Below are 112,851 nucleotides of genomic sequence, written 5' to 3' on the forward strand. Positions count from 1 at the left end.
TGATAGCCAGTTAAAAGACTAAATAAACTACAGATCAGTAATTACTGCAGACCAGGAGTTTGAATGCTTGGAGCTTTATTGAGTTTTTAAGGAGTAATCCTTCACAACAGGCAGAACAGAGCCAAGAGTCTCACCAAGGAGAGAGGTCAGAAGATGTTGTGCAGGTATTCCAATCTCTTTCTTTTCTCTTTTTGATTCACAAGGCCATGAGTGAAGAAGACACATTGACTGTAGTAGAAAATGAAAGAGATCTGGATGTGAAACTTCAGGACACTGGTCTTGATAAACTCTACTGGTTAAAGGTGTTTGAAGATGAGCTGAGTGTTACCAGTGTAGCAGCTCTACAGCACTTAGGAGACCAAGAGTGTGAAGCTCTGAAAAAACACATTTGCAAGGACTGGGAGACGAGCTCTGCAGAGGCTGCTGGGAACTGAAGACAGCAATAAAACAGCCCCTCATCAGGACTCAGCTGAGAAACAGGTGATGTACACAGTGGAAAAACTTGCTTTTATGAATTTGTTTCAGATGCTGGGGATGAAGCAGTTCTCTTACAGTAAGATAAAAAGTGATGTAAATATGAATAGATCAATATTTATTGTTACATTGTGACTCATTTAGTTCTTTAGACTATTTGAATAGATCTCATCTTTCCACATTTTATCAATTATAAAGTCGATCATGAAATCTAGGTTAATTAGTGAAGGCTTCTCAAATGTATAGGACTTGTTCTGAACTAATGCCTTGGATGAGTTTTCAATAAATAGTGCAGGAGTTGTTTAGTGATGCCATGTTCTACTTTTTACTGTCCCAGAATGCACTGCACTGCCCTTCCTCCCAAACCAATTCCACATTTCCGTATATTAATCAGACATTGATCTAAACAGGATTATTTCATTCTGTTCTATGTAAAAACTTTCTTTCCATTGATTATGTTTCTAGTGCTGTCAGGAGTTCCTGGATATTTTTTATGATGCTCTATGTTTGTGTTTTCTCCAAGTTTACATAGTAATCATATAGACTGGAAGGTGATTAGGTACAGCTGTGGTTACTCCCCATTCTTCCCAGTGTGCTGATAGCCAGTGCATCAAGTTTCTGCCCATTAATCTTTATTAACCTAATCCAGATTGATTCTATTAATCTCTACACATATAGGATCATGTCAAGTGGTCATAGATCACCGTAGAGGTGGTGTATCAGTGAGTTAATGTTTATTTCTATTGGAATATCTCCCTCTTCTTCATCATTTCCCTGTGCGCTTCCTGTGGAAGTTTCAGACTGTGTCCTGGATACAAAGAGGGACCAGTGGTCTTTCCTCTTCTTCACCTGTGTTTGGATTTTAGCTCGGACCCATTACCTCATCCGTACACTTTTAACTTGATTCCTTTCTGAGGAACTAGGACAAGAGGGAAAACCCACAGGCATCTTTCAGAGAGAGAACAGACCAGGTGGATTAAGTGTAATGAAGGATCTTGGGGTCCTTGAGGTTCAGTGATCAGAACAGCACACAGGCATCACAACCCTTACTGTCCATCCAGGCAGTCAGCAATAAGACAGTCTGACAATAAGAGTCCAGTGAAGGTCACATGGAGGGCTGGTATTGCTGCAGTGCTGCTGTAGCTGAAGATTCTGGCTTCAGACTTTCCCATCATTCAGAGAGCAGACAGTACAGTACAGAAATAATACATCAGAGCAACAAGAGACAGGCAGGAAGGACATGTGAAGGAGGAGAGATACAGTACAATAGAGCAGAGGAGTTTATTGCCATATGTATGAGTACACTGGGATTCTTAATTCACACTGATCTCTCAGGATACACACAGACCAGCAGACGATACAGTACAACACACAACCCCACACAATGTAGACAGTACAGCACAAACATCAATAATACAACCAGAACAATAAATACTGTATGTAGTAGTGAAAAACCATGGTAGACCATGCAAAAAGTGCAGAGTGCAAATGTGTATTGAGTCTGAGGCCCTGCAGTAAGCTGTTGAGGATGTCTACTGCAGTGGGATAGAAGCTGTTCTTGAGTCTAGTGGTCTATGCTTTAACAGTGTGGTACCACTAGCCAGAGTGCAGGAGGGAGAACAGTTTGTGGCTGGGATGGTTGGGATTCTGAATGACTGGGCTTTATTATGACAGCAGATGGTGTGGATCTCACTGATTGATGGACAATCACAACCTATAATCCTGTGTACCGTTGCCACAAAACTTCATAGCACATCTCTGTCATGCATGGTAGTACTGCTGTACCACACTGTGATGCCACTAGTGAGGACAATTCCTATCGTGCTGTGGTAAAAGTTCATGAGGAACTGCTTTCCTAAACCGCATTTCTTTAAGTACCGCGGAAAGTGCAAACGTTGTTGTGCCTTTTTCAGACTGGCTAGTGTTGTGAGAAATGTCCTGTTATTTTGTTGTTGATGTGTTGCTGAAGTTTCAATATATAGTCTGGAATCAAATACACAGTCATATCAATTCCTCCCCTCCCCCACCAGGTATACTCAAAATGCAACATAAGAACTGTTCAAATGACACATGAGAGGATGCTTTCTGACCTTCTGTTTTCTGTTTTAAATCCATGTGTAGTTTCCACTTGTGCCCTGTGATCCACAGTTTGAGAAAACACAGACAAGAATGCTCATTTATAGTGCCATTATAAATATACTCGCAATCTTAAACACAGAGTGTAACAGATATATGTAGTAGTTATGATTTGTAAACAGAATAAAAAACACAGAACACAGATCCCCTGGCCAGACTACTGCAATTCACTGAGACCGGTGGGCAATGTGCCTGTTACACCACTAAGGGGACACAAGTGTCACACCAGTACTGACCAAGCACAGCTACAGTGTGGCAATACTGCACAATCTCCAGGTTTTGCATGAATATGTAAGCAAGTGACAAGGTAGGAAAATGTATTTTTCAGTAATAAAAGTGTAAATAGCTTGAGATGGATGGGACACTTGGTAAATTAGGAACAAGTAATAGGTTTATTCCATGCTGAAAAAAAGAGAAAAGAGAACATGTTTCGGCCATGGAGCCTTCTTCAGGTGTGAGAGAGACAAGGCAGTAGGCAAAGGCAATGTAGTGGCAGAACAAAAGCAGGGAGAGAGGAGGAGTGAGGGGCGGGAGAAGGGGACAGAAAGAGAGGCCAATCAAGAGGTGTGAAGTCAGAATAGGTGTCGAGAGGTGTGAGATGAAACTTCCAATGACTGGAGAAAATTTAGTAGAATAGTAGTCTGTCGTTAAGAGAAGGGGGAAGGTGTGATCCTAGCTGAAGGATAAGTTTGGTTTCGGTAGTCTTTCTGATGTAGTCTGATATCCTCATTTCTCTGTTTTTCTGTCTTAATTCTTTTTTGTCTTGGACGTCCAAAGGGACTAACTGTGGAGAGCAGGAGAGCGGAAAAAAACCCTTATGCGTAGCAGCGGAACGGGAAAAAGGCCCGGGCTCATTCGTGCAAAGAGTTCAGGAGTGCCATAAAGAAACCTATGCCCTCAGGGAGCGGATGTGGGGCGACCTGGTGCTAGGCGGGTCTCAGGACATCCGAACGTCAGTGCTGAGCGAGGGCAGAGTACAAGACCCAGAAATATATAGCCCAAGGGAAAGAGAGGGACCGGAAGTGTTACGCATTCCACACGTGCCGCTCTCCCTTCTTGCATTCCCACGCGCACACCCTGTGAGACAAGCTCACGCCGCAAGTAACGCCAATCACCTTTCTCTCCCGTCTCTATTTTAGTTCTCCTTTTTCCTCACGTCCCCGCTCACTATTGCGGATTCTCTTCGAGCTCCCTAGTGCGCGGTTTTTCTCTTGCTTGTCTCAGGTTTTTCGAACTCCCAGTCTGTCTTTCGTTTTCTCTTTCGTCTAGTGATTTGGATTGCTGCTTCCCCGTTTGCGCCTCCGTGTTCCGATCGTCTCGCCTGCTTCCTGGATTAGATTTTTGCCTAGTGTTTTGGATTGTTGCTCCCTGCTCGTTTCCCTGTGTGCCGACTTACTCGCCTGCCTCCTGGTTTTCGTTTTTGCCTTGCGATTCTGCTCAGTGTTTTCCTCTAGTCTAGAGTCCAGCATAGGATCCTATTGCCCTAGCAGCCCTTCCTAACAGGAAGGACAGCAGGCAGGAAACTAGGGACAGGAAAGAGAAGGAGCGCCCTCTGGCTGCAGAGGGCGTGACATTATTGGCTTCATCTCTTCCCCACTGAGAGCTGGTGTGTGGGGAGAAGACTGGAGCATCATCCAGGTGGGCCTGCACACTGGTGGTGGTAGTGGGATTCCCATTACCTGTAAAAAGAGCTCTGAGTGGAGTGTCCAGAAAAGAGCTATAGAACTGTAAGGAAATATTATTGTTATTTTTGCAAGATGATACATCTTCACTGCTGAGACTTGTGTGGTCATACACCACAGAATGCCTCATGGTTCAGAGTGAAGTAAAGTTGATGTTGGTCCCTGTATTGTTAATGTAACTGAAGAGTGAATTAGTGGTTAGATGTTTTCAGATAATTCTAAAGTTGAATTCCAGTTCATCCTTCATCGTGAGACTTATGTAGTTTATCGTCTTTTCATCCAACAGGGAAGCCAGAAAAAAATGGCCAAGAGAGCAGATGACCAAGATCTCCCTGCAGAACTTGAGAATGCTGGTCTGGACGGAGTTTATTGGTCCCAGATATTTAAAGATGTCCTGAATGTTCAGCGTGCACTGCAGTATGTAGGAGACCAGGACTATGAAAAACTAGAAAAGCACAGAAGACATGACTGGGAAAGAGCTGCTCTGCAGGAGTTATTGGGTTTCAAGAAGAAACGGGTGGAGAAGCAGGGGTCTGTGATGAAGGGAGCAGAGCAGGAAAAACATCACATGGAAGACAAAGACCGAAATGCTGTTGAGGTGAGGGGAATAGTAGATCAGGTTTGCTCAGTTCTTCACCCTCCTTGTCATTTCCCTCTACACTTCATTATGTTTAGAGTGTATCCTGAATGGAAAGAAGATGATCCAGTGACCATTCAATTTAACTTCTTCTTTTCTTTCTTCTTTTTAGATACACAAGGTCAAGATAGAAAACCTAGAGGAGTCTTACAGGAATAGAATAGACCAGGTGAGACAGGACCTTACGGAGCTTAAGAAACTGCACAAGGGAGGCAAAGACCGGAACTGTGCTGAGGTGAGAGAACTGGAAGACAAGATTCGCTCGGCCCTTGACATTCCTCAGGAGTGCTGGGTACCTGCTGCATAGCCTCTTGAGGAGCTGGTGATAAATCTGCACCAACAGCTCAATCTTCTGAAAGACTCCTCCCTGTCTCGCCCTGGGAATATTCCTGATGAGGAGGTGTTAAGAAGTGCGTCTGAAGGCTTGGCTCTGCAGGGAGTCTACTGCACTGGGGCTCTGGAGGACTTGCTGGAGAAGAGAGAGCAGCTCATTGAGGTTCCTGAGGGCTTCTCACTGAGTGGAGCCCAGCACAGCTCACTCTACAAGAAGGAGGAGTTTTCATCCTGTACATTGTTGGCCCTCTTTCAGAAAGTTGTGGAAGTGCTCGGCTACACTTTCAGCTACTCAACAGCTGGAGTAAAGATCTTCTCTGTTGAAAACACAACAGAACTATCCTGCTCAACAGAACAGGAGAAATCACACAGATCCTCCTCTAAGAATCCTGCGTGTGGAAAATGATGTACAATTATGTCCCACTGGCATCCAGCTTTATTCAGAAGGACAAACTGAAGCTCTCAAGTGCTGCCATGACAGACCTCAGAGATATAGAAGCAGTGCTGATCAACAGTGATGAGAGTGACATGACCTCTGAGTTAATGGACAGAGTTGGTGCGTTTTTCAAGAGATTTGGTTCCCATGCTAACCAGGGTCCTCTTTACTTTGGTGGGGTGTTCTGGTGGAAGGCCTCTGCTGAGGGGTTCAGCAGCAGTAAAGTCACAGAGATGAACAGCCTGAGATCTGAAGCCTTACATCTCTATGTTGGTGCTGCATGCAGTGAACTAGTCTCAGAATGCAGTGTTGGAAGAACTGTAAAAAAGTTAATAGAATTCTTTAACAATTAAGCCCTTCAGACAGAAATGCAGCTCAGTAAACGAGCTTCAACAAGACGAAGCACATCTGCATCAGAGCTGAAAGGATACTTTACTGGGAACTACAGTGAAACCCAGCTGAGCAGGGTGAATCTCTCTGTCTCTAAAATTGGAGGTCTTGCTGAAACTCACAATCAGCTGCAGTGGAAGTGTGCTCTGGTCAGCAGTAACAGGACCTGGCAGGTGATAGACAGAGGAACCAGGCTGATTCCTGTGTGGGACATCATCCTGTCTGCTCACACTCAAGACTTCACAGACCCTTTCAGACTGAGCAGCAGCCTGCTGGAGGCCTACAGAAGGATTACAGGGCAGGACACAGACCTGATGTCAGGAGAGAGGGAGCTCTCGGCACAGAGAGAGGCTGAGGAGCTGATTCAGACAGTGAAGAACTGGACTGTGTCCAACAGTGAACAGGTTCTGACTGAGCTGCTGCAGTTCAAGAGTAAAGTGAGAGAAACAACAGAGTCTCACAGAATCTGGTTTCAGACCCGTCTCTCTAACAGGGTCCTGCAAGATGTTTTATTGAAAGTTGTTGAAAAGCACAAACATGAGGAAGCCGTAAATCTGAAAACGACGATGCGCTCTGTCATGGAGCCTCACCTGTTCACTGTGAAGAACTTCCCTCACAGAGCTGAGATCGTGGAGTGGGCCTACCACACCGAGGAGGAACTACACAGAGGTATTTCCGTTTCTGAGTTTTCTGAACTGGCAGAAATCCTGAAGAGAACTAAAGACAAACTACAAGATTCTACATTTGCACTCAGTGACTCTCTAAACTTGCGTGAGGCCAAGATTAAAGCCACCTCTACCATATCCTTCTCCCTGAACTCCCTGCGACAGACTTTAACACATAACAACATGGAAGAAGCAGAGCTGCTGGTACTTTCTATCATCACTCCTCTAGCATACAACTCAAAGAGCAAAACTTTCAGTCATCTTCTGAGCTGGAAAGACATTGACTTTTTAGAGAATGAGCTGTAGAAAGCTTATGACAAGTACTGCTCTCTGAAAGAACAAGACACTACTGTCACGACCTCTGTAGCCAGAGGGCGCTCCTTCTCTGTCCTGTCCCTAGTTTCCGGTCTGCTGTCCTTCCGGTCCCTCTCTTTCCCTTGGGCTATATATTTCCAGGTCTTGCACTCTGTCCTCGCTCAGCACTGACGTTCGGATGTCCTGAGACCCGCCTAGCACCAGGGCGCCCCACGTCCGCTCCCTGAGGGCATAGGTTTCTATACGGCACTCCTGAACTCTTTGCACGAATGAGCCCGGGCCTTTTTCCCGTCTCACCGCTACGCATATGGGTCTTTTTCCGCTCTCCTGCTCCCCACGGTTAGTCCCTTTGGACGTCCGTGACACCTACAAGAGCTCAGGCCTACTTAGTGCTGACGGCTCTGACGGTATCCAGAGACGAACAGCCAGTCTCCTCACAGGACAAGGGAAAGCGACTGCAGTTTCTGAAATCACAGCTTAGGGACAAAATGGCTCCTGATGTTTCCTCAGCAATGAGTTCTGCAGATGAACATCAGGACTGGGAGAGACTTCAGCAAGAACTAACGTCTGTACTTGAGAAGGAAAAGACAAGTATCACAGCAGAAGACGTGCACAGAGCCGAAGAACCTAACACAACCAGTAGGAATCGTTTTCTCAGGTCACAGCCACAGTGGTTCTCTGACAGAGTCCTCTGTACAGAATGACCGTCATCCAAACACATTGGAAGAACATTTCAGTGAGGCAGTGAAAAATGAAACAGATGCTTTTCTGAACTTGCTACAGAAACTTGGGCTCAGGGATTCATATCATAACTGATGTGCTCGTTATCAACAGTTTGTCATGCAGTGTCACCCAACCTCATATGGAGAAAGAGCTATACATTCACTATCTATACAAGCTCATGATGTTGGACTACAGTTATAGGACCTTGTTCCTTAAAGATCACAAGACTGACTCTGCTGGCAGCAGTCTGATGAAAGAGAAGTCAACGGATGACACAACAGGCAGTGATGACTTTTTCACTCTTGGACTCCAGAGTTCCACTACCTGCGATAGCACTTCTGAAGACTCTTACGGAGAGGGCATCTATCAAGAGTCGCACATTCACCCCATGGACGTCCACATGGCTGTGTTCCACTGCTCTGATGACTTCTTGAGAGCATTCCTCTTCACCAAGCTCTCCACCTGTCAGTTCGCCTTACCCCTCCTGGTGCCCAGCCCCGAGACTGGGGCAGTGGAGCTCCCTCTGTGGGCCCTGAGGCAGGTCAAGAGGTCCTGGTGCAGTAAGGAGCCCTCTGAGAGAGGCAGCTCCGTGAAACACAACTGCAGGGACATATTCAACACTCCAGTGTCAACTGTGTCCTTCATCAGGCTGGGATCATCCTCCGTCTCCAAATTCCAGGTCCTGAACAGCGTCATCAGCCCCAAGAGACACAGTGTGTTTTTCCACCGGCACTGCAGTGAAATTTCCTCTCACCGCCTGCTCATGGATGGTGTGGTGGAGATTGCCGGGTACTGTCCAGGAGGCCGGAAGGATGATGTGTTCGACAGCTGTGTGGCTTTCCTGAACCTACACGGCGACGCCAACAAACACCCAGAGCAGCTGTAGTTTCTCCAGGAGGTCAGCACTGTCAACGTGCTTCTGATCTCAGAGTCTCCACTGGAGGGAGAGGAGAAGAAGACAGCTGAGGCTCTTGTAAAATCTCCTGTCCCCCTGATCTGTCTGTTTGCTGGACAGAGTAAAGTCCCTCCAGGAAACAATCCAACCAAGGTGAGACTGGCAGCCAAGAACAGGAGCGAAGGTGATCTGACTGATGAGATCATTTCACACATCAGACACTGCGTCTCCACTGTGAACAAGACCTCCAGCCTCCAGACATACTTACAGGCAGCGAGACGACAGCAGTTCAGGGTGGATGAAGGCAGTGAATTCTGTACAGAAGGGAAGGAAAAGGCCCAGATGTTGTTGGAACTGTTGAAAGAAGGTGAGTTATTGAGCCTAAAGAATCTGTTGCCTCTGCAGGGTGAGCTGTGGCACCAGTGGTGCATGAAGGACAAAGAACAGTATTGTCTTAACAGCAAAGTGAATAAAAGTAACTGTGAACAGCAGCTAAGCGAGATTAGAGCTGAGAAAAGAGCCCTCCGTCGTGAACAGCTGAAGAGAGCTTTCCCTCTCAATAACTTCATGAGATCCTTCCTGGAGTGTTTAACTTCTGCAGATCCACAAGACACAAAGCTGTTCATGCTGCACTGGCTGGGAACGTATCTAGATGAACTGACTGCAGACACGCTGAGTGAACTTCAGGAGAAATACCACTCCACGTGGACAACACTGAGACTGAAAGACAAGAGTAAGGATAAGGAGCTGGAAATGAAACTGCAGAAGGATCTGAACATAATATCTGAACAGATTAGTGCTGCTACTCTCGGACTTCAACACCTCATGAGAGAAACTGCTCAGCTGTACGAGACTTTTCAATCAGAAGGAGATGGTCTAGAAGAGTACAGACAGTTTGTCAGAGTCCTTCCTGCTGTTGGAGTGGAGATGCTGATGTCAGGACATCCCCTGGAGCTGATGGACGGAGATACTGCCCATGTGCCTCTGGTGTGGATTGAGGCCGTCCTGGACAAGCTCACTGAGAGACTTGGAGAAAGAAAGGTGTTTGTCCTCTCTGTCCTTGGAGTCCAGAGCTCAGGAAAGTCCATTTTGCTGAACACGATGTTCGGGCTGCAGTTCACAGTTAGTGCAGGCAGGTGCACCAGGGGAGCATTCATGCAGTTAGTGAGAGTGAGTGAGGAGGTCAGAGCCCAACTGCAGTATGAATTTGTCCTGGTGGTGGACACAGAGGGGCTTCGGTCACCAGAGCTCAGTAATAAAGCCTCACTGAGTCATGACAATGAATTAGCAACTTTTATTATCGGGATTGGCGACATGACTATGATAAACATCATGGGAGAGAATCCCTCTGAAATGCAGGACATTCTCCAGATCTGTGTCCAGGCGTTCCTGAGAATGAAGTCTGTTCAGATCAAACCGAGCTGTATTTTTGTGCACCAGAATGTTGCAGAAGCTTCAGCAAACAGCAAGAATATGGAGGGAAGGAGGCGTCTCCAGGAGAAACTGGATGAAATGGCTTGCATTGCTGCCAGGGAGGAAAACTGTGAAGTTACTGGCTTCAGTGATATAATCCAGTTTGATGTGGAGTCACAGGTTTTCTACTTCAAGAACCTTCTGGAAGGAGACCCTCCGATGGCTCCTCCCAACCCCTCCTACAGCCAGAACGTCCAGGAGCTGAAGATGAAGCTCCTCAGTGTCGCTCAGTGGCAGCCAGGAGTGAAGTTTCCCTCACTGTCAGAGTTTAAATTACGGATCAAAGATCTCTGGAACGCCCTGCTGGCGGAGAACTTTGTCTTCAGCTTCAGAAACACCCTGGAAATGTTGGTTTACAGTAAACTGGAGGAGAAGTACGGTGAGTGGTCGTGGAAGATGAGGAAACGAGCCCTGGAGATACAGAATAGACTGAGCAACAGAATTAACAATAATAAAGTTCAGGCTGTGACATCATCAGATCTGATGAGAGAATTTGATGACGTCTACAGCACTCTGACAGCTGGAAAAGAGAAATATTTTAAAGAGGAGAAATACCAGGAGATCTTGATTAATTGGAAGGTGAATGTTGATAAAAGATTTGAGAACCTGAGGAATGAGCTCATTGAAGAAACCCAAAAGCAGAGCAATGGACTGATCAGAATAAAGAAATGTCAATCAAGCTGGACAGGAAGAAATCCGAATACGAAGAAGAACTGATTAACATGAGCAAAGACCTGGCGTCTCGACTGAAGAAGCAGAATCTCAGTGATGAGAAAGCGAAGGAGGAGTTTGACACACTCTGGGAGACCTGGGTGACCAGAGTGTCCTCAGAGCTGCCCCCTGTGGAACAGCTGGATATCAGAGCCACAGTGCAGAACATCCTGCTGGAGAAATTCAAGAACCAGGGAGATGTCATCAACAAGATTGTGAACAGAGAGGAGGTGTTCCAGTTCAATGAGATGAAACACATCAAACAAAGCCGGACCAGATCTGCATGGATCAAAGTTTCTGACCCCAAGCTTCTCTTCCTGTTGGTCTCATGGAAAGCAAGCTGGGGTATGCAAAAAGACAAATTCCTAATGCAAGAAGTGGTATGTGGCCAATAAAGCAACATTATTATTACGCGATAACAGATTATTTTGTTAACGGACATCCTCATTATTACGAGAAAACAGATTATCTTGTTAACAGATGACCTCATTATTACGAGATAACAGATTATCTTGTTAACAGATGACCTCATTATTACAAGATTATAACAGATCATCTCAAAATTATGAGATAGCAACGATCATATGTGTGTATGAACAACCTGTTACACTGCGCATAGACAGCATCTACGAGCTGCCGATAGCTGTGCTGGAGCTGCAGGTTTAGTGATCCTGACGATGAGCTAAACTGCAAAATACACACAGATCTACTTCCCCTGGTGTTTATTCATAATGGACTGGTACAGTCTGGACCTCATGTGAACACATTTTTGTTCTCTCACGTTGAGTATCCTCAGACAAGAGCGAGTGCATCCTGGAATCAGACTGAAAGACAGATAATCATGATGGACGTACTGTACAGTGTGTATGGAACAGGTTGTTCATACACACATATGATCTTTGCTATCTCATAATTATGACATAACTCAGTAATTGTTGTTTTTTTTATACCTTGGTGTGATGTGTCGGACAAACCGAACTTCCCGTTACTACCCTGACCTGCTCGTCTAATAATAATAATGTCTGACCCGTGTCGGTGACCCATCTGTTTCCACACTCCTGTCGACAGAAGATGAGGCTGAAGTTGGCTTCTTATTCGCATGCTGCTGCTGTGATGTCGCCTTTCGCCTGTAGATGGCTCTCTCCAGTCATTTTTAATTGTACTCATCCGGATGGATTACTGTACATATCCTCATTAAAGCGGAATATATAATTAAATAGTGACTGTCCAAATAGCATTTTTGTATGAAACACATTTCAGAAAATCGATTTTCAAACTCCCAATAACACAAACTGGCATGTTAGACAACAAGTAAATAAGACAAAGGCAAAACGTGAATTCACTGGCACTTTCTGCATATTTACCGTGACCTTGCCTTCTGATCATTAAAAGTCTCATATTATTGCATTTTCCAAGACATTTTAAACTAGCAGTATTAGAGGGGAAATTTAGAACATGGCATTTGAGAATATATTGTTAACCAAGGATGAGCAAAGGGTGATTGCACTTTCTGCTTATATTGCTATGAACCTACCCCCTGGTTCTAAAAACTTTTCACAATTCTGACACTGAGGTGTGAGACACAGTGGAACAGACTGTCAAAATAGTACTGTACTGTATGACGCTCTGAACACAGCATGTGAGAAGTCACTGGCAAACGGTGATTACCAATCAGGAGGGAGGGCCACAGCAATACAGCAACAGTCTGTCCTTCTGTGGATTATTTTACTTTACTGAACTGGTTCCATTCTTCACCCCTCTGCTCTTAGTATCACCATCCACAGTCTCCTCTGTGTACTGTAATTGTGTTTTATCTTGTGTATTCTTTTTATTCATTGTTGCTGTCATTCTGTAAAGTGCTTTGAGAAGCCACCTTTAAAAGCGCTATATAAAATAAAGTTTATTATTAGTATTATTTATCAGGATGAAAAGGGTACTGCCCAGCCCGGGCGTGACGTCGCTCGTCTGTTACTCTGCTCGGGGTAACATGCACTGTTATAAAAAGGGTCACGCATGACGTCACTCTCTAGTTACAGCTCACTGCTGTTACTGCAGAGTGGACAAAGTAAATAAGGTCAACTTTGCAATACCTCAGCTTAGTACTGTTAAATGTATGAAATACAATCTTTCCACGGACACAGTTCCAGCTTCTCTCCACTTGGACAGGCTGGAACATGAAACGTCACCGATCTGCAGGGAAGTGGGGTGATTCCCTTCAGCGGAGTCAGCGCCAGTGTGGACTTCAGAGACGGGCATCAGAGGTGCTCCTGAACCCCCTTGTGAAACACAGGTCAGAAATGGGACCTTTCCAGCCCTTGCAGACACATTGAGACACTCTTTATAACCTCGAATGCTTGTGCTCTGGGCACCAGGCAGGACCCCTGTCAGAGTCCAGCCTGACAGCCTGGTGTCTGAACTCTCCTGTCACGACGTTTTCTCCTCTTCAACCTGAAGCTGCCCACACTCAATCAATAAATCAGATATAGGAGGCATTTTCTGAAGTTGGAGAAAATTAGATGAACACCCAGCAGCTCCTCCATCACGTTTCTAAAGCTTGGCAACCATTTCTGAACTATTGTGAGACTCTGAGCCTCCCTTCTGAGTGATCACTGTGTGGTCACTTTATTAGGTACACCCTAAACCTTAATCTGCTACTAACTGGATACTCAGAGGATACCTGACGGGACTGATCTTACTCTTGTTTTGTGCTTCTCGGAGCCTGTTTAGTGTGATCAGTATTTTTCTCTTCCTCGTGTCTCTCCTGTCTCTTTCTCCTTCAGTTTTTCTCCTTTTTTGTGAAGGAAGATTTTGGAAGAACATGGGAGGAGATAGGAAGTTCTATATTTTTTCCTTTTCATGAAAGATTCGCACATAAAACACTCTACCAACAGGCAACATGCTCTGTAACAGTACTTTAATGTGCAACAGATGCATCCATTATTTTTGTGGGTTTAGAAAGCAATAAAAATACTTGTCAAAAAAGGATTTACATTGTGCAGAACAACATTTACAAATCCAATATGTATGTAGTGTAACCAGTTTCCAGTAACCACTTTTCAAACATTAATATAAAGTTCTATCTTATTAAATGAGCAAAACAAAAAATTTTACTTCAAAAATAAAAAAGGAAGAATAAGCTACATGCTTGGGGAAGTTCACTTGTATAAGAAGTCTGTCTCTGTATTGCCCGTATTAGCAAGTACTCATAAGTATAAGAAGTGTACACTGTCCTGGACCCATACTGGAGCAGGCACAGGAACAGGAAGTGTACACTGTCCTGGACCCATACTGGAGCAGCCACTGGAACAGGAAGTGTAAACTGTCCTGAACTCCATACTGGAGCTGCTGCAGAAACAGGAAGTATACACTGTCCTGGACCCATAATGGAGCTGCCGCAGGAACAGGAAGTGTACATTGTCCTGGACCCATACTGGAGCTTCCACAGGAACAGGAAGTGTACACTGTCCTGAACTCCATACTGGAGCTGCCACAGGAACAGGAAGTGTACACTATCTTGAACTTATACTAGAGCTGCCACAGGAACAGGAAGTGAACACTGTCCCGAACTCATACTGGAGCTGCCAGAGGAACAGGAAGTGTACACTGTCCTGAACTCATACTGGAGCATCCACAGGAACAGGAAGTGAACACTGTCCTGAACTCATACTGAAACTGCTACAGGAACAGGAAGTGTAAACTGTCCTGAACTCACTCCTTACTTGTTCAAACCTCAGAGTAAAGGGAGATACACCAGCAGCCCAATTACAGTACATTTTTTTAAAATGGGTTCAGCTGGTTCACTAATCTCCAACCAAGAAAAAAAAACATTCAGTTCATTTACATGGTGGGGCTCAAGCAAGCTATTAATGTGGGGACCAATCCCATACCACACCTCCTGTTCATTCTTTCCTTTCATCAATTCCTCCATCTTGGAATTATAGTTTTCTTTTAGCCAGTTTCAATTCTTCTGGTTTCTTCCTTTGAATCACTTTCCACTTTATTCTACCATTCACTTTGAATGAGTAAAGATTTATTCCATGCTGAACATGATTGGATAAGATTCTACATTAATTTTGTTCAGTATTGTATTCATATAAATGACAGACTACATGACAGTATGATATCAGTAGTTGTGTAGGGTGTTCTCCAGTCTGTACTTCTAATGGCCAGTTTGACCTGTGCAGACAAGTGATCATACAGGAACAGGAAGTGGGCAGGGCTTCAAATGCTAACAGGCTGGGAAGGAAGAAATTGGGCAGCTTTTACCCAGGAATCTAGTCTTCACCTCAGTTTTTATTTACTAGAAATGCTTTGATCATGTATTATTTCAAATAACTAGAGAATATTTAAGGTGAGCAGAACATTCTCTCAGTCATCTTCTGTGACCTTCTTCTCGATGTGCTGCTTGTGGTCCTCAATCACTCTCCTGTATCTCCTGTGTGTCTCTGATGCCACACAGTGAATCTGTCCAGCGCTGTGTTTAGTCTTTCTATTTCTTGTTTGTAGCACTCTACTGCCTCTCTCAGCTCCTCGATCTCCCTCTTGCAGCTCCTGTGCTCCTGTCCTGCTGGAGTGAACTGTGTTGTCGACACACTGACCTGCTGGAGAGTCTCTCTGTGTCTCTCTGCCTCCTCTCTGGCCTTTTCCTCATAGTGCTGCCTGAGTCTCTCCATCTCCCTCCTGTGTGTCTCCCCTCTCTCTCTCCTCTCCCTCTCCTGCTCCTCTCTCAGTTCCTCCATCTCTCTCTGCAGCCTCTCTCTCTCCCCTCTCTCTCTCCTCAGCTCCTCCTCCAGCTCTCTCCTCCTCCCCTCATCCCTCTCCTCCCTCAGCCTCTCCTCCAGCTCTGCTATCTGCTCCTCCAGTGCTCTGATCTTCTCCTCTCGTATCTGGATCTCCTCCTCCATCCTGTGGTGGTGGTTCTGCAGCTCCTTCTGATGCTTCTCTCTCAGTCTCTCCTCCTCCCTCAGTCTCTCCTCCTCCCTCTCCCTCAGGATCTGCAGTTGCCTCTGTCTGATCTGGGACTCGGCCTCCTGGTACGTCTCAGTGCTGTAGTAGCTGCCCTGGTTTCCTGCTACCAGCTCCTCTATCTTCTCCAGCAGCTCTGTGACCTGAGTGCTGCCCCTGTCCTTGTTGTTGAGGGCGTGATACCTGTTCCCACACTTCTCCAGCAGTCACTGGAGCTCCCTGCTGCCTGTGTGCACAGACTCCTCCAGCGTCCTGCTGGTCAGCTCATCAGTGTGGGTGAACAGGACCAGGGTATGTCCCAGGGCCCTCTCTCAGAATATCTCCAGGACTGTCTCCAGTGTCTTCCCCTGTGGATCAGCCTAGCGGGGTCACCAGGAGGAAGGCGTGGGGTCCAGGGGCAGACAGGTTAACACAGAGCCCCACATCCCGTCTCCTGTCCCCCTCAGGCAGTCCAGTGTGGAGCCAGTTTGGAGTGTCCACCACAGTCACCTGTCTCCCAGACACTTGTTCTGTCCTCTTCTGGCTCTCCTGAGTGACCGCGGAGCTGCTGGCTTCAGAGGGAAACTCCTCTGAGCCCAGGATGGTGTTTCCTGCTGCGCTCTTCCCAGCACCAGTCCTGCCCAGCAGCACCAGTCTCAGCTCAGAGGGGCGGGGCTGGAGTCTGGGTTCGACTTCACTCACTGCAACAGGAGGAGAGACAGGAGCATCAGGGAGGTTACGCATGAGAGGAGACCAACCTCTCCACAGACAATTATCCTTCAGGTATTTCACTCTGAAACTGACCACAACCAGAGTCAGAGTCCACTGTGTTTTTATTTCTGAGGATGATAAGAGAGGAACAGGCTTAATGCTTCTCAGCACTTGTCAGTGGAATAAACTCAACCTCATGTTCCTGGTACCATATCCCCACTGCTGGGCTGAGCTGCAGTTATTCTCTTCCTCATTGTCGGTGTCTCTCGGTCAGGAACTGTCCCTTCAACCCTGAAACCTGCAGTCTTGACCACTTTGTTAAAAAAGCAGAATTCAGACTCCAGGCTGTTCAGTAATTCTCCATCTCACCCTGTTTGACACAGATTCTACAACAGGCTGCTGCTGTTCAGTCACAGACTCGCTGATCTATAGACAAGCTGTGATGAGTCTTTTAGACTGATGTACAGAAACAGCTCTTGTTAGGGTTTCTAATGATCTGCTGATGGGCTCTTTCATCCTTTCCTGGACTTCAGAGCTGCCTTTGACACTGTTGGTCAGAGAGGTTGTTGGTGGGACTGAACTGCTCTGTGATGGTTTAAATTTAATCACACTGATAGAAAAGAGGTCAATTACAGCACAGTGGACCGTTTAAGTTTGTAGATATCAGTGTGTTATTAATACAGTACAGGAGTGACCACAGTATGATTTTAATTCCTAATAGGACCCAAGATGTTTGAATCTCTCAGTCTGATGACCAGTAAGATCAGTGACTCAATAATACAGCATCAATCACACTCACTGGCAGGTGGGATGAACTCCACACTGTTCTTCCTCTTCTCAGGCAGTCTGGGCTCCTATGTCTCTTTCTCCAGCTCCTCTTCCTTCAGTGTCTTTCTCATCTTCTCCTTCAGCTCCTCTTCTCTCCTGCTCCACTCCTCCTCCAACCTCTGTCTGAGCTCAACTTCTCTCTCTCTCTCCCTTCTTTCATACTTCTGTCTCAGCTCCTCTGTCTCTCTCTGTCTCTCCTCCTCTCTCTGTCTCAGCTCTTCTGTCTCTCCTCCTCCCTTTGTCTGAGCTCCTCTGTCTCTCTCTGTCTGTCCTCCTCCCTCTGTCTGATGTATTTGTCACGTTCAGTGTGTAGTTGGTCAATGTCAGTAGTGAAGTACAGCCCATAGTTTCCTGCCACCATGTCCTCTATCTTCTCCAGCAGCTCTGTGACCTGAGTGCGGTCACCCCTGTTCTTGTCGTTGAGAACATGATACCTGTTCCCACACTTCTCCGCCAGACACTGGAGATCCTCTCCTCCTCTCTCAATGAGCTGCTCAATGGTTGTGTCTCTCAGTGTGTCCCCCCAGGTGAACAGCACTATTGTGTGTCTCCACACTCTCTCACTGAGAAAATCCAGATGTTTCTTTACTGATCTCCAGTCTATGTTTGAGTCCAGATCAATAACCAGAAGAGTGTGGGGTCCTGGGGGACACAGAGACACAATCTTCACAATCTTCTTTCTTTGAAGCACCCAAGAACAGGAAATGTTGACACTAGCCAGGTGTAAACTTTTTAAATCATTAAATTTAAAATTTAAAATCATAAGGTAAAGTCCATTGGAGTATACAGTGGTGCTAGAAAGTTTAGAATTTTCTGAATATCTGCATAAATGTGACCTAAAATGTGATCAGATCTTCATATTTAATGTTGGATCATTTTGATCAATTAATAAATTAAAAGTATATCCTTTTGTGCGTTATTTGTTTTATTGGGTTCTCTATTTTTAATTTTAGGACTTGGATGAAGATCTGATCACATTTTATAGTAGGTCAAATTTAAGCAGAAATTCAGAAAAGTCTAACGGGTTCACAAACTTTCTAGCACCACTGTAAGAAGGCTGGAGAACCACCTCCTCATAATGTACAGCAATAAAAAAATGAATTTAGAAAAATTCAGACCTGTTGTTTTTCTCTAAGCAGAGAAATCACTCCAAATTTGGTAATAAACTATATACTCAAAATAAATGAAACATTAAGTCTGTCAGTCTGATCAAAAACAGATTACAGTCACTTTCTGAGTCACAAAACACTGTGGAACATATAGCATTCAACCAACACCATCTCTGGGGCAATTTTACTCCTGAAGAGGTTGTGGAGGCAGTTTTATTAAATAACTACCCTGGAGATCACCCAGAGTTCTACAAGTTACCTGTATTCCAAAACATCAAGGCTTAATTCCTGAGACTTGGAATACATCCTCTGTTTGCTTTCGAAAAACAGTTACAGATCCACAGGACTGTGCATTGTACAGACCCATTAGTTTATTAAACTCTGATTATAAGATAACGGCAAAGGCTCTTGCCCTTAGATTAGGAAATATTGCGAGGCATGAGACTGGAACAACTGCAGTTTCTAGTTTTAGGCTAAATAATAATCATATGAATCACAACTACTTTATTTACTCATACCCAGGACTACAAAATTAAAATAAATATTTAATCCTCTCTTTTTCATTCTGCAGTGATGATACTTCTCAAGTCTGAAAAACTGACCTGTATCAGTGAGTGACTAACCAACGAGGCAAGTCTCATCTGTGACTCTTTTTATATTCTGTGTGACTCTCTGCTGCTCTGGTTTCATACAGGAAACAGCCATGTCTGATCACATTCACTGCTGTCTTTAAGATTTGTGCGAACATTCAGGTTCAACACCAACTAATTTTTTGTACCTTCAATACACTTGTTTTGGAAATCCAGCACTATACAGATATAGTACAGTGGAGATATATATACAGTACAGTGCAGATGTAGTACAGTGGAGATATAGATACAGTACAGATATACATATAGTACAGAAAGATACAGGTACAGTAAAGTGGAGATATAGATACAGTACAGTACAGATGTAGTACAGTGGAGATATAGATACAGGTACAGTACAGATATAGATACAGTGGAGATATAGATATAGATACAGTACAGATGTAGTACAGTGGAGATATAGATACAGTACAGATACAGATATACATATAGTACAGAAAGATACTGTTATAGTACAGTGGAGATATAGATACAGTACAGTACAGATGTAGTACAGTGGAGATATAGATACAGTACAGATATACATACAGTATAGTACAGAAAGATACAGGTACAGTACAGATATAGATACAGTGGAGATATAGATATAGATACAGTACAGATGTAGTACAGTGGAGATATAGATACAGTACAGTACAGATATAGTACAATGGAGATATAGATACAGTACAGTGCAGATATAGATACAGTACAGTACAGATACAGTACAGATTTTAGTTTGGTCGGGAGGGGAGTGAGACCACTCCCTGTCCATCACTGCACGGTCACAGTCTGAGAACAGGAAGTAGTTTATAAACCGCAGCAACATCAGCAAAGACACTTATCTGGCAAAACTATGGTGATTTTCTATTACCTGTGGGTCTTTATCACATTCCACCCAGTTCTGAGGATGTACAAAGTGTTGTTGTGCTATAAATGAGATTTTACCTGGTCCAGGATTTTATTTCATGCGGCAGTTTTTAGGGTACTTTTATTTTGAAAGGTGCCGCCAAGTTAGAGTCGCTTCATGTCGCTGCTTCACGCTGCTCTGTCTTTGCTTGGAAATTGTCTGCCGACGACGTGTCCGTGATTATTCTGGTGAGTAGGGATTTCAGAAGTGATCTTTTCGTGAGAGTTTTTACTTTAAACGACCGCTCGAGTTTTCCCGAATCCTTTTCATGCTTTGACAACGATGATCTTCGTGTTCATAGTGCGAGTTGTCACACCGTCAATGCACGGTTGTGAATACTTATGCATTCAATTATTTTCTGCTTTATTTTTAATTAATTTAGTAGAAGTCTGGATTTTTTTTCGCTTTGACATTAAAGAGGACTTTGTGTTGATGGATGGCAAACATTCTCAGTTAAATCTATTATGGTTCCATGCAGCAACTTAATGAAATGTGAAAAAGTCCAAGGAGGGTATAGACTTTCTATAGGCACTATATTACTGAGGGATTCTCTGTGATCTCCTCTCTCTCACTGTGTCTCCTGTCCTACTGTGTGTGTTTGTTACTGAGGGATTCTCTGTGATCTCCTCTCTCTCACTGTGTCTCCTGTCCTACTGTGTGTGTTTGTTACCGAGGGATTCTCTGTGATCTTCTCTCTCTGACTGTGTCTCCTGTCCTGTTGTTTATGTATATTCCTGAGTGATTATGTGTGATCTCCTCTCTCTCACTGTGTCTCCTGGCCAGTTGGGTGTGTTTATAACTGAGAAAGCCACCAGCTGTTAGGATAAGAGCACAAAATGACAGACAAGATGGCAGCTACAGAGGTTCTTATGAAGAGTAAACACACTCATGGTTCTGAGAAACGACAACCTTTCTCAGAAACGACAATGCTGTGAGAGGTGTGGAGACATGCAAAAACACAGGTCTGCAGGTCACAGTACAGCAGAAATAACCCACAGAAACCACAGAGAGACGTGCTGCACAATGTGCTTCGCTTACTCCGGGAATGAAAGTGAAACAGGGGAAGTGTGTGACAACTTTCTTTTCTTAAAATGTTAAGTGTTGCTTACAGATGTTTACCTGGTGTCCTGTGTACACTGAGCAGGAGATGGTCTTGGGCAGTTTCATGTCGAGCTCAATACACACAGTAACACAGAGCTGGGACTGTCCTAAAGGACTGACACACTGCTGGGGTCTCCCCGCTCTTATATAGCTGGACAGCTCCTATTCCATCTACAAATATGCTGATGACACTACCGTCATTGGCCGAATCACTGCTAATGATGAGACAGCCTGCAGGGATGAGGTCAGGAACCTGGTGGAGTGCTGCACTGATAATAACCTCCCTCAATGTCCGCAAAACCAAGGAGCTGGTCATTGATTTCAGAAAGCATGGTGGGGATCACACCCTCTTCACATCAGTGGGGTGGCTGTTAAGATGGTTAGCAGCTTCACGTTCCTGGGTGCCTTCATCGCTAATGACTTAACGTGGTCCCAGCATGTAACTGGAGCTACATGCTACAACAGTGCTTTACTTCCTCAGACAGCTGAAGAAATCTGGTCTATCTTCAGCTGTCCTGACCACATGTTACAGGTGTGCTATTGAGAATGGCTCAGGTGTGGGATTACAGTGTGGTTTGGCAGCAGCTTGTTGTCTGACTAGAAGGAGTTACAGGGGGTGGTCAGGTCAGCCCAGTCCATCACTGGAGTACAGCTCCCCTCTATTTCAGACATTTTTACTACTCGCTAAGGAAGTATCATTAAGGACACCAGTCATCCTGGTTCCTCACTGTTCTCCTCTCTTCCCTCTGGTGAGAGTTATAGGAGCATAAAGGCACGAACGTCTAGACTCAGAGACAGCTTCTTCCCTAAAGGTTTCAGATAACTGAGCTCTACCCCTCCCACTGGCTACACTCACCCACTGTACTGCCAACACTGATGTGTTTTATTCTCTAGTTGTTATTTAACTTGTTGTTACTGCTGTTCTGTGTTTTTGGTGTTTCCTTGATGTCTTGTATTGGAGCATACATGCAAATAAGCATCTCATTGCACTTGTGCAGATGACAAGAAACTGAACTGAGCTTCTCTGTACTGAACCTGTATCTGTACTGAAGATTCACAACTGAAGAAGCTCACAGCTGAAATGTTGTGTCTCTAGTCTTGCCCTTTCAGCTGGAATAAACCTTTACTTTTTCCTGTGCAGCCTGCTGACACAGAATTTTAAACAGGCATAAGGCTGTTTCTCCAGATTTTTTCTACATGTAGGAACTTGAATGCAGAGTGTACGTAATCTTTTACATAGCACTTTTCTGAACACTCCACTCAAAGCTCTTTACAGGTAATGGTTATTTGGATGAAGAGCTGAATTTAGGGATTAATAGTTTGTTTCTACAGCCCAACTCCCAGCCAAACTAAATAACCTTAAAGAGACTCCACCATCCCTGGGGTGTGGACCCCAGTGTCCCGACTGCTGGTCAGTACAGATCAGGACACTGTGTGTGAGAGTAGGGGTGTGGACCCCAGTGTCCAAGGATGTTGGTAAGAGTTGACCTGGGTGTTCTGTTGATTTATTTTGGTCTTACTGATGAACCTGTTCAGTTGATAATTAACTTTATAAACCCACCAGGTGACGCCAGAGCAGTGTCACAGCGAGGACAGGAAACCCACCATCCTACATCAACAGGAAGAGAAGGAGAGAGAGAGAGAGGGAGAGGGAGATGGCGTCTGAGAGCTCAGCGTTCTGCCCTGGTGAGTTTTCTCTTGTTCTGCCTGTCAGAGTGTCGGTAAGGGAGTCACTGAGGGTCTCTTCTCTGTCACAGAGCACAGCAGCAGCTGGAGAAGTGTCTTCCTGTCTGCTGAGAGTGTGTTCTGTCTGTCAGACACACGGGGTCTGAACTAGGAAAGAGACAGGAGCTGGTTTACTTTCACTTTCCCTTGTTGGGGATCAGAGATGGGTACTGTCAACTCAAGCTGTTTGGAATTCACTAAATATTTTAATCAGGTGTTTATTTAAGGTAGAATGATTGGTGTTAAACCTGACTGTGTGCTGATGGTATTGGATTCACACTGTTAGTATTCATGATGCTCAGACACACTCAGATATGATCGTTTCCTGTTTGTTGCTCAGGGGTCGTGTTTATTGTACAGCTGATAATACCAGAGAGGAATCAGTACAGATGAACAACAGAGGAATTTATTTGGCCCATAATTAGTAGTGATTCCAGGTTCTCGTGCAGCTGTTTCTCCTGTCCTGACTGGGCAGCTTGTTCCCCCCTCCCGCCCCTCTCTGTGTACAGTAGAGCCTCCTGTCCTGACTGGAGGAGCTCACCCAGCTGTGTCTGGAGAGAAGCCGGGGTATTGTCTTCAACAATATGGCTGGGCAGCATGTTCCCTCCTCCCACCCCTCTCTGTGTAGTATGTCAGTGTGGGACACCCCCATCAGACTAAAGAGACTCAGTTCCTCCAGCCTGTCAGTGTGGGGCACTCCTTTCAGACTAAAGAGACTCAGTTTCTTTGGCCTGTCACTGTAGTAATAATAATAATAATAATAATTGCTTACACTTATATAGCACTTTTCTGGACACTCTACTCAAAGTGCTTTACAGGTAATGTGGACTCTCCTCCACCACCACCAATGTGCAGCATCCACCTGCCCAGGCTAAACTAGACTACACTAAAACTACATTTTAGTGTAGTTAAAACCCTACAGCCCAGAATGTTCCTCTCCTCCAGTCTAATTTCAAAGCAGTGATATCTTTTGGATAAAGTGGTGATTTTAATTTTACAATTAAAGGTCTGTGTTTTATAGTTTAAATATGCCCGACTGTCTTTTAACTGTATAAACTAACTCCTGTCTAATTCTCTTCAGGGGAGGTCAGAGGAGATCTGAGCAGAGATTTGAAGATCTAAGGGGATCAGACTGGGCTCTAGGGGAGTGTTTCACACTCAGCAGTGAAATTAGAGTTCAGTGGGAAACATTTAGGACAGAATAGAAAACACTTCTTTACTGAAAGAGTGGTGGGTGTCTAAACAAGACGTCCCTGCCAAGTGCTTAAGACTGAACCTTTCAGACATTTTAGATTCACAGCTACCAAACGAGCAGGATGGTCAGATGATTTTGTGATTTTTCCTAAACCCTGGGCACCTTTCAGACATGGCTGGTGAGATTGTAGATTCACTCAGGTATGGAGCTCTTGATCTTCCAGAAAGCAGCCTGGGCTGAAGGAGCTGCTCTCTAGTTTCATCACTGCCTGCTGGTGTGAAAGTCTTGACTACAGGGTTCAGATTTGCTCTGTGTCTTAACAGCCTGACTCTGCAAACTCCTACTGCTACTGAACACAGTGTGTTATTGGGAGTGCTGTGAATGGAAAAAGAGGCCTTTTCAAATCAATGTTGATAACTGCTATTTCAAACCAAACTCATTATATTTAATCGTGCAAATTAATACAATTTAACTAAAAATTGAGTTTGTACTAGAGAGAAGAGATTCAAACTGCCATCAGTGATAAGAAGCTGGTAAGTGAGATAAATAATCTGTGATCTTTCTCTCTGACAGGGAATGGACAGGCTGATTCCCATGAGGCACCACAGCGTCTCTCAGAGATCAGGATCATCCTGCTGGGGAAGAGAGGGTCTGGGAAGAGCTCAGCAGGAAATACCATCCTGGGCAGAGAGGAGTTTGACGCTGAGGGAGGAACTGAGGAGTGTGTGAAGAGACAGTGTGAAGTAGCTGGGAGGAAGATCACTGTGGTCGACACTCCAGACTGGGATGTGTGGCTGATGAGGAATGATCCACAGGAAATTGTGAAAATTGTGTCTCTGTGTACCCCAGGACCCCACACTTTCCTCCTGGTGATTAATCTGGACTCAAACACAGACTGGAGATCAGTGGAGGAACATCTGGAGCTTCTCAGTGAGAGAGTCCGGAGACACACAATAGTGCTGTTCACCTGGGGGGACACACTGAGAGACACAACCATTGAGCAGCTCATTAAAAGAGGAGGAAAGGGGCTCCAGTGGCTGGTGGAGAAGTGTGGGAACAGGTATCATGTTCTCAACAACAAGAACAGGGGTGACCGCACTCAGGTCACAGAGCTGCTAGAGAAGATAGAGGAGCTGGTGGCAGGAAACTATGGGCTGTACTTCACTACTGACATTGACCAACTACACACTGAACGTGACAAATACATCAGACAGAGGGAGGAGGACAGACAGAGAGAGACAGAGGAGCCCAGACTGCCTGTCAAGAGGAGGAACAGTATAAACGAGCCTCCCAGCAGTGAGTGAGATTGATGCTGTATTACTGAGTCACTGATATTACTGGTCATCAAACGCAGAGATTCAACTATCTTGTGTCCTTTTAGGAATTAAAATAATACTGTGCTCCACTCTGTACGCTATTACTAACACAGTGGCACACTGATATGTACCAGCTTAAATTAGTTCAGTCTCTGTAAATGAAAAGGTTTATATCAGTTGATCTAAACACACAATAACCTCTGTAATCTGTTCCTCAAGACTGTGTGACCAGCAGTGTCAAAGGCAGCTCTGAAGTCCAGCAGGACAGGAATGGATGAAAGAGCCCATCAGCAGATCATTAGAACCCCAAACAAGAGCTGTTTCTGTACATCAGTCTGAAAGACTCGTCACAGCTTGTCTGCAGATCAGTGAGTCTGTGACTGAACAGCAGCAGCCTGTTGTAGAATCTGTGTCAAACAGGGTGAGATGGTGAATTACTGAATTTGCCTTTTTTTTAAAATGAGTGATTAATCACAAAATATAGTCTGACGCTCAATTTTTCAGGGTGAACTCAGAAGGATTATTGTTAGTATTGTACTATGTACAGATTATCTTTATATCTCTATATATCCTTCTTCAAACAGTACAGAATCATGTGATATATCTGTTGTTTGAAGGCATATGACTGAATACACAGGGAGTGAAGCTGCTGTTTTCTGTTGTGTGACGTGTAAATGATTCTTCTCCTGTGTTTTGATCTGGAGCTTAAGAGTCTGACACTCTTTAGTGGGGAATTTAAGGCAGAATTCAAATTAAAGGCTATTCAGTCTTGAATAAACTGTTCAGCTGTGATGTTGAAACTGAGATCCTTCAAGAAACAGCTGGATGACAGGATCAGATCAACGAGTTACAGATCAATCAACCCAGATAGTTGCTTTCCTGTCATATGTCATTCCTTCTCGATGGTCTTGTGGTCTAAACATCTGTCTCTCCTCCTATTGCAGTGAGTGAAGGAGACCCTGCAGTCATCCTCTGAAGCCAGCAGCTCCGCGGTCACTCAGTAGAGCCAAAAGAGGACAGGACAAGTGTCCGGGAGACGGGTGACTGTGGTGGACACTCCAGACTGGACTACAGAACAGGAGCAAATTGTTGATACTGATGAGCAAAGTGAAACAGTAGAGAGATACAGGGAGACTGAGGAGCTGAGAAAGACAGCAGAGAAATTTAGAGAGAGCGTAGAGCCAAGGGACAGTAGAGCGATAAAGGAGGGGACTGAGGAGCTGAGAGAGACAGAGGAGACACACAGGAGAGAGATGCGAGTAATAGAGATACAGAGAGATGTCAGGGAGATACAGAGAAAAACTGCAGCAGGTCAGTCACTGATTCAGACAGTCTGTCTCAGCAGGAGAGGGAAATTAATTTCTCCTTATAAGCCCTGTTTAAATGAATTTAAAGATGATTTCATTTCTAACCAGTTTAATATCTCTTAAACGCTCAGACATTTGTTTAATTATGTGAGTTAAGTGTGTAAAATCATGACCTATTATATCTGTTATGACTAAAAATGATAAAAACATGTTTTTAATTATACTAAAATGTGAATGTAAGAGGGCTTTTTTTCAGATAAGTTGGAGAGTAAATCTCAGAGAAACTGTAAATTCCAACTTCAAAACAATTTCTCTCACAGACTGTTTACAAAGGTCTGGTTAGGTATGGTTTGACTGTAGCTTCCAAATCCCTTTGAAATAACCTAATTTTCTATCATTAAAAGCAAAATTGGTTTACTACTTACTAAATAACAGGGACCAAACACACAAAATTAGGAGCTCATTCAAGTCATGAGACTGTTAATCCAAGGATTATTATATATTAATATATAATACAACATAATACAATACAATATATATACACAAAATAAAATAATATTAATGTGTTTCTTGTATCTCCCCTGTGGTGTATTTTGTGCATTTTTTTTCTGAAGCAATATCTCCCCCAGTATGTACTAGTGAAAAGACATTGTGTTTTATATATCAGGAGTACTACTATTCTGTAATAGTTCTTTCAGTAAACTGGTGGACCACCAATTCTATGATAAGTTATTAATTTAAGGATAGTACAGGGAAACCTAAGCAAAGGGTCCAAGTGAAGTACAGAGTCATGCTGATAACATCAGGTCCTAAATAAAAATACAGTATTTTAAATATATCTCAATGAATGTTTAAGAGCTTCACTCCAACAGCATAAAACACATTTAAAAAACTTAGCTTGTAAAAATCAAAGGTTAAAGATGTACACAATCTTTAGAAAATGTGTCTTTATAAACACATGTATAGTTCTTAAGGGATTAACTTTTTATGTTAATAAAGTTCAGTGAACTTTTAAAACATTTTTGTAATCTTATTGCATGACAACAAATACCGCTCTAATAGAGCACCAGTAAAAAATTGCAAAAACTTGTTTTTTCACGTAGCTGTGCAGCCATCCAAACGATCCGTATTTGTTACCTTGTTTAATTGAAATGTAGATTTCTTCAATAAAATTATCTTCCTCTTCATTAAAAAATCTTTGCTTGTTAATCAGTTGTGCTTCATATTCCGATGTCTTCCTGTTTAGCTCTGACTGGTACTTCATTGGACTAGTTTTGGGGCTAAAGGAGCAAAAGCTCACTGATGAGGAAGTGGAGAAGACGGAGGGGAAGGACATCCTCTCAATCTTCGATTGAATGCGAGAGGCTGGAGACGGTAGCTGCTGCATCAGATCCAAGCCGGGCTGGTGAAGCTGAGCGAAATGAAGAAGATCAAGGCATGTCTGAGATCCCCGCACGACAACATGGAGCAGAACAAAAACTTTGAGACGGAGATGGAGGAGCTGGTCCCAGAAAGGAGGAGGTGGACCACGCTTCAATTAACTGCATCGCCTGTCGGGTTTCGTGCCATGCGGGATGTTTCCTTCCCCCTGCAGACGAGATGAAAGACTGCACTGTCATGGATGACACAGGGCACTGTGTGATCTGCCCGGGTCGCTGCCACCACTCTGACCATCCGAGATGACGATGTGGGAATATGAAGTTGTGAAAGTCAAGAAGACGGTCAAAGAACTCAAGGACAACTTTGTTAAGGCTTCCAGCAAATTGATGTCAACGACGGAGATGCTCGAGAACATCGAAGTTGACTTTGAGGTGATCAAAGACTGGATCATGCAGCTGATCAGGCTGTCCTCCAACTGCCTGGCGCGGCTGGAGGAGATCGCCCTGAAGCCCAACGCTCTGTCCACGGCCGCCTACATCGAGCTGCTCATCCGCAACGAGGAAGAGGAGGCCCGCATCGCCGAGCTGCGCAAGATGAAACAGCACGCCGAGATCCTCCCCAAGATCGCCAACAACGAGAAACTGCTGCCGGAGGAGTGCAGGATCGTGAGGGAGAAAAACCAGAGGCTGAGCAAAATCTCTACAGGAATAAAAAACCTGGAGTGCAGGAAACTGAACTGAACACGATTTAATCCTTTCTCATTTACTCAATTTACTCACTGTCTTCTCCCAGATGGGAAATGTGCTTTAGGCAGGTTAAAGACACAACACAAGACAGGATACGATGAACACAAACCCATCAACACATAAGCAATAATCAATGAAAGTTCAGGAGGGGTGAAGGCAGCTGAATTCCTTAAACTCAGCTGCCACAACTTGCATTAATTCTGACTTAAGAGCTCAGCCTCCATATATACCACTCGTCGCCCTCTTCCTCTGCCTTGCTCAATTTTCACTAACCTCCTTCACTCCCATTGCACCTCCCCCCTTGGTCGCATGGGGCCCAACTGATGGGAGGTTGGCCCTCAGCCAGCCGGGTTAAGCCAAGTCTTCACAACTCTACTTTCTCCTGATCTTCCATTGCTGTCGTTCCCCATCAACTAGACCAAATCGACACCCTGGGGGAAGAAGCTTGGATTGACAGGGCGAGGGGTGGTCATGGCACTCACACCTCTGTTAGCTCATTGATTGAGATATTGATCAGTGTTGATCATGAGCTCAGACTGTCACACCTCTGTTAGCTCATTGATTGAGATATCGATCAGTGTTGATCAGGCAGTCAATAATTATGTTGGCTCTCTGCAAGGCTTATTGTGCATAAACTACCAGTTGTAACTGTTCTGCACCAATAATTTAACTGGTTACTTTCCCTTTCTGGACTGGTATGTCTATTGGGTTAAAAGAAATGTATTTACAAGCCTGCTTGTTTACAGTGTCATAGAGCCACAACATGTCACTGGACGTTTTGGTTTTGTTGTCTCGTTCTGTAATTACAGAAATGTAATTATTATGTGATGAAAATTGGAGGTTATACATGTAACTGTGTCCTGGGTAATTTAGTTTAGAATATATATATATTTTTAGATTTTAGTTTTTTTTTTAAAGTACAGCAGACATCTGACTCATAAAAAACTCTTTCCAATGTGATTTTCACCATTTGTCCCCCAGGAGGAGCTCCAGTCCCACTTTGATATTTTAATTTGTACTCTTCTGTATGCATGTGTGCTGCTCCTAAGCAGAGTTAAATATACTCACGAGTACACTGTTGTGCAGAGCTGTGTTTTTTTACAGGTTTGAACATTTCCTTTGCACATTAAACTACAGCACATGAAATCTACTTCAGATCTTTAAATATTTCACTTGGTAGAACTGGATCTCTTTGGCCGAGGACAAAGGAGATTTGATCCAAGGGTATGAAATCCTAAGGAAGTTTTATATTTCTGTCTGTACTTCAGGATATATAGACCCACCTAGTGTACCTTATCACAATCAGCAAAGTACAAAGAATAAGGAGATCACAATTGTAAACTACATAATAGGACATTTAGGGTGGAGAAATTAAAACTCTCCTTCACACAAAAGAGTGTTGCTCCTTCACACAAGGAGCAGCTTGTTCCACACTCCCACTCTTCTTTGTGTAGAGACATGCCTCCTGTTCTCAGGTACAAATACATGTAACTGTTGCTTCACTTCAAAATGAACATGTTTCACGGGATTAACGAACACCCTTCACAGAGAAGCAAGTGCCTTCAGATTTTGCATCACTGGACACCAGTGAGTTCATTGGCTTATCTTGGCTCATTAAATTAATTATTTATCAATCCATTATTAAATCATTAATTAATTCATTAACAAAGTAAACAGGAGAATGAGGTACCGAGCTGCTGAGCCACACAGAGCCTTATAGCTGACCATGAGGATTTTGAAAGCTGACTGGAAACCAGTGCAGGGACTCCAGGACAGGAGTAATGTCATCACCTGCACAAGACCTGGTCATGATTCTGGCTGCTAAATTCTGCACAGTTAACACAGAAAATACTACTACAACTACTTCTACTACTACTAATAATAATAATAATTGCTTACACCTATATATAGCGCTTTTCTGGACACTCCGCTCAAAGTGCATACAGGTAATGGAGAATCCCACCACTAACACCAATGATTAGCACCAACCTGGATGATGCAACAGCAGCCAGAGTTGTGCCAGTACTCTCTACACAGCAGCTCTCAGTGGAGAGGAGCACAGACTGATGAAGCCAGTTCAGGAGGAAACAGGAGAATGACTGTGAAAATCTCTCTGGCCAGCACTGGAGTATCCTGAGCCTGGGGCCTACAAAAACTTTAGTCCCAGGACAACATTTTTTTTTTATTTGTATGATAAAAACTGCAAAAAAGAATATATAAATATAGCAAGGAATGTGGCACTGTGGCACAATTTGGTAGCTTTGCCGCCTCACAACAGGTTTAATTCCTGTCTGTGTGGAGTCTGCATGTTCTCCCCATGTTTACATGGGTTTCATAGACATGCAGATGGGTTAATGGACTTATGGGAAAACTGTCCCTGGTGTGAGAGTATCTGTGTCGGCGTGTCTCTGTGTGCGACTGAGTCTGTCTGTCCTGTGTCCCTTTGCTTGCCCGGATATTTTGTTTCTTTTCAAAAGTGAAAGAAATTAAAATAATCAGTCAAACCCTGCAGATAATCTGCAGTAGATTAGCAGTTGTTAGTTGTCATTACCAGTTCTCTCCAGTGAACACAGGCTTCTAATCGGGTCTAATATAGAATCTACCACTCCAGTACTGGAGTCGAATGTTGCCAGAAAAAAAAAGCATAAAATTGCAAATTTTTCATTACTTCTCACCAGAAATGTAACCTGTTCAGACAGAAATTACGGCACTTCTACACCTACGGCCGCACAGTCAGCTCGGAATCCTACAGACACAAACTTCCGCCCCTTCACTCGCTCACCAGTTCAACAACAGAGGATAGATTTCCTCTTAAAAATCAGCACATTAATGGCGTCCTTATCGCTTAAATTAACACCCGAGGACACTTTGTACACGTCACAGTGATTGATTCTTACATTCACATTGAAAACTCCAAACAGTTCACAGTGCAGTGAGGATACAATGTTCCTGAGACGACATTATTTAAATTAAAAAAAAAGAATTAAAAGCTACACACTGGACCGAGGAAATATATCGGAACTGACTGCTTTAATCCCGACAAACCCTCATCAGGGTTTTCTCTTAGGACTGAAGAAATACAGCCAACATAACAATAATAAAAATGAAAGCAATACAGTTAAAATCGGACTGCACAACTAAATCTGAGAGGAAAGCCCAGTAAAAACTGGTAAAAAAAAGATCTGGAATAAGAGTTCACTGTTTAGAAAGAGAAATAGAAAAAGGCCGCCGCGAGCCCTCCTCAAGCCTCCTCAGTCAGTGGCAGCGCAGCGCTGCTCTCTGATTGGCTGGGGGCTGAGAAAGACGCAATTTTCCGGTTTTCCCTGTCAATGTGTGTGAGAGTAGGGGTGTGGACCCCAGTGTCCCGACTGCTGGTCAGTACAGATCAGGACACTGTGTGAGAGTAGGGGTGAGGACCCCAGTGTCCAGACTGCTGGTCAGTACAGATCAGGACACTGTGTGTGAGAGTAGGGGTGTGACCCCAGTGTCCCGACTGCTGGTCAGTACAGATCAGGACACTGTGTGTGAGAGTAGGGGTGTGGACCCCAGTGTCCCGACTGCTGGTCAGTACAGATCAGGACACTGTGTGTGAGAGTAGGGGTGTGGACCCCAGTGTCCCGACTGCTGGTCAGTACAGATCAGGACACTGTGTGTGAGAGTAGGGGTGTGGACCCCAGTGTCCCGACTGCTGGTCAGTACAGATCAGGACTCTGTGTGTGAGAGTAGGTGTGTGGACCCCAGTGTCCCGACTGCTGGTCAGTACAGATCAGGACACTGTGTGTGAGAGTAGGGGTGTGGACCCCAGTGTCCCGACTGCTGGTCCGTACAGATCAGGACACTGTGTGTGAGAGTAGGGGTGTGGACCCCAGTGTCCCGACTGCTGGTCAGTACAGATCAGGACACTGTGTGTGAGAGTAGGGGTGTGGACCCCAGTGTCCCGACTGCTGGTCAGTACAGATCAGGACACTGTGTGTGAGAGTAGGGGTGTGGACCCCAGTGACCCGACTGCTGGTCAGTACAGATCAGGACACTGTGTGAGAGTAGGGGTGTGGACCCCAGTGTCCCGACTGCTGGTCAGTACAGATCAGGACACAGTGTGAGAGTAGGGGTGTGGACCCCAGTGTCCCGACTGCTGGTCAGTACAGATCAGGACACTGTGTGTGAGAGTAGGGGTGTGACCCCAGTGTCCCGACTGCTGGTCAGTACAGATCCCAGGACACTGTGTGTAAGAGTAGGGGTGTGGACCCCAGTGTCCTGACTGCTGGTCAGTACAGATCCCAGGACATTGTGTGTGAGAGTAGGGGTGTGGACCCCAGTGTCCTGACTTCTGGTCAGTACAGATCCCAGGACACTGTGTGTGAGAGTAGGGGTGTGGACCCCAGTGTCCCGACTGCTGGTCAGTACAGATCCAGGACACTGTGTGTGAGAGTAGGGGTGTGGACCCCAGTGTCCCGACTGCTGGTCAGTACAGATCCAGGACACTGTGTGTGAGAGTAGGGGTGTGGACCCCAGTGTCCCAACTGCTGGTCAGTACAGATCCAGGACACTGTGTGTGAGAGTAGGGGTGTGGACCCCAGTGTCCCGACTGCTGGTCAGTACAGATCAGGACACTGTGTGTGAGAGTAGGGGTGTGGACCCCAGTGACCCGACTGCTGGTCAGTACAGATCAGGACACTGTGTGAGAGTAGGGGTGTGGACCCCAGTGTCCCGACTGCTGGTCAGTACAGATCAGGACACTGTGTGTGAGAGTAGGGGTGTGACCCCAGTGTCCCGACTGCTGGTCAGTACAGATCCCAGGACACTGTGTGTAAGAGTAGGGGTGTGGACCCCAGTGTCCTGACTGCTGGTCAGTACAGATCCCAGGACATTGTGTGTGAGAGTAGGGGTGTGGACCCCAGTGTCCTGACTTCTGGTCAGTACAGATCCCAGGACACTGTGTGTGAGAGTAGGGGTGTGGACCCCAGTGTCCCGACTGCTGGTCAGTACAGATCCAGGACACTGTGTGTGAGAGTAGGGGTGTGGACCCCAGTGTCCCGACTGCTGGTCAGTACAGATCCAGGACACTGTGTGTGAGAGTAGGGGTGTGGACCCCAGTGTCCCGACTGCTGGTCAGTACAGATCCAGGACACTGTGTGTGAGAGTAGGGGTGTGGACCCCAGTGTCCCGACTGCTGGTCAGTACAGATCCAGGACACTGTGTGTGAGAGTAGGGGTGTGGACCCCAGTGTCCCGACTGCTGGTCAGTACAGATCCCAGGACACTGTGTGTGAGAGTAGGGGTGTGGACCCCAGTGTCCCGACTGCTGGTCAGTACATATCAGGACACTGTGTGTGAGAGTAGGGGTGTGGACCCCAGTGTCCCGACTGCTGGTCAGTACAGATCCCAGGACACTGTGTGTGAGAGTAGGGGTGTGGACCCCAGTGTCCCGACTTCTGGTCAGTACAGATCCCAGGACACTGTGTGTGAGAGTAGGGGTGTGGACCCCAGTGTCCTGACTGCTGGTCAGTACAGATCCAGGACACTGTGTGTGAGAGTAGGGGTGTGGACCCCAGTGTCCCAACTGCTGGTCAGTACAGATCAGGACACTGTGTGTGAGAGTAGGGGTGTGGACCCCAGTGTCCCAACTGCTGGTCAGTACAGATCCAGGACACTGTGTGTGAGAGTAGGGGTGTGGACCCCAGTGTCCCGACTGCTGGTCAGTACAGATCCAGGACACTGTGTGTGAGAGTAGGGGTGTGGACCCCAGTGTCCCGACTGCTGGTCAGTACAGATCCCAGGACACTGTGTGTGAGAGTAGGGGTGTGGACCCCAGTGTCCCGACTGCTGGTCAGTACAGATCAGGACACTGTGTGTGAGAGTAGGGGTGTGACCCCAGTGTCCTGACTGCTGGTCAGTACAGATCCCAGGACACTGTGTGTGAGAGTAGGGGTGTGGACCCCAGTGTCCCGACTGCTGGTCAGTACAGATCCCAGGACACTGTGTGTGAGAGTAGGGGTGTGGACCCCAGTGTCCCGACTGCTGGTCAGTACAGATCAGGACACTGTGTGTGAGAGTAGGGGTGTGGACCCCAGTGTCCCGACTGCTGGTCAGTACAGATCCAGGACACTGTGTGTGAGAGTAGGGGTGTGGACCCCAGTGTCCCGACTGCTGGTCAGTACAGATCAGGACACTGTGTGTGAGAGTAGGGGTGTGGACCCCAGTGTCCCGACTGCTGGTCAGTACAGATCCAGGACACTGTGTGTGAGAGTAGGGGTGTGACCCCAGTGTCCCGACTGCTGGTCAGTACAGATCCAGGACACTGTGTGTGAGAGTAGGGGTGTGACCCCAGTGTCCCGACTGCTGGTCAGTACAGATCCAGGACACTGTGTGTGAGAGTAGGGGTGTGGACCCCAGTGTCCCGACTGCTGGTCAGTACAGATCAGGACACTGTGTGTGAGAGTAGGGGTGTGACCCCAGTGTCCAGACTGCTGGTCAGTACAGATCAGGACACTGTGTGTGAGAGTAGGGGTGTGGACCCCAGTGTCCCGACTGCTGGTCAGTACAGATCCAGGACACTGTGTGTGAGAGTAGGGGTGTGGACCCCAGTGTCCCGACTGCTGGTCAGTACAGATCAGGACACTGTGTGTGAGAGTAGGGGTGTGGACCCCAGTGTCCCGACTGCTGGTCAGTACAGATCAGGACACTGTGTGTGAGAGTAGGGGTGTGGACCCCAGTGACCCGACTGCTGGTCAGGGGTGTTGCTTAGTCGGGGTTCAGTCTGTACTCCCCAAATTCTCTCTCCTCAATTGTTTGCAGGTGGGATGAAGTGGGGTCCCTGACTGTAAAGTGCTTTGGAGATCGTTTGAGATAAACTTTCCAGAACCCCAAACAAGAGAGTTTTCTTATGAAAAATAATTTTAAAAGTATTTTTAAATTCCTAAGTGATTAGATATACCAGAAATGTTCATATCAGGCGGCGCCCAAGTCTTCATTCTGCCCTGGTGAGTTAATCATTAACTGAACCCAGTAAATAATTTATCAAGGGCCACTGAGAGGACAAAGTCCTGCCCTTCAGATCAGCAGGAAGAGACAGAGAGAGAGAGATGGCAGCGTATAGGAGCTCAGCACTCAGCCCTGGTGAGTTTTCTCTTGTTCTACCTGTCAGAGTGTCAGTAAGGGAATCACTGAGGGTCTCTTCTCTGTCACAGAGCACAGTAGCAGCTGGAGAAGTGTCTTCCTGTCTGCTGAGAGTGTGTTCTGTCTGTCAGACACACAGGGTCTGAACAAGGAGAGAGACAGGAGCTGGTTTACTTTCACTTTCTCTTGTCAGAGATCAGAGATCGGTACTGTAAACTCAAGCTGTTTGGAATGTACTACATATTTTAATAAGGTGTTTATTTAAGGTAAAATGATTGATGTAAAACCTGACTGTGTGCTGATGGTATTGGATTCACACTGTTAGTATTCATGATGCTCAGACACGCTCAGATTTGATCGTTTCCTGTTTGTTGCTCAGAGGCCGTGTTTATTGTACAGCTGATAATACCAGAGAGGAATCAGTACAGATGAACAGCAGAGGAATTTATTTGGCCCATAATTAGTAGTAATTCCAGGTTCTCATGCAGCTGTTTCTCCTGTGCTGACTGGAAGAGCTCATCCAGCTGTGTCTGGAGTGAAGCCGGGGTATCGTCTTCAACAATATGGCTGGGTAGCTTGTTCCCCCCTCCCACCCCTCTCTGTGTAGTATGTCAGTGTGGGACACCCCCATCAGACTAAAGAGACTCAGTTCATCCAGCCTGTCAGTGTGGGACACTCCCTCCAGACTAAAGAGACTCGGTTCCTCCAGCCTGTCAGTGTGGGACACTCCCTCCAGACTAAAGAGACTCAGTTCATCCAGCCTGTCAGTGTGGGACACTCCCTCCAGACTAAAGAGACTCGGTTCCTCCAGCCTGTCAGTGTGGGACACTCCCTTCAGACGAAAAAGACTCAGTTCCTCCAGCCTGTCAGTGTGGGACACTCCCTCCAGACTAAAGAGACTCAGTTCCTCCAGCCTGTCAGTGTGGGGCACTCCCTTCAGACTAAAAAGACTCAGTTCCTCCAGCCTGTCAGTGTGGGACACTCCCTTCAGACGAAAAAGACTCAGTTCCTCCAGCCTGTCAGTGTGGGACACTCCCTCCAGACTAAAGAGACTCAGTTCCTCCAGCCTGTCAGTGTGGGGCACTCCCTCCAGACTAAAGAAACTCAGTTTCTTTGGCCTGTCACTGTAATAATAATAATAATAATAATAATAATAATAATAATAATTGCTTACACTTATATAGCACTTTTCTGGACACTCCACTCAAAGTGCTTTACAGGTAATGTGGACTCCCCTCCACCACCACCAATGTGCAGCATCCACCTGCCCAGGCTAAACTAGACTACACTAAAACTACATTTTAGTGTAGTTAATTTCCTACAGCCCAGAATGTTCCTCTCCTCCAGTCTCATTTCAGAGCAGTGATATCTTTTGGATAAAGTGGTGATTTTAATTTAACAATTAAAGGTCAGTGTTGTACAGTTTAAAGATGCCCGACTGTCTTTTAACTGTATAAACTAACTCCTGTCTAATTCTCTTCAGGGGAGGTCAGAGGAGATCTGAGCAGAGATTTGAAGAAGGGGATCAGACTGGGCTCTAGGGGAGTGTTTCACACTCAGCAGTTAAATTAGTGTTCAGTGGGAAACATTTAGGACAGAATAGAAAACACTTCTTTACTGAAAGAATGGTGGGTGTCTGAACAAGACGTCCCTGCCAAGTGCTTAAGACTGAACCTTTCAGACATTTTAGATTCACAGCTACCAAATGAGCAGGATGGGAAATGATTTTGTGATTTTTCCTAAACCCTGGGCTCCTTTCAGACATGGCTGGTTGAGATTGTAGATTTACTCAGGTATGGAGCTCTTGATCTACCAACAAGCATCCTGGGCTGAAGGAGCTGCTCTCTAGTTTTCTCACTGCCTGCTGGTGTGAAAGTCTTGACTACAGGGTTCAGATTTGCTCTTTGTCTGAACAGCCTGACTCTGCAAACTCCTACTGCTACTGAACACAGTGTGTTATCGGGAGTGCTGTGAATGGAAATCAATGTTGATAACAGCTATTTCAGAACAAGCTCATTATACTTAATCTTGCAAATTAATACAATTTAACAAAAAATTGAGTTTGTACTAGAGAGAAGAGATTCAAAACTGCCATCAGTGATAAGAAGCTGGTAAGTGACATAAATAATCTGTGATCTTACTCTCTGACAGGGGAGGGACAGGCTGATTCCCATGAGGCACCACAGCGTTCCTCAGAGATCAGGATTATCCTGCTGGGGAAGAGAGGGTCTGGGAAGAGCTCAGCAGGAAACACCATCCTGGGCAGAGAAGAGTTTGAGACTGAGGGAGTAACTGAGGAGTGTGTGAAGAGACAGGGTGAAGTAGCTGGGAGGCAGATCACTGTGGTCGACACTCCAGACTGCGATGTGTGGCTGATGAGGAATGATCCACAGCAGATCAGACAGGAGATTGTGAAGATTGTGTCTCTGTGTCCCCCAGGACCCCACGCTCTCCTCCTGGTGATTAATCTGGAATCAAACACAGACTGGAGATCAGTGAAGGAACATCTGGAGCTTCTCAGTGAGAGAGTCCGGAGACACACAATAGTGCTGTTCACCTGGGGGGACACACCGAGAGACACAACCATTGAGCAGCTCATTGAGAGAGGAGGGAACGGGCTCCAGTGTGTGGTGAAGAAATGTGGGAACAGGTATCATGTTCTCAACAACAAGAACAGGGACGACCGCACTCAGGTCACAGAGATGCTGGAGAAGATAGAGGACATGGTGGCAAGAAACCATGGGCAGTACTTCACCATTGACATTGAACAACTATGCACTGAACTGTACACATACAATAGAGAGATAGAGGAGCTGAGACAGAGAGAGACAGAGGAGGAGGGACAGAGGGAGAAGGAGAGACAGAGAGAGATACTGAAGGAAGGGGAGCTGGAGAAAGAGACAGAGGAGCCCAGACTACCTGTCAAGAGGAGGAACAGTAAAGATCTTGAACCTCCCGAGAGTGAGTATAATTGATGCTATATTACTGAGTCACTGATCTTACTGGTCTGCAAACTGAGAGATTTAATCATCTTGTGTCCTATTAGGAATTAAAATCATACTGTGCTCCTCTCTGTACTATATTACTAACACAGTGGCACACTGATATGTACCAGCTTAAATTAGTTCAGTCTCTGTAAATGAAAAGGTTTATATCAGTTGATCTAAACACACAATAACCTCTGTAATCTGTTCCTCAAGACTGTGTGACCAGCAGTGTCAAAGGCAGCTCTGAAGTCCAGCAGGACAGGAATGGATGAAAGAGCCCATCAGCAGATCATTAGAACCCCAGACAAGAGCTGTTTCTGTACATCAGTCTGAAAGACTCGTCACAGCTTGTCTGCAGATCAGTGAGTCTGTGACTGAACAGCAGCAGCCTGTTGTAGAATCTGTGTCAAACAGGGTGAGATGGTGAATTACTGAATTTGCCTTTTTTTTAAAATGAGTGATTAATCACAAAATATAGTCTGACGCTCAATTTTTCAGGGTGAACTCAGAAGGATTATTGTTATTATTGTACTATGTACAGATTATCTTTATATCTCTATATATCCTTCTTCAAACAGTACAGAATCATGTGATATATCTGTTGTTTGAAGGCATATGACTGAATACACAGGGAGTGAAGCTGCTGTTTTCTGTTGTGTGATGTGTAAATGATTCTTCTCCTGTGTTTTGATCTGGAGCTTAAGAGTCTGACACTCTTTAGTGGGGAATTTAAGGCAGAATTTAAATTAAAGGCTATTCAGTCTTGAATAAACTGTTCAGCTGTGATGTTGAAACTGAGATCCTTCAAGAAACAGCTGGATGACAGGATCAGATCAACGAGTTACAGATCAATCAACCCAGATAGTTGCTTTCCTGTCATATGTCATTCCTTCTCGATGGTCTTGTGGTCTAAACATCTGTCTCTCCTCCTATTGCAGTGAGTGAAGGAGACCCTGCAGTCATCCTCTGAAGCCAGCAGCTCCGCGGTCACTCAGTAGAGCCAAAAGAGGACAGGACAAGTGTCCGGGAGACGGGTGACTGTGGTGGACACTCCAGACTGGACTACAGAACAGGAGCAAATTGTTGATACTGATGAGCAAAGTGAAACAGTAGAGAGATACAGGGAGACTGAGGAGCTGAGAAAGACAGCAGAGAAATTTAGAGAGAGCGTAGAGCCAAGGGACAGTAGAGCGATAAAGGAGGGGACTGAGGAGCTGAGAGAGACAGAGGAGACACACAGGAGAGAGATGCGAGTAATAGAGATACAGAGAGATGTCAGGGAGATACAGAGAAAAACTGCAGCAGGTCAGTCACTGATTCAGACAGTCTGTCTCAGCAGGAGAGGGAAATTAATTTCTCCTTATAAGCCCTGTTTAAATGAATTTAAAGATGATTTCATTTCTAACCAGTTTAATATCTCTTAAACGCTCAGACATTTGTTTAATTATGTGAGTTAAGTGTGTAAAATCATGACCTATTATATCTGTTATGACTAAAAATGATAAAAACATATCATGTTTTTAATTATACTGTACTAAAATGTAAGAGGGCTTTTTTTCAGATAAGTTGGAGAGTAAATCTCAGAGAAACTGTAAATTCCAACTTCAATTTCTCTCACAGACTGTTTACAAAGGTCTGGTTAGGTATGGTTTGACTGTAGCTTCCAAATCCCTTTGAAATAACCTAATTTCCTATCATTAAAAGCAAAATTGGTTTACTACTTACTAAATAACAGAGACCAAACACACAAAATTAGGAGCTCATTCAAGTCATGAGACTGTTAATCCAAGGATTATTATATATTAATATATAATACAACATAATACAATACAATATATATACACAAAATAAAATAACATTAATGTGTTTCTTGTATCTCCCCTATGGTGTATTTTGTGCATTTTTTTTCTGAAGCAATATCTCCCCCAGTATGTACTAGTGAAAAGACATTGTGTTTTATATATCAGGAGTACTACTATTCTGTAATAGTTCTTTCAGTAAACTGGTGGACCACCAATTCTATGATAAGTTATTAATTTAAGGATAGTACAGGGAAACCTAAGCAAAGGGTCCAAGTGAAGTACAGAGTCATGCTGATAACATCAGGTCCTAAATAAAAATACAGTATTTTAAATATATCTCAATGAATGTTTAAGAGCTTCACTCCAACAGCATAAAACACATTTAAAAAACTTAGCTTGTAAAAATCAAAGGTTAAAGATGTACACAATCTTTAGAAAATGTGTCTTTATAAACACATGTATAGTTCTTAAGGGATTAACTTTTTATGTTAATAAAGTTCAGTGAACTTTTAAAACATTTTTGTAATCTTATTGCATGACAACAAATACCGCTCTAATAGAGCACCAGTAAAAAATTGCAAAAACTTGTTTTTTCACGTAGCTGTGCAGCCATCCAAACGATCCGTATTTGTTACCTTGTTTAATTGAAATGTAGATTTCTTCAATAAAATTATCTTCCTCTTCATTAAAAAATCTTTGCTTGTTAATCAGTTGTGCTTCATATTCCGATGTCTTCCTGTTTAGCTCTGACTGGTACTTCATTGGACTAGTTTTGGGGCTAAAGGAGCAAAAGCTCACTGATGAGGAAGTGGAGAAGACGGAGGGGAAGGACATCCTCTCAATCTTCGATTGAATGCGAGAGGCTGGAGACGGTAGCTGCTGCATCAGATCCAAGCCGGGCTGGTGAAGCTGAGCGAAATGAAGAAGATCAAGGCATGTCTGAGATACCCGCACGACAACATGGAGCAGAACAAAAACTTTGAGACGGAGATGGAGGAGCTGGTCCCAGAAAGGAGGAGGTGGACCACGCTTCAATTAACTGCATCGCCTGTCGGGTTTCGTGCCATGCGGGATGTTTCCTTCCCCCTGCAGACGAGATGAAAGACTGCACTGTCATGGATGACACAGGGCACTGTGTGATCTGCCCGGGTCGCTGCCACCACTCTGACCATCCGAGATGACGATGTGGGAATATGAAGTTGTGAAAGTCAAGAAGACGGTCAAAGAACTCAAGGACAACTTTGTTAAGGCTTCCAGCAAATTGATGTCAACGACGGAGATGCTCGAGAACATCGAAGTTGACTTTGAGGTGATCAAAGAGTGGATCATGCAGCTGATCAGGCTGTCCTCCAACTGCCTGGCGCGGCTGGAGGAGATCGCCCTGAAGCCCAACGCTCTGTCCACGGCCGCCTACATCGAGCTGCTCATCCGCAACGAGGAAGAGGAGGCCCGCATCGCCGAGCTGCGCAAGATGAAACAGCACGCCGAGATCCTCCCCAAGATCGCCAACAACGAGAAACTGCTGCCGGAGGAGCGCAGGGATCATGAGGGAGAGAAACGAGAGGCTGAGAAAAATCTCTACAGGAATAAAAAACCTGGAGTGCAGGAAACTGAACTGAACACGATTTAATCCTTTCTCATTTACTCAATTTACTCACTGTCTTCTCCCAGATGGGAAATGTGCTTTAGGCAGGTTAAAGACACAACACAAGACAGGATACGATGAACACAAACCCATCAACACATAAGCAATAATCAATGAAAGTTCAGGAGGGGTGAAGGCAGCTGAATTCCTTAAACTCAGCTGCCACAACTTGCATTAATTCTGACTTAAGAGCTCAGCCTCCATATATACCACTCGTCGCCCTCTTCCTCTGCCTTGCTCAATTTTCACTAACCTCCTTCACTCCCATTGCACCTCCCCCCTTGGTCGCATGGGGCCCAACTGATGGGAGGTTGGCCCTCAGCCAGCCGGGTTAAGCCAAGTCTTCACAACTCTACTTTCTCCTGATCTTCCATTGCTGTCGTTCCCCATCAACTAGACCAAATCGACACCCTGGGGGAAGAAGCTTGGATTGACAGGGCGAGGGGTGGTCATGGCACTCACACCTCTGTTAGCTCATTGATTGAGATATTGATCAGTGTTGATCATGAGCTCAGACTGTCACACCTCTGTTAGCTCATTGATTGAGATATCGATCAGTGTTGATCAGGCAGTCAATAATTATGTTGGCTCTCTGCAAGGCTTATTGTGCATAAACTACCAGTTGTAACTGTTCTGCACCAATAATTTAACTGGTTACTTTCCCTTTCTGGACTGGTATGTCTATTGGGTTAAAAGAAATGTATTTACAAGCCTGCTTGTTTACAGTGTCATAGAGCCACAACATGTCACTGGACGTTTTGGTTTTGTTGTCTCGTTCTGTAATTACAGAAATGTAATTATTATGTGATGAAAATTGGAGGTTATACATGTAACTGTGTCCTGGGTAATTTAGTTTAGAATATATATATATTTTTAGATTTTAGTTTTTTTTTTAAATACAGCAGACATCTGACTCATAAAAAACTCTTTCCAATGTGATTTTCACCATTTGTCCCCCAGGAGGAGCTCCAGTCCCACTTTGATATTTTAATTTGTACTCTTCTGTATGCATGTGTGCTGCTCCTAAGCAGAGTTAAATATACTCACGAGTACACTGTTGTGCAGAGCTGTGTTTTTTTACAGGTTTGAACATTTCCTTTGCACATTAAACTACAGCACATGAAATCTACTTCAGATCTTTAAATATTTCACTTGGTAGAACTGGATCTCTTTGGCCGAGGACAAAGGAGATTTGATCCAAGGGTATGAAATCCTAAGGAAGTTTTATATTTCTGTCTGTACTTCAGGATATATAGACCCACCTAGTGTACCTTATCACAATCAGCAAAGTACAAAGAATAAGGAGATCACAATTGTAAACTACATAATAGGACATTTAGGGTGGAGAAATTAAAACTCTCCTTCACACAAAAGAGTGTTGCTCCTTCACACAAGGAGCAGCTTGTTCCACACTCCCACTCTTCTTTGTGTAGAGACATGCCTCCTGTTCTCAGGTACAAATACATGTAACTGTTGCTTCACTTCAAAATGAACATGTTTCACGGGATTAACGAACACCCTTCACAGAGAAGCAAGTGCCTTCAGATTTTGCATCACTGGACACCAGTGAGTTCATTGGCTTATCTTGGCTCATTAAATTAATTATTTATCAATCCATTATTAAATCATTAATTAATTCATTAACAAAGTAAACAGGAGAATGAGGTACCGAGCTGCTGAGCCACACAGAGCCTTATAGCTGACCATGAGGATTTTGAAAGCTGACTGGAAACCAGTGCAGGGACTCCAGGACAGGAGTAATGTCATCACCTGCACAAGACCTGGTCATGATTCTGGCTGCTAAATTCTGCACAGTTAACACAGAAAATACTACTACAACTACTTCTACTACTACTTATAATAATAATAATTGCTTACACCTATATATAGCGCTTTTCTGGACACTCCGCTCAAAGTGCATACAGGTAATGGAGAATCCCACCACTAACACCAATGATTAGCACCAACCTGGATGATGCAACAGCAGCCAGAGTTGTGCCAGTACTCTCTACACAGCAGCTCTCAGTGGAGAGGAGCACAGACTGATGAAGCCAGTTCAGGAGGAAACAGGAGAATGACTGTGAAAATCTCTCTGGCCAGCACTGGAGTATCCTGAGCCTGGGGCCTACAAAAACTTTAGTCCCAGGACAACATTTTTTTTTTATTTGTATGATAAAAACTGCAAAAAAGAATATATAAATATAGCAAGGAATGTGGCACTGTGGCACAATTTGGTAGCTTTGCCGCCTCACAACAGGTTTAATTCCTGTCTGTGTGGAGTCTGCATGTTCTCCCCATGTTTACATGGGTTTCATAGACATGCAGATGGGTTAATGGACTTATGGGAAAACTGTCCCTGGTGTGAGAGTATCTGTGTCGGCGTGTCTCTGTGTGCGACTGAGTCTGTCTGTCCTGTGTCCCTTTGCTTGCCCGGATATTTTGTTTCTTTTCAAAAGTGAAAGAAATTAAAATAATCAGTCAAACCCTGCAGATAATCTGCAGTAGATTAGCAGTTGTTAGTTGTCATTACCAGTTCTCTCCAGTGAACACAGGCTTCTAATCGGGTCTAATATAGAATCTACCACTCCAGTACTGGAGTCGAATGTTGCCAGAAAAAAAAAGCATAAAATTGCAAATTTTTCATTACTTCTCACCAGAAATGTAACCTGTTCAGACAGAAATTACGGCACTTCTACACCTACGGCCGCACAGTCAGCTCGGAATCCTACAGACACAAACTTCCGCCCCTTCACTCGCTCACCAGTTCAACAACAGAGGATAGATTTCCTCTTAAAAATCAGCACATTAATGGCGTCCTTATCGCTTAAATTAACACCCGAGGACACTTTGTACACGTCACAGTGATTGATTCTTACATTCACATTGAAAACTCCAAACAGTTCACAGTGCAGTGAGGATACAATGTTCCTGAGACGACATTATTTAAATTAAAAAAAAAGAATTAAAAGCTACGCACTGGACCGAGGAAATATATCGGAACTGACTGCTTTAATCCCGACAAACCCTCATCAGGGTTTTCTCTTAGGACTGAAGAAATACAGCCAACATAACAATAATAAAAATGAAAGCAATACAGTTAAAATCGGACTGCACAACTAAATCTGAGAGGAAAGCCCAGTAAAAACTGGTAAAAAAAAGATCTGGAATAAGAGAAGTTCACTGTTTAGAAAGAGAAATAGAAAAAGGCCGCCGCGAGCCCTCCTCAAGCCTCCTCAGTCAGTGGCAGCGCAGCGCTGCTCTCTGATTGGCTGGGGGCTGAGAAAGACGCAATTTTCCGGTTTTCCCTGTCAATGTGTGTGAGAGTAGGGGTGTGGACCCCAGTGTCCCGACTGCTGGTCAGTACAGATCAGGACACCGTGTGAGAGTAGGGGTGAGGACCCCAGTGTCCAGACTGCTGGTCAGTACAGATCAGGACACTGTGTGTGAGAGTAGGGGTGTGACCCCAGTGTCCCGACTGCTGGTCAGTACAGATCAGGACACTGTGTGTGAGAGTAGGGGTGTGGACCCCAGTGTCCCGACTGCTGGTCAGTACAGATCAGGACACTGTGTGTGAGAGTAGGGGTGTGGACCCCAGTGTCCCGACTGCTGGTCAGTACAGATCAGGACACTGTGTGTGAGAGTAGGGGTGTGGACCCCAGTGTCCCGACTGCTGGTCAGTACAGATCAGGACACTGTGTGTGAGAGTAGGTGTGTGGACCCCAGTGTCCCGACTGCTGGTCAGTACAGATCAGGACACTGTGTGTGAGAGTAGGGGTGTGGACCCCAGTGTCCCGACTGCTGGTCCGTACAGATCAGGACACTGTGTGTGAGAGTAGGGGTGTGGACCCCAGTGTCCCGACTGCTGGTCAGTACAGATCAGGACACTGTGTGTGAGAGTAGGGGTGTGGACCCCAGTGTCCCGACTGCTGGTCAGTACAGATCAGGACACTGTGTGTGAGAGTAGGGGTGTGGACCCCAGTGACCCGACTGCTGGTCAGTACAGATCAGGACACTGTGTGAGAGTAGGGGTGTGGACCCCAGTGTCCCGACTGCTGGTCAGTACAGATCAGGACACAGTGTGAGAGTAGGGGTGTGGACCCCAGTGTCCCGACTGCTGGTCAGTACAGATCAGGACACTGTGTGTGAGAGTAGGGGTGTGACCCCAGTGTCCCGACTGCTGGTCAGTACAGATCCCAGGACACTGTGTGTAAGAGTAGGGGTGTGGACCCCAGTGTCCTGACTGCTGGTCAGTACAGATCCCAGGACATTGTGTGTGAGAGTAGGGGTGTGGACCCCAGTGTCCTGACTTCTGGTCAGTACAGATCCCAGGACACTGTGTGTGAGAGTAGGGGTGTGGACCCCAGTGTCCTGACTGCTGGTCAGTACAGATCCAGGACACTGTGTGTGAGAGTAGGGGTGTGGACCCCAGTGTCCCGACTGCTGGTCAGTACAGATCCAGGACACTGTGTGTGAGAGTAGGGGTGTGGACCCCAGTGTCCCAACTGCTGGTCAGTACAGATCCAGGACACTGTGTGTGAGAGTAGGGGTGTGGACCCCAGTGTCCCGACTGCTGGTCAGTACAGATCCCAGGACACTGTGTGTGAGAGTAGGGGTGTGGACCCCAGTGTCCCGACTGCTGGTCAGTACATATCAGGACACTGTGTGTGAGAGTAGGGGTGTGGACCCCAGTGTCCCGACTGCTGGTCAGTACAGATCCCAGGACACTGTGTGTGAGAGTAGGGGTGTGGACCCCAGTGTCCTGACTTCTGGTCAGTACAGATCCCAGGACACTGTGTGTGAGAGTAGGGGTGTGGACCCCAGTGTCCTGACTGCTGGTCAGTACAGATCCAGGACACTGTGTGTGAGAGTAGGGGTGTGGACCCCAGTGTCCCAACTGCTGGTCAGTACAGATCCAGGACACTGTGTGTGAGAGTAGGGGTGTGGACCCCAGTGTCCCGACTGCTGGTCAGTACAGATCCAGGACACTGTGTGTGAGAGTAGGGGTGTGGACCCCAGTGTCCCGACTGCTGGTCAGTACAGATCCCAGGACACTGTGTGTGAGAGTAGGGGTGTGGACCCCAGTGTCCCGACTGCTGGTCAGTACAGATCAGGACACTGTGTGTGAGAGTAGGGGTGTGGACCCCAGTGTCCTGACTTCTGGTCAGTACAGATCCAGGACATTGTGTGTGAGAGTAGGGGTGTGACCCCCTGTGTCCTGACTTCTGGTCAGTACAGATCCCAGGACACTGTGTGTGAGAGTAGGGGTGTGGACCCCAGTGTCCCGACTGCTGGTCAGTACAGATCAGGACACTGTGTGTGAGAGTAGGGGTGTGACCCCAGTGTCCTGACTGCTGGTCAGTACAGATCCCAGGACATTGTGTGTGAGAGTAGGGGTGTGGACCCCAGTGTCCCAACTGCTGGTCAGTACAGATTCAGGACACTGTGTGTGAGAGTAGGGGTGTGGACCCAAGTGTCCTGACTTCTGGTCACTACAGATCCCAGGACACTGTGTGTGAGAGTAGGGGTGTGGACCCCAGTGTCCCGACTGCTGGTCAGTACAGATCCCAGGACACTGTGTGTGAGAGTAGGGGTGTGGACCCCAGTGTCCCGACTGCTGGTCAGTACAGATCAGGACACTGTGTGTGAGAGTAGGGGTGTGGACCCCAGTGTCCCGACTGCTGGTCAGTACAGATCCAGGACACTGTGTGTGAGAGTAGGGGTGTGGACCCCAGTGTCCCGACTGCTGGTCAGTACAGATCAGGACACTGTGTGTGAGAGTAGGGGTGTGGACCCCAGTGTCCCGACTGCTGGTCAGTACAGATCCAGGACACTGTGTGTGAGAGTAGGGGTGTGACCCCAGTGTCCCGACTGCTGGTCAGTACAGATCCAGGACACTGTGTGTGAGAGTAGGGGTGTGACCCCAGTGTCCCGACTGCTGGTCAGTACAGATCCAGGACACTGTGTGTGAGAGTAGGGGTGTGGACCCCAGTGTCCCGACTGCTGGTCAGTACAGATCAGGACACTGTGTGTGAGAGTAGGGGTGTGACCCCAGTGTCCAGACTGCTGGTCAGTACAGATCAGGACACTGTGTGTGAGAGTAGGGGTGTGGACCCCAGTGTCCCGACTGCTGGTCAGTACAGATCCAGGACACTGTGTGTGAGAGTAGGGGTGTGGACCCCAGTGTCCCGACTGCTGGTCAGTACAGATCAGGACACTGTGTGTGAGAGTAGGGGTGTGGACCCCAGTGACCCGACTGCTGGTCAGGGGTGTTGCTTAGTCGGGGTTCAGTCTGTACTCCCCAAATTCTCTCTCCTCAATTGTTTGCAGGTGGGATGAAGTGGGGTCCCTGACTGTAAAGTGCTTTGGAGATCGTTTGAGATAAACTTTCCAGAACCCCAAACAAGAGAGTTTTCTTATGAAAAATAATTTTAAAAGTATTTTTAAATTCCTAAGTGATTAGATATACCAGAAATGTTCATATCAGGCGGCGCCCAAGTCTTCATTCTGCCCTGGTGAGTTAATCATTAACTGAACCCAGTAAATAATTTATCAAGGGCCACTGAGAGGACAAAGTCCTGCCCTTCAGATCAGCAGGAAGAGACAGAGAGAGAGAGATGGCAGCGTATAGGAGCTCAGCACTCAGCCCTGGTGAGTTTTCTCTTGTTCTACCTGTCAGAGTGTCAGTAAGGGAATCACTGAGGGTCTCTTCTCTGTCACAGAGCACAGCAGCAGCTGGAGAAGTGTCTTCCTGTCTGCTGAGAGTGTGTTCTGTCTGTCAGACACACAGGGTCTGAACAAGGAGAGAGACAGGAGCTGGTTTACTTTCACTTTCTCTTGTCAGAGATCAGAGATCGGTACTGTAAACTCAAGCTGTTTGGAATGTACTACATATTTTAATAAGGTGTTTATTTAAGGTAAAATGATTGATGTAAAACCTGACTGTGTGCTGATGGTATTGGATTCACACTGTTAGTATTCATGATGCTCAGACACGCTCAGATTTGATCGTTTCCTGTTTGTTGCTCAGAGGCCGTGTTTATTGTACAGCTGATAATACCAGAGAGGAATCAGTACAGATGAACAGCAGAGGAATTTATTTGGCCCATAATTAGTAGTAATTCCAGGTTCTCATGCAGCTGTTTCTCCTGTGCTGACTGGAAGAGCTCATCCAGCTGTGTCTGGAGTGAAGCCGGGGTATCGTCTTCAACAATATGGCTGGGTAGCTTGTTCCCCCCTCCCACCCCTCTCTGTGTAGTATGTCAGTGTGGGACACCCCCATCAGACTAAAGAGACTCAGTTCATCCAGCCTGTCAGTGTGGGACACTCCCTCCAGACTAAAGAGACTCGGTTCCTCCAGCCTGTCAGTGTGGGACACTCCCTTCAGACGAAAAAGACTCAGTTCCTCCAGCCTGTCAGTGTGGGACACTCCCTCCAGACTAAAGAGACTCAGTTCATCCAGCCTGTCAGTGTGGGACACTCCCTCCAGACTAAAGAGACTCGGTTCCTCCAGCCTGTCAGTGTGGGACACTCCCTTCAGACGAAAAAGACTCAGTTCCTCCAGCCTGTCAGTGTGGGACACTCCCTCCAGACTAAAGAGACTCAGTTCCTCCAGCCTGTCAGTGTGGGGCACTCCCTTCAGACTAAAAAGACTCAGTTCCTCCAGCCTGTCAGTGTGGGACACTCCCTTCAGACGAAAAAGACTCAGTTCCTCCAGCCTGTCAGTGTGGGACACTCCCTCCAGACTAAAGAGACTCAGTTCCTCCAGCCTGTCAGTGTGGGGCACTCCCTCCAGACTAAAGAAACTCAGTTTCTTTGGCCTGTCACTGTAATAATAATAATAATAATAATAATAATTGCTTACACTTATATAGCACTTTTCTGGACACTCCACTCAAAGTGCTTTACAGGTAATGTGGACTCCCCTCCACCACCACCAATGTGCAGCATCCACCTGCCCAGGCTAAACTAGACTACACTAAAACTACATTTTAGTGTAGTTAATTTCCTACAGCCCAGAATGTTCCTCTCCTCCAGTCTCATTTCAGAGCAGTGATATCTTTTGGATAAAGTGGTGATTTTAATTTAACAATTAAAGGTCAGTGTTGTACAGTTTAAAGATGCCCGACTGTCTTTTAACTGTATAAACTAACTCCTGTCTAATTCTCTTCAGGGGAGGTCAGAGGAGATCTGAGCAGAGATTTGAAGATCTAAGGGGATCAGACTGGGCTCTAGGGGAGTGTTTCACACTCAGCAGTGAAATTAGAGTTCAGTGGGAAACATTTAGGACAGAATAGAAAACACTTCTTTACTGAAAGAATGGTGGGTGTCTGAACAAGACGTCCCTGCCAAGTGCTTAAGACTGAACCTTTCAGACATTTTAGATTCACAGCTACCAAATGAGCAGGATGGGAAATGATTTTGTGATTTTTCCTAAACCCTGGGCTCCTTTCAGACATGGCTGGTTGAGATTGTAGATTTACTCAGGTATGGAGCTCTTGATCTACCAACAAGCATCCTGGGCTGAAGGAGCTGCTCTCTAGTTTTCTCACTGCCTGCTGGTGTGAAAGTCTTGACTACAGGGTTCAGATTTGCTCTTTGTCTGAACAGCCTGACTCTGCAAACTCCTACTGCTACTGAACACAGTGTGTTATCGGGAGTGCTGTGAATGGAAATCAATGTTGATAACAGCTATTTCAGAACAAGCTCATTATACTTAATCTTGCAAATTAATACAATTTAACAAAAAATTGAGTTTGTACTAGAGAGAAGAGATTCAAAACTGCCATCAGTGATAAGAAGCTGGTAAGTGACATAAATAATCTGTGATCTTACTCTCTGACAGGGGAGGGACAGGCTGATTCCCATGAGGCACCACAGCGTTCCTCAGAGATCAGGATTATCCTGCTGGGGAAGAGAGGGTCTGGGAAGAGCTCAGCAGGAAACACCATCCTGGGCAGAGAAGAGTTTGAGACTGAGGGAGTAACTGAGGAGTGTGTGAAGAGACAGGGTGAAGTAGCTGGGAGGCAGATCACTGTGGTCGACACTCCAGACTGCGATGTGTGGCTGATGAGGAATGATCCACAGCAGATCAGACAGGAGATTGTGAAGATTGTGTCTCTGTGTCCCCCAGGACCCCACGCTCTCCTCCTGGTGATTAATCTGGAATCAAACACAGACTGGAGATCAGTGAAGGAACATCTGGAGCTTCTCAGTGAGAGAGTCCGGAGACACACAATAGTGCTGTTCACCTGGGGGGACACACCGAGAGACACAACCATTGAGCAGCTCATTGAGAGAGGAGGGAACGGGCTCCAGTGTGTGGTGAAGAAATGTGGGAACAGGTATCATGTTCTCAACAACAAGAACAGGGACGACCGCACTCAGGTCACAGAGATGCTGGAGAAGATAGAGGACATGGTGGCAAGAAACCATGGGCAGTACTTCACCATTGACATTGAACAACTATGCACTGAACTGTACACATACAATAGAGAGATAGAGGAGCTGAGACAGAGAGAGACAGAGGAGGAGGGACAGAGGGAGAAGGAGAGACAGAGAGAGATACTGAAGGAAGGGGAGCTGGAGAAAGAGACAGAGGAGCCCAGACTACCTGTCAAGAGGAGGAACAGTAAAGATCTTGAACCTCCCGAGAGTGAGTATAATTGATGCTATATTACTGAGTCACTGATCTTACTGGTCTGCAAACTGAGAGATTTAATCATCTTGTGTCCTATTAGGAATTAAAATCATACTGTGCTCCTCTCTGTACTATATTACTAACACAGTGGCACACTGATATGTACCAGCTTAAATTAGTTCAGTCTCTGTAAATGAAAAGGTTTATATCAGTTGATCTAAACACACAATAACCTCTGTAATCTGTTCCTCAAGACTGTGTGACCAGCAGTGTCAAAGGCAGCTCTGAAGTCCAGCAGGACAGGAATGGATGAAAGAGCCCATCAGCAGATCATTAGAACCCCAGACAAGAGCTGTTTCTGTACATCAGTCTGAAAGACTCGTCACAGCTTGTCTGCAGATCAGTGAGTCTGTGACTGAACAGCAGCAGCCTGTTGTAGAATCTGTGTCAAACAGGGTGAGATGGTGAATTACTGAATTTGCCTTTTTTTTAAAATGAGTGATTAATCACAAAATATAGTCTGACGCTCAATTTTTCAGGGTGAACTCAGAAGGATTATTGTTAGTATTGTACTATGTACAGATTATCTTTATATCTCTATATATCCTTCTTCAAACAGTACAGAATCATGTGATATATCTGTTGTTTGAAGGCATATGACTGAATACACAGGGAGTGAAGCTGCTGTTTTCTGTTGTGTGACGTGTAAATGATTCTTCTCCTGTGTTTTGATCTGGAGCTTAAGAGTCTGACACTCTTTAGTGGGGAATTTAAGGCAGAATTCAAATTAAAGGCTATTCAGTCTTGAATAAACTGTTCAGCTGTGATGTTGAAACTGAGATCCTTCAAGAAACAGCTGGATGACAGGATCAGATCAACGAGTTACAGATCAATCAACCCAGATAGTTGCTTTCCTGTCATATGTCATTCCTTCTCGATGGTCTTGTGGTCTAAACATCTGTCTCTCCTCCTATTGCAGTGAGTGAAGGAGACCCTGCAGTCATCCTCTGAAGCCAGCAGCTCCGCGGTCACTCAGTAGAGCCAAAAGAGGACAGGACAAGTGTCCGGGAGACGGGTGACTGTGGTGGACACTCCAGACTGGACTACAGAACAGGAGCAAATTGTTGATACTGATGAGCAAAGTGAAACAGTAGAGAGATACAGGGAGACTGAGGAGCTGAGAAAGACAGCAGAGAAATTTAGAGAGAGCGTAGAGCCAAGGGACAGTAGAGCGATAAAGGAGGGGACTGAGGAGCTGAGAGAGACAGAGGAGACACACAGGAGAGAGATGCGAGTAATAGAGATACAGAGAGATGTCAGGGAGATACAGAGAAAAACTGCAGCAGGTCAGTCACTGATTCAGACAGTCTGTCTCAGCAGGAGAGGGAAATTAATTTCTCCTTATAAGCCCTGTTTAAATGAATTTAAAGATGATTTCATTTCTAACCAGTTTAATATCTCTTAAACGCTCAGACATTTGTTTAATTATGTGAGTTAAGTGTGTAAAATCATGACCTATTATATCTGTTATGACTAAAAATGATAAAAACATGTTTTTAATTATACTAAAATGTGAATGTAAGAGGGCTTTTTTTCAGATAAGTTGGAGAGTAAATCTCAGAGAAACTGTAAATTCCAACTTCAAAACAATTTCTCTCACAGACTGTTTACAAAGGTCTGGTTAGGTATGGTTTGACTGTAGCTTCCAAATCCCTTTGAAATAACCTAATTTTCTATCATTAAAAGCAAAATTGGTTTACTACTTACTAAATAACAGGGACCAAACACACAAAATTAGGAGCTCATTCAAGTCATGAGACTGTTAATCCAAGGATTATTATATATTAATATATAATACAACATAATACAATACAATATATATACACAAAATAAAATAATATTAATGTGTTTCTTGTATCTCCCCTGTGGTGTATTTTGTGCATTTTTTTTCTGAAGCAATATCTCCCCCAGTATGTACTAGTGAAAAGACATTGTGTTTTATATATCAGGAGTACTACTATTCTGTAATAGTTCTTTCAGTAAACTGGTGGACCACCAATTCTATGATAAGTTATTAATTTAAGGATAGTACAGGGAAACCTAAGCAAAGGGTCCAAGTGAAGTACAGAGTCATGCTGATAACATCAGGTCCTAAATAAAAATACAGTATTTTAAATATATCTCAATGAATGTTTAAGAGCTTCACTCCAACAGCATAAAACACATTTAAAAAACTTAGCTTGTAAAAATCAAAGGTTAAAGATGTACACAATCTTTAGAAAATGTGTCTTTATAAACACATGTATAGTTCTTAAGGGATTAACTTTTTATGTTAATAAAGTTCAGTGAATTTTTAAAACATTTTTGTAATCTTATTGCATGACAACAAATACCGCTCTAATAGAGCACCAGTAAAAAATTGCAAAAACTTGTTTTTTCACGTAGCTGTGCAGCCATCCAAACGATCCGTATTTGTTACCTTGTTTAATTGAAATGTAGATTTCTTCAATAAAATTATCTTCCTCTTCATTAAAAAATCTTTGCTTGTTAATCAGTTGTGCTTCATATTCCGATGTCTTCCTGTTTAGCTCTGACTGGTACTTCATTGGACTAGTTTTGGGGCTAAAGGAGCAAAAGCTCACTGATGAGGAAGTGGAGAAGACGGAGGGGAAGGACATCCTCTCAATCTTCGATTGAATGCGAGAGGCTGGAGACGGTAGCTGCTGCATCAGATCCAAGCCGGGCTGGTGAAGCTGAGCGAAATGAAGAAGATCAAGGCATGTCTGAGATCCCCACACGACAACATGGAGCAGAACAAAAACTTTGAGACGGAGATGGAGGAGCTGGTCCCAGAAAGGAGGAGGTGGACCACGCTTCAATTAACTGCATCGCCTGTCGGGTTTCGTGCCATGCGGGATGTTTCCTTCCCCCTGCAGACGAGATGAAAGACTGCACTGTCATGGATGACACAGGGCACTGTGTGATCTGCCCGGGTCGCTGCCACCACTCTGACCATCCGAGATGACGATGTGGGAATATGAAGTTGTGAAAGTCAAGAAGACGGTCAAAGAACTCAAGGACAACTTTGTTAAGGCTTCCAGCAAATTGATGTCAACAACGGAGATGCTCGAGAACATCGAAGTTGACTTTGAGGTGATCAAAGAGTGGATCATGCAGCTGATCAGGCTGTCCTCCAACTGCCTGGCGCGGCTGGAGGAGATCGCCCTGAAGCCCAACGCTCTGTCCACGGCCGCCTACATCGAGCTGCTCATCCGCAACGAGGAAGAGGAGGCCCGCATCGCTGACCTGCGCAAGATGAAACAGCACGCCGAGATCCTCCCCAAGATCGCCAACAACGAGAAACTGCTGCCGGAGGAGCGCAGGATCGTGAGGAAGAAAAACCAGAGGCTGAGCAAAATCTCTACAGGAATAAAAAACCTGGAGTGCAGGAAACTGAACTGAACACGATTTAATCCTTTCTCATTTACTCAATTTACTCACTGTCTTCTCCCAGATGGGAAATGTGCTTTAGGCAGGTTAAAGACGCAACACAAGACAGGATACGATGAACACAAACCCATCAACACATAAGCAATAATTAAAGTTCAGGAGGGATAAAGGCAGCCAAACACCTTAAACTCATTTGCTACTACTCGCACTAATTCTGACTTAAGCGCTCAGCCTCCATCTACAGTGGTGTGAAAAAGTGTTTGCCCCCTTCCCAATTTCTTATTTTTTTTTGCATGTTTGTCACACTGAAATGTTTCAGATCATCAAACAAATTGAAATATTAGACAAAGATAACACAAGTAAACACAAAATGCAGTTTTTAAATGAAGGTTTTTATTATTAAGGGAAAAAAAATCCAAACCTACATGGCCCTGTGTGAAAAAGTGATTGCCCCCTAAACCTAATAACTGGTTGGGCCACCCTTAGCAGCAACAACTGCAATCAAGCATTTGCGATAACTGGCAATGAGTCTTTTACAGCGCTGTGGAGGAATTTTGGCCCACTCATCTTTGCAGAATTGTTGTAATTCTGCCACATTGGAGGGTTTTCGAGCCTTAACCGCTTTTTTAAGGTCATGCCACAACATCTCAATCCGATTCAGGTCAGGACTTTGACTAGGCCACTCCAAAGTCTTCATTTTGTTTTTCTTAAGCCATTCAGAGGTGGACTTGCTGGTGTGTTTTGGATCATTGTCCTGCTGCAGAACCCAAGTGCGCTTCAGCTTGAGGTCACGAACAGATGGCCGGACATTCTCCTTCAGGATTTTTTGGTAGACAGCAGAATTCATGGTTCCATTTACCACAGCAAGTCTTCCAGGTCCTGAAGCAGCAAAACAGCCCCAGACCATCACACTACCACCACCATATTTTACTGTTGGTATGATGTTTCTTTTCTGAAATGCTGTGTTACTTTTACAGCAGATGTAATGGGACACACACCTTCCAAAAAGTTCAACTTTTGTCTCGTCAGTCCACAGGGTATTTTCCCAAAAGTCTTGGGGATCATTAAGATGTTTTCTGGCAAAACTGAGACGAGCCTTTATGTTCTTTTTGCTCAGCAGTGGTTTTCGTCTTGGAACTCTGCCATGCAGGCCATTTTTGCCCAGTCTCTTTCTTATGGTGGAGTCATGAACACTGACCTTAACTGAGGCAAGTGAAGCCTGCAGTTCTTTGGATGTTGTTGTGGGGTTTTTTGTGACCTCTTGGATGAGTCGTCGCTGCGCTCTTGGGGTAATTTTGGTCAGCCGGCCACTCCTGGGAAGGTTCACCACTGTTCCATGTTTTCGCCATTTGTGGATAATGGCTCTCACTGTGGTTCGCTGGAGTCCCAAAGCTTTAGAAATGGCTTTATAACCTTTTCCAGACTGATAAATCTCAATTACTCTGTTTCTCATTTGTTCCTGAATTTCTTTGGATCGCAGCATGATGTCTAGCTTTTGAGGATCTTTTGGTCTACTTCACTTTGTCAGGCAGGTCCTATTTAAGTGATTTCTTTGATTGAGAACAGGTGTGGCAGTAATCAGGCCTGGGTGTGGCTAGAGAAATTGAACTCAGCTTTCCAAAGAGGTGATAAACCACAGTTGATTTATGTTTTAACAGGGGGGGCAATCACTTTTTCACACAGGGCCATGTAGGTTTGGATTTTTTTTCCCTTAACAATAAAAACCTTCATTTAAAAACTGCATTTTGTGTTTACATGTGCTATCTTTGTCTAATATTTCAATTTGTTTGATGATCTGAAACATTTCAGTGTGACAAACATGCAAAAAAAGAAGAAATCAGGAAGGGGGCAAACACGTTTTCACACCACTGTAGATAAGACTTAATTGATCCCGTAGGGAACTATAGCAGTCCAGCCCAAGACAAGCAAAAACAGACATCAGAATAGTTATAAAAACAAAAGACAACAAAATAAATATAAACTAAATACATAGGTGTGTGCAAAATGTGATGCCCATAGTCCCTGTAGAAACAATAAAACATGTGCAGAAGCGGATGAGAGGCGTTGGTCATGATGGCTGTGAGCTTGGTCAGCATTCTCCTCTCAGCCACCACCTCCAGGGGGTCGAGTCTCAACCCCAACACAGAGCCAGCCTTCTGAAGAATGTCTCTGCAATTTCAAATTGAAATTTGAAGCTGCTCTTTGCATGGGTATCACTTCTTTTGAGCAGTACTCTAAGCTCGTGTTAAAGGTTTGGTCCTCTTGTCCTGTGTTTTTCAGGGTCAGAGGTCAGTGCCCTCCCTGACGCTGGGGACAGGGCTCCTCTTGACCAGCAGCACAGTGAGGAGGAGGAGTGGGGCTCCAGTCTGAGGCAGGAGACAGAGCTCACCGCCGCACAAGGGAAAGAGAGACTCAGGGAGCAGCACACAGAGAGCAGACAGAGACAGGATCTGGACTCTGTGCCCACGATGAAGACCTAGCCTGAGAGTGAGACACCTGGGCTCTTAATATTTACAGAGAAGATCAATCATCTGCACACCATGCGTATCGCAGAACATTGTATTGAACTGGACAGCGTCTCTATGCACCAGAGCTCAGAGCAGAACTGGGTGAGTTTCATCTTGCAGAGCAGGACATGGGAGCCCCAGTGGACTGACCCTGCAGATACAATAATCCACACATACATCAGCTGGAGTCGTACGTTAACTGAAAGACTTGAGCTTTCTGCGTTTGTGTGCGGCGCATGTACGGTCTTGCAATTTGGTAGATGTTTTATTCATCTCTGTCACAATTCTTCTTTGATCTTCATTGTTGAAGATTATTTAGTTATTGCTACTTTACATTTTGTTTTCTGAGAAGGTTTTGGCCTCTACCCTCAGCCCGTGTTAAAGGCCCTGTCCTCTTGTCCTGTGTTTTTCAGGGTCAGAGGTCAGTGCCCTCCCTGACGCTGGGGACAGGGCTCCTCTTGAACAGCAGCACAGTGAGCGGGAGGAGTGGGGCTCCAGTCTGAGGCAGGAGACAGAGCTCACCGCCGCACAAGGGAAAGAGAGACTCAGGGAGCAGCACACAGAGAGCAGAGAGAGTGTGGAGGATCTGGACTCTGTGCCCATGATGAAGACCGAGCCTGAGAGCCTCTTAGTAAAGCCCTCAAACGAGATTAATGATTTGGACATTAAGAATATTAGTGAAAGTTGTAAGGAGCAGGACTCTGTCTCTGTACAAGAGCACAATGAAGAACTGGGTGAGTTTCCTCTTACAGAGCAGTACGTGGTGATCCAGCTGATGGACCCTGCAGAGCAGCAGACTGCTGTACCTGGTGAAGAGATCAGTGCTGAGTCACAGCACCCAGAGGAGAGTCAGGACAGGGAGGAGCAAGAGCAGCACCTACAGGGCTCGATAGTACCAAGACCTTGTTCTGTGCAAATTCAGAGACTGTCAGCGCCGAGGTGGTTTGACACATCGTCGTGGGCCAGAGGATCAGGAAGCCTTCAACGCCTTGTTCAGATAAAACGGAGGAAGTGTCGGTACAGCACAGACAGCAGCAGTGTTTTCAGAGGTCAGGGAAATTAAGTCACAAGGGGCGAGAGAGTATTCAGCTGCAGTCAGTGTGGGAAGAGTTTCAGTCGCTCGGACAGTCTAAAAACCCACCAGTCCGTTCACACAGGAGAGAAGCCTTTCAGCTGCAGTCAGTGCACGAGGAGTTTCAGCTGGGCCGCTAGCTTACGAAAACACCAGCTGACGCACACGGGAGCGAGACCTTTCAGCTGCGAGCAATGTGGGAAGAGCTTCAGTCAGGAAGGCAGTTGAAAAACCCACCAGCTTCAGCTGCAGGGAGTGCGGGAGGAGTTTCCGGCGGGCGGAGAGCTTAAAAGCGCACCACCTTCGTCACGCAGGAGAGGAACGTGGGATAGCAGCCATATCGCCCTCAACTCCCAGCTGACAGCCTGCTGGAGCCCAGCAGGTGTGAGCCTGGCCAGTACCTGGAGGGGAGACTCCTGGGAAAACACTGAGGCTGCTGCTGGGAGAGGTGTGAGTGGGGCCAGCAGGGGGCGCTCTCACCCTGCGGTCTGTGTGGGTCCTGATGCCCCAGTATAGTGATGGGGGACATCTTTTCTGATCGCCCTATCATCTCATATCGCCGATCACCTAATCTGCGTGACCTCCTTGTTCACAGCTCCCTTGACCGCCCTCAACAACCATCCACACCAGGCACTTCCCCTTGCAACAGAGCTCGCTGTATCACCTGCAAATACACAGCCACCACCACACTCATTCAAGGCCCCTCAGGACAATTCCGGATCACCCAGACAGCATCTTGTACCTCCAGCAACCTTATTTACTGTATCTCTTGCAGTAAATGCCCAGCCATCTACATTGGAGAAACAGGAAGGAGACTCGGAGACCGCTTCAGGGAACACGTCAGGGCTGTGAAGATTAAAGATCTCTCCAAGCCCATTGTTTCTCATTTCACCTCTGACGGCCACGACCACTCTAATCTCTCCGTCTGTGTTCTCAAAGACGGTTTTCCAAACTCGTACATCAGAAAGACCACCGAAACCAAAATTATTCTGCAGCTAGGATCACACATTCTCCCTTCCCTTAACGACAGACTACTGTTCTTTTAAATTTTCTCCATTCATTGGAAGTTTCATTTCACACCTCTTGATTGGCCTCTCTTTCTGTCCCCTACTCCCGCCTCTCACTCCTCCTCCCTCCCAGCCTTTGTTCTCCTGCTACTTTACCTTTGCCTACTGCCCTGTCTCTCTCACACCTGAAGAAGGCTCCACGGCCGAAACGTTGTGTTCTCTTTCTTCTTTTTTTTCAGCATGGAATAAACCTATTACTTGTTCCACTGTATTATTATTATTGAGAGACAGGCTCACTGTTCGTCATGCTGGGACAGGAGATCACACACTGTATTATTATTATTGAGAGACGGGCTCACTGTCTGTTCCTCAGGTTGGGACAGGAGATCACACACTGTATTATTATTATTGAGAGACAGACTCACTGTCTGTTCCTCAGGCTGGGACAGGAGATCACACACTGTATTATTATTATTGAGAGACAGGCTTACTGTCTGTTCCTCAGGCTGGGACAGGAGATCACACACTGTATTATTATTATTGAGAGACAGGCTCATTGTTCCTCAGGCTGGGACAGGAGATCACACACTGTATTATTATTATTGAGAGACAGGCTCACTGTTCCTCAGGCTGGGACAGGAGATCACACACTGTATTATTATCATTGAGAGACAGGCTCACTGTCTGTTCCTCAGGCTGGGACAGGAAATCACACACTGGATTATTATTATTGAGAGACAGGCTCACTGTCTGTTCCTCAGGCTGGGACAGAGGATCACACGCTGTATTATTATTATTGAGAGACAGGCTCACTGTCTGTTCCTCAGGCTGGGACAGGAGATCACACACTGTATTATTATCATTGAGAGACAGGCTCACTGTCTGTTCCTCAGGCTGGGACAGGAGATCATACACACTGTATTATTATTATTATTATTATTATTATTATTAGTGAGAGACAGGCTCACTGTCTGTTCCTCAGGCAGCTTCTCGGGAGCTTATTCCATCTTCCCACTCGTAATCTACTTGAAATGTAAGGAAACTTCAAGTGCAACCCTCATCTTATTTTATCTTATGACTGGGATATGCGAGAGCTACAGTATATGTGCAGAGCGACACCCAGCGGTCACGGTGGAGTACTGCGTTAAGAATTGTGTGTCGGGTCGTGTTTTTAGCTGCTGCGTTAATTTGTATGCTGGGGTGTTAAGATTATCGAGTTGAGGATTATGTCAAGACGCTAGGTTGTGTTAAATTTGGTTTTGCAACACCAGCATTCACAACGTAACCACAACGTGACAGAAGATAGACCCTCTCCGCCCTGCGTGGGCAGTATTTCTCCCGGTGCCGTGTCCCGATGACCCGCTGCGCTCATTTTGATGTGGCAGCGGGGTGAGGTTCACGTTATAGGTTTCTTCAGAGGCGTGGGGCTTAGCTGCAGCGCCACACGGCTGTTTTCTGACAGGTTATAAAGCGACCCCACGTCTTGATATAGTACAGAGGGAGAGGGGAACAATGTTTACTGATTTTATCATCCTGGGCTGGAGGCTCTTTCTCGGCGTGTAACCCGACCCGTCGCTGCCCATGGCGACGCTCAAATTACTATAATTAACACCCCTCGCCGGCAGGGCTTATACCTTTTTCATTTATTTATTTTCTTTCAGTTGTGATCTTTTGTCTTAATTTTTTTTTATGAGACGTATAAAGAATCTACAAATACAGCTACAACCAGAGGAACAAAACCAGGTACAAGAGGAAAAAAACACATCTCACCGGCAGAGCTCAGGAAGTAAATGATGTGCTCAAACTGTATTTTTTTACACAGATCATGTTTTCCTGGCTTTAGTATTTCTCCAGTTTGTTTAAATAGAAGCTAAAGAGCGTTTCCGCTCCGCCTCGAAAGCACTGAAAGGGGGAGGACTATTAGACCCTTTGGATTGATGGAGGGGAAATTCACCCAGAAAGACTAATAAACTGAATGTAAATAAATGCTCTTTTTTCCGAATTGTCTATTAAACAGCACAATAACATCTCAAAATCCTTCAAGCCTGCAAACACAACTCTGCCGGTCTGTCCAGAGCGACTTCACACACCTCCACCTCACAAATAATATGCAAATATACAATATACATCATATACAGATAATATATATAATAATAATATTATTATATAATATAATATATATAATATATATAATAATAATAATATATATTTGTACCTCCAGCAACCTTATTTACTGTATCTCTTGCAGTAAATGCCCAGTTTCTCTCTACATTGGAGAAACAGGAAGGAGACTCGGAGACCGCTTCAGAGAACACGTCAGGGCTGTGAAGATTAAAGATCTCTCCAAGCCCATTGTTTCTCATTTCACCTCTGACGGCCACGACCACTCTCATCTCTCGTCTGTGTTCTCAAAGACGGTTTTCCGAACTCATACATCAGAAAGACCACCGAAACCAAAATTATCCTGCAGCTAGGATCACACATTCTCCCTTCTCTTAACGACAGACTACTATTCTACTAAATTTTCTCCATTCATTGGAAGTTTCATTTCACACCTCTTTGCACCCATTCTGACTTCACACCTCTTGATTGGCCTCTCTTTCTGTCCCCTGCTCCCGCCTCTCGCTCCTCCTCCCTCCCAACCTTTGTTCTCCCGCCCTGTCTTTACCTTTGCCTCCTGCCCTGTCTCTCTCACACCTGAAGAAGGCTCCACGGCCGAAACGTTGTGTTCTCTTTCTTCTTTTTTTCAGCATGGAATAAACCTATTACTTGTTCCTATATATAATAATGATGCACCCTTTCAGCCCGACAAGAAACACACAGGGCTTAGACCTGTTGCCCGGGGCGACCACTCGGTCGCCGGGGCGACGACCCGCGTTGCCGGGGCGACGACCCGCGTTGCCGGGTGACCCGGGGTCAGCGGCCGGCCCGGCCTCCTGCGCTGCCGAGGAGCAGCAGACAGTGATGGCGGCGTTTTGTCGGGGCCTCGGCTCACGAAGTGCTGCTCAGGGCTGTGGGTGTCGCCCACCCGTCGAGCTGCGCCTCGCTTTTCTCGTCACACCGGTCTCGCCGGGCCGAGAGACGTCTCCCGTGACTCTGGCGCTCCCCTCCCCCCCCCCAGCCTCCACCCCAAACCTCACGACCTGAATGTCGAAACACGTTGACATTTAAAAAACACAACATTTTCTTCGAGGCCGAGAGCTGAGAGAAGCGCCTTTCTGCCCATCTAGGAAGGAAAAAAGACCCCCCCCCGAGTTGTCTCGTAATGACAAAGTCGCACCCGAGGTCCTGTCATAGCCCACCTGCAGGTCTCCCTCTCAGATCGTGGATTTGGGGGTCAATTCAATCGCTTTCTGCGCCTGTTTGAGGGCGTTAGCGGGTGTCCCCTTGGGTGACCGCGGCGCTCACACGGATAGGCGCTATATCCAAATCAATCGAAGTGAATTGAATCGCATTACACGCCGTAGCGCCCACGAATCGTCCAATAACGAAACGAGCTTTCAGCGAGCAGCTGAGCTCGGCCGGTTATTCATGTCTTGTACTTGCGCTCCATAGCTTTTCAGGCGATTTGCCTTCTTGTCTTTAGCCCTGTTGCGATAGCTTCGTGAAACGACCCGAGGTGCCGCACCCGGCCACTATCTGTCGGTACCAAACTGCAAGGGGGTTCGGCTGAATTTGAACCCCCCCCATGGGAAACCAGCTGAAAATACCTCGTGTCCTCATGCTCGCACGTCATCACATATTTGTATATAAAGTGAACGGGGTTTTGGCAAGAGACCCGTGTTTGAACAGTCTAAAATAGGCGTATTTACACGTACACGAAGGCTGAGCGGAGCTTTTCTTCATTTAGCTTGTTTAATCTTTTAATTGTGTTATCTCCCCCCGCCCAAACGTGTATTTTTGGTTGACAGTACGTTTCCCCGGCGACGTTCTGTCTTTTGTCTTGTCTGTGCGTTTGTGTTGTTACAGTAAAAAGTAAAAAAAACAACAACATACTTTTGACTGTAATTGGGCGTTACAGGGACTCTAACGCCATGGTGAATAACCCCAGGGCAACACCAGGCGCACACCTCCAGGAGAGCTGTGGGGAGCTTGTAGCTGCTGTCAGGGGAAACTGGGAAACTGGGGAGTTTGTCCTGCTTCATGGTATCCATGTGCGTATTGCTATCAGCGGCACCTTTACAGCGCCAGCAGCCATATCACCCTGCAACCCACCACTGGCAGCCCCCCCACTGGAGCCCAGCAGGTGTCCAAGTCGAGCCCCTGGGTGTGTCTGTGTGTGTCCTGTGATGGACTGGTGTCCTGTCCAGGGTGTGTGAGTGTGTGTCCTGTGATGGACTGGTGTCCTGTCCAGGGTGTGTGAGTGTGTGTCCTGTGATGGAGTGGTGTCCTGTCCAGGGTGTGTGTGTGTGTCCTGTGATGGACTGGTGTCTTGTCCAGGGTGTGTGTGTCTGTGTGTGTCCTGTGATGGACTGCTGTCCTGTCCAGGGTGTGTGAGTGTGTGTGTGTGTGTGTCCTGTGATGGACTGGTGTCCTGTGACAGACTGGTGTCCTGTCCAGGGTGTGTGTGTGAGTGTGTGTGTGTGTGTGTGTGTGTGTGTGTGTGTGTGTGTGTGTCCTGTGATGGACTGCTGTCCTGTCCAGGGTGTGTGAGTGTGTGTCCTGTGATGGACTGGTGTCCTGTCCAGGGTGTGTGAGTGTGTGTGTCCTGTGACAGACTGGTGTCCTGTCCAGGGTGTGTGAGTGTGTGTGTGTGTGTCCTGTGATGGACTGGTGTCCTGTCCAGGGTGTGTGTCTGTATGTGTCCTGTGATGGACTGGTGTCCTGTCCAGGGTGTGTGAGTGTGTGTGTGTCCTGTGACGGACTGGTGTCTTGTCCAGGGTGTGTGAGTGTGTGTGTGTGTCCTGTGATGGACTGGTGTCCTGTCCAGGGTGTGTGTGTGTGTGTGTGTGTCCTGTGATGGACTTGTGTCCTGTCCAGGGTGTGTGAGTGTGTGTGTGTGTGTCCTGTGACGGACTGGTGTCCTGTCCAGGGTGTGTGAGTGTGTGTGTGTGTCCTGTGATGGACTGGTGTCCTGTCCAGGTGTGTGTGTGTGTGTGTGTGTGTGTGTGTGTGTGTGTGTCCTGTGATGGACTGGTGTCCTGTCCAGGGTGTGTGAGTGTGTGTCCTGTGACAGACTGGTGTCCTGCCTTGCACCTGCTGCATGCTGGGATAGACTCCAGCCCTCCTGCAGCCCCTGTACTGGGAAAACCAGTCAGAAAACAGACGGCACAAAATCCAAGTCGAGCCCCTGGGTGCTCTGAGACATTTCTTCAAGCTCCTCTGAGGGGCTGGAGATCCCCACCATCGCTAGGGAGTATCAGCAAACCACAGGCCGTGTCATCGACCTGGACAGGCCCTCCCGCCCGTGAAGAAAGACTTCCACATTCGATGGGGTACGGCAAGCAGTTCCCCCTTTTATTATGACACCCATTACAGCAACAGTATAAACCTGGAAAAAAACAGACTCTATAAATATACTATGAAGTATAACTTCAGGGCCTGGGGCGGTCCTGCATTCAGAAGCACCTGTTCTACTCTTCCTTAAAATCCCCCCTCAACTTCAGGTGTTTCCCTTCTGACAGACGAGTGACGTTATCCAGCCCCAGAATGGAAGGTCAAGCACAGCAGGACCAAGACTGGCGAGCTTGGACCGGATCGAGCTCGTCACCAGACCTGTGTGCCGATCTGTCCCATCGCACGCCTGGGGCCCCCTGGCAACATCGTGAAACAAGGCGAGGATCTCCCGAGCGCCCGCAACACTCCCGACTCTCCCCGCCACGTTTAAAGGGGTTCGAGGGGGCCCGCATCGGGCGAATCTGGATCGTTTAGCTAGGTCTAGTTGTCCCACACTTCGGCCAGGTTTTTGTTGACCGTCCAGAAGCGGATGAGCTGGACCTCGCCGCCAAATCCGGATCGTTTAGCTGGGTCTAGTTGTCCCGCACTTCGGCCAGGTTTTTGTTGACCGTCCAGAAGCGGATGAGCTTGACCTCGCCCGCTCGCTTCTTGTTGTCGTCCCACATGTACTCGGGGGAGATCTCCTGCCAGCGGCCGAACTTGGGCACCTGGATGGAGGTGAGACGTCTCCCGGGCGCCAGGTCCACCTACGGCATATCGCCCGGCTGGTCGGTGAAGACGTAGTAGTGCACCCGGAACCCCACCAGGTAGTGCTTCTCCGCCGACTCCAGGAAGCCCCTCAGGAAACGGGTATACCTGGGAAAGAGCAGAACGAGAGAGCTTGGGAACGGTGCTGTCGAACCAGGGGCATTCAGCAGTTCGGTCATATTCTAACATGACCGACTGGTTGCAGATTGACTTTGCTGCAAGCGCCCCAAAAAGGTCCCCTGAAACACCAACTCAGATTGGTTGAGTATTATGACATTTCCTGAAACAACACAATTTATTAGGTCACTTCCTGAATCACCCCAGTACCCATCTCAAGAACTGGATCAATTCCTTAACAATACAACAGGGAGGTCAGTGTCTCTGGGCTCCCAGAACGTGATCTTATCCAGAAGGAAGTCTAGGAGCAGCGTGGGTCTGGATACTCACGGAGGGTCCAGTATTTTCGTCTGTTTGTTAACGAACCTGGAAAAGGAAGACAGACGTCTCAGAATTAAAGCGCTGCTTGGCGCCCACTCATTCATTAATGAACAGGCAGATTTCTTGGACTGTTCGTCTGGGCAGACAGCAGATCCCACTCTCTGCTCGTCTTCATCGCCCTCAGCCGCACGCTGCCCTGATCTGCCTTCAACACTGATCTCTCCAGGTTTTCTTTGGTCCTTACTTAAAAACTGCCTGGAAGCCAGCACAGGGACGCCAGGACTGGGGTTATCCTTGAAGTCGACCTCAGAACTGATTGAGAGACTTGGTTTGCGTTGGAAAAATATTTCCAAAGAGAGGTTAGGACACATTATTATTATTATTTTTTTGGGGTTACAGATGATGTCGGACTTTAATCTTAAGGGTGTCGCATAACCAGAAAAGAGCACAGCCAGGGTTTCTCAGAAGACAAACCGAAATACTCACCCCTCCGGACCGACATTGATCCCTTGAGTCCTCTTCCACTCTTTCCTGTTAAAAGTCAGAATGCTGGGCGTTAGTGCAAGAGACATGAACTTGGGTCACGTTCTTTCGGGTCAGGGGTCAGGGGTCGGTGGTCAAATCCCATTCTTCTAGTCACCACAGTGTCTCCGATCGTCCCCACCAGAATTGCTCTCAGAAACGGTTTTAACTGTGAGGAGACGGACGGAAACGTTGCCGGCACACAGCGGAATGAATCGCTCTGTGTGCTGTACGCAGAGAGTGGGGGGAGATGGGAACAAGTCTGTACTGACTGAAAAACCTGTTTCGGGATGATGAGACGTGGTTCTCCACCCCTTCACCAGCACCAGGGGTAGCAGGATCTCTTGGGAGAGAAATAGGCGCTCGTGCACTTGACCTTACAGGGCAACATGCGAACTCCCCCGCGATATTTCGCTCAGAAAACGATGCATTTTCCACGATCCAAGTATTTTGAGCTCAGGTCTACATGTCCTACTTCCAGCAGAGGAGCCTCAGGCCCCAAACTTCACCAGCTTCACCAATATTGACCACCCTGCCGCACTCCAGTGTGTACACAGAGAGGGGTGGGAGAGGGGAACAAGCTGCCCAGCCCTGTTTTTGAAGCTGATACCCTGGCTTCTCTCCAGACACAGCTGGGTGAGCTCCTCCAGTCAGGACAGGAGGCTCTACTGTACACAGAGAGGGGTTGGAGGGGGGAACAAGCTGCCAAAGTGGGTGGGGATGCAAGAATTCTAGTCCTTGGTAAGTTAATTGGCCTCGTTAATCGCTCATCTGCTCTTTCCTGCTCTGGAGAAGCTGGGGATGGGAAGAGAAGGGGACAGGGCCATCAGGGACAAGCACAGTCTCACTGCCGTCAGCTCCAGGAGCTGGGCCCACCTGTGGCGCCGGTTCTGGCTCCAGCTTGGCCCATACTACCTACCTGTTCAACGCATAGGGGGTGACAGCCTGGTACAGCCACAGGGCCCTGCGGAGATAGAGAACGACATTTCTGTGGCCGAGCAGGAAAAACAGGAAGTGTGTTGCGTGGGGAGGGAGAAGGGGGTGGGACCGGGTATCCCAGCATCCCCTGTTCTGTAGTTCTCCACTAAACTTCTTGGTTCGCCCTCATCAGGAGGGACCTGAGCCTCCTCTCACACAGCCTTTGAAGAAGGGACCGGATTCATTCCTCGGATGCAGAAGTGCCGGAACGGACCCAGGGATATCTCCACGGACTGGGGAGTGACTGATCCGAGGCTGGGCGGCCACATGACCGGTTCTGAGCGGGGGACCGCTTCAGGACGACGGTCCTTGTCAGGGGAGTCTGCACGGTTCCCATACCGGGCGCCGTGGGCCCGTGGGTGAGCTGTGATCCGGGAGACCTCACCAACACAGCAGCGTCAGCGCGGCGCTGGAACCACACTCACCCGAGCGACAGCGCAATTCCGGCCAGGAAGTACGGGAGGAATCTGCACGTTCCCATGCTGTCTGCACAAGGAAGAGGAGAAACAACATCGGGGAGGAGAACATTAGCGTCCAGGAGCAATCTGGCGAGGGAGGGGGCCAGGGGGCGACGTCGGAGCGCTGACGTCATAATGGGCTGGCGCTGCTGGTGGCAGCTGAGACACAGGCTGTAGGTGGGACTGGGATTGCTGGGGTTATTCTGAGGTGGCCTGGCTGTACACAGAGAGGGGTGGGAGGGGGGAACAAGCTGATACCCTGGCTTTTCTCCAGACACAGCTGGGTGAGCTCCTCCAGTCAGGACAGGAGGCTCTACTGTACACAGAGAGGGGTGGTAGGGGGGAACAAGCCGATACCCTGACTTCTCTCCAGACACAGCTGGGTGAGCTCCTCCAGTCAGGACAGGAGGCTCTACTGTACACAGAGGGTGGTGGGGGTGGGGAACGAGCCGCCCAGCCCTCTGGATGAAGCCGATGACTAGGATCCTGGCTGTGCCTCACTGTCTGGGCGTCCTAGTGAAGAGGTCACGTTCCCCTTTTTCTTTTTTCCAGATGTGGAAGAGAAATGTCCCCCCGACCCACGCACGCACATCGACAGAGGAAATTCGAACCAGTTTGGTCAGTTTGGTTCACTACGCAGTCGGGGGCTCGGTGATGGGCCGCTCCTGGCTGATGGCTTCCAGTTTTGGTGGTTTTGTGTCTTAATTTCGGTCGGTGTCGCCTTATATAAAAAAGACGCCTAAAAAACACGCACACACACACCGACACACGCCGCGCCGAAGTCGCCCGACAGGACAGGACAGGACAGGACAGGACAGGACAGGACAGACCGGCCGGGGGTATTTGAATATCGTCTGACAGGAGGAACCAGTCTCACTCACCTGCCCGGCGATGGGGAGGAGGGGCTCCGCTCTGGGCGTGTGTCTCCGTCCGCAGAGGGTTTCCTCTCCCGACCTCGGCGGTCGCCCTCGGTTTCGACTCCAGCGGGCGATACTCAAAGGCCCCTGGCCGGTCTGTCCTGTCCAGGAGCCCTCCTCCGCGGTTCTCACGTCTGCGGGGCATCTCGGCGACATTGCCGCGGCCGGGAGCGCCCCTTGGAGACAGGTGAGGGACGCGCTGCGTGTCGGGCGAGCTCAGCGCGGCGTGTGTGTGTGTGTGTGTGTGTGTGTGTGTGTCTTTTTATATATAAGCGACACCGACCGAAATTAAGACACAAAACCACCAAAACTAGCGGCCAGCAACGAAGAGCGGCCCAGACACCGAGCAAATTCAGTCCTGAATGAGGCTGCCCGGGGTGGCCGAGTTCAGGACGACACGCCGAGGTTAAGGGTTCGATGCAGGTTTAAGCTCTGGGTGTGGCTGTGCTGTCCGGCTGTAATGGTTTTTAATATTACTATTATGAGGATGATGATGATGATTATGATGCTCATTCTCGTCCTCGAACGTCAGGAAAGGGCGCTGCGTTTGCCTGCGCTTCGGCTGTCGACGAGCCGGATTCAGGACGACTTCATTCCTGATCCTGATGGCGACTGTTCGTTCTGACGGCGAAGTTGTTCTCAGCTGCTGGGTCTCGCTAATCAGTTCAATGCAAATTCAAGAGGCTTTATTAGCGTGGGCGATGGGGACAGACATTTACAACAAAGACATATCGTAAAATATTTACATAGACTGTAAAGATATTGAACATTACTGGGAGACAGGCTCGCTGTTCCTCAGGCTGGGACAGGAGATCGCACACTGTATTATTATTATTGAGAGAGGCTCACTGTCTGTTCCTCAGGCTGGGACAGGAGATCACACACTGTATTATTATTATTGAGAGACTGGCTCACTGTTCCTCAGGCTGGGACAGGAGGTCACACACCGTATTATTATTATTGAGAGACAGGCTCACTGTCTGTTCCTCAGGCTGGGACAGGAGATCACACACTGTATTATTATTATTGAGAGACGGGCTCACTGTCTGTTCCTCAGGCTGGGACAGGAGATCACACACTGTATTATTATTATTGAGAGACGGGCTCACTGTCTGTTCCTCAGGCTGGGACAGGAGATCACACACTGTATTATTATTATTGAGAGACAGGATCACTGTCTGTTCCTCAGGCTGGGACAGGAGATCACACACTGTATTATTTTTATTGAGAGACGGGCTCACTGTCTGTTCCTCAGGCTGGGACAGGAGATCACACACTGTATTATTATTATTGAGAGACAGGCTCACTGTCTGTTCCTCAGGCTGGGACAGGAGATCACACACTGTATTATTATTATTGAGAGACAGGCTCACTGTCTGTTCCTCAGGCTGGGACAGGAGATCACACACTGTATTATTATTATTGAGAGACAGGCTCACTGTCTGTTCCTCAGGCTGGGACAGGAGATCACACACTGTATTATTATTATTGAGAGACAGGCTCACTGTCTGTTCCTCAGGCTGGGACAGGAGATCACACACTGTATTATTATTATTGAGAGACAGGCTCACTGTCTGTTCCTCAGGCTGGGACAGGAGATCACACACTGTATTATTATTATTGAGAGAGGCTCACTGTTACTCAGGCTGGGACAGAAGATCACAGACTGGGCCGCCAGTTCAGCTGAGTTCCCTCCTCCCTCTCCCAGTAGGATCGGGACCCGCTGGGATTCTGGCAGGTGTGGGAATTCTGGGACTCGATTTCTGAATTTAGGGAAGGTGACTCTCTCTCTAACACTCACACACACAGTCCGCGGCCGAAACGTCGTGCGCCGTTTCCTTTCCGCGTGTATTAAACCTTTAAATCTTTATCATCGATACTATTACTGACACCACCGCTGCTACTCATAATGGCAGAATCGATTACCCGCAGGATCGCTGTGGGTGTTGAGAAACGGGGCTGACGTGTAACAGGTTCGTGTGTGATATTTCTCTACCGCCTTGATATCGACGCACTTGGCGACGATACTTGGGGATATTCCGACCCGCGCCGTGGGGTCTCTGCGTGACGCGGCGCGCGTCGCCGGCTGGACGTGTTGTTGTGTCGGGAGTTGTCTCTCGGCGGGAGGCACTGAGGGGGCGGGGGGGGGAGCAGGTGTGTTTTGAGATTCCTGGGCAGGGAGGGGCTCGCCCGAAACATCTAGAACAAGCAGCGAGCAGAGAGCAGGGCGGGGGCGCCTCTGCCCGCAGGCGAGCGGCAGGTGGTGGGTGGGGCCGGGCTCGTCCCCGCGCCGGGCAGAGGAGCAGGACCCGGCCGAGCCGGCGGGAGACCCCTCTCTGTGTACAGTAGAGCCTCCTGTCCTGACTGGAGGAGCTCACCCAGCTGTGTCTGGAGAGAAGCCAGGGTATCGGCTTGTTCCCCCCTCCCGCCCCTCTCTGTGTACAGTAGAGCCCCCTGTCCTGACTGGAGGAGCTCATCCAGCTGTGTCTGGAGAGAAGCCAGGGTATCGGCTTGTTCCACCCTCCCACCCCTCTCTGTGTACAGTAGAGCCCCCTGTCCTGACTGGAGGAGCTCACCCAGCTGTGTCTGGAGAGAAGCCAGGGTATCGGCTTGTTCCCCCCTCCCGCCCCTCTCTGTGTACAGTAGAGCCCCCTGTCCTGACTGGAGGAGCTCATCCAGCTGTGTCTGGAGAGAAGCCAGGGTATCGGCTTGTTCCCCCCTCCCGCCCCTCTCTGTGTACAGTAGAGCCTCCTGTCCTGACTGGAGGAGCTCACCCAGCTGTGTCTGGAGAGAAGCCAGGGTATCGGCTTGTTCCACCCTCCCAACCCTCTCTGTGTACAGTAGAGCCCCCTGTCCTGACTGGAGGAGCTCACCCAGCTGTGTCTGGAGAGAAGCCAGGGTATCGGCTTGTTCCCCCCTCCCGCCCCTCTCTGTGTACAGTAGAGCCCCCTGTCCTGACTGGAGGAGCTCACCCAGCTGTGTCTGGAGAGAAGCCAGGGTATCGGCTTGTTCCCCCCTCCCGCCCCTCTCTGTGTACAGTAGAGCCTCCTGTCCTGACTGGAGGAGCTCACCCAGGTGTGTCTGGAGAGAAGCCAGGGTATCGGCTTGTTCCCCCCTCCCGCCCCTCTCTGTGTACAGTAGAGCCTCCTGTCCTGACTGGAGGAGCTCACCCAGCTGTGTCTGGAGAGAAGCCAGGGTATCGGCTTGTTCCCCCCTCCCGCCCCTCTCTGTGTACAGTAGAGCCTCCTGTCCTGACTGGAGGAGCTCACCCAGCTGTGTCTGGAGAGAAGCCAGGGTATCGACTTGTTCCCCCCTCCCGCCCCTCTCTGTGTACAGTAGAGCCTCCTGTCCTGACTGGAGGAGCTCACCCAGCTGTGTCTGGAGAGAAGCCAGGGTATCGGCTTGTTCCCCCCTCCCGCCCCTCTCTGTGTACAGTAGAGCCCCCTGTCCTGACTGGAGGAGCTCACCCAGCTGTGTCTGGAGAGAAGCCAGGGTATCGGCTTGTTCCCCCCTCCCGCCCCTCTCGGTGTACAGTAGAACCCCTTGTCCTGACTGGAGGAGCTCACCCAGCTGTGTCTGGAGAGAAGCCAGGGTATCGGCTTGTTCCACCCTCCCAACCCTCTCTGTGTACAGTAGAGCCCCCTGTCCTGACTGGAGGAGCTCACCCAGCTGTGTCTGGAGAGAAGCCAGGGTATCGGCTTGTTCCCCCCTCCCACCCCTCTCTGTGTACAGCCAGGCCACCTCAGAATAACCCCTCAGAATAACTGGACACTAATGTTCTCCTCCCCGATGTTGTTTCTCCTCTTCCTTGTGCAGACAGCATGGGGACGTGCAGATTCCTCCCGTACTTCCTGGCCGGAATTGCGCTGTCGCTCGGGTGAGTGTGGTTCCAGCGCCGCGCTGACGCTGCTGTGTTGGTGAGGTCCCCCGGATCACAGCTCACCCACGGGCCCACGGCGCCCGGTATGGGAACCGTGCAGACTCCCCCGACAAGGACCGCCGTCCTGAAGCGGTCCCCCGCTCAGAACCGGTCACGTGGCCGCCCAGCCTCGGATCAGTCACTCCCCAGTCTGTGGAGATATCCCTGGGTCCGTTCCGGCACTTCTGCATCCAAGGAATGAATCCGGTCCCTTCTACAAAGGCTGTGTGAGAGGAGGCTCAGGTCCCTCCTGATGAGGGCGAACGAGGAAGTTCAGTTGAGAACTACAGAACAGGGGACGCTGGGATACCCGGTCCCGCCCCCTTCTCCCTCCCCATGCAACACACTTCCTGTTTTTCCTGCTCGGCCACAGAAATGTCGTTCTCTGTCTCCGCAGGGCCCTGTGGCTGTTCCAGGCTGTCACCCCCCATGCGTTGAACAGGTAGGCAGTACGGGCCGAGCCGGAGCCAGAACTGGAGCTGACAGCAGTGAGACTGTGCTTGTCCCTGATGGCCCTGTCCCCTTCTCTTCCCACCCCCAGCTTCTCCAGAGCAGGAAAGAGCAGATGAGCGATTAACGAGGCCAATTAACTTACCAAGGACTAGAATTCTTGCATCCCCACCCACTTTGGCAGCTTGTTCCCCCCTCCAACCCCTCTCTGTGTACAGTAGAGCCTCCTGTCCTGACTGGAGGAGCTCATCCAGCTGTGTCTGGAGAAAAGCCAAGGTATCAGCTTCAAAAACAGGGCTGGGCAGCTTGATCCCCTCTCCCACCCCTCTCTGTGTACACACTGGAGTGCAGCAGGGTGGTCAATATTGGTGAAGCTGGTGAAGTTTGGGGCCTGAGGCTCCTCTGCTGGAAGTAGGACATGTAGACCTGAGCTGGAAATACTTGGATCGTGGAAAACGCATCGTTTTCTGAGTGAAATATCGCGGGGGGAGTTCGCATGTTGCCCTGTAAGGTCAAGTGCACGAGTGCCTATTTCTAAACTAAGAGATCCTGCTACCCCTGGTGCTGGTGAAGTACAGACCTGTTCCCATCTCCCCCCACTCTCTGCGTACAGCGCACAGAGAGATTCATTCCGCTGTGTGCCGGCAACATTTCTGTCCGTCTCCTCACAGTTAAAACCGTTTCTGAGAGCAATTCTGGTGGGGACGATCGGAGACACTGTGGTGACTAGAAGAATGGGATTTGACCCCCGACCCCTGACCCCTGACCTGAACGAATGTGACCCAAGTTCATGTCTTTTGCACTAACGCCCAGCATTCTGACTTTTAACAGGAAAGAGTGGAAGAGGACTCAAGGGATCAATGTCGGTCCGGAGGGGTGAGTATTTCGGTTTGTCTTCTGAGAAACCCTGGCTGTGCTCTTTTCTGGTTATGCAACACCCTTAAGGTTAAAGTCCAACATCATCTGTACCCCCAAGAAAAACCCATAATAATGTGTCCTGACCTCTCTCTGGAAATATTTTTCCAACACAAACCAAGTCTCTCAATCAGCTCTGAGGTCGACTTCAATGATAACCCCAGTCCTGGCATCCCTGTGCTGGCTTCCAGGCAGTTTTTAAGTAACGACCGAAAAAAACCTGCAGAGATCAGTGTTGAAGGCAGATCAGGGCAGCCTGCGGCTGAGGGTGATGAAGACGAGCAGAGAGTGGGATCTGCTGTCTGCCCAGGCGAACAGTCCAAGAAATCTGCCTGTTCATTAATGAATGAGTGGGCGCCAAGCAGCGCTTTAATTCTGAGACTGAAACGGCTGTCTTCCTTTTCCAGGTTCGTTAACAAACAGACGAAAGTATTGGACCCTCTGTGAGTATCCAGACCCACGCTGCTCCTAGACTTCCTTCCGGATAAGATCACGTTCTGGGAGACCAGAGACATTGACCTCCCTGTTGTATTGTGAAGGAATTGATCCAGTTCTTGAGATGGGTACCAGGGTCATTCAGGAAGTGACATAATAGGGTGATTCAGGAAGTGAGTTAGTAACCAATGGGAGAGAATTGTACCAGCTACTGGATACTGAGAACGTGAGACTCAGTGGAATAAATCTGATAATATCACTTTATTAGCCCTGTACAATTTCTTGCTTTAGGAATTTATCTTTTTCACAGACCCCAGCTTCTCTCCCTGTCTCTGTGTCTCCCCTAAGGTCTCTTTGACAGTCTTCGGATTCCAGAGTGGCCTTCAAACCAAATCCCAGTCTGATGCTGGAAATTCGGCGTTACCTCTCTCAGTGGAGAGAATAGAGAACTCTGTGTGATCAGTTCTCTCTCTCTCTCTCTCAATCTCTCTCTCTCTCTCTCTCTATATGATGCCTCTTTGTTCCGAACTGAAAACTCCTTATTTCCCGCATGATCTCTCTTTCGCTCTTCAAAGCTTGGGAGAATCACCTAGATTGCCAGAGGAAACAGCCTCTGGGATGTGAAATCGTGCAGCAACGCACTGCTCGGTCCAGACCTGTGACTGCCTCTCTCCTATCCCAGGAGGAGAGACGTGCTGACCGTCACCCCCTGGTTGGCGCCCATCGTCTGGGAAGGGACCTTTGACCCCTCGATCCTCGACGGCATCTACAAGCCCCTGAACATCACCGTAGCGACCACGGTGTTCGCCGTCGGCAAGTAAGCCTGTTTTTTTTTTCCTGTCACCCAAACGGGAACAAGCAAAAGCTCTCAGGCATCAGGCTTTCTCTCAGCTGCTTGACTGGTGTTTTGGGGCTGTGTTTGGGGGCGCTTGTGGCAATGCGGGTCTGCAACCAGTGTGGTCATTTCCTCTGCCAGGTGCCTTAATGCCAGAGTATGTCCCTGTATATTCACTCATCTGTTTAGCCACTCACAGCCCTCGCTGTCCCTGGGTCCCACTTCCCAGGCCTCTCGGATACGATCACACGGTGTCCGTCTGTACTGGGCACCGTCCTCCACGATCACAGCTCTTGCTGTGCCTGGGTCCCACTCCTCCTCCCTTTTGCTCCCCAATCCCCCACTGGCTGGTGTCCAACTGGTGCGGTGCTGACCCTCAACCAATCTGAGTTGGTGTTTCGGGGGACCTTTTTGGGGCTCATGCAGCAAAGTCAATCTGTAACCAATGAGGTCATTTCCTCTGCCGGTGCGACTCCAAGCCAAAGTTGACTTTGTTTCGCCTATGTTAGAATATGACCGAACTGCTGAATGCCCCTGGTTCGACAGCACCGTTCCCAAGCTCTCTCGTTCTGCTCTTTCCCAGGTATATCCGTTTCCTGAGGGGCTTCCTGGAGTCGGCGGAGAAGCACTACCTGGTGGGGTTCAGGGTGCACTACTACGTCTTCACCGACCAGCCGGGCGAGGTGCCACAGGTGGACCTGGCGCCCGGGAGACATCTCACCGCCATCCAGGTGCCCAAGTTCAGCCGCTGGCAGGAGATCTCCCTGAGGAGGATGGAGATCATCCGGAAGACCATCGAGGAGCGGATCCGCCAGGAGGCCCGGTACCTGTTCTGCCTGGATGTGGACATGCACTTCCAGAACCGCGTGGGCGCGGAGGTGCTGGGCGGGCTGGTGGCGGCTCTGCACTCCTGGTTCTACTACGTAAACCGCGACCAGTTCCCCTACGAGCGCCGGGAGGCCTCCACCGCCTACGTCCCCCGCGGCCAGGGCGACTTCTACTACCAGGCGGCCGTGTTCGGGGGGCTGGTGGAGAGCGTGTACGGGCTGGTCCGCGCCTGCGAGGAGAACCTGGAGGCCGACAAGCGGCACGACATCGAGGCGGCCTGGCAGGAGGAGAGCCACCTGAACAAGTACCTGATCCACCACAAGCCCAGCAGGCTGCTCTCCCCCGAGTACATGTGGGACGACAACAAGAAGCGAGTGGGCGAGGTCAAGCTCATCCGCTTCTCGACGGTCAAGAAAAACCTGGCCGAAGTGCGGGACAACTAGACCTAGCTAAACGATCCGGATTCGCGGCGGGGAGAGTCGGGAGTGTTGCAGGTGGGCGCTCGGGAAATCCTCGCCTCGTTTCACGATGTTGCCAGGGGGCCCCAGGCGTGCGATGGGACAGATCGGCACACAGGTCTGGTGACGAGCTCGATCCGGTCCAAGCTCGCCAGTCTTGGTCCTGCTGTGCTTGACCTTCCATTCTGGGGCTGGATAACGTCACTCGTCTGTCAGAAGGGAAACACCTGAAGTTGAGGGGGGATTTTAAGGAAGAGTAGAACAGGTGCTTCTGAATGCAGGACCGCTCCAGGCCCTGAAGTTATACTTCATAGTATATTTATAGAGTCTGTTTTTTTCCAGGTTTATACTGTTGCTGTAATGGGTGTCATAATAAAAGGGGGAACTGCTTGCCGTACCCCATCGAATGTGGAAGTCTTTCTTCACAGGCGGGAGGGCCTGTCCAGGTCGATGACACGGCCTGTGGTTTGCTGATACTCCCTAGCGATGGTGGGGATCTCCAGCCCCTCAGAGGAGCTTGAAGAAATGTCTCAGAGCACCCAGGGGCTCGACTTGGATTTTGTGCCGTCTGTTTTCTGACTGGTTTTCCCAGTACAGGGGCTGCAGGAGGGCTGGAGTCTATCCCAGCATGCAGCAGGTGCAAGGCAGGACACCAGTCTGTCACAGGACACACACTCACACACCCTGGACAGGACACCAGTCCATCACAGGACACACACACACACCCTGCACAGGACACCTGTCCATCACAGGACACACACACACACACACACACCCTGGACAGGACACCAGTCCATCACAGGACACACACACACTCACACACCCTGGACAGGACACCAGTCCATCACAGGACACACACAGACACACCCAGGGGCTCGACTTGGACACCCGCTGGGCTGCAGTGGGGGGGCTGCCAGTGGTGGGTTGCAGGGTGATATGGCTGCTGGCGCTGTAACAACACAAATACACAGACAGAACAAAAGACAGAATGTCGCCGGGGAAACGTACTGTCAACCAAAAATACACGTTTGGGTGGAGGGAGATAACACAAGTAAAAGATTAAACAAGCTAAATGAAGAAAAGCTCCGCTCAGCCTTCGTGTACGTGTAAATACGCCTATTTTAGACTGTTCAAACACGGGTCTCTTGCCAAAACCATCACAGGACACACACAGACACACCCAAGGGCTCGACTTGGACACCTGCTGGGCTCCAGTGGGGGGGCTGCCAGTGGTGGGTTGCAGGGTGATATGGCTGCTGGCGCTGTAAAGGTGCCGCTGATAGCAATACGCACATGGATACCATGAAGCAGGACAAACTCCCCAGTTTCCCAGTTTCCCCTGACAGCAGCTACAAGCTCCCCACAGCTCTCCTGGAGGTGTGCGCCTGGTGTTGCCCTGGGGTTATTCACCATGGCGTTAGAGTCCCTGTAACGCCCAATTACAGTCAAAAGTATGTTGTTGTTTTTTTTACTTTTTACTGTAACAACACAAACGCACAGACAAGACAAAAGACAGAACGTCGCCGGGGAAACGTACTGTCAACCAAAAATACACGTTTGGGCGGGGGGAGATAACACAATTAAAAGATTAAACAAGCTAAATGAAGAAAAGCTCCGCTCAGCCTTCGTGTACGTGTAAATACGCCTATTTTAGACTGTTCAAACACGGGTCTCTTGCCAAAACCCCGTTCACTTTATATACAAATATGTGATGACGTGCGAGCATGAGGACACGAGGTATTTTCAGCTGGTTTCCCATGGGGGGGGTTCAAATTCAGCCGAACCCCCTTGCAGTTTGGTACCGACAGATAGTGGCCGGGTGCGGCACCTCGGGTCGTTTCACGAAGCTATCGCAACAGGGCTAAAGACAAGAAGGCAAATCGCCTGAAAAGCTATGGAGCGCAAGTACAAGACATGAATAACCGGCCGAGCTCAGCTGCTCGCTGAAAGCTCGTTTCGTTATTGGACGATTCGTGGGCGCTACGGCGTGTAATGCGATTCAATTCACTTCGATTGATTTGGATATAGCGCCTATCCGTGTGAGCGCCGCGGTCACCCAAGGGGACACCCGCTAACGCCCTCAAACAGGCGCAGAAAGCGATTGAATTGACCCCCAAATCCACGATCTGAGAGGGAGACCTGCAGGTGGGCTACGACAGGACCTCGGGTGCGACTTTGTCATTACGAGACAACTCGGGGGGGGGTCTTTTTTCCTTCCTAGATGGGCAGAAAGGCGCTTCTCTCAGCTCTCGGCCTCGAAGAAAATGTTGTGTTTTTTAAATGTCAACGTGTTTCGACATTCAGGTCGTGAGGTTTGGGGTGGAGGCTGGGGGGGGGGAGGGGAGCGCCAGAGTCACGGGAGACGTCTCTCGGCCCGGCGAGACCGGTGTGACGAGAAAAGCGAGGCGCAGCTCGACGGGTGGGCGACACCCACAGCCCTGAGCAGCACTTCGTGAGCCGAGGCCCCGACAAAACGCCGCCATCACTGTCTGCTGCTCCTCGGCAGCGCAGGAGGCCGGGCCGGCCGCTGACCCCGGGTCACCCGGCAACGCGGGTCGTCGCCCCGGCAACGCGGGTGGTCGCCCCGGGCAACAGGTCTAAGCCCTGTGTGTTTCTTGTCGGGCTGAAAGGGTGCATCATTATTATAGATATATATTATCTGTATATGATGTATATTGTATATTTGCATATTATTTGTGAGGTGGAGGTGTGTGAAGTCGCTCTGGTTGTGTTTGCAGGCTTGAAGGATTTTGAGATGTTATCGTGCCGTTTAATAGACAATTCAGAAAAAAAAGAGCATTTATTTACATTCAGTTTATTAGTCTTTCTGGGTGAATTTCCCCTCCATCAATCCAAAGGGTCTAATAGTCCTCCCCCTTTCAGTGCTTTCGAGGTGGAGCGGAAACGCTCTTTAGCTTCTATTTAAACAAACTGGAGAAATACTAAAGCCAGGAAAACATGATCTGTGTAAAAAAATACAGTTTGAGCACATCATTTACTTCCTGAGCTCTGCCGGTGAGATGTGTTTTGTTCCTCTTGTACCTGGTTTTGTTCCTCTGGTTGTAGCTGTATTTGTAGATTCTTTATACGTCTCATAAAAAAAATTAAGACAAAAGATCACAACTGAAAGAAAGTAAATACATGAAAAAGGTATAAGCCCTGCCGGCGGAGGGGTGTTAATTATAGTAATTTGAGCGTCGCCATGGGCAGCGACGGGTCGGGTTACACGCCGAGAAAGAGCCTCCAGCCCAGGATGATAAAATCAGTAAACATTGTTCCCCTCTCCCTCTGTACTATATCAAGACGTGGGGTCGCTTTATAACCTGTCAGAAAACAGCCGTGTGGCGCTGCAGCTAAGCCCCACGCCTCTGAAGAAACCTATAACGTGAACCTCACCCCGCTGCCACATCAAAATGAGCGCAGCGGGTCATCGGGACACGGTACCGGGAGAAATACTGCCCACGCAGGGCGGAGAGGGTCTATCTTCTGTCACGTTGTGGTTACGTTGTGAATGCTTGTGTTGCAAAACCAAATTTAACACAACCTAGCGTCTTGACATAATCCTCAACTCGATAATCTTAACACCCCAGCATACAAATTAACGCAGCAGCTAAAAACACGACCCGACACACAATTCTTAACGCAGTACTCCACCGTGACCGCTGGGTGTCGCTCTGCACATATACTGTAGCTCTCGCATATCCCAGTCATAAGATAAAATAAGATGAGGGTTGCACTTGAAGTTTCCTTACATTTCAAGTAGATTACGAGTGGGAAGATGGAATAAACTCCCGAGAAGCTGCCTGAGGAACAGACAGTGAGCCTGTCTCTCACTAATAATAATAATAATAATAATAATAATAATACAGTGTGTATGATCTCCTGTCCCAGCCTGAGGAACAGACAGTGAGTCTGTCTCTCAATAATAATAATACGGTGTGTGACCTCATGTATCAGCCTGAGAAGCAGACAGTGAGCCTGTCTCTCAATAATAATAATACAGCGTGTGATCCTCTGTCCCAGCCTGAGGAACAGACAGTGAGCACAGCTAACTCTCGCCTTCTTTCCCTGACAGGGCGGTCCGGAGGCACCTACTCTTCCACCTCACCTCGTCTCCCAGGTGTGTTCGATACACCCTGCGGGCTTCAGGAACATCCTCTGTCCTGGCTGGGGCACCTGTGTCTCGGCTTCAACCACGTGGCTGAGCAGCCTGTTCCCCCCTCCCACCCCTCTCTGTGTACAGTAGAGCCTCCTGTCCTGACTGGAGGAGCTCATCCTGCTGTGTCTGGAGAGGAGCCAGGGTATCGGCTTCAACAACAGGGCTGGGCAGCAGGGTCCTCAATTAATAGTGTTTTAATAAGCAATAACACCAAGTACATATCTCAAAATAGCTGTCATGGAAAAAAAGATATTGGCTGCCAGTCTCGTTTTGAAATACAGGTAATTTCTCTCTTTTAATTCTTCTGGTTGCAGTGGGCATAATATAGAGTTTGAGGCAAAAACTCTTAAATTAATATGTGATTATTAGTTGCTGGCGCCTGTGTGAGTATTCCACCCCCCTCTGCTCATACGCAGGGCTCTCTTTTTATGAGGTCCGGACTCATCTGCTGAGTTCTTAGTGAATTGCTGAAGGGAGTCAGATGTGTAGCAGGGTGTTCCAGGAAGTGACATAATAAGTTGTGTTGTACATCAGGATCTGATGTCATGGGGTGTTTCAGGAAGTGACGTAATGGGGTGTTTCAGGAAGTGACGTAATGGGGTTGTTTCAGGAAGTGACGTAATAGGGTGATTCAAAAAGTGACAGAGTGAACAACCGGTAGGACACAATTAGTGCCCCCTAGTGGACATGTGGAAACACTAGCATGTCTCTGACCACAGAGAGCTTCCTCAGGGACTCACAGTGGTAGAAATCTGATTGGAGGTGATCCTGTCCCAAGAGGTGAGACATGTTGGGGAAATAATAAATCAAAGATCACTTGATTGGCCATGCACAATTTCTTGCATGAGGAACATGTCTTTTCACAGACCCCAGCTTGCTCTCCAGGAGAAACACAGACAGGGAGAGAAGGGAGAAACCCCCAGCAGGAACACGCAGACTACACACACACAGACACCAGTACCTCTCACCCACAGCAGGAACACGCAGACTCCACACACACAGACACCAGTACCTCTCACCCACAGCAGGAACACGCAGACTCCACACACACAGATACCAGCGACCCACAGCAGGAACACACAGACTCCACACACACAGACACCAGCGCCAGCGACCCACAGCAGGAACACGCAGACTCCGCACACACAGACACCAGTACCTCTCACCCACAGCAGGAATACGCAGACTCCACACACAAAGACACCAGCACCAGCGACCCCCGGCAGGAGCACGCAGACTCCACACACACAGACACCAGAACCAGCGACCCGTAGCAGGAACACGCAGACTCCACACACACAGACACTAGTCCATCGACCCCCAGAAGGAACACGCAGACTCCACACACACAGACACTAGTCCATCGAACCCCAGCAGGAACACGCAGACTCCACACACACAGACACCAGCGCCATTGCACCCCGGCAGGAACGCAAAGACTACTCACACACACACACCAGCACCAGCGACCCCCAGCAGGATTTCACAGAATCCACACACACACAGACACCAGCACCTCTCACCCACAGCAGGAACACGCAGACTCCACACACACAGACACCAGCACCAGCGACCCCCAGCAGTAATACACAGAATCCACACACACAGACACCAGCACCTCTCACCCACAGCAGGAACACGCAGACTTCACACACACAGAAACCAGTACGACCCACAGCAGGAACACTCAGACTCCACAAACACAGACATCAGCGACCCACAGCAGGAACACACAGACTCCACACACACAGACACCAGCGCCAGCGACCCGCAGCAGGAACACAAAGACTCCACACACACAGACACCAGTACCAGCAACCCCCAGCAGTAATACACAGAATCCACACACACAGACACCAGCACCTCTCACCCACAGCAGGAACACGCAGACTCCACACACACAGACACCAGCACCAGCGACCCCCAGCAGGATTTCACAGAATCCACACACACACAGACACCAGCACCTCTCACCCACAGCAGGAACACGCAGACTCCACACACACAGACACCAGCACCAGCGACCCCCAGCAGTAATACACAGAATCCACACACACAGACACCAGCACCTCTCACCCACAGCAGGAACACGCAGACTTCACACACACAGAAACCAGTACGACCCACAGCAGGAACACTCAGACTCCACAAACACAGACATCAGCGACCCACAGCAGGAACACACAGACTCCACACACACAGACACCAGCGCCAGCGACCCGCAGCAGGAACACAAAGACTCCACACACTCAGACACCAGTACCTCTCACCCACAGCAGGAACACGCAGACACCACACACACAGACACCAGCGCCAGTGACCCACAGCAGGAACACACAGACTCCACACACACAGACACCAACGCCAGCGACCCACAACAGGATCACACAGACTCCACACACACAGACACCAGCGCCAGCGACCCCCAGCAGGAACACGCAGACTCCACAGACACATACTCCAGCACCTCTCACCCACAGCAGGAACACGCACACTCCACACACACAGACACCAGCACCAGCGACCCCCAGCAGTAATACACAGAATCCACACACACAGACACCAGCACCTCTCACCCACAGCAGGAACACGCAGACTCCACACACACAGACACCAGCACCAGCGACCCCCAGCAGTAATACACAGAATCCACACACACAGACACCAGCACCTCTCACCCACAGCAGGAACACGCAGACTCCACACACACAAACACCAGTACGACCACCAGCAGGAACACGTAGACTCCACACACACAGACACCATCGCCAGTGACACCCAGCAGGAACATGCAGACTCCACACACACAGAAACCAGTACGACCCACAGCAGGAAAACACAGACTCCACACACACAGACACCAGCACCAGCGACACACAGTAGGAACACGCAGACTCCACACACTCAGACACCAGTACCTCTCACCCACAGCAGGAACACGCAGACACCACACACACAGACACCAGCGCCAGTGACCCACAGCAGGAACACACAGACTCCACACACACAGACACCAACGCCAGAGACCCGCAGCAGGAACACGCAGACTCCACACACACAGACACCAGTACCTCTCACCCACAGCAGGAACACGCAGACTCCACATACATAGACACCAGCACCTCTCACCCACAGCAGGAACACGCAGACTCCACACACACAGAAACCAGTACGACCCACAGCAGGAACACGTAGACTCCTCACACATAGACACCAGTACCAGCGACCCCCAGCAGGAACACGCAGACTCCACACACACAGACACCTGCACCAGCGACCCACAGCAGGATCACACAGACTCCACACACACAGACACCAGCGACCCACAGCAGGAACACGCAGACTCCACACACACAGACACCAGTACCTCTCACCCACAGCAAGAACACTCAGACTCCAGACACACAGACACCAGCGACCCACAACAGGAACACGCAGACTCCACACACACAGACACCAGCACCAGCGACCCACAGCAGGAACACCCAGACTCCACACATACAGACACCAGCACCAGCGACCCACAGCAGGATCACGCAGACTCCACACACACAGACACCAGTACCAGCGACCCGTAGCAGGAACACACAGACTCCACACACACAGACACCAGCGCCAGCGACCCACAGCAAGATCACACAGACTCCACACACACAGACACCAGCACCAGCGACCCACAGTAGGAACACGCAGACTCCACACACTCAGACACCAGTACCTCTCACCCACAGCAGGAACACGCAGACACCACACACACAGACACCAGCGCCAGTGAACCACAGCAGGAACACACAGACTCCACAAACACAGACACCAACGCCAGCGAGCCCACAGCAGGATCACACAGACTCCACACACACAGATACCAGCGCCAGAGACCCCCAGCAGGAACACACATACTCCACACACACAGACACCAGCGACCCCCAGCAGGAACACGCAGACTACACACACACAGACACCAGCGCCAGAGACCCCCAGCAGGAACACACATGCTCCACACACACAGACACCAGCGACCCCCAGCAGGAACACGCAGACTACACACACACAGACAACAGCGCCAGAGACCCACAGCAGGAACACGCAGACTCCACACACACAGACACCAGTACCTCTCACCCACAGCAGGAACACGCAGACTCTACACACACAGACACCAGTACGACCCCCAGCAGGAACACGCAGACTCCACACACACAGACACCATCGCCAGTGACCCCTACCAGGAACACAAAAACTCCACACACACAGAAACCAGTATGACCCACAGCAGGAACACGCAGACTCATCACACATAGACACCAGCAACAGCGACCCCCAGCAGGAACACGCAGACTCCACACACACAGACACCAGCGACCCACAGCAGGAACACGCAGACTCCACACACACAGACACCAGCACCAGCGACCCACAGCAGGAACACCCAGACTCCACACATACAGACACCAGCACCAGCGACCCACAGCAGGATCACGCAGACTCCACACACACAGACACCAGTACCAGCGACCCGTAGCAGGAACACGCAGACTCCACACTCACAGACACCAGCACCAGCGACCCACAGCAGGAACACACAGACTCCACACACACAGACACCAGCACCAGCGACCCACAGCAGGAACACACAGACTCCACACATACAGACACCAGCGCCAGCGACCCCCAGCAGGAACACGCAGACTCCACACACACAGACACCAGCAACCGGCGACCCACAGCAGGATCACACAGACTCCACACACAGAGCCACCAGTACGAGCGACCCACAGCAGGAACACGCAGACTCCACACACACACACACACACACACACACCAGCGCCAGTGACCCACAGCAGGAACACGCAGACTCCACACACACAGACACTAGTCCATCGACCCCCAGCAGGAACACGCAGACTCCACACACACTGACACCAGCACCAGCGACCCCCAGCAGGAACACGCTGACTCCACACACACAGACACCAGCATCAGCGACCCCCAGCAGGAACACGCAGATTCACACACACAGAAACCAGTACGACCCACAGCAGGAACACACAGACTCCACACACACAGACACCAGTACCAGCGACCCACAGCAGGATCACACAAACTCCACACACACAGACACCAGCGACCCACAGCATGAACACGCAGACTCCACACACACAGACACCAGCACCAGCGACCCCCAGCAGGAACACGCAGACTCCACACACACAGAAACCAGTACGACCCAAAGCAGGAACACGCAGACTCCACACACAGACACCAGTACCAGCGACCCCCAGTAGGAACATGCAGACTCCACACACACAGACACCAGCACCAGTTACCCCCAGCAGGAACATGCAGACTCCACACACACAGAAACCAGTACGACCCACAGCAGGAACACACAGACTCCACACACACAGACACCAGTACCAGCAACCCACAGTAGGAACACGCAGACTCCACACACACAGAAACCAGTACGACCCACAGCAGGAACACAGACTCCACACACACAGACACCAACGCCAGCGAACCACAGCAGGATCAAACAGACTCCACACACACAGACAACAGCGCCAGCGACCCCCAGCAGGAACACGCAGACTCTAAATACACAGATACCAGCGCCACAGACCCCCAGCAGGAACACACATACTCCACACACACAGACACCAGCGACCCCCAGCAGGAACATGCAGACTACACACACAGAGACACCAGCGCCAGAGACCCACAACAGGAACACGCAGACTCCACACACACAGACACCAGTACCTCTCACCCACAGCAGGAACACGCACACTCCACATACACAGACACCAGCACCTCTCACCCACAGCAGGAACACGCAGATTCCACACACACAGACACCAGCACCAGCGACCCCCGGCAGGAACACACAGACTCTACACACACAGACACCAGCGCCAGCGACCCGCAGCAGGAACACAAACACTCCACACACACAGACACCAGTACCTCTCACCCACAGTAGGAACACGCAGACTCCACACACTCAGACACCAGTACCTCTCACCCACAGCAGGAACACACAGACTCCACACACACAGACACCAGCGCCAGAAACCCACAGCAGGAACACACAGACTCCACACACACAGACACCAGTACCTCTCACCCACAGCAGGAACACGCAGACTCTACATACACAGACACCAGCACCTCTCACCCATAGCAGGAACACACAGACTCCACACACACAGACACCAGTACGACCCCCAGCAGGAACACGCAGACTCCACACACACAGACATCAGCACCAGCGACCCCCAGCAGGAACACACAGACTCCACACTCACAGACACCAGCACCAGCAACCCACAGTACGAACACGCAGACTCCACACACACAGACACCAGTACCTCTCACCCACAGCAGGAACACTCAGACTCCAGACACACAGACACCAGCGACCCACAGCAGGAACACGCAGACTACACACACACAGACAACAGCGCCAGAGACCCACAGCAGTAATACACAGAATCCACACACACAGACACCAGCACCTCTCACCCACAGCAGGAACACGCAGACTCCACACACACAGACACCAGCACCAGCAACCCCCAGCAGTAATACACAGCATCCACACACACAGACACCAGCACTTCTCACCCACAGCAGGAACACGCAGACTCCACACACACAAACACCAGTACGACCACCAGCAGGAACACGTAGACTCCACACACACAGACACCATCGCCAGTGACACCCAGCAGGAACATGCAGACTCCACACACACAGAAACCAGTACGACCCACAGCAGGAAAACACAGACTCCACACACACAGAAACCAGTTCGACCCACAGCAGGAACACGCAGACTCCACACAAACAGACACCAGTACCTCACACCCACAGCAAAATCACGCAGACTCCACACACACAGACACCAGCGCCATTGACCCCCGGCAGGAACGCAAAGACTACTCACACACAGACACCAGCACCAGCGACCCCCGACAGGAACACACAGACTCTACACACACAGACACCAGCGCCAGCGACCGGCAGCAGGAACACAAAGACTCAACACACACAGACACCAGTACCAGCAACCCACAGTAGGAACACGCAGACTCCACACACTCAGACACCAGTACCTCTCACCCACAGCAGGAACACGCAGACACCACAAGCACAGACACCAGCGCCAGCGACCCCCGGCAGGAACACGCAGACTCCACACACACAGACACCAGTACCTCTCACCCACAGCAGGAACACGCAGACTCCACACACACAGACATCAGAGCCAGCGACCCACAGCAGGATCACACATACTCCACACACACAGACACCAGCGCCAGCGACCCCCAGCAGGAACACGCAGACTCCACACACACAGACATCAGAGCCAGCGACCCACAGCAGGATCACACATACTCCACACACACAGACACCAGCGCCAGCGACCCGCAGCAGGAACACGCAGACTCCACACACACAGACACCAGCAACCCACAACATGAACACGCAGACTCCACACACACAGACACCCCCAGCAGGAACATGCAGACTCCACACACACAGACACCAGCACCAGCGACGCCCGGCAGGAACACACAGACTCTACACACACAGACACCAGTCCCTCTCACCCACAGCAGGAACACGCAGACTCCACACACACAGACACCAGTCCCTCTCACCCACAGCAGGAACAGGCAGACTCCACACACACAGACACCAGCACCAGCGACCCACAGCAGGAACACGCAGACTCCACACACACAGACACCAGCGACCCACAGTAGGAACACACAGACTCCACACACACAGACACCAGCACCAGCGACCCACAGCAGGAACATGCAGACTCCACACACACAGACACCAGTACCTCTCACCCACAGCAGGAACACGCAGACACCACACACACAGACACCAGCGCCAGTGACCCACAGCAGGAACACACAGACTCCACACACACAGACACCAGCGCCAGCGACCCCCAGCAGGAACACGCAGACTCCACACACACAGATACCAGCGCCAGAGACCCCCAGCAGGAACACACATGCTCCACACACACAGACACAAGCGACCCCCAGCAGGAACACGCGGACTCCACACACACAGACACCAGCGCCAGAGACCCATAGCAGGAACACGCAGACTCCACACACACAGACACCAGCACCAGCGACCCCCAGCAGAAACATGCAGACTCTACACACATAGACACCAGCACCAGCGACCCCCAGCAGGAACACGCAGACTCCACACACACAGAAACCAGTACGACCCACAGTAGGAACACGCAGACTCCACACACACAGACACCAGCACCAGCGACCCCCAGCAGGAACACGCAGACTCCACACACACAAACACCATCGCCAGTGACCCCCACCAGGAACACACAGACTCCACACACACAGAAACCAGTACGACCCACAGCAGGAAAACGCAGACTCCACACACATAGACTCCAGCACCAGCGACCCCCAGCAGGAACACAAAGACTCCACACACACAGACACCAGAACCAGCGACCCGTAGCAGGAACACACAGACTCCACACTCACAGACACCAGCACCAGCAACCCACAGTACGAACACGCAGACTCCACACACACAGACACCAGCACCTCTCACCCACAGCAGGAACACGCAGACTCCACACACACAAACACCATCGCCAGTGACACCCAGCAGGAACATGCAGACTACACACACACAGACAACAGCGCCAGAGACCCACAGCAGTAATACACAGAATCCACACACACAGACACCAGCACCTCTCACCCACAGCAGGAACACGCAGACTCCACACACACAGACACCAGCACCAGCGACCCCCAGCAGTAATACACAGAATCCACACACACAGACACCAGCACCTCTCACCCCCAGTATGAACACGCAGACTCCACACACACAAACACCATCGCCAGTGACACCCAGCAGGAACATGCAGACTCCACACACACAGAAACCAGTACGACCCACAGCAGGAAAACACAGACTCCACACACACAGACACCAGCACCAGCGACCCACAGTAGGAACACGCAGACTCCACACACTCAGACACCAGTACCTCTCACCCACAGCAGGAACACGCAGACACCACACACACAGACACCAGCGCCAGTGACCCACAGCAGGAACACACAGACTCCACACACACAGACACCAACGCCAGAGACCCACAGCAGGAACACGCAGACTCCAAACACAGACACCAGTACCTCTCACCCACAGCAGGAACACGCAGACTCCACATACACAGACACCAGCACCTCTCACCCACAGCAGGAACACGCAGACTCCACACACACAGGAACCAGTACGACCCACAGCAGGAACACGCAGACTCCACACACACAGACACCAGCGACCCCCAGCAGGAACACGCAGACTACACACACACAGAGACCAACGCCAGAGACCCACAGCAGGAACACGCAGACTCCACACACACAGACACCAGTACCTCTCACCCACAACAGGAACACGCAGACTCCACACACACAGACACCAGTACAACCCCTAGCAGGAACATACAGACTCCACACACAGACAGACACCAGCGGCAGCGACCCACAGCAGGAACACGCAGACTCCACACACACAGAAACCAGTACGACCCACAGCAGGAACTCGCAGACTCCTCACACATAGACACCAGCACCAGCGACCCCCACAGGAACACGCAGACTCCACACACACAGACACCAACGACCCACAGCAGGAACACGCAGACTCCACACACACAGACACCAGTACCTCTCACCCACAGCAGGAACACTCAGACTCCAGACACACAGACACCAGCGACCCACAACAGGAACACGCAGACTCCACACACACAGACACCAGCACCAGCGACCCACAGCAGGAACACCCAGACTCCACACATACAGACGCCAGCACCAGCGACCCACAGCAGGATCACGCAGACTCCACACACACAGACACCAGTACCAGCGACCCGTAGCAGGAACACACAGACTCCACACACACAGACACCAGCGCCAGCGACCCACAGCAAGATCACACAGACTCCACACACACACATACACCAGCGCCTGTGACCCACAGCAGGAACACGCAGACTCCACGCACACAGACACCAGTACCTCTCACCCACAGCAGGAACACGCAGACACCACACACACAGACACCAGCGCCAGTGACTCACAGCAGGAACACACAGACTCCACAAACACAGACACCAACGCCAGCGAGCCCACAGCAGGATCACACAGACTCCACACACACAGATACCAGCGCCAGAGACCCCCAGCAGGAACACACATACTCCACACACACAGACACCAGCGACCCCCAGCAGGAACACGCAGACTACACACACACAGACACCAGCGCAAGAGACCCACAGCAGGAGCACGCAGACTCCACACACACAGACACCAGTACCTCTCACCCACAACAGGAACAAGAAGACTCCACATACACAGACACCAGCACCTCTCACCCACAGCAGGAATACGCAGACTCCACACACACAGACACCAGTACGACCCCCAGCAGGAACACGCAGACTCCACACACACAGACACCATCGCCAGTGACCCCCACCAAGAACACACAGACTCCACACACACAGAAACCAGTACGACCCACAGCAGGAACACGCAGACTCCACACACACAGACACCAGCGACCCCCAGCAGGAACACGCAGACTCCACACACACAGACACCAGTACAAGCGACCCGTAGCAGGAACACGCAGACCACACACACAGACACTAGTCCATCGACCCCCAGAAGGAACACGCAGACTCCACACACACAGACACTAGTCCATCGAACCCAAGCAGGAACACGTAGACTCCACACACACAGACACCAGCGACCCACAACAGAAACACGCAGACTCCACACACACAGACACCAGTACAACCCTTAGCAGGAACATACAGACTCCACACACAGACAGACACCAGCGGCAGCGACCCACAGCAGGAACACGCAGGCTCCACACACACAGACACCAGTACCTCTCACCCACAGCAGGAACACGCAGACTCCACACACACAGACACCAGCACCAGCGACCCCCGGCAGGAACACACAGACTCTACACACACAGACACCAGTACCAGCAACCCACAGTACGAACACGCAGACTCCACACACTCAGACACCAGTACCTCTCACCCACAGCAGGAACACGCAGACACCACACACACAGACACCAGTGTCTGTGACCCACAGCAGGAACACACAGACTCCACACACACAGACACCAAAGCCAGCGACCCACAGCAGGATCACACAATCTCCACACACACAGACACCAGCGCCAGCGACCCCCAGCAGGAACACGCAGACTCCACACACACAGACACCAGCACCTCTCACCCACAGCAGGAACACGCAGACGCCACATACACAGACACCAGCACCTCTCACCCACAGCAGGAACACGCAGACTCCACACACACAGACACCAGTACGACCCCCAGCAGGAACACGCAGACTCCACAAACACAGACACCAGTACCTCTCACCCACAGCACGAACAATCAGACTCCAGACACACAGACACCAGCGACCCACAGCAGGAACACGCAGACTCCACACACACAGACACCAGCACCAGCTACCCCCAGCAGGACCACGCAGACTCCACACATACAGACACCAGCACCAGCGACCCACAGCAGGATCACACAGACTCCACACACACAGACACCAGTACCAGCGACCCACAGCAGGAACACCCACACTCCACACACACAGACACCAGCACCAGCGACCCCCAGCAGGACCACGCAGACTCCACACATACAGACACCAGTACCAGCGACCCACAGCAGGATCACGCAGACTCCACACACACAGACACCAGTACCAGCGACCCGTAGCAGGAACACGCAGACTCCACACACACAGACACTAGTCCATCAACCCCCAGAAGGAACACGCAGACTCCACACACACAGACACTAGTCCATCGAACCCCAGCAGGAACACGCAGACTCCACACACACGGACACCAGCGCCATTGACCCCCGGCAGTAATACACAGAATCCACACACACAGACACCATCGCCAGTGACACCCAGTAGGAATACGCAGACTCCACACACACAGGAACCAGTACGACCCACAGCAGGAACACACAGACTCCACACACACAGACACCAGCACCAGCGACCCCCAGCAGTAATACACAGAATCCACACACACAGACACCAGCACCTCTCACCCACAGCAGGAACACGCAGACTCCACACACACTGACACCAGTCCCTCTCACCCACAGCAGGAACACTCAGACTCCACACACACAGACACCAGCGACCCACAGCAGGATCACGCAGACTCCACACACAGACAGACACCAGCGACCCCCAGCAGGAACACGCAGACTCCACACACACAGACACCAGCGCCAGAGACCCACAGCAGGAACACGCAGACTCCACACACACAGACACCAGTACCTCTCACCCACAGCAGGAACAAGCGATTCCACATACACAGACACCAGCACCTCTCACCCACAGCAGGAACACGCAGACTCCACACACACAGAAACCAGTACTACCCACAGCAGGAACACGCAGACTCCACACACACACACCCGCGCCAGTGACCCACAGCAGGAACACGCAGACTCCACACACACAGACACTAGTCCATCGACCCCCAGCATGAACACGCATACTCCACACACACAGACACCAGCACCTCTCACCCACAGCAGGAACACGCAGACTCCACACACACAGACACCAGTACAACCCCTAGCAGGAACACGCAAACTCCACACACACAGACACCAGCACCAGCGACACCCAGCAGGAACATGCAGACTCCACACGCACAGACCCCAGCATCAGCGACCCCCAGCAGGAACACGCAGATTCATACACTCAGAAACCAGTACGACCCACAGCAGGAACACACATACTCCACACACACAGACACCAGTACCAGCGACCCACAGCAGGATCACAGAGACTCCACACACACAGACACCAGTACGACCCCCAGCTGGAACACGCAGACTCCACACACACAGACACCATCGCCAGTGACCCCCACCAGGAACACACAGACTCCACACACACAGACACCAGCGACCCCCAGCAGGAACACGCAGACTCCACACACACAGACACCAGCGACCCCCAGCAGGAACACGCAGACTCCACACACACAGACACCAGTACCTCTCACCCACAGCAGGAACACTCAGACTCCAGACACACAGACACCAGCGACCCACAGCAGGAACACGCAGACTCCACACACACAGACACCAGCACCAGCGACCCCCAGCAGGAACACGCAGACTCCACACATACAGACACCAGCACCAGCGACCCCCAGCAGGAACACGCAGACTCCACACATACAGACACCAGCACCAGCGACCACCAGCAGGATCACGCAGACTCCACACACACAGACACTAGTCCATCGAACCCCAGCAGGAACACGCAGACTCCACACACACAGACACCAGCGCCATTGACCCCCGGCAGGAACGCAAAGACTACTCACACACAGACACCAGCACCAGCGACCCCCAGCAGTAATACACAGAATCCACACACACAGACACCAGCACCTCTCACCCACAGCAGGAACACGCAGACTCCACACACACAGACACCAGCACCAGCGACCCCCAGCAGTAATACACAGAATCCACACACACAGACACCAGTACAACCCCTAGCAGGAACACGCAGACTCCACACACACAGACACCAGCACCAGCGACCCACAGCAGTTATACACAGAATCCACACACACAGACACCAGCACCTCTCACCCACAGCAGGAACACGCAGACTCCACACACACAGACACCAGCACCAGCGACCCCCAGCAGTAATACACAGAATCCACACACACAGACACCAGTACCTCTCACCCACAGCAGGAACACGCAGACTCCACACACACAGAAACCAGTACGACCCACAGCAGGAACACACAGACTCCACACACACAGACACCAGTACGACCCCCAGCAGGAACACGCAGACTCCACACACACAGACACCAGCACCAGCGACCCCCAGCAGGACCACGCAGACTCCACACACACAGACACCAGTACCAGTGACCCGTAGCAGGAACACGCAGACTCCACACACACAGACACTAGTCCATCAACCCCCAGAAGGAACACGCAGACTCCACACACACAGACACTAGTCCATCGAACCCCAGCAGGAACACGCAGACTCCACACACACGGACACCAGCGCCATTGACCCCCGGCAGTAATACACAGAATCCACACACACAGACACCAGCACCTCTCACCCACAGCAGGAACACGCAGACTCCACACACACAAACACCAGTACGACCCCCAGCAGGAACACGTAGACTCCACACACACAGACACCAGCACCAGCGACCCACAGCAGTAATACACAGAATCCACACACACAGACACCATCGCCAGTGACACCCAGTAGGAACACGCAGACTCCACACACACAGGAACCAGTACGACCCACAGCAGGAACACACAGACTCCACACACACAGACACCAGCACCAGCGACCCCCAGCAGTAATACACAGAATCCACACACACAGACACCAGCACCTCTCACCCACAGCAGGAACACGCAGACTCCACACACACAGACACCAGCACCAGCGACCCCCAGCAGTAATACACAGAATCCACACACACAGACACCAGTACCTCTCACCCACAGCAGGAACACGCAGACTCCACACACACTGACACCAGTCCCTCTCACCCACAGCAGGAACACTCAGACTCCACACACACAGACACCAGCGACCCACAGCAGGATCACGCAGACTCCACACACAGACAGACACCAGCGACCCCCAGCAGGAACACGCAGACTCCACACACACAGACACCAGCGCCAGAGACCCACAGCAGGAACACGCAGACTCCACACACACAGACACCAGTACCTCTCACCCACAGCAGGAACACGCGATTCCACATACACAGACACCAGCACCTCTCACCCACAGCAGGAACACGCAGACTCCACACACACAGAAACCAGTACTACCCACAGCAGGAACACGCAGACTCCACACACACACACCCGCGCCAGTGACCCACAGCAGGAACACGCAGACTCCACACACACAGACACTAGTCCATCGACCCCCAGCATGAACACGCATACTCCACACACACAGACACCAGCACCTCTCTCCCACAGCAGGAACACGCAGACTCCACACACACAGACACCAGTACAACCCCTAGCAGGAACACGCAAACTCCACACACACAGACACCAGCACCAGCGACACCCAGCAGTAACACGCAGACTCCACACGCACAGACACCAGCATCAGCGACCCCCAGCAGGAACACGCAGATTCATACACTCAGAAACCAGTACGACCCACAGCAGGAACACACATACTCCACACACACAGACACCAGTACCAGCGACCCACAGCAGGATCACAGAGACTCCACACACACAGACACCAGTACGACCCCCAGCTGGAACACGCAGACTCCACACACACAGACACCATCGCCAGTGACCCCCACCAGGAACACACAGACTCCACACACACAGACACCAGCGACCTCCAGCAGGAACACGCAGACTCCACACACACAGACACCAGCGACCCCCAGCAGGAACACGCAGACTCCACACACACAGACACCAGTACCTCTCACCCACAGCAGGAACACAGAGACTCCACACACACAGACACCAGTACGACCCCCAGCTGGAACACGCAGACTCCACACACACAGACACCATCGCCAGTGACCCCCACCAGGAACACACAGACTCCAGACACACAGACACCAGCGACCCACAGCAGGAACACGCAGACTCCATACACACAGACACCAGCACCAGCGACCCCCAGCAGGAACACGCAGACTCCACACATACAGACACCAGCACCAGCGACCCCCAGCAGGAACACGCAGACTCCACACATACAGACACCAGCACCAGCGACCACCAGCAGGATCACGCAGACTCCACACACACAGACACTAGTCCATCGAACCCCAGCAGGAACACGCAGACTCCACACACACAGACACCAGCGCCATTGACCCCCGGCAGGAACGCAAAGACTCCACACACACAGACACCAGCACCAGCGACCCCCAGCAGTAATACACAGAATCCACACACACAGACACCAGTACCTCTCACCCACAGCAGGAACACGCAGACTCCACACACACAGAAACCAGTACGACCCACAGCAGGAACACACAGACTCCACACACACAGACACCAGCACCAGCGACCCACAGCAAGAACATGCAGACTACAGACACAAAGACACCAGTACCTCTCACCCACAGCAGGAGAACGCAGACTCCACACACACAGACACCAGTACCTCTCACCCACAGCAGGAACACGCAGACTCCACACACACTGACACCAGTCCCTCTCACCCACAGCAGGAACACGCAGACTCCACACACACAGACACCAGCGACCCACAGCAGGAACACGGAGACTCCACACACACAGACACCAGCACCAGCGACCCCCGGCAGGAACACGCAGACTCCACACACACAGACACCAGCGCCAGCGACCCGCAGCAGGAACACACAGACTCCACACACACAGACACCAGTATCAGCAACCCACAGTAGGAACACGCAGACTCCACACACACAGAAACCAGTACAACCCAAAGCAGGAACACACAGACTCCACACACACAGACACCAGCACCAGCGATCCCCGGCAGGAACACGCAGACTCCACACACACAGACACCAGCACCAGCGACCCCCGGCAGGAACACGCAGACTCCACACACACAGACACTAGCGATCCCCAGCAGGAACACGCAGACTCCACACACACAGACACCAGCGCCTACGACTCACAGTAGGAACACGCAGACTCCACACACACAGACACCAGCACCTCTCACCCACAGCAGGAACACGCAGACTCCACACACACAGACACCAGCACCAGCGACCCCCAGCAGGAACACGCAGACTCCACACACACAGACACCAGCGCCTACGACTCACAGTAGGAACACACAGACTCCACACACACAGACACCAGCACCTCTGACCCACAGCAGGAACACGCAGACTCCACACACACAGACACCAGCACCAGCGACCCCCAGCAGGAACACACAGTCTCCACACACACAGACACCAGCACCAGCGACCCACAGCAGGAACACACAGACTCCACACACACAGACACCAGTACGACCCCCAGCAGGATCACACAGACTCCACATACACAGACACCAGCACCTCTCACCCACAGCAGGGACACGCAGACTCCACACACACAGACACCAGAACGACCCCAAGCAGGATCACACAGACTCCACACACACAGACACCAGCACCAGCGACCCACAGCAGGAACACGCAGACTCCACACACACAGACACCAGCGCCTACGACTCACAGTAGGAACACGCAGACTCCACACACACTGACACCAGTCCCTCTCACCCACAGCAGGAACACGCAGACTCCACACACACAGACACCAGCGACCCACAGCAGGAACACGGAGACTCCACACACACAGACACCAGCACCAGCGACCCCCGGCAGGAACACGCAGACTCCACACACACAGACACCAGCGCCAGCGACCCGCAGCAGGAACACACAGACTCCACACACACAGACACCAGCACCAGCGACCCCCAGCAGGAACACGCAGACTCCACACATACAGACACCAGCACCAGCGACCCCCAGCAGGAACACGCAGACTCCACACATACAGACACCAGCACCAGCGACCACCAGCAGGATCACGCAGACTCCACACACACAGACACTAGTCCATCGAACCCCAGCAGGAACACGCAGACTCCACACACACAGACACCAGCGCCATTGACCCCCGGCAGGAACGCAAAGACTACTCACACACAGACACCAGCACCAGCGACCCCCAGCAGTAATGCACAGAATCCACACACACAGACACCAGCACCTCTCACCCACAGCAGGAACACGCAGACTCCACACACACAGACACCAGCACCAGCGACCCCCAGCAGTAATACACAGAATCCACACACACAGACACCAGTACAACCCCTAGCAGGAACACGCAGACTCCACACACACAGACACCAGCACCAGCGACCCACAGCAGGAACACGCAGACTCCACACACACAGACACCAGCACCAGCGACCCACAGCAGTTATACACAGAATCCACACACACAGACACCAGCACCTCTCACCCACAGCAGGAACACGCAGACTCCACACACACAGACACCAGCACCAGCGACCCCCAGCAGTAATACACAGAATCCACACACACAGACACCAGTACCTCTCACCCACAGCAGGAACACGCAGACTCCACACACACAGAAACCAGTACGACCCACAGCAGGAACACACAGACTCCACACACACAGACACCAGCACCAGCGACCCACAGCAAGAACATGCAGACTACAGACACAAAGACACCAGTACCTCTCACCCACAGCAGGAGAACGCAGACTCCACACACACAGACACCAGTACCTCTCACCCACAGCAGGAACACGCAGACTCCACACACACTGACACCAGTCCCTCTCTCCCACAGCAGGAACACGCAGACTCGACACACACAGACACCAGCGACCCACAGCAGGAACACGGAGACTCCACACACACAGACACCAGCACCAGCGACCCCCGGTAGGAACACGCAGACTCCACACACACAGACACCAGCGCCAGCGACCCGCAGCAGGAACACACAGACTCCACACACACAGACACCGGTATCAGCAACCCACAGTAGGAACACGCAGACTCCACACACACAGAAACCAGTACGACCCAAAGCAGGAACACACAGACTTCACACACACAGACACCAGCACCAGCGACCTCCAGCAGGAACACGCAGACTCCACACATACAGACACCAGCACCAGCGACCCCCGGCAGGAACACGCAGACTCCACACACACAGACACTAGCGATCCCCAGCAGGAACACGCAGACTCCACACACACAGACACCAGCGCCTACGACTCACAGTAGGAACACACAGACTCCACACACACAGACACCAGCACCTCTCACCCACAGCAGGAACACGCAGACTCCACACACACAGACACCAGCACCAGCGACCCCCAGCAGGAACACACAGTCTCCACACACACAGACACCAGCACCAGCGACCCACAACAGGAACACACAGACTCCACACACACAGACACCAGTACGACCCCCAGCAGGATCACACAGACTCCACATACACAGACACCAGCACCTCTCACCCACAGCAGGAACACGCAGACTCCACACACACAGACACCAGTACGACCCCCAGCAGGATCACACAGACTCCACACACACAGACACCAGCACCAGCGACCCACAGCAGGAACACGCAGACTCCACACACACAGACACCAGCGCCTACGACTCACAGTAGGAACACGAAGACTCCACACACACTGACACCAGTCCCTCTCACCCACAGCAGGAACACGCAGACTCCACACACACAGACACCAGCGACCCACAGCAGGAACACGGAGACTCCACACACACAGACACCAGCACCAGCGACCCCCGGCAGGAACACGCAGACTCCACACACACAGACACCAGCGCCAGCGACCCGCAGCAGGAACACACAGACTCCACACACACAGACACCAGTATCAGCAACCCACAGTAGGAACACGCAGACTCCACACACACAGAAACCAGTACGACCCAAAGCAGGAACACACAGACTCCACACACACAGACACCAGCACCAGCGACCCCCAGCAGGAACACGCAGACTCCACACACACAGACACCAGCGATCCCCAGCAGGAACACGCAGAACACGCTGGCGTTGTGTGCTTCCGCAACGCGATCCCTTCCCTTCTCTCGGAACATGTCAACACCGTGAGAAGCCGAGTCAACGCGCCGGGGCATCACGTGCATTTTCATTAATTCTCGTTTTTCTCGTTTTCTGCGGCCCCGGGTTCTCGCCTCACAGGAGGTGTCCGCTCCACCCCCCCGGAGACCGAAACAATAGCCCGGGTTCTCCAGGAACAAGGTGTTTGCTTTCGGGCCAACAGGACGTCGTAACCTCCTGCCAGAGGTTATAAAAAGACGATTCCGCGCGTCGTCTGCATCTCAGCCGGCGGATCGTCGCTCTCGTCTCGTCTCCCGGCCCCACGATGCGGTTCCGAGCGCTCTGCGCCGCCCTCTGTAAGTCCGACCCCGCCCACGCCAGGTTTTTCCCGTCGCGACCACGCGTGACGAGTAAAAAAAAGAGAGAGAGTCCGGCTCTTCGGCCAGCGGGATCTCCGCCTGAGCCCCTCCGTGCCTCCGTCGTCTTTGTCGTCGATCCGTCGATCGATCCAAGTGTATCGGGTCTGCCGGGTACCGTGGGGGCACTGTGAGTCCGTGGAGCCGCGGCGTGGAGATTTCGGCTTTTGACGACCCGCTTGCGCTTTTACGCCTGTCGGGATGTCGCGCCCTCGCCGCTGCCGCCTCAGGTCGGGCCCCCCCCACCCCACCACTGAGGGGGACTCGAACCCGCGTCTCCGGCGTCCCTCAGCAGGGACCCGGCCCGTGGAGCTGAAGGGAGATCTCCCCCCCCCAGCCCGGCTGGTAAGCCGGCTCGCCCAGCCTGCGATGGCTTTGCTGTTTTTATCGTGTCGTTTAATAGACACATCTGGGAAAAAATAATTAAATTTATAGCCCATTTATTACCTCTGGGGAAATTTCGCCTCCATCAACCCAAAGGGTCTAATAGTCCTCCCTCCCTCTTTAGTACTTCTTGAGGTGGAAAATTGAGCGGAAATTGAAATTGAAATTCGAGAAACAATCTGAGGAAACAAATGACGTCGGTGACGTCACGAGCTCCGGCGGTGAAATGTGTTTGTGTTGGGTTTTTTTTTTCCTGTTTGTGTCTGTTTTTTCTCCTCTCGTAACCCGTTTCTGATCCTCTGGTTGTAGTTGTGAGCTCTTTATACGTTTCATTACCTGCGTGACGGTGACGCCGACTGCAGATCAGACCCGACACGGGGGCGCCGCGTTACAGTTCTGACTGTACTGGAATTGGGGTGGGCGCCGGGGCGCTCTGACGGGCTGTACCACCTCTGTCCTCCACCCCTCCACCCCTCTGACGGGCTGTACCACCTCTGTCCTCCACCCCTCTGATGGACTGTACCACCTCTGTCCTCCACCCTTCCACCCCTCTGACGGGCTGTACCACCTCTGTCCTCCACCCCTCTGATGGACTGTACCACCTCTGTCCTCCACCCTTCCACCCCTCTGATGGACTGTACCACCTCTGTCCTCCACCCTTCCACCCCTCTGATGGACTGTACCACCTCTGTCCTCCACCCTTCCACCCCTCTTATGGACTGTACCACCTCTGTCCTCCACCCTTCTTATGGACTGTACCACCTCTTTCCTCCACCCTTCCACCCCTCTGACGGGCTGTACCACCTCTGTCCTCCACCCCTCTGATGGACTGTACCACCTCTGTCCTCCACCCCTCCACCCCTCTGATGGGCTGTACCACCTCTGTCCCCCACCCCTCCACCCCTCTGATGGGCTGTACCACCTCTGTCCTCCACCCCTCTGACGGGCTGTACCACCTCTGTCCTCCACCCTTCCACCCCTCTGACGGGCTGTACCACCTCTGTCCTCCACCCCTCTGATGGACTGTACCACCTCTGTCCTCCACCCTTCCACCCCTCTGATGGACTGTACCACCTCTGTCCTCCACCCTTCCACCCCTCTGATGGACTGTACCACCTCTGTCCTCCACCCTTCCACCCCTCTTATGGACTGTACCACCTCTGTCCTCCACCCTTCTTATGGACTGTACCACCTCTGTCCTCCACCCTTCCACCCCTCTGACGGGCTGTACCACCTCTGTCCTCCACCCCTCTGATGGACTGTACCACCTCTGTCCTCCACCCCTCCACCCCTCTGATGGGCTGTACCACCTCTGTCCCCCACCCCTCCACCCCTCTGACGGGCTGTACCACCTCTGTCCTCCACCCCTCTGACGGGCTGTACCACCTCTGCCCCCCACCCCTCTGACGGGCTGTACCACCTCTGTCCTCCACCCCTCCACCCCTCTGATGGGCTGTACCACCTCTGTCCCCCACCCCTCCACCCCTCTGACGGGCTGTACCACCTCTGCCCCCCACCCCTCTGACGGGCTGTACCACCTCTGCCCCCCACCCCTCTGACGGGCTGTACCACCTCTGTCCTCCACCCTTCCACCCCTCTGATGGACTGTACCACCTCTGTCCTCCACCCTTCTTATGGACTGTACCACCTCTGTCCTCCACCCTTCCACCCCTCTGACGGGCTGTACCAGCTCTGTCCTCCACCCCTCTGATGGACTGTACCACCTCTGTCCCCCACCCCTCTGATGGACTGTACCACCTCTGTCCCCCACCCCTCTGACGGGCTGTACCACCTCTGCCCCCCACCCCTCTGATGGACTGTACCACCTCTGTCCTCCACCCTTCCACCCCTCTGATGGACTGTACCACCTCTGTCCTCCACCCTTCCACCCCTCTGATGGACTGTACCACCTCTGTCCTCCACCCTTCCACCCCTCTTATGGACTGTACCACCTCTGTCCTCCACCCTTCTTATGGACTGTACCACCTCTGTCCTCCACCCTTCCACCCCTCTGACGGGCTGTACCACCTCTGTCCTCCACCCCTCTGATGGACTGTACCACCTCTGTCCTCCACCCCTCCACCCCTCTGATGGGCTGTACCACCTCTGTCCTCCACCCCTCTGATGGACTGTACCACCTCTGTCCTCCACCCCTCCACCCCTCTGATGGGCTGTACCACCTCTGTCCCCCACCCCTCTGATGGACTGTACCACCTCTGTCCCCCACCCCTCTGACGGGCTGTACCACCTCTGCCCCCCACCCCTCTGACGGGCTGTACCACCTCTGCCCCCCACCCCTCTGACGGGCTGTACCACCTCTGCCCCCCACCCCTCTGACGGGCTGTACCACCTCTGCCCCCCACCCCTCTGACGGGCTGTACCACCTCTGTCCCCCACCCCTCTGACGGGCTGTACCACCTCTGCCCCCCACCCCTCTGACGGGCTGTACCACCTCTGTCCCCCACCCCTCTGACGGGCTGTACCACCTCTGCCCCCCACCCCTCTGACGGGCTGTACCTGGGTCTTGTCTTTCAGTGCTGGTTCCGTCCTGCTGCTTCGGTAAGCGAGCCGGACCGACCCGCTGCCCAGCTAGCTGTCGCCCCTTCAGCTGGCGGCGCACAAGTCCTCCAGTCCACAAGGAGGCGCCAGACCAGCACTGGGGACTTCTTCTTCTTGTTGGGGGTGTTTTTACATCTCCTGCTTGGTCAGAAACAGCCAAGGGTCTCACATCCAGATAAGCAGTAACTGAGTTTCGTGAGGCCATCAGCGGCTCGGGTTCGAGGACAAGCGGACTGTCGGGTCCAGACTGGGGCTTTTCATTTTAGTTGCCCTCTCTGTAGGTCAGGGGCCGTGAGACCAACTGACTGACCCCTCCAGGACCAGGAATGGACACACTGACTGACCCCTCCAGGACCAGGACTGGACAGCCCTGCTGCAGACACACACACTGACTGACCCCTCCAGGACCAGGACTGGACACACTGACTGACCCCTCCAGGACCAGGACTGGACACACTGACTGACCCCTCCAGGACCAGGACTGGACAGTCTATTTTAACTATCACTCGACCAATCCTCGCCTTCCAATTGGTCACGTGACAGATGAGGGCCGGTCGTTTGAGATTGACTGCTGGGGAATGTAGTTCAGACCACAGCTGCCATCTTGTCCAAACCGACCGAAAGTGCCCCCAGTGTAAAAAGCGCCAACGTGTTTTTCTCTGTTCCAGAAAACGTTGCAGATTTCCATCCACTGGACATACGCGCGAGCAAAACTTGCGAGCTGTACTCCGCTCTGCTCTACTGTGGTAAGACTCATCTTTATCCTTCTAGAATTAATAATAATAATAACTATTACACTCATATAGCTCTTTTCTGGACACTCTGCTCAGAGCTCTTTACAGGTCATGGGGATCCCACTACCGCCACCAGTGTGCAGCTCTTTACAGGTCATGGGGATCCCACTACCGCCACCAGTGTGCAGCTCTTTACAGGTCATGGGGATCCCACTGCCGCCACCAGTGTGCAGCCCCACCCGGATGATGCTCCAGTCCTCTCCCCACACACCAGCTATCAGTGGGGAGGAGAGCAGAGGGATGAAGCCAGTTCAGAGAGGGGGGTTATTAGGAGGCCATGATGGGTAAACACCAGGACACTGGGGTAACACCCCTACTCTTCTCGAGAGACAACCTGGGATTGTTCATGAGCACAGAGAGTCAGGACCTCGGTTTGACGTCTCATCCGCAGGACGGCGCCTGTTTACAGTCCAGTGTCCCCGTCACTATACTGGGGCATCAGGACCCACACAGAGCGCAGGGTGAGAGCGCCCCCTGCTGGCCCCACTCACACCTCTCCCAGCAGCAGCCTCAGTGTTTTCCCAGGAGTCTCCCCTCCAGGTACTGGCCAGGCTCACACCTGCTGGGCTCCGGTGAGGGTGTGTCCAGGGTCAGCAGGGAGTTTCAGGGTGACATTGTCGATCCCGTCCCTGACAGAGCACGGCTACATTCGGATGTACAGCGCCAACTACGGCCGCACCGATCACTCCACCTGCAGCGAAGGCCGGCCCCCCCAGCAGCTGGCCAACGCCCAGTGCTTCCTGCCCAGCACGCTGGCGGTCATGTCCCAGCGGTGAGCTCCCGCCGAACCCCGACCTCCTGCCCCCCTCGCATAACATCACATCACTTTATGGGCCATGTACAGTTTCTTGCATGAGGAATGTGTCTTTTCGCAGACCCCAGCTTGCTCTCCATGAGAGAGAGAGACAGACAGGGAGAGAAGCTGGGGGTCAGAGCGCAGGGTCAGCCATTGTACAGCACCCCTGGAGCAGTTGGGGGTTCAGCGCCTCGCTCAGGGGCCCAACGGAGTAGGATTCCTCTGCCGGCCGCGGGATTTGAACCAGCAAACCCGTCCAGCCACAGGCGCAGACCCTGAGCCGCAGAGCCCACCGCTCCGCCCAAAACGATCGATAATGACATTCGCAGTAGATTTAAGAAGCCCACGACCGCCCGCGCAGGGACTTGAACCCTGGACCCCCCCAGATTAAAAGTCTGATGCTCCCTCGACTGAGCGATCTGCGCTCTGGAAAGCATACGGCACCTGGTATTCCCAGGCTTGTCTCCCAGCCAAGTACTAACCAGGCCCCGGTCCCGCCTAGCTGCCCAGATCAGACGAGATCGGGCGCGTTCGGGGTGGTGTGGCTGTGAGCGACACCAGCCTGTTCCTCGCAGCCCCGTGGCACCTGGGATCTGGTCCCCACAGGCGATTTCTCAAAGAGTCAGGTGTGTGGTGTTTGGGATGGAGACAATCACTGCTTTTTTCGAAACCGTGTCAGTGGTATCTGGTCACCACAGGCGATTTCTCAAAGAGTCAGGTGTGTGGTGTTTGGGATGGAGACAATAACTGCTTTTTTCGAAACCGTGTCAGTGGTATCTAATCACCCAAGGGGATTTCTTACTCTGGTCTCCTGCAGAGAGTCAGGTGTATAGTGTTTAGGATGGAGACAATAACTGCTTTTTTCGAAACCGTGTCAGTGGTATCTGGTCCCCACAGGCGATTTCTCAAAGAGTCAGGTGTGTGGTGTTTGGGATGGAGACAATAACTGCTTTTTTCGAAATAGTGTCACTGGTATCTGGTCACCCCAGGCGATCTCTAAAGGCAGTTCCTATATTGGATAGCAGGTACTACTATGACTGAGAAAGGCTTATCCTGATTTAACACAATACCTGTGTTAATAAACGTTTTGCCCTCTTCTACTTGTACTACAAAACGTAGCCTACTGGACCCCTCCTTGCCTTCCAGCATATCTCCCCCACACTGGTATTGCTCGCCACGCAGAGCACCCCGTCAGGTGTCCGCCCCTGAAACACGCGATCGCCGTACTAAACCCCCGTGAAACGTGACAGTTGGCCGCCCGTTCTCCCGCAGCTTCCTGATTTTTGTAGTTCCGGACTGCAGGCGGAGGGGAACTACAAACCCCACCATCGTGGCAAGGCTATCACGCCAGGCTGCGAGTGTGAAAGGTGATGATAACCGCTGTCCTGCGCTGTTGTCACCCCTCAGGTGTGACGGCACGAAGCAGTGTGAGGTGACGGCCACCAACGATGTTTTCTCAGACCCCTGTGTAGGCACCTACAAGTACCTGGACATCAAGTACGTCTGCAGCCCTTCCAGTGAGTCTCCCCACCTTAATACACACCACTTTACGCAGCCATTTTGGAGAGTGTTTATAGTTTATAAACCCTGTAAAAAGAGTGCAGCACTTTTCTGGACACACCACATACAGTGCTTTCCAGGTCCTGGGGATCCCACTACCGCCACCAGTGTGCAGCTCTTTACAGGTCCTGGGGATCCCACTACCGCCACCAGTGTGCAGCTCTGTACAGGTCCTGGGGATCCCACTAGCGCCACCAGTGTGCAGCTCTTTACATGTCATGGGGATCCCACTACCGCCACCAGTGTGCAGCTCTTTACACGTCATGGGGATCCCAATACCGCCACCAGTGTGCAGCTCTTTACAGGTCCTGGGGATCCCACTACCGCCACCAGTGTGCAGCTCTGTACAGGTCCTGGGGATCCCACTAGCGCCACCAGTGTGCAGCTCTTTACATGTCATGGGGATCCCAATACCGCCACCAGTGTGCAGCTCTTTACACGTCATGGGGATCCCACTACCGCCACCAGTGTGCAACCCCACCTGGGTGATGCTCCAGTCCTCTCCCCACACACCAGCTCTCAGTGGGGAGGAGAGCAGAGTGATGGAGCCAGCTCAGAGAGGGGGGTTATCAAGAGGCCATGATGGGTAAAGACCAGGGGGGTAATTTGGCCAGGACACTGGGGTAACACCCCTACTCTTCTCGAGAGACAGCCTGGGATTGTTAATGACCACAGGAATCAGGACCTCGGTTTGACGTCTCATCCGCAGGACGGCGCCTGTTTACAGTCCAGTGTCCCCGTCACTATACTGGGGCATCAGGACCCACACAGAGCGCAGGGTGAGAGCGCCCCCTGCTGGCCCCACTCACACCTCTCCCAGCAGCAGCCTTAGTGTTTTCCCAGGAGTCTCCCCCCCAGGTACTGGCTCCAGTGGGGGGGCTGCCAGCAGGGCGAGACCACTGTTCGCTTGCAAACCTATTCAATTCTGAAATAGACATTTGGAGGCTCTTTAATTGCGTGAGACTACAAGCTTATTAAGTAAGAGGCCCTCAAAGCTACAGCTTAAAAGTCTCTCACAAATGTGCAGCAATCAGATTTAATAATGTAGACAGATCTGTCCATCCTGGCTCGTATACGAGTGTACGATCAGTATAAATGGGTTTAAACAGAGACGGACACTGAGCAGTCTAAAGCATAGTGCTGTCCTAGAGGAGCCTCTGTCTCATGAATTCCAGTTACCCTCTCGGCACGCGGATACGGATCGGGGATTTTGAAAGGAGCCCGTCGAGACCATCAGCGCTCGCCAGCAGACACACGCTGGCTGCGATAGTAAAGACCCGTTCCCTCCCTCTCTCTCCCTCTCTCATTCTGCTCGTTCTCTGCTTTCCCAGAGAGAAGCGTCACTTGCGAAGGAGGGACTGGCGAGCTCGACTGTGGTAAGAGAGGCCGATGATCAGTGTTGCACAGGGACCATAAGAGTGTCGGAGCGCACAGAGATGAGAGGCTATTCAGTCCCATCTGCCTGCAGAACAGCTTGTTCCCCTCTCCTACCCCTCTCTGTGTACAGTAGAGCCTCCTGTCCTGAGAGAAGCCAGGGTACCAGCTTGTGCCCCCCTCCCACCCCTCTCTGTGTACAGTAGCGCCTCCTGTCCTGACTGGAGGAGCTCACCCAGCTGTGTCTGGAGAGAAGCCAGGGTATCGGCTTGTTCCCCCCTCCCACCCCTCTCTGTGTACAGTAGCACCTCTTGTCCTGACTGGAGGAGCTCCTCCAGCTGGTGGGATCTTGACACGGGACACAACCCATCATCCTCTCCTCCCCCCCTCCTCTGCAGGGGACAAGGCCATCCGGATCGGCGATGCCAACTACGGACGCCGGGATCGCTACCTCTGCAGCAGCGGCCGGCCCGCAGACCAACTGACCAACGTCCAGTGTGTCCTGTCCAGGACGCTCAGCCTCCTGAGGAAGAGGTCAGGGGCGTCGCTCAAACCAGCCACTCTGCCAGTCACATCAACCAATCCGTCAGTCACCCAATCAATTCAAACTGATCACTTACCAAATCTGAATCAATCAGTCATTCCATCAGGCAGCTGATCCATCTATCAATCAGTCGGTTAAACAGATCTATCAATCCACTCATCAGTCAGCAGGTCTACTGATCACCCCATCAATCAGCCAACCACCTTATTAATCTATCGATCCAATCCAAATCTAATAATAGATCAATTATTATTATCAACTATCAACAAGTCAACTACGCTGCCAATCAATGTTATTCTGATCGATGCGCCTTCCGATGCTCAGGGCATTGTCAGGGTACTTTGTATTCAATTGTACATTAAAAACAAGGACAACAAATACAGATATAAACCAGGACAGACTGTGCATACACAGACATATATTCCTCAAATAAATCCTACAACAGAACGAGTTACAGGTGGGAGGTCACGTCACCTCTGCCCCCGAGCAATTCGATAGCAGGAAACGAGAAAGGTATTCACACCCCCCCCCAGGACGAAATGTGCTGTAACTAGTGGAACTATATGTGCAGGACCCATGTTTCCCGGGGGGCTGTGAAAGGAGGCAACACCAGTCCTTCAGTAGTGGGATGAGTTCAGGATTAAGGTCCGAGAGCTGCAGGGTTTCCTGACAGCTCTAGGACAACTCTCAAGGGCCTAAGAGTTAGCTAGCTATAGAAATGTGCAGAACGCTGAAACTACCACTTGACACTGTCCATTTCGAAGACCATCCTCCGGGACCCTGGATCGGAGAACGAGGTCACCCTGCCAGGACAGGGACACAGGTGCGCTCGGGGTACAGAGCGGGGAGCCCCCTCTCCTGCAGGAATGGCCCCTCGCGTTACACAGCCGCTGCCAGTCGAGCCCGGCAAAAAAAACAGCGGCGAACGATCAACCCCGTGAAACACGATAGTCGTCCATCAGTTGTCCCGCGGCTCCCTGGGATTTGTAGTTCTTGTAGGCTTGCGGGAACTCCAAGTCTCGGTGGGGTGTCCCCTTGCGCGGTTCTGCCCACTAGCTCCTGATAACGGGCTGCTCGACCCCACAGGTGCGACGGGAAGACACAGTGCAAGGTCCCGGCTACTAACGACGTGTTCTCGGACCCCTGCTTCGGCACCTATAAGTACCTGGACGTCACGTACACCTGCAGCCCGTGGTGAGTACGGCTTCCAGCTTCCTGACTCCGAGGCAGACCTCAGTATACCACCCGCAGCACACAGGTCGCATGGCACCTGTCACATGACACGGGACACAGGGGTCGCATTAGAAACCGTCACATGACACGGGACACAGGGGTCGCATTGGCACCTGTCACATGACCTGGGACACAGGGGTCGCATTGGCACCTGTCACATGACTCGGGACACAGGGGTCGCATTGGCACCTGTCACATGACCTGGGACACAGGGGTCGCATTGGCACCTGTCACATGACACGGGACACAGGGGTCGCATTGGCACCTGTCACATGACCTGGGACACAGGGGTCGCATTGGCACCTGTCACATGACACGGGACACAGGGGTCGCACTGGCACCTGTCACATGACCTGGGACACAGGGGTCACCTGTCACCTGACGTCTTGTCACAGTAACACATGAAAGCACAAGGGAGAGCAGCAGGCTGACGCACTGCTGGTAAAAGACATTTCCAATCACACAACAGAGCTGAGCAGCACCTTGATCTGGTTACAGACGTGCGCCGGAAACCGAAACTGCGCCCCACGATGAAGACGACTTCTCCACGGGACCTCTGTCACTTCCCAACGCTTCGCTCGACCTCTCCCCCATCACTTCCCAGTCCCAGCCCCCCCGTCCCGGACCGCAGCGAACCTCAGGCCCGGCCCAGGCCCGGGGGCACGACTGCTTGGAGATGCAAAAGCAAACGTGGCTCATGCTGTCTCCACCAGACCCTCCCTCTCTCCTTCCTTCCACAGTGAGGACCCAGCCTGCGGTTAAAGACCCAGGCTGCTTCACGGCCCGCTGGGCGTTCAGGGGTGTGAACAGCGGATCAGAACCACTGAAACAACACAAGAACTGAAGCAGGATCTGACTCTGGAAAGAGACAGGAAGACTTCTAGAGGAAACTGCCCCCTTCCTCAAGAGCCCAGATCCCTGGAGGTGACAGATGGGCTCAGCTCGTTTAGTTCAAACAGCTGAACGTGTCTCAGTGCACCAAACACACCCGCCTCACCCTCGCCAGCGGCTTCTTCCAGCCTCACTGATGAACCTTCTCGCGGTTTCTGTCTATAGAACCTGCTTTCATCTCTTCATCTCCTCTCTGCAATAAACGTGCTCTGTCCAGTGCTGTCCCCGACTGGAACTGTGTCCATAACACCGTCTGCACACTCCAGTACATGAACACTGCACTGAGAGAGAGGGGTTCATACACACACACTGACTGGACACTCCAGTACATGAACACTGCACTGAGAGAGAGGGGTTCATACAGACACACTGACTGGACACTCCAGTACATGAACACTGCACTGAGAGAGAGGGGTTCATACACACACACTGACTGGACACTCCAGTACATGAACACTGCACTGAGAGAGAGAGGGGTTAATACACACACACTGACTGGACACTCCAGTACATGAACACTGCACTGAGAGAGAGGGGTTCATACAGACACACTGACTGGACACTCCAGTACATGAACACTGCACTGAGAGAGAGAGGGGTTCATACAGACACACTGACTGGACACTCCAGTACATGAACACTGCACTGAGAGAGAGGGGGGTTCATACACACACACTGACTGGACACTCCAGTACATGAACACTGCACTGAGAGAGAGGGGTTCATACAGACACACTGACTGGACACTCCAGTACATGAACACTGCACTGAGAGAGAGAGGGGTTCATACAGACACACTGACTGGACACTCCAGTACATAGACACTGCACTGAGAGAGAGGGGGGTTCATACAGACACACTGACTGGACACTCCAGTACATGAACACTGCACTGAGAGAGAGAGGGGTTCATACACACACACTGACTGGACACTCCAGTACATGAACACTGCACTGAGAGAGAGAGGGGTTCATACACACACACTGACTGGACACTCCAGTACATGAACACT

At 50.1% G+C, this 112,851-nt stretch overlaps 5 protein-coding genes and 1 pseudogene across 8 annotated transcripts; 5 read left to right on the plus strand and 1 right to left on the minus strand.

Annotated features, from left to right (window-relative positions):
• Nucleotides 1-5,667: 5,667 nt before the first annotated feature.
• LOC148812565 (interferon-induced very large GTPase 1-like) lies at nucleotides 5,668-15,446 on the plus strand (annotated as a pseudogene).
• Nucleotides 15,447-20,035: 4,589 nt separating this feature from the next.
• On the plus strand, nucleotides 20,036-28,806 carry LOC148812566 (GTPase IMAP family member 9-like). Of its 2 annotated transcripts, XM_088908587.1 has the most exons (4): nucleotides 20,036-20,189; nucleotides 22,667-22,788; nucleotides 24,596-25,318; nucleotides 26,283-27,840. In XM_088908587.1, the coding sequence occupies exons 2-4, from the start codon at nucleotides 22,758-22,760 to the stop codon at nucleotides 26,312-26,314; spliced, it is 786 nt and encodes a 261-aa protein (XP_088764713.1). In that variant the 5' UTR covers nucleotides 20,036-20,189; nucleotides 22,667-22,757; the 3' UTR covers nucleotides 26,315-27,840. The 2 variants fall into 2 exon arrangements, with proteins under 2 accessions (XP_088764713.1, XP_088764714.1); XM_088908588.1 differs by lacking the exons at nucleotides 20,036-20,189; nucleotides 22,667-22,788; nucleotides 24,596-25,318 and adding an exon at nucleotides 25,537-25,759 and having other exon boundaries at nucleotides 26,283-28,806.
• A 7,040-nt stretch (nucleotides 28,807-35,846) lies between these two features.
• LOC148812567 (GTPase IMAP family member 8-like) lies at nucleotides 35,847-54,494 on the plus strand. Its single transcript, XM_088908512.1, has 7 exons — nucleotides 35,847-35,886; nucleotides 38,038-38,847; nucleotides 41,768-41,811; nucleotides 41,853-42,277; nucleotides 48,907-48,968; nucleotides 51,163-51,972; nucleotides 52,937-54,494. The coding sequence occupies exons 1-7, from the start codon at nucleotides 35,853-35,855 to the stop codon at nucleotides 52,966-52,968; spliced, it is 2,217 nt and encodes a 738-aa protein (XP_088764638.1). The 5' UTR covers nucleotides 35,847-35,852; the 3' UTR covers nucleotides 52,969-54,494.
• Nucleotides 54,495-65,431: 10,937 nt separating this feature from the next.
• Nucleotides 65,432-69,686, minus strand: LOC148812568 (histo-blood group ABO system transferase-like). 2 transcript variants are annotated; one of them, XR_016086320.1, is made up of 4 exons: nucleotides 68,017-68,561; nucleotides 67,062-67,106; nucleotides 66,585-66,620; nucleotides 65,432-66,245 (listed from the first exon to the last, which is right to left on the minus strand). XR_016086320.1 is itself a non-coding variant. In XM_088908597.1 (3 exons), the coding sequence occupies exons 1-3, from the start codon at nucleotides 67,145-67,147 to the stop codon at nucleotides 66,137-66,139; spliced, it is 231 nt and encodes a 76-aa protein (XP_088764723.1). In that variant the 5' UTR covers nucleotides 67,148-69,686; the 3' UTR covers nucleotides 65,432-66,136. The 2 variants fall into 2 exon arrangements, 1 of the variants encoding a protein (XP_088764723.1); XM_088908597.1 differs by having other exon boundaries at nucleotides 67,062-69,686.
• LOC148812569 (globoside alpha-1,3-N-acetylgalactosaminyltransferase 1-like) lies at nucleotides 69,008-77,685 on the plus strand. The gene is made up of 9 exons (XM_088908513.1): nucleotides 69,008-69,035; nucleotides 69,086-69,151; nucleotides 69,395-69,637; nucleotides 73,267-73,327; nucleotides 73,767-73,811; nucleotides 74,651-74,695; nucleotides 75,142-75,177; nucleotides 75,852-75,986; nucleotides 76,588-77,685. The coding sequence occupies exons 1-9, from the start codon at nucleotides 69,008-69,010 to the stop codon at nucleotides 77,273-77,275; spliced, it is 1,347 nt and encodes a 448-aa protein (XP_088764639.1). The 3' UTR covers nucleotides 77,276-77,685.
• Nucleotides 77,686-101,429: 23,744 nt separating this feature from the next.
• On the plus strand, nucleotides 101,430-112,059 carry LOC148812570 (L-rhamnose-binding lectin CSL3-like). 2 transcript variants are annotated; one of them, XM_088908594.1, is made up of 9 exons: nucleotides 101,430-101,644; nucleotides 104,624-104,647; nucleotides 105,316-105,393; nucleotides 106,078-106,213; nucleotides 107,645-107,754; nucleotides 109,129-109,173; nucleotides 109,570-109,705; nucleotides 110,802-110,909; nucleotides 111,447-112,059. In XM_088908594.1, coding segments are annotated over exons 1-9 (669 nt in total). In that variant the 5' UTR covers nucleotides 101,430-101,613; the 3' UTR covers nucleotides 111,448-112,059. The 2 variants fall into 2 exon arrangements, with proteins under 2 accessions (XP_088764720.1, XP_088764717.1); XM_088908591.1 differs by lacking the exon at nucleotides 111,447-112,059 and having other exon boundaries at nucleotides 110,802-110,913.
• The last annotated feature ends 792 nt before the right edge of the window (nucleotides 112,060-112,851 follow it).

The sequence above is a fragment of the Atractosteus spatula genome (genome assembly GCF_055471065.1).
Source record: "Atractosteus spatula isolate fAtrSpa1 chromosome 10 unlocalized genomic scaffold, fAtrSpa1.hap1 SUPER_10_unloc_2, whole genome shotgun sequence".
NCBI classification, from domain to species: Eukaryota; Metazoa; Chordata; class Actinopteri; order Semionotiformes; family Lepisosteidae; genus Atractosteus; species Atractosteus spatula.

Coding starts and splice junctions, on each gene's coding strand:
- LOC148812566 (XM_088908587.1), top strand. CDS start 22,758: ATGGCGTCTGAGAGCTCAGCGTTCTGCCCTG. Junction 22,789..24,595: donor GAGCTCAGCGTTCTGCCCTG/GTGAGTTTTCTC, acceptor TCTCTCTGACAG/GGAATGGACAGGCTGATTCC. Junction 25,319..26,282: donor TATAAACGAGCCTCCCAGCA/GTGAGTGAGATT, acceptor CTCCTATTGCAG/TGAGTGAAGGAGACCCTGCA.
- LOC148812567 (XM_088908512.1), top strand. CDS start 35,853: ATGGCAGCGTATAGGAGCTCAGCACTCAGCCCTG. Junction 38,848..41,767: donor AGATCTTGAACCTCCCGAGA/GTGAGTATAATT, acceptor TTCCCCCTGCAG/ACGAGATGAAAGACTGCACT. Junction 51,973..52,936: donor AGATCTTGAACCTCCCGAGA/GTGAGTATAATT, acceptor CTCCTATTGCAG/TGAGTGAAGGAGACCCTGCA.
- LOC148812568 (XM_088908597.1), bottom strand. CDS start 67,147: ATGTCTCTTGCACTAACGCCCAGCATTCTGACTTTTAACAGGAAAGAG. Junction 66,621..67,061: donor ATCAATGTCGGTCCGGAGGG/GTGAGTATTTCG, acceptor TTCCTTTTCCAG/GTTCGTTAACAAACAGACGA. Junction 66,246..66,584: donor ACGAAAATACTGGACCCTCC/GTGAGTATCCAG, acceptor GCTCTTTCCCAG/GTATACCCGTTTCCTGAGGG.
- LOC148812569 (XM_088908513.1), top strand. CDS start 69,008: ATGACTAGGATCCTGGCTGTGCCTCACT. Junction 69,152..69,394: donor AGGAAATTCGAACCAGTTTG/GTCAGTTTGGTT, acceptor ATCGTCTGACAG/GAGGAACCAGTCTCACTCAC. Junction 73,328..73,766: donor GGAATTGCGCTGTCGCTCGG/GTGAGTGTGGTT, acceptor CTGTCTCCGCAG/GGCCCTGTGGCTGTTCCAGG.
- LOC148812570 (XM_088908591.1), top strand. CDS start 101,614: ATGCGGTTCCGAGCGCTCTGCGCCGCCCTCT. Junction 104,648..105,315: donor GGTTCCGTCCTGCTGCTTCG/GTAAGCGAGCCG, acceptor TCTCTGTTCCAG/AAAACGTTGCAGATTTCCAT. Junction 106,214..107,644: donor CTGGCGGTCATGTCCCAGCG/GTGAGCTCCCGC, acceptor GTCACCCCTCAG/GTGTGACGGCACGAAGCAGT.